The sequence below is a fragment of the Pantherophis guttatus genome, chromosome 5, assembly GCF_059756535.1.
Source record: "Pantherophis guttatus breed Tessera chromosome 5, ASM5975653v1, whole genome shotgun sequence".
NCBI classification, from domain to species: Eukaryota; Metazoa; Chordata; class Lepidosauria; order Squamata; family Colubridae; genus Pantherophis; species Pantherophis guttatus.
This window is the reverse complement of record NC_142067.1, coordinates 98,074,421-98,202,984: the sequence shown is the minus strand read 5'-3', so window position 1 is coordinate 98,202,984 and position 128,564 is coordinate 98,074,421. Positions and strand designations below refer to the sequence as shown.

The 128,564-nt window shown below is 37.0% G+C and overlaps 1 protein-coding gene across 4 annotated transcripts; it reads right to left on the bottom strand.

Moving 5' to 3' along the window:
• Window positions 1-28,091: 28,091 nt before the first annotated feature.
• NCK2 (NCK adaptor protein 2) lies at window positions 28,092-103,237 on the bottom strand. 4 transcript variants are annotated; one of them, XM_034419612.3, is made up of 5 exons: window positions 102,916-103,237; window positions 69,988-70,119; window positions 54,615-54,856; window positions 40,268-40,989; window positions 28,092-29,498 (listed from the first exon to the last, which is right to left on the bottom strand). In XM_034419612.3, exons 3-5 carry the CDS (start codon window positions 54,838-54,840, stop codon window positions 29,304-29,306), a joined length of 1,143 nt encoding a protein of 380 aa, XP_034275503.1. In that variant the 5' UTR covers window positions 54,841-54,856; window positions 69,988-70,119; window positions 102,916-103,237; the 3' UTR covers window positions 28,092-29,303. The 4 variants fall into 4 exon arrangements, with proteins under 4 accessions (XP_034275503.1, XP_087751497.1, XP_034275513.1 ...); XM_087895371.1 differs by having other exon boundaries at window positions 69,988-70,109; window positions 102,916-103,052; XM_034419622.3 differs by lacking the exon at window positions 69,988-70,119 and having other exon boundaries at window positions 102,728-103,237.
• Between the last annotated feature and the right edge of the window lie 25,327 nt (window positions 103,238-128,564).

Here is a 128,564-nt window from a genome sequence, read left to right as displayed (position 1 = left end):
GGTTTTGCTTTGCTGTGATAGTTACTTATTGTCCCTCCTGTAGATAGCTAACCTGAAACTCCAGATAAAGAATGAGGAGGCTAGGGAGGAAAAGGCAGGGTCAAAAAAAGGTCCACAGAATGACTGAGATTGTGTAATAGGTTGTCCCCTTTTTACATGTAGATGCACATATAAAAGGGGCAGGATTTTAATTGCACAGTTGCCTTCTTAACTCTTTTGATGCCTCCCTGCAGATACCTGGGTGCAACAATTTTGAAAAGATCTTTTACTCTAAGAACCATTCTCATAGAACAGGAGTATCCAACCTTCAGACTTGTGGACTTCAGTTTCCAGAATTACCCAGGCAGCAGCGGAATCTGAGAGATGAAGTCCGCATATCTTAAAATTGCCATAGAACATTTCTTTAAAGCATTGCACAACCCTGATAATTAGCCAAGAGTTATTATTAAAAACAGTTTATTTTGTGTGGGTGTGGGTGGAACACCTGAGAAGTCCAATACAGGAGATGAATTAACTTTGACACATCTGAATAACTTATTGCTACCATACTTATCAGCTTGAATATACAGTATGTTAGTCCTCAGATCTCAGATTTATCTTCATCTGTTCCATATTTTAAGCTCTTGTCATAATGCCAGCAGTCATTTTCAAGCACTAAAAACATTTGTAATTCATCTAGCCTTGCCAATTTTACATCCTTTATACCATAATGGGTTTTTTTTAAAGATAATGAGTATAGTTTTGTCATTGTTTTTAAAGTTCTGATTGTAGAGTTATTAAATTATATATCTTGAATTTTTTAATCCTTCAAGCTTAACTACATAGGGAGAAAACCATTACATTAACCTTACGGAAATTTATTCAGGCATACAGTGTATTTTATGTCTCAGCAGGTTTTACTGAAAGTAAGTGTCCATCATGTTATATGTATCATAGAGATATGTATGTTATATCTCTCTTAATCTAATTAAAATATAAAATATAATAAAATAAAATATAAAATAAATTATTTATAAAATAAAATATAAAATAGCATTGTATAATGCAGCAAATATATATAAACTTAAACTCCATATTTGAAACAAACAATGACCCCTCTAATGAAGTAGTTTGAATGATCAAGTTATTTTAAAAATTCAAGTTATAAAAATCTACACCAGCTATCTATTCCAGTGTTTTTCAAACTTGGCCCTTTTAAGATGTGAGGATTGCAACTCCATGCTAGCTGGGAAATTCCGAGAGCTGAGGTTTGCACATCTTAAATTGACCAAGTTTGAAAAAACACTGGTGCAAAGTAACAGCTTTTGGTGTTAAGTGACAGCTCAATAATAATTTCACATTGGCAAGTATCATTTGAATTTTACTATCTTCCTCAATGTTGTTTTTTAAATCAAGAATTCTATAACATGAGGATTTAATCCTTAGCACATGAATTACCTTGTCTCCACATTTGTAAATCTAAATAGTCCCAACTTAGACACTATTTACTCAGTCACATTGGTCAAAATGTCTGGCAGGTTCTACGTAGGATAATATGGAAGTAATATCTTAACTAGGCCTTTCCTTGTGTTTAAACTCTACTTCTTTGTGCAATTGTACAGTTGGCTTTTTGTGTGGCAAGAGTTATTCTCTCTTGAGATAGTTGGAAGGCGCATTCTAAAATAGTTGAATTCAGTCTGTTTGAAAAGATAATTTTGCAACGACAAGCCAGTTTCTTTCTGAGTTTCAGAGATTTCTGAAACCTTTCAAGAATTTCTAAATATTTGACTTTCAGCCCACAGAATGTAATTTATCTCATTTGTGTATTTGTATAAGAAATTATCTCTTTTTATAGATTCCTTGTGCTTATAACTGTTCCTTGTTATGATTGAATGAAAGGTTGATCTCTTGGAGACAATTTCTGAAGTATTAGTTTTAAAATTTAAGAGTATAAGCAGCAGGAAAAAGTAAATTCAATAAGAAAACTATCTTGGCTTTGTGGAAATATTTCAGCAACCAAAGGCTAATAGGAGAAGTATACAGATTTTTTGCATTTACTAGAATGAATAATTTAAGCTAAAAGAATTAAATAAGAAAATGCTCTCAAAATTTAACATGGCTTCCTTTATTCTTACAAGTTTATTTTGACTTTCTGCTACTCAGGAAGGATGAGATATACATTTATCCAATATTAGACTGTGGTGAAAAGAGCCCAAGAACGGATAACTTGTGTTTTGTTCAACAGGGTAGGTGTGTGAATGTCAAAAAATCAAGATGGGGACTGCACACATTTTTACATTTGTGATATTGCTTTTTGTTGTTATTTTATGGAATTGGCTCACTATATGCTGTTTTATAATTGTGGATGCCCCATGATCATTTTATAGTTATAATTAAAACTTGAATGTGGCAGACAAAATATTTTTTTAAAAGAATAATAAATCAAATATGTGTTGCCCCCTGTACAGAGTTAATGTAATTGATCTGAAAGCAGCATATTTCTGCTTGAGCAGTGACATTCTCAAGACTGGGGAGCAAGGTTTTTATGGAGCTGAATATTTGAACAAGGTGCATATTCTCTATTCTTCATTCATTTATATATGGGACCTTGTTGAGGGAATAGAATATTTGTTCACACTAAATCCAATACTGTGTTATTTCATAGAAGATGTTCCTCCTTGTTTGTAATTGTTACCTGATGAATAGCAATTCAGATTAGATGCAACACTAAGCAGCAAACTGTTCAGTACTGTGTATCTCTCAGGTCCATTCATCTAGTAAAATATTTTTATTCTTTTGTCCTAAGTGGTTCATAAAACAGTCATAACAAAACCACCATAAAACTAAATATAAAGTTTAAAATGCATTTACTAACAACCAAAGCATAAAAAAAAAAAAGAACTTCAGCAGCAAAGGAGTTATTAAGTCATCCAATAACTAATTAAAGCAGAACTGGGAGACATAAAATCGAAGAAACAGTAAAACACATCCAGAAAAAAAGAAGAGTTTTATAACGGTATCAAACAGACCTCCAACAAAAAAAATGCTTCCAGAGATAAACAAACAAAAAAACCCCAAAAAAACTACCAACTTTGCTCCTGACTTGTTTGTTAAGTCATTTATTCTCAGTTATTTCACTGTTGTCTCTAGACATCTGTCCAGCATGTCAATTACTATAACTAGATCTGAAAAAGGGGAGAAACAGCATTGAATCCTGTAGATTGATTATTCCAGATTTTAGGTAAACTTGATAGCTATAAATAACCCTTCCTTTATTTGGTTTTACAGTATTTGTTGTTTGCTTTTATTTGTTCAACGCAAAGCAGTGTACATAATATTTCGGCCTCCAGAACAATGAGATTACTGTGAAGAGTTTGGGATGCAGAGCAGAACCTTAGAATGAAGACTTGTAGCCCTTGGGGAAAAGCTCTCAAAAGATGTGAAATCTACACATAAGATCAAGGTTCGAGAAACCCTATTCAAATCCTGTTGGTCAAAAGAACCAACTGGATTTCAAGCGCCTGCAGTAGGAGGTCCTTACATCAGGGATGAAATCCAGCAGGTTCTGGAGAACTGGTAGCGGAAATTTTGAGTAGTTCGGAGAATTGGAAAATGCCACCTCTGGCTGGCCCCAGAGTGGGGTGTGAATGAAGATTTTGTAATATCCTTCCCCCAGGAGTAGGAAGGGAATGGGGATTTTGCAGTATCTTTCCCTGGAGTGGGATGTGAATGGAGATTTTGTAATATCCTTCCCGTGTCACATCCACCAAGCCACGCCCACCAAGCCACACCACACCCACCAAGCCATGCCCACAGAACTGGCAGTAAAAAAAATTTGGATTTCACTACTGCCTTACATGCAGGGGTGAAATCCTCCCGGTTCAGACCAGACCGGGCGATCCAGTAGCGATTGTGGCAGGTGGTTCGGAGAACCAGTAGTGATGGTGGCGCGAGGCTCTGCCCACCTGCCCGGGTGTAATTACTTTCTGGTTTTAACCAGGAAGTAATGTGTTTTTTACCCTCTGCGCATGCGCAGGTTTTGCACTACCGAAGGTAAGTAGATTTAACCCCTGCTTACATGTGTTATATTCCTGGGCCTGTACTCTGATCTCCGAGTCATAGAGACAAGGGACCTGTTTGTTGTTCACATCTCTACCTCCTGTGAGGTGAGATTTATTTGTAAAGGTATTGCCTGAATAGAGCTTAAAATCCACTATCCTGCATAAAGCCAATAAAGTTTGATTCCTAATAATAATTGTGCTTGCAGTGGTGTTGGAGGAGAATGAAGTCTTGAATGTAAAGTTGCCATCCCCAACCAGACACTACCCAGAAGTGTTGGACTATAACCTAGTAATAGTGTAGGGTGGATATGAGGTCACCTTTATGCACAATATAAGATCTATTTTCGTTCATAACAATATCCCTATTAGGAGAGTTGGGTTAAGAGAGAGTCAGTAGTAAAAGTCATTCAGTGTTCTTTAATGACCAATACTGGACTACATTACTGTCTCTCTATTCCTAGTCCACCTTAACCACTATACTATAATGGCTCTCAAGATTTATTTATTTATTTATTTATTTTATTTATTTATTTATGTAATTTATATGCCGCCCTTCTCCCGAAGGACTCAGGGTGGCTTACAAAAGGAACATAAAAAATTACATAAACATTAAAATCAGTTTAAAATTGATTAAAATAAATTCAAAGATGGCCTTGAAGTGGCCACAAGTATAGAAAAGAAGTGTTGAATCCTTTAAAAAGTGCTAAATGGGTTATATAATACCAGTTTTGAAAGTATTTTACTGACTGCTTGGGAAATATCAGACCAATTTTTTAAAAAAATTTGATTTATATGCCACCCTTCTCCGGAGACTCAGGGTGGCTTACAATGCGTTAAGCAATAGCCTTCATACTTTTGTATATTTATACAAAGTCAGCTTATTGCCCCCACAAACTGGGTCCTCAATTTACCTACCTTAGAAAGGATGGAAGGCTGAGTCAACCTTGAGCCTAGTGAGATTCGAACTTACAGTAATTGCAGACAGCTGGTGTTAATCACAATGCTATCAGTCTGCTGAGCCACCAGGCCCCAATTCAAACTAGAATTGATGTATAAAATGTAGATGACTTGAATTCAAGGACTGAAAAGGTGATCAAAGACTCCACAAAGAAAGATCAACAGAAGTAGGCATTCTCCCAATGATTGAACTCTCCTGAGGGACATTCAGCTAATTCCCATGCTATCTTCTTGACTCACCAATTGTAAGTCTGTTGGAACTGAATAGAACAGGTCCAAATTTGATACGGTGGGAGAAGCTGGCAAAGCAAATGTTGAATACAAAAATTGATTGGATCTGGTTTGGGGCTGTGGAGTAAAACATTCCAGAGAAATCCTTCTCTATATCCCTACGTATGCATTTAATTCCCATTAAAAAAGCACTTGGGAAACATCAGGATGGGGAAATTTTATCCAGAAGATATCATAACTTCCATTTGTTTTACAGAAAGGATGTCTAAAGTGAAGTATTGAAAAAGTCAAGATAGCACAGATAATCACAGCCCTTTTTAAATATTTATTGGGAAATGAGTTTCAGATGTATGTCTTTCAGGAGAAAAAAGGGAATGTCAAGAAAGCAGTTGCTGTCTGGGGATTTGATATACCATGTTTAATAAGCAGAAATTCCCAAATTCTGGGTATACTGAAAAGTACTTTGGGGATTTCCCCAATCCTGCTGTGATTGCAAGCTCTCCTATCGTAAAAGCATGGCATTATATGAATGATCCTGCAGACAAGGTTTTGGTTTTAGGTAAAAGGTTTGGCCAGACAAAAGTGGAAAAACAGAAGTACATTAGTTTCTCTTGTATCATATTCCTTCTCTCAATGGCCTGTGGGAGAAAAAAAACCCCTACAAAACAGATGTTTTTCAGAACATTTGACATATGAGCTTTTTTCTCTTTTGTTGCATACACATTATATTCAGCATTCCTTTTTCAAATAAATTTGCAATCCCTCAAGAATCATTGAACAAACCTCTTACTTGTTATTAAAGTGTGTGTGTGTGTGTGTGTATGTGTGCGTGCATGCTCATGAGTATGTGTACTTTGTTGAGCCTACGATTTTATTTATGGCCTGGTGATTTTCTGTCAGCCACTTTCACTGACTGCTGTACATGAAAGACATGCCAACACCTGAAACATTTAAATGGAATCCCCTCTAACTGCTCTCCGTTCTTGAGACTTCTCTATCAGCTAAAAATATTGTTTCTCTATACTTTTGCTTTCTTTGTTTGGTGTTTTGTTCCCACCCAAAAAAATCAGGCCTCTTTTTTTTCTTAATAAAGTAAAATCAGAGTTTACGATCTCCTTTTAGCCATGAGTTGTGGTTTGTCTGAGAAAAAAGTTATCCCAGTTAAAAGCTTGCTTTGATATCATGGATAGTTCAGTACTAACTAATGAAGAATGTCATTTTTTTAAAAAATGGATAAAGGCAAATGCTATGATGACAGGGTAACCTATTTTTGTCACTATTGTTAAATCAATAATTTGAAATAAGTAGTCGGAGGCAATTAGCTGAAATTACTTCAATGCGAGATCCTGGTTAGGATTCCCCCCTCCCCAACTTCTTTGAGCCACCGTCGTGCAGTGGTTAGAATGCAGTACTACTACTGCTGACTGCCAGCTGCTGCAATTTGGTAGTTTGATTCTCACTGGCTCAAGGCTGACTTAGCCTTCCATCCTTCCAAGGTCGGTAAAATGAGGACATGGATTGTTAGGGGCAATATGCTGACTCTGTAAACCATATAGAGAGGGCTGTAAATCATTGTGAAGCGGTATATAAGTCTAAGTGCTATTGCTATTGAGGCAATTTAACAGCATTAGTGAAAAGAGAAGCAGTTTGAATTTGAAAACTAAAGTATCTTCAAACCATGCTGCTACACTATCTGGATTGGATATAGTCATGGGAACTTGAGAGGTCCACATTGTTATACTATTTGAAAAATTGCTATTAGTTTTGCTATTTGCTAGTTTGCCTCCAGTATGTTCCACTTGTAAATCCATGAATAAGCCTTTCCTTCTTTCTTATCCCAGATAAACTAAACTCTGTAGTAACATCAAAGAACATCAAAGGACTAGGGAAATAAAACCAAGTATTTGGCTAAACTTCAGAGAAGCTTCACAGAATTATTTATAAACTGCAATAGCAAAGCCCTGCAGAATAAGCAGGGATTGGTCAAACATGGTTGCATGTATGAATGTAGTCCCCCAACACTTCTTTGCGGTGTCTCAAGTTATTGTAGCTTGGAAGAGGGCAAGATGAAGGTATAATAGGCAATGAAATGTGACTGTTAAGAGTTATAGATGGACTGATCCATGTAGATGAGAAAATATTGGAATAATATGTTAAGAAATGAAGACCAGAGACCAGGTTCCACACTGTATGTAATCTAATAGTGAGGATAACAGAGTGGATTCAAAGCAAGGTCATATGTTTCTAGGTTGTACCTTCACATTTCATATATATTTACATGTTGTAGTTGTTGACCCTCCTTGTTGTTGACCCTCCTTGTTGAAATGGCTGTGCCAAAACAGTAGCTAATTATACTTAAGCTCCTGATCCCAGAAAGGTAGTCTGAATGTTCCATTAAATAGTTCCATTAAAAGTTTAAGTTATAAAAATGTACACCAACAGATCTATTTGTTTTCTCAACTTCAACTTTTAAATGGTGTGAACTTCAACTCCCAGAATTCCCCAGACAGCATGTTGCCAAGTTTCAAAACACTGATCTATTTTAATCTTGGTTTTGCTCTTGCATTTATGTAACATTCCATATAGCCAATCATTTAATTTTACTGCCTATATGGAATGTTACACAAAAACCAAACTTCTTGTAGTCAGATTGGTTTCAATAGTTCATATCAAAGCTGGCCAAGATTCAGAAAAAATTAGGTTGATCTTTGTAAGTACATTTGAACCTCCTTTCCTAATCCCTCTTGCTCTTCCCACTGGCAATGTACTTCAGTACATCTAAATAAAGATATTAAACAATACCCCTTTGTACAGTGATTTCTAAGCCTTAATGTTATTTAGACAGATTTTCCTTGCTGTGATCAGTGCAGTGGAAATAAATGTTCAGAACCTCTTCTTAAAATAGTTGTTTCATAAACTTTGTGGAAGAATAGAGATAATTTGTCTCTATTTAAAAGGGAAGGAGCAACCAGAAGGGCATCTATACTTGCAAGAGATAAATCATTTCAGCAGGAAAATAGCCAGCATGGCTGATCTGCAGCTTGTCTGTATTTGACTATACTGATATTTATAGGACATAATACTCAGTTTGACCTCCAAGCCTGAACAATGATTTACATCAACTGATCAAAGGCTTGAACTTAATCCAAAATTGATGCACATTAGCTCTTCAGAAATCCAAGATGCAAACCAGTTCAATGTGTGACTCTAGAAGCAAGGATTCTAGGAGCTGGAGGACCACGTGGCCTGGTCTCCTTGGATTTATGATGGGCCACCATACGTCTTGTTAGAAGTGAAGATGGGTGTGTTCTAATGCTCTATGTCTACAATTAACTTGTGAGAAAAACTTCAAGGTAAGATAAGTGTTAGATAAATTGTGTGACAGTAATATGGCTGCAGATTGTTGTGTGGCAAGTAGTTTTACAATTCCTATGGAGAAAAAATTGAAGCATTAATAGATTGACCTAGCTCCCCATATCCTATTTTTCCCATAAGGTCTTAAGTTGAATGACTTATGAATTAACTGCAATGGTTTGCAAGAACTCAACCCTCATAGTTGAAAAGGTGTTTTCTGTATAGCTTTTTATTCTGATTGACCACAACTTTTAAATATTCCAATTATTGCCTGTGATCTCAGTCCTGCCAGCTGCTTTAGGCCCAAGCCCTCTAAAGACTATGTCACAACACATTTAGCACATTCATTACTAATTAAAATCATGAGTGGAATAATTAGTTGAAATAATGATATTATTAGTTTCAACACACACTAGTCAAAAAAGTATCTTGGGAATGTAAAAAAAATGAGAGCCCACAAGCTCTCGTTACACACACACACACACACACACACAATACCAATATAATACCAATCATAATTAAAAAAATAAGATGCTGCTTGTGGACTTAGTTGAAACTGTTTATGCTTGGTGAAGAATGCATTGTTTTGACCTGGGTCGCACTTTCTATTTATTTCTGCTAAAATGGTTCACAATCCAGCTGAGACCAGTATCATTTTTACATAACATTATTTTCTACAAAGCACTGTAACACCTTAGGCAATTTTACATAAAAGTAAAGGCCTTTGCAGATTAAAATCAACTTCTTCCCCAAACGTATGTTGATTTAAGTGGGCTTGCTTAGTTGCAGATGAGCATAGCCACTGAGAATTCAATTCAGTTGTACTAAAAATGATGAGGTTGCAACTGAATTCAGTCTTATATGAGAATCGTGTGGTTTACTAATTTTTTGTTTAACTGAGGTTGGCAGAGCTTCCATGGAATGCTAATTTTTCTACCATGTTCCACACAAACAACATAGCCTCCCAATTTCTAAATATTGAGACAGCCATCTTATTTTGCTTCCTAATTAATAAAAAGTGCTTTATTAAGATGAAGTGTGGCTGCTTCAATAGCATTTCTCCAACTGAAATAGTCAGAATGCCATTTCACGCGGCCATCCCGAGCTCTGTTTTCATCTGCGATGGCCTCCTGCAGGCCTCTCTCAGCGGGGAGCTGTTTTGGTGGCAGAGGCACCACGGGCCAGTCCTCTGCTGTTTCCATGGCGGGTCTAAGCACTCCTCTGGGCCAGATCTGGCCCCCGGGCCTTGAGTTTGACACCCTTGCTCTATTGGAAGTTACTGATGGCTATAGTCATGCAATGCTAATATTGACCATAGCAACTATATTGTGTTTCACTTAACTGCAGTGATTTGCTTAACAACTATGGCAAAAAGATCATAACATTGGGTGTGACTCACTTAACAACTGTCTTGCTTAGCAATGGAAATTCTGGTCCCATTTGTGGTGGTAGGTCAAGGACTACCTGTATTTATTAGTGTTATTAGATAACTTGTTTTCGAGATTTGTTATACCAAAATCTTGAAAATCTAATTGTCTTCCTCCTTCTTTTACCCAGTAAATCAGGGAGACACCTGCCTGTATACCTTTCCAACACTATCTTGCTTTCCAGGACTTAAAAGAATATTTCAACCCTCTTTGCCTATGGTTACGATCAAACTACTGATTTTTAATACGTTAATTTTGTAACTAATTGTTTATCCCTGTTATTATACAAATGTTATGTATGCACAATACTTACATTATTGTAGGAGAAGGAGTGGCAGAACAGGGGGTGGAGGTAAAAGAGGGATCAGCCTAGAACAGTGATGGCGAACCTATGGCATGCATGCCAGAGGTGGCCCACAGAGCCCTCTCTGTGGGCACGTGCACCATCGCCAGCTGCTCTTCTGGTTTCCAGTGTGCGCATGCGCACCAACCAGCTGGTCTCCAAGTTTCTGGAGCTCCAGCATACATGAAGGCCAGCTGATGCACCAAAAACCAGAAGACCAGGTGGCTGGCGTATGCATGCGCACTGGCCAGCTGGTCTCAGACTTTCCGGATCTCCACACATGCGCATTCCGGTTTGGGCACTCGGTGCCGAAAAGGTTTACCATCACTGGCTTAGAATCTCTACGTAGCCACAAGCAACAAGCCCAACCTCCCTTGAATTCTGTTGACCATAATCTAACTCCAAACCAGTGCTAACCATTAGTTGAAAAAATTCCTGTGCATAGCTGTTTAGCAATACAGTACATTTGAATTGGATCTTCATTGTGTGGACCTGGTCTTTGATGCCTGACATTAATCTTCTCAATTCTTCCTCCAGGTTCTGCCACTCCTTCTCCAATTATTGTCATCTCTGCAAGTAAAAATGTTCCTATTCACAAAGCTCAGAAATCTGGGTTTTTTAAAAACCGTTTAAGGGTATTTAAACACAGCTAGGTCATATTTTAGTAAATTTAATTTGTAATTTGCCTTCCCATGAATCTTGGCAATTATATTGAATTACAAGCATTGGAAGAGGGAAGATTTCATGTTGACTATGGAGGCATGTGTTGGTTGGTCATATAGACCTGGCTGTTAACTGTCCTGGGATCAGAGACTGAATGATATCCAAGTAAAGAACAATCATTATCAAAGTTAATTACTGTGAATCTGCAATTTAAAATTAGCTGCCTTGTCCCCAGAATACTACTAAAAAGAATCTCTAGTTTAGAAGAATTTATTTGAGCTTTAGCCATGCACTCTGAGTCTAATCCGATTAATAAAAGAAGACAAAGTTGTATCATTAACAATAAGCTCATTAAAAAAGGAAGCTTATTTGCATGTAAGACAGTTGTAAATACAAGCTACAGAATAGCCTGACTTTCACTGCTGTTTGCTCAGCATTTTTTAGTTTTGATATAAAGCTGGAATCCCTAAGGCCCACTTTATAAAGGAAATTAAGTCATGCATTCTGAACACTGCATGCAAAAAAAGAGAGGAAAATCAGTATTCTACAAAAAAAAAAATGGCACTTTTTCATCATTGACAACTCTGTACATTTAACAGGAATATGTTTAGGTCTTCATTTGGAAAACAATTCACTGTTCTGATGAGAATCAAGACACTCTTAAAGCACACTGGCTAACACATTGGAACTCATGTTATATGGACACAGTCTGAGTGACCACAAAATATTTTCATAGCTGTGTGCTTGATTCAAAGCTGGGCAAGCTAAGCCCACTTAGTTTTTATTTATTTATTTGTAAAATTGATCGTCCACCCATCTTCCCATATGGTAACCTTGGGTAATTTACAATATTTGAGATGTTCCATCTCACCTGAAATCATGACGATGGAGTATTTAGAAGCCTCCCTCAGCAAAGAATCAACTTGTAAAGTTGATGCTCTAAAGCAGGGGTCTCCAACAGTGGTCGGTTCCTCCTGGTTTGGCCCAGTTCCCCGGAGCCGGTAGCGGTGACAATATGACGTCACCAAACCGGTTCTGCCCCCCCGCCCCCTACCCCCCACGTTATTCTTACCTTTTATTTGGCCCCACCCCCAATCTACTGCTGCCTCCTGAGTCCCAGCTGATGGGCTATAAGGAAAACAACTGTTTAAACTCTTGCCACAGGGCTTCAAAGGGCCACCCTACAGCTGATCAGTGGTAAAAGGCAGTTTGGTGGTAGACCGGTGCCTCCAAAAACAAATGAGTAGACCGGTGCCTGCAAAAAATAAATGGGTAGATCAGTGCCTGCAAAACTACATGAGTAGACCACTGCCTGCAAAAATAAATGGGTAGACCAGTGCCTGCAAAAATAAATGAGTAGACCAGTGCCTGCAAAAATAAATGGGTAGACCGGTACAGTTCTGCAAGCAGTTAAAAGTCTGGTAGACCAGTACCTCTGCTAAATCCTAAAGAATTGTCACATGATTATCAAGCCATGCCCACAAAATAAACCACAATCACAGAACCGGTAGTAAAAAAATTTAGAACCCACCCCTGGTCTCCAACCCTAGTCACTTTAAGACTTGTGGACTTCAACTCCCAGAGTTCCTCAGCCAGCTTTGCTGGCTAAGGAACTCTGGGAGTTGAAGTCCACAAGTCTTGAAGTGGCCAAGGTTGGAGACCCCTGCTCTAAAGCAATATCAGAGATGCTTTCTCATCTCATTCCTTGTGCAGGGGATATAGCAAGTTCACTAATTTCTCACAGGAGTGATTCAATCTGGACTCCCTGTTCAAATCTGCTTTGGAATAAAAGTCATCAACTGACTTTAAAATGGTAGCCAGGTCGATAAATGAAGGCTGTATTCAAGTTTTCTTGCACATTGGGGCATCTTTAGAGGTGAGACTGCTGGAGTAAGAAATGCTAACATTCAATAAAGCCAAGATAGGCAGGCCTTTGATTACATGGACCCAGCCACACCCTTGACATTTTTGACATGTTCTTAAAGCTGGCTTGCACCCATTGCTGCAAAATCCAATTTTCTGTTTAACTGCTTGAGTCTATGCAATGCCAGAGACTTTTGTGTATCAGACAAGAAATGTGAAGAAAGCAAACTGGAAGCGCCAAACCTCAAATTAATTCCCCATTTCTGGTGATGGTAACTAGCATTTATACACAATTTTTGTTGTCAAAGCTGTCATCTTTAAGTTTTGTAATAAGAACGCTGGATTTGGACGTTTTCCCCAATCCTCGCTTTTCAGTCTTCCACTGTATGATGCTTTCCAGATGTGCTGGATTGCAACTTCCATCATCCTCAATCATCAGCTTTTGCATCTGGAGTACATTAAGCTGGGGAAAGCTGCATTACAAGTAATGCAATTGGGAGGGAGTTGGATAGATATACATTTCATAGACACCCATATGGATGTGTGAATGTTATGTGTATGTATATACTGTATGTATATGCACGCACACATGCATGTGTATACACACGCATGCATATATATAAACATGTATACAAGTTTGCATATCTGGAAATATGTATCTCCAGACATTTATAAAACGGAAAGAAAACCTTAACTTTCTTCTCCAAATGTGGCTGAGGTGATATGTCTTTTCTGCCTATTTCTAGCATACTATCTCTATTCTAAGAGTCTGACACACTTATAACCCAACTGCAGAGAGAAAACTCAGAACCAGCTTTTCCTCTCCAGCTCCCTTGCTTGTTGCCAGGAATTATTAATCATCTCCATGTTTTTTCCTAACATCCAGGAGCAGCCCTGGCTGTCCTTCCCTCAAATAGCTGCTAACATTGTGCCTTTCTATGGGGCTCGCTCCTCCCTTCCTTCCTGCAATCTGTGCTCCTCAGCAGGGGTGGGTTCTACTTACCGTTACTATCAGTTCGCAATGGGGCCGCTCACGCAGAAGCTTCTGCGCATGCACAGAAGCATTTTGATGACATCGGGGTCGGTGGGTGGAGCCTCCCGCCAGTTTTACTACCGGTTCTATAGAACCGATGTGAATCGGGAGCAAACCACCACTGCTCCTCAGCCATGTACAGTTAAGTGTTCCAAATAATAAAGGCAGTCCCTGACTTACAACCATTCATTTAGTGACCATGCAAAGTTACTGCAGCAGTGAATAAAGTGACTTTTGACCGGTTTTCACACGGTTGCAGCATCTCCACAGTCATAAAATCAAAATTCAGGTGCTTGGCAGCTGGAATGTATTTATGATGGTTGCACTGTCGTGTGATCACTATCTGTAACCTTTCCTTTCTGTCAATGGGGAAAGCCAGATTTGCTTAATGACCGCATGATTCACTTAGCTGCATTGATTCGCTTAACAACTGTGGCAAAAAGGTTGTAAAATGGGGCAAAACTCACTTATCAATTGCCTTGCTTAACAGCAGAAATGTTGGGTTCAAGTTATGGTTGTACACTGAGCACTACCTGTAACACTCTGGTGTAGATCTCACAAGGGGCAGTGACATCATTGAAGTAATGAAGCTCTCATAGCAAAAAGGTAGACAAGCTCAAACAAGGGGCAGAAGCACCCCCAAACCACACTGAAAGTTGGATGATCTTGGCCAGTAAAGGCTTCGTTGATTAGAAAGGCCCTTAATGAGGGCAACCTCGATTTCAAGAATGTTTCAGAAGCACATCAGCCTTAATTCATTTGAAACTTGGTGAAACATGTCTGCTTCAAACCACTTGTATTCTAACTTTCTTTTCTCTGCCTGGATCAGTCAATGCTGTAACCATGCTCACTTTAGCAAATTTTCTAAATTTTCCTCAGTTTCTATTTATTTTTAGAGCAGTCTTAACTGCTGCAGCAAAGCTGTTACAAAATTATTCTCCCAGGACCACATTCTTAATACGGTTTACACATCACGCTAAAACAAAAAAAGGTATGGTTTACTGAACATTTACAATTAGAGGGTTCCTACAATCTGCTTAGAATAATTCAGTGTCTCAAATATTAGTTGATACCTCTCAATTAGCAGAGATGTCACTTTTTTTTTTTGCATAGATGCTTAATTCACCTGATTTCATGGTTTGGTGAGACTGATTCTTTGTCAATTCTGCAGATGTTGTGATCTTTTAATAAGGCAGCAAACACAATCAAATTTTAGTAGGCTAAGCATTGAAGAACTCTGTACCTGTTAATGGTTATTTTTCCCATCCATTTCTAAGGACACATTATTGGTTGTGTTTAATACGTAAAACTTACTAAGGTTTACTTCTATTCCATTAGTCTCATCTCCTTTTCAAGATTAGCCTTCCTAGTTCTAGTCTCCAAAATTATGATCATTGAGCAGAATGTTAAATATCAAAAATTCCACTACCTGTAACAATTCTCTTTCTGCATGCTTCAAAGATGTCCATATTTGCAATCCTTGGGATTATTTCGGTTATTTTGCACACCTTTCAGTATGCTGTAGGTACCTCCTAATTGGTGGATGCTGAATTATTCTTCTACTTTAGGGATTATATCTCACAAAATATAGTATGGGTCTGCTTGATCTAAAATTGGGAGTTTGGTGCTTGTAGTATGGAGGCCAAAATGAGTCCAAACTGACACTGTCCCTACCATTAGCAGTAATTGCTGCATGAAATGTGGGGATAATAATTTAATAACTTAGTCTTCATCTTATCTTGCTAAAGTTACGGTTATAAAACCCAGAATGGGTAGTGAAAATCAACAATCATGGCTCCCATCTATTTATGACTATGGCACAGGAAGAGCATGTATGACTTAGAATGGAAGAGAATGAATAAATGAAGGAAAGGAAGTTTTATGAAAAGTATTTTCTTGCTTTAATGGTTTTGGAATATTTTTTGGATTAATGTTGCTTTTAATTTTATGCATGCCCAAAGTGGGGGAGGAATTTTCTGTACGTGAGCAGAGCATCTGTACTAAAACTCTGAACATTTTGAGGAAAACTAAAAGAATAATTTAATTAGAACTGTAGAGTGGTAGCCACAAAATACTAAATGGGAAAAAGTGGAAAACTTGATGGGGAACAAAAAGAAGTACCAGTCCAGTAAAGACATGCTGGAAAGATTTAAAACATTGTAGCATCATTAATAACACAATATAAAAGCAGTGACCTGACAAAGAAATAAATAGGTCATTTTAAAACAGCTGATTTTCATTTTCACCAATTTGGCATTTTAAATTTTCATTTAGCGTTTTTTCCTAACCAAGGCCAAGTATCAGAAAATTCCAAATATGTTTATTTCAGGTAATGTGTAATGTAATTTGATCTTTGGGTTGAAAATATACATACAGGCCTTGCAAATATCCTAGATGTTTAGAAATTTCTATTGTTATTATAATTTATATTTTTTCTGATTTTTCCATTTCTACAAACAGGAAGTCACAATATAAAAGTAAATAAATATAATTTTTGGATAATCAAGACATCTGATTCAGGCACTGGATAAGTTGAAATTAGCTAAGTCAATAAACTTTAATATCCTGGTTGGTTTCTTATAGATTTATTGCACTGCTTCTTCAAATTATTTGCACTCCCAAAGTGCATTTACCCAGTTTCTGAATGTATCTATCCACTGTATTTACAATAATCTCTGTGAATTACACGTGACCTATTTGCTGTTGTTAAACTACTTTTAACTCAGCACAATGTCCATTCTTTATTAGGATAACTACCTCACCTAAGTATAAGTCAAGAACTTGGGTACTTTCTCAAACATGGTGAATAACAACTAGAGCGGAATGCAAAGGCACGTTGTTTACGGTAAACCGTTTAACTTTCATTTAACTAAAAGAAGGAAAGAAAAAAGATCAATAAATAGTTTTTGGATAAGATTGCTATGCACTCTCAGGGCTTAGACAGGGTAGCCAAGTCAGTTCTTATTAAAATGAAGTGTTCAGAACTCTCCTTAATACATCCAAGGATATCATCCATCAAAGCTTATCCTGCTGTAGCTTTTTAAGGATATTCTCCCTTTAATTATGGTTCTATAGACATTAGTATAAACTGTACATTACAATTTCAGTAGCAACAAAGTTTTGTTAGAATGAATAGTCACAAATCTAAATGATCAAAGATTTTTTTGGATACTATTCTATTCCCAGGAGAAAGAATTCTTGTATATATTGTATGCATTTTGCTAGGACACTTGTAATGAAAATTTGCAAATTACTATATTCTATTAAATATTAAATTCAAAATGTGAAAATATTGTAAGCCTACTCCAGTCCGACCCGGAAAATACACATTGAACTTCCTATTTACACTGAGCTCAGCTCTGTTGTTTATTTTTCTCAAGACTAGGTCATGCTGTCTTTCCCTTTTCATGAAAATCATATAGTTCTATATTAAAATGTCAGATTTTGACAATATAATTGCTCTCACTCTTAGCAAAAAGCAATTGGGTCAGACTTTTTTCTAAAATTAGGCTTCAAGACTAGATTTCCTTAATTATTAAGGGTTGCCTTTATTAGATTGCATGACTGTCTTAACTCACTCTTGTGTGTTTTACTAACAGAATATCTGAGAAATAAATGCACACAGAAAATAGTCTAAAAAGATTCAATTTCACAATCTTTTTTGCAATATTTGTTAAATAAATCTGGCTTCCCCCATTGACTTTGATTGATGGAATCCTTCTGGAAAGGTGAATGATCACATGACCCCAGGATGTGACAGCCATTGTAAATATGTGCCACTTGCCAAATGCCTGAATTTTGATCATGTGATTGTGGGATGCTGTGTGAAGACAGGTTATCTTTTTACAATGCTGTCATAACTTCAAATGATTAAATGAACAGTCGTATGCCGAGAACTATCTGCATATTTCTGGAGACTGATATTTTTGGGAGAATTATAAACTAAAGCAAGAATTCCTATAGTGCATCCATTATCGTATAAATATAGTCTTTTGCAAGACTACACAGAGAAAGAATATTTTGTACTACTACTAGAGGGGCATATTCCCTACAACTATAAAGTTACTCAATTTTAAGCGTTTAAATCAAGTGTCCTTCGTTTTCTGTTTTAGTTTTCAAGAAATTTAACAATTAAAAACATCTGGACTTGGACTGCTTCTTCATCTTGGTGGAATGAAGGAAGTCCTCTGAGCTCATCACAACCCCAGGAATCTATTTGACTGCAATCTCCTCTCACATTCCCAAAGTTGAGATTTGTGATTGAAGGCAGATTCATGTCTTCCTTGCCTGACTTTTATTTAGTTCCTGAGTTGCTTGAAAGATTATTGAGGGCTACTGAGAACTGCTACTCCTGATTTAAAATGGATTTTGGAACTAATTCTAGTAACCCTCAAAAACTTCATTTTTAATAATTACAAAGGGATGGGAAGAGTTAGCTAACTGCTGAGGAAAAAGGTGACAAAAAAGAAATATGTGATGTTTATACAGATTTGAATGTAGCCGGTAATTTCCATTGAGATAAGTCCAGATTTAAGATAGTAGTCCTAGTCACTCCATAACAGTACCATTAACCCCCAAATATATGACTAGAAACTGAATCCTGAACTGGCACATACCAAATATGCCATGGAAACAATTGAATTGTGATTTTCTTCTCAGGCACTGACAAGTTAATCCATTTTAGCTGACTGCCTCCACCATTTTGACAGCTTTTACTATAATAGAAATCAATGTAAATATAATGAAAGCTTCTTATTCACACAACCGGAATAAGACAATAATCAGACAGATGATCAAATGGAGGACAAACCGATAAACCGAGGCCAACAATAACTAAATTACAAAAGATGAGCATCTAATTATCTGGCTATCTAATATATACAAAACAAAAATCTAGTATCTTCAGTTCATTTGCTATGCACAAAGTTTAATATATTGTCTCAGAATTGGCAATAAGACATGGTTTAGGATATGACTATACATATAAAATTTAACTTAAGAATGCCGGACTTGTTTCATAGAGTAGTAAAGGTAGTCTTCAACTTACGACCACAATTGAGCCCAGAATTAATATTGCTAAGTGAAACATTTGCTAAGGGAGTTTTGCCCCATTTTATGACTTTTCTTGCCATATTTATTAAGTGAATCACTGCAGTTGTTAAATTAGTAACATGGTTGATAGGTGAATCTGGCTTCCTCATTGTCTTTGCTTGCCAGAAGGTCGCAAAAGGGGATCATGGGACACTGCAACCGTCATAAATATGAACCAGCTGTAAATCATGACCATGGGGTTGTTGTAATGGTCACAAGGGTGAACAATGGTCATTACACTTTTTTCAGTGTCATTGTAACTAAATGAACTGTTTTAAGTCGAAGATTATCTGTATAGGTATATATCATTTAACTATGTGAATAATACAGATGACCTAATTCATAATATACTGGAATATGTACACTTTTTAATTTATTTATTTATTTATTTTATTAAATTTTTATACCACCCTTCTCCTGCAGGACTCAGGGCGGTGAACAGCCAAGAATAAAAACATCCAATACAAAATTTAAAATTATTAAAAGAATTAAACAAATTTTGGCCCAGGTTTAAAAACATCCCAAATAAAATCCATTACAATTAAAATATCTAAGGGGTGGGGGTGGGGGGGGGGTTACGCCAGCCCAGCTTGGTGAAATAGAAAAGTTTTGAGGGCACAGCGAAAAGCACAGAGATCTGGTATCCTACGTATGTCCGGGGGCAGGCCGTTCCAGAGGACAGGTGCTGCCAAGAGAAGGCCCTCCCCCTGGGGGTCGCCAGCCGACATTGCCTGGCTGACGGCACCCTGAGAAGTCCCTCTCTGTGGGAGCGTACTGGTCGGTGGGAGGCTATCGGTGGCAGAAGGCGGTCTCATAAGTACCCAGGCCCTGTGCCATGGAGCGCTTTAAAGGTGGTAATCAATACCTTGAAATGCACCCGGAAGACCACCGGGAGCCAATGCAGCTCGCACAGGATCTTCCTAATAACAGTAATGAATGTTATTACATATATAAATTTGAATTCATTTTTTTTAGTTTTAGATAAATCAACGTTTCTCCACATCCTTCGATGGCCAAGAAAAAGAGATGGGGCCACTCTAATTTCCTTCCCACCAGTAACTCAAGAACTTGTTTTTAGTACAAACTCACATGGACTGCAGCATGAGCCAATGTGGTTTACAGCTGAAGAAGTTAGACTGGGATGGCAAGACTTGGGTTCAATTCCATCCTCAGCCATAAATGTTCACTGGATGGTTTGGGCTATTCTCTTTCTCAACCTACATCACAACATAGTGAGGAACAACTGGAAGAGAAATAGCTGTTATTTGCTGCCTTGACTTGCAGGAGAAATGGGATAAGGTTAGTAGCCTTGTCACAGAATAGTTAAAAACTGGTAGTTCAAAGGCATAAGAGTACTTAGATCATTGCCATTGGCAAAAAATGTTAAATAAATGAGCAAAAGGATTTTTAAAAAAAATCCTTAAAAATATGGCAAAATGAATCTATACAGATTTGATCAAACCTTGAAATAAGACATAGGAGATCAACCTGTTTTGCTGATTAATCTGAAAGAAGGAAGAGAATCCTGAAGACTTCCGCTCAGAATCACCACTAGCCAGTAGAAGATTACAGCCATCTTAAGGAACCAAGCTACTATGGTAGCAACTGCTAGGTTTATCCATCACCACCTAGTAATTATGTGCTGCATAACATGAAAACAAAAAGGCTAGGCAACAATCAAAGTCTGAAGCTAAAATGCTCTCTACATGGGGCTCCCCTTGAAAAGCACCCGGAGGCTCCAACTGGTCCAGAATGCGGCTGCGCGGGTGGTTATGGGCGCAACTCGTTGTGCCCACGTGACACCCCTCCTGCACGAGCTGCACTGGCTCCCAGTGGTCTTCCGGGTGCGATTCAAGGTGTTGGTTACCACCTTTAAAGCGCTCCATGGCATTGGACCTGGATATCTTCGAGACCGTCTTCTGCCGCCAGTAGCCTCCCACCAGCCAGTTCACTCCCACAGAGAGGGTCTCCTCAGGGTGCCATCGGCCAAATTATGTCGGCTGGCAACACCCAGGGGGAGGGCCTTCTCTGTGGGAGCCCCTGCCCTTTGGAATGAACTGCCCCAGAAATTTGTAAAATCTCTGATCTCCGTGTATTTCGCTGTGCCCTCAAAACCATGTTGTTCCGCCAGGCTGGGCTATCAATGTAAAGATTTTAATTGTTTTTAAATGGGATTTTAAATTTGGGGTTTTATAAATTGGGCCTATTATTTAATAATTTTAATTATTTTTAAATTTTGTCTGTCTTTGTGTTTTTAATTAGGCTGTACACCGCCCTGAGTCCTTCGGGAGAAGGGCGGTATAGAAATAAATTAAATAAATAAATAAATAAATAAATAAATAAATAAATAAATAAATAAATAAATAAATAAAATGGGATAGTTCTGGAAGTCGCCACCTCCATTTCCTGTGTAGGAAGCTCGCTTATTTGACTTTCTGCCATCATTAAAAGCACATATAACAGAAGAATGTAGTCCTACAAGAAGAAAAGAGTAGTAATCCAGACATACAGTTCAACATTTTAGAAGGAACCAGAGATAGTCCTTGACTCATGACAATTGGGACCAGAGTTTCTATTGCCAGTCAGTGCAGTCATAAAGAGTCATCATATGACTGACCATTTTTACTGGAGTTGTTAAGTGAATCCCGTAATTGTTAAGCAAATCCAGCTTCTGCAGTTGACAAATTGCAATCACATGACCGCTGTAACTGGTTGTAAATGCAAGCCTTTTGCCAACTGCCCAAATTGCAATCATGTGGCCGAGATGATAGTGTGATGGTTGTAAGAGGTAGGACACACTGTAAATCTCTTTCTCTGAGACTATTGTAACTTTGAACCAATGTTAAATGAACAGTTGTAAATCGAGGACTACTTGTATGTTAATTCAAAAAATAAAGCCTTGACCTGGCTTTTGCATGTTAGCAAAAGCAAAAATATTTGGTTGTACTGAAATAAATATGGGATTCCTTAAAAGTATCATGAGCACAATTAATCAGGAACCACACAAACTACACTAAAATGAAGCTCAACATTAATAGCAAAACAAGCAAAAATGAACCTAGTGGATCATACAATTTATTCATAAACATGAGTTGAGTTTCTATTCAAAAATCAATTTTAAATGGCACTCTGAAAAGAATTTTAGATGTTTCTGACTACCTCCCAAAGCCAAAATACAATAAAAACATAATAGGAGCAGCATTCAAAACACGGGGCTGTTTTTGTAAAGGACCTTCTGCGGAAGATTGGTGACCATATGAAAAATCCAAGATCTAAGCAAGACCAAAAAATGATTAGTACCTTCAGTGATGAGATAATCCAGTTAAATTAGATGAACTGAAGTCATTGTAAATAAAATGTTTACACATGCCAGACTTAAGTTATACATTAACTGGTGGAGATTGCAAGGAAACTTGCCTTTGAACAAAAGTTTAACTTTTGCCAACAGATTCTTGGAGTGTCTGCCGCCAGCTTCTGTTAAGACAGGATATCAGAATAATGAAACAACTTCCTTAGTTGGCTTTAAAATATCTTAGTTTTGGACTAAGATATTTGCAATTGGACACATTAACAGCTGTGACACATAAACTAAAGAGAGTATGCAGACTGGGATTTAAAGTTATTTAACACTATTGAAGACAAAGATTGCAAAAGTGAGCACCATAACTTCAGAGAACTGTACTACAGTAAAACGTGTAAAACTGTAAAACTGATTTTGCTAAATCATTTGAAAGTTCACCCAATTATCTACTAAGTGGCCAATCAAATGTCTCCAGGAAAACATGGGGGGATGGAGAGAGTTCTTGAAGGTTACAACACTTCTAGGCCATGATATTCAGTGGTATTGCATCTCTGAACGAAATGATTTTCTTTATGCAGTATATTAATATCTATGGTTATTTATCCATCTTTTTAAGCCACCTCTATTCCCTATTTTTCTGCAGTATCCACTTGGTACAGGTTAATATAAACATGATTTTAAAATGCAAAACTTACCAGTGATAATCCTTTCAGTATCCAATCTAGCTATTATTGCTGCCACAATTCTAGCTACAGTATGGAATTAAATTTCAAATACTAGAAACACTGTGTGTGTGGGGGGGGACGCTGTTTATGCTCCAAATGCAATTAAATCTGCATTTTTTCAACAGGCTTGAGGGAAAGTTAGTGGAGCTGTCATATGAAAAATTGTGCTTAATAGGAGGGAAGTCTGCCCGCAAAACAGAACATCAGCAAAAGGGATTAAAATGATGTAAGGCAAACTACCAAAAATTTTCTTTGGGAAATGGATAATCTTGAATTGATTGCTATATGGAGGCATAAAATGATATTGTAACGAATATCCTAATTTTTCTGAAAGACGTAGATCTTTCTACAGAATAGACATGTTCTGGATTGCTAAAGGTTTGGCCACTTGTGTTAACAAAACTGAAATACTTCCAAAGAATTTCTCTGACCACAATCCTATTATTTAAATATATAAGAAGGCTAGAACTAATAGGAGACTAAACGAAATGTTACTACGATGTGATCTAATATGGAAGAATGTAAAAATATATTAAATATATTTTTAGAATAATCACAATAATAATAGTATGGCATGCCATATTATATAGCTATGATGGTGAACCTTTTTGGCACCGAGTGCCGGAAAGGGAGCGCGCACGCACATGCTCGTCTGGGTCGCTACCCGGAAGAGGAGCTGCCCAGGGCGCATGCATGTGCCCAAAAATGAATTTCTGGTTTCCGGCGTGTGCATGCACACCGGCCAGCTAGTCTTCCGGGTTTCTGGCACGCATATGTGCACGACAATCAGCTGTTGGTGTGCAGGATCATGAAGGAAAATGGAAGACCAGCTCTTCAAGTTTCTGGCACTGCCACACACACGAAAGCCAGCTGATCATCACGCATGCCTGCACGCCAGAAACCTGGAAGAGAAACGGGTGACGTGGCAGGTGGCATGGTTCCGCGTGCCACTTCAGGCACGCGTGCCATAGGTTTGCCATCACAGTTATATAGGATAATTTATACAGGAGAAAAACAAATTAAAGAAAAAGATCAAGAAAATATGTAAGAGATTCTAAGGGATCTAAACATAAAAGAGGATGATCCAATGAGATCTCCAAGGGGAAAAAATATGTTACAGCAAATTAAACTCCTTCAGTATCAGCTTTCTGTCTTAATGTTGTCAGACATAGAAATAAAATTCAATTTCATTAAACTTTTGAATCAACAAATAACCCAGGAAATGAGAAAGGAGAGGAAAGGCAAATATTAACAGGAGAAAATGAGAAAACTATGATGAAATATATTGTCAATGAAAACACTAATATACAATGCTATGTAAGAGAGAAATGTCATCATCATCAGGGGCAGATAAATACTTAAGAAACAAAACCTGCCAAGTTAACTGATACCCAGAGATGAACGACGAGTAAACCATTAACAATAAATGAAATTTGTGATGCTATAAAGAAGAATAAAGGTACAGCCCCTGGTCCAGATGGATTATCAACTTGTTACGGTATAAATACTTTGAAAATATTCCTGAATAATGAATAGAATGACAATCTTAGCCTAAATGCTGAAAATGTTTTACAATAATTTATCCATGAAGACCAATGCAGACGTTGCTAGGAAACATTAGGAATGTTCTTAATGTGTTAAAGCAGTGGTTCTCAACCTGTGGGTCGCGACCACTTTGGGGGTCGAATGACTCTTTCACAGGGGTCGCCTAAGACCATCGGAAAACACATGTTTTCGATGGTTTTAGGAATAATTTTATGGTTGGGGGTCACCACAACATGAGGAACTGTATTAAAGGGTCGCGGCATTAGGAAGGTTGAGAACCACTGTGTTAAGAGTATTTGGAGCAATACAGTGAAAAGCAAGCTGCCTTAATATTTCTTAACACAAAGAAACTTTTTGAGAATTTAAACTGGACCTTTCTATTTATAATTTTGAAAGATTGATTTTGGAGAAAATTTTATTGCATGGGTTAAATGAATATATACTGTACTTCATAAAAGGCAAAAAAAAATAATGAATGGAGACTTGATCAAGGCCTAATAAAATAGAGAAATACAGAAAGGAATGAGGCAGGGAGGCCCACTTTCTCTGTTGTCATTCTTTCTGGCTCTTGAAGTTTTGGACAGAGATGTAGGACAAGATGAGAGAATTGCTAGAATGAAAGTTAAAAAGAAGTTCATAAACTAAGAGCATTTGCCAATGGTTTGGTTTTAACTTTGGAGAACCATTTAGAAGGGATAGATGTATTAATGGAAAAACTAAGAAAAAATTGTGTACTGGCTGGATTTAAAATAAGGAAAAAGAAAAACACTGACGAAGAATATGAAGATGGAAAATTAAAAAGAAATATTTGTAAAAACTGGTTTTCAGATCGATAAAAATTAACATATTTGTGTATTATTATAACTAACATAAATTATATGTTATTTAAAATGTTGAATTGAATCGAATTCTTTAATTGGCCGTGTGATAAGATACACAAGGAATTTGTCTCCAGCACAGAAGCACTCATTGTACTTGCAAAGAAACAGAGAGAATAATAATAATACCAATAAAAGCGGGAAATAAAGAAGTTAATAAAAAGGATAAATAATACTACTACAGTCACACTATATACTACACTAACTGTATAGGTTAACATACATACACATTAGACAGAACTGTTGAAGTATAGATTGAAATTAAGGATTTATTAAGATAGGGAAAATTACAATTGTCATTGTTGTGAAGAATTTCTATGATAAAAATGAGTCCCCAACCTCTGGACTGTGGCCCACTATCTGGCTGTGGCCTATTCATAAGTAGGCCATGTGAGTGGTTGGCTGGCGCATCTGTGAACATCTTGACTTGTGCAAGCAGTGGGCTGTCATGCACACATGCACGGAGCTCAACTTGCACGAGGTGCGGGCTGGCCCACCAGTTTTTCCCTCCCCCCCACCAGCTGGGCCCCCAAGCTGTAAAGGTTGGGGACCACTGATCTAGGGTGTTTTTTTTTTTACTTCAGACAATATTGTTTTGAGAACTGATCTACCATTTAAACAGGGGAAAAAGACATATCCAGATTTATATGACAGGGCAAAAAAACCCCAAGAGTTAAATATAAGATTCTCCAAGATGCAAAGGAAAAAAGGAAGAGTGAGATGATCTGATTTTAAATTGTATTTTCTTGCCTGCTTTATGATTTGGATAAAGGATTGGCTGTTATTAAGAAATAAAGAGATTTTTAGATTTAGATGGTCTGAGGTTTGGGTGACATGATTATTTACAATATGGTAAAGTTATTGTATTATAAATTATAAAAATTATATACGAATGTCATACTAAAAATATGGAATAGATACAAATCCAGCTATACCATAAAATACTTTTGTTGGCCTCAGAGTGAGAAGCATTTTAAACAGTGAATAAAAACAAATGGTAAACGTATGAAGACTTGATATTACAGGAAGATGGGGGAAGCTTAAGAAGAAATCAAGAGAACAATTAATCATAGAGGAATTTAACTTTCAATAGTTTCATATGCCTAATAAAGAGAAAGATTTAATATATATTTAAAAGGACCAGGGACAGGCTGTGATGAAATGCCATTTGAAAATGAGTTATGTACAAATAGTGAACACTTAATTGCTAAAATGTATAAACTTTTATTGAGTTTTGAAATAGTGAGTTAAAAAATGTATGATAAAATGAGCCAAATATTTTGTTTATAATAATCAAATGGATAAAATGGAAGACCATGTGGTTAAAAAATTTAAAATTCAGTCTTACAATTTAAAAGAACACTTTTTAAAAAATGATGTAATGTTGGTATATGACACCACAGAAATTGTCTAGAACAGGGGTGTCAAACTCATGTTGTCACAGTAGTGTCATGTGACATATCACAACTTCCCCCCTCTTCGCTAAACTGGGCATGGGTGTGGCCAGTGTGTGACACATCCGGCCCATGGGCTGGGAGTTTGACAGCCCTGGTCTAGAATGTGTAAAGTTACTTGTAATCATTCTTGGAAATGTGAAAAACATGAAAGGACATTTTACCATGCATGATGGAGTTATGAAGAAGTAAAAATATGTTGGACACAAATACATTTAGTGATGCAGTGTGTTTTGGGAACTTTTCTTATTAGAACTTATGGACAATCAACTGAAAAGGCTCATGGACAATTGGTTTGTGACAGTCAAAGTTAAAAACCTGAGAGTCACATTGAGTTACCTGGAATCTGGCTTGTACATATTTGGATTGGACCTTGGCTAACTTCATGGATTACTTTTTGCTACTGGACCGGACTGAGGATAAACTCTCTCTTGCTTACTGTAAGTGAAAACTGACTTGGCAGGCATTACACAGTTTAATGCCAAAACTCTTATCTGCAAGGGTTTCTAGTCTGATTGCTTAATAAAAACTTGGCAGGCATGCCTGGTTGTGTGTTTGCCTGTGTGGGGAAGGGGGACAGAACATGGTTTTATACAAGGTAACTGCAGAAGGCTATTATATGCACAAAGATGAAAGACCACAGAAACACCAATAATGGAGGAATGTATTATGAAAATGGCTGTGTTTGCAGAGATAGCTGCATTGATTTGTTTTATTAAGGAAGGAACTACAACTATTTTTATAAACATTGGAAACCCTTTATAGACCCTTTGCTGAAAATGGACAAAAACAAATTGCTGATGTCAGCATTGATTAAAAAGGTTTGTTTATGGGAAGAAGGGATCTTTCACATGCAATGTGAGACAGTGGAGATGGTTTGTAACTGCTGCAAAATAAGAAATCAGATATTTTCCTTGGTTTTTTTTTTACCCTATTATAATCTTTCTTTTTCTATTTCTTCTACCATGTTTCTGTGGCTTTTAAAATCTTTGTAACATCTTTTAATAAAAAAAAATTGTTCATTAAAAATTAACTGTTAATGATATCCATGCTATTTCAACAAAGCAAAACTATAAAATATCTTAATTTGTCCAGATTTATGTAAAGGGGAAATGCTATCTTTGCATTGATTTGACAATGATACCACTGTCAATGCCATTACCAAGGATAAATTCAATACTCCATCTTCACATGATACCTTTTTATTACAATATCAAAAAAGTGGGGTGGGGGAGGTATGCAAGTTTTCAGGATCAACAAGGTCCTTTTTTTAATATTTTCAGGAATGTGCCATCAATACTATATTTAAAACCATAAGAAGGTTAAAAGAAACACAAAAGAAACGCATTTTCTTCATATAACATTCTGTGTGTCTTACTACCAATCACACCACCTTCTGTAAACCCTGATTTTTTTCTGTTATGCAAATATATATATATTATAAGTAAATATGTATGTATGTTATGTATGTATGTGCTGGAAGCCCCACCCACCCATAATTAGCTATGTTTATTAAACTTCTGTATTAGTGTCAATCGGCTACAGATACATATTACTTTAAGAATTAAATACATAACTGTTTAATTCAAACAAGCAGAAGGGCAAGAAGAGAAAGCATTATGTGGATGGCACATCTGGTTGTAGATACCAAAACATTCAACCATTACAATTCAATGATTCTCTAAGTAATCAACTTTCAATGAAACATCTCGGTTGAAATTACATGTCAAAATACGCTAGATAGTTTTCTTTACTACAATCATACCGTAGTAGTTTAAGAAGAACTATTACAAAATGCTTTAGTTAGTGTACTCTTCACAAAGAGCCAAAGAAGCAATGTAATAGTTGTAGTAGAGTGTGGGAAGAATGCTTCTAGAAACTAGGAATTTCAGAAATATATTACTTGGTAAGCAAAATAGCTACAGAACTCACAGCCACAACCGTTATGTCTACTATTATTTCACTTAGTTAGCTGCAGGTTCAGTGCATTCAACTGTGCCCAGTCTCTCAATGATGATTTCTGCCATCAGGAGCCGTCTGATAACACTGTTTCTCACTCAAGAACACCCCTCCTTTATCTGGATTAACTCTGTAAACGTACATAGAAAGAGTTAAGAACCCAGGAAATAAAACGAGTGTTTACAATGGCCCACCTAAGTGAAAATTTCAACCTGAGGGGATTCAAAAACAACTTAATTTTTAAAAAGACTAATAGGCAAAAATGGGGGTAGAGAAAAGCAAGAGGAAAAGAGAATATAACCAACAGAGCAAATACTCAGAAAGAGACCATTCACTGACAGTTGTGTCTGGTGCAGAGTGCCCTGCTCTATAAAAGTGATTGAGGACCTAAGGCTTTTAAGTTACAAAAGACCTCAGCAGGCCTAGTCCATCTTCAACGTCACTGAAGTGCTTTGACAAGATATAACTTTTCCCCGTGCTCACTGGTGAAGATAGGAGCCTTTTTGTAGTGTTCCACCAACTCATCCATAGTATTAAATCGACGCTGCCCAATGCAATAGACATTGTCCACCAGCTGCACCTTGAAATGTTTGTTCTTCCCTGAAGCCTTTAGAGATACTGAAAAGTCACTGGGCTGCAGAGAGAAAGGAAAGACAAATGTTTAGAGAGTGCACAACATGGGATTTAAAGTCTGTTACAAGAGAAATTATCTCCGTCCCCACATACACTAAGGATTAAGTATTTTAAAATGTGTATTACTATCATCAATGGCAGAGTGGCTAATCCAGTGAAAGTATCTTAGTAACATCATAGACTAATATAAATCAATCTATTTACCAAAATATTACTGATTTAAACCAAAGGTCTCCAACTATTTAGAGAAAAACTTCTATGCACACTTAATAAACGTAAATATTCAAATGCAGAAATAAGGTCACTATGCTAGCTTTACATTTAATTCCCTCACCACAAGAGGGCCTTTCTTATTTTTTCTTAAAGGGTGTCTAATACAAGTTTTAACAATTCAACATTTAACATGGCCCAAGATAAATATGTGCAATACCACATTACTGGTTTAAAAATATATTTAAAACTCTGCTCCTCTTATCTCATTATATAAGAACTAAGTTTTCAAACGATGAACTCATTTTTGCTATTTGCAAAGGGGAAAAAAATCACTCAGCAAAGATTCTTGAGCACACAGATTTTTCTTCCCGTTATTTCATTTAGCCTCTGACTGCGATGATTTTCTACTGACAATATTTCATTTAGCCTCTTATTTCTTTTTTTTTTAATTTTAAAATATAAACTTTATTAACAAATAAAACACACACAAAACATATATAACAAAGCACAACAAAAAATACATTATACAATAAAACAGTTATATATATTCAATCATTTGAAGCATCTTGTTTCGTAGTGATGTATCCAATTACAGTTATACATATTCCCATAAATCTTAACTCACTGATTCCTTTTTACCTCTTTACCCTGTCCTCTCTTCTGCTCTCTAAGACTTCTTTTTTTGTTCTGTATATTACCTTCACTTTCTGAATTTCTCTCTAAATGTTTTACCGCCCATAAGGGGGTGGTTACATGCACAGCTATACTTTTATTCTATCTGATTTCTAATTATATTTCTTCCATAGCAACCCTATTCCAATACCATTTATTCCAAACTTTATAAAATTCAGTGTCTTCTTTTTCCTTTAATTCTTTTGTCAACCTATCCATTTCCGCACATTGTGTTATCTTATCTATTATATCTTCTTCCGACGGGATTTTTTCCGATTTCCAATTGCTAGCATATATTATCCTTGCCGCCGTTAAGCAGATATTTTATTTCTTTGGGATAAGATTTTGTAAAAATTCCTAGTAGAAAAGTTTCAGGTTTCTTATCTATTTGTAATTTAGTAATTTGTTCTAACCATTTCTTGATGATGGACCAGAATTTCTTTGTCGTGGGCACGTCCACCATAGCTGATAGAAAGTGGCTTGTGGATTCTTGCATTTCCAACACGCTGAACTGTTTTTTTGGTTTATTTTAGCCAATCTTGTTGGTGACATATGTCACCTATAAAACATCTTTAGCTGGTTTTCCTTGTAGGCCTGAATTGTTTTTGTATTCATTTGCCAAAATTCTTCCCATTTATCTAATTCTATTGAGTGTTTGAAATTCTGCATCCATTTAATCACTGTGTGTTTGACTATTTCCTCCTCCATCTTATACCTTAACAGAAATTTGTAAATTTTACTGATTAGTTTCTCTCCAGAGTCTAATATGATGGTATATAATTCCTGTTTCTCTTTACATATTTGATACTTTTTAATATATTCCTTGTGTTTGGATTGTATCTGTGAAAAGGTCCACCAATCAATTTCCTTATTTAACTCTGCTTCCAGTTCATTTAGCCTCTTTTTTCATTTAGCCTCTGACTGCGATGATTTTCTACTGACAATAGTTTGCTTGTTTCACTTTAAAATGATTTGCTTCAAAAATATTTTTCATTTCCCAATTTTGTGTAGTGAATCATTTATCTCCTTTTAGCTATTTACCTAGTTCAGGAGCTCCTAGTGCAGGAGCTAGGCTACATGTTTAAATAACAAAACTGGTACAAATGATTCATTTGTAAACTAAATACAGGAAGTCCTCAATTTACCACCATAATTTAATTCATCCAAGTTACTGTGATAGATCAATGCAGATAATAAACAAAATAAAGTTTAAGGCAGAATTAAAATACATTTGTAAAACAATCTAACATCCATAAGTGAGATCCAAGACAGCCTATATTAAATTACAATGTAAATATTAAAATTATAGCATATATGACAACAATGGTATCTAAAACTATTAATATCAACAAAGTAACAATATCTAAATTTTAAATGAATGGTAGTTACAAAGAATGCATTGCGGGAGATTGGCCCATCAAAGTCTGACGGACATGCTTTATCTATGAGTACTATCTGGCCATACACCGAATCTGGGTGACTAGGATATCTACTAATCAGAGGTAGTGTGAATTTCATTTTGATGTCTCCATAAAAGGAGCAACGAAGAAAGACATGTTCTCTAGTTTCCACTTCTCTGGAATTAAAGGGCGAGAGACTTATGTCCATAAGGAGCATAATGGAATAAGTCGTGACAGTCATAAAACAAGTCGCCCACGTGACCGACCTGGTTTGCTATCTTTTAAAAAGCAACCTCAACAGTCATTAGGTGCACTAGTTTTCCTGAAAACCAGAAGTAAATGCTGTTTTTTTGATAAAACATCGTAAAACACAGGATGATGCAAATGGCAGTAAATTTGGACCAGTTGCTAAGTGCCAGAAATGCAGTCATGTGATCATTGGGACCCCACTGGTCGGAATTTCACAATTGCCTCGTAAGTACTGCCAGGGAGGTCTGTCATAACTTCAAACAGTCATTAAGCAACCAGTTGTAAATTGAGGACTACCTTTACAGGTTGCCAGTAGCTCCTTTGCTAAAGGATTAGGTACAGGGGTGAAATGTAAAATTTGTTACTACCGGTTCTGTAGGTGTGGCTTGGGGAGGGGTAATGTGACTGGGTGGGCGTGGCCAACTTTTTTTTTATTTTATCTTTTCAAAGCATTTTTTCTGCAAATGCAAAAAAATGCTTTGAAAAGCCTCTGCCAATCAGGAACACAGCTGGGATCGTCAGAGCCTTTTCAAAGCATTTTTTTAACCACCTCTTCCGCTGAAGAGGTTGCAGAAAAAAATGCTTTAAAAGTCACTCTGATGATCCCAGCTGAGTTGCCTGATCGTTTTAAAAAAATGCTTTGAAAAGTCTCTCTGACAGGCAACTCAGCTGGGATCGTCAGAGAGACTTTTAAAGCATTTTTTTCTGCAACCTCTTCTGGGAAAGAGGTGGTTTAAAAAATGCTTTGAAAAGGCTCTACGATCCCAACTGTATTGCCTGATCGTCAGAGAACCTTTTCAAAGTATTTTTTTAACCACCTCTTCCCCGGAAGAGGTTGCAGAAAAAAATGCTTTGAAAGTCTCTCTGACAATCCCAGCTGAGTTGCTTGATCGTCAGAGGCTTTTTTTTTTACTTTTAAAAGCATTTTTCGGCGAAGAAGTTGTAGAAAAAATGCTTTTAAAAGTAAAAAAAAAAAGCCTATGGTGGGGGAGGGCCACAGGGATTTTTGCTACCGGTTCTCTGAACCACCCTCCGCCATCGCTACCAGATCGGGCGATCCGGTCCGAACTGGGAGCATTTCACCCCTGATTAGGTAAGTTCTTTGTTAAAGGGTTAGGTAAATTCAAGTTCTCTCATGGCTATCTGTGAAGCACGTACAAAAGCTGTAATTGATACAAAATTATGCAGCTTTTTTTTTTCCTTTTAAGTCTTGTAAACACGTACTGTGTTCACACTGATGTAGGGGTTTTCAGAACTGAAGTATGTTTTTCTACTTTGATATTTTAAAGAGCTTAGAATGATCTGATGGATGAATCTTGTTATGATCTAACCCAGAGGCAGTATCTGCAGTAATTCCTATTTCCTGAAACCCTTGTTTGCTTTTACCCTGAATTTATTCCTTTTCTGCATGCTTATATTCAGAGGTAGAAAGCCATATATGGCTCTCAGCTGAAAAAAAACAGAACAAAACAATGACCTAAAATTTATTAGAAATTATGTTGAATAAAGCTTATTTTACATTATGCTATTCAGGCAAACTGATTATGCCAATACTTTGGACTATCTAATTGTAGAAGACACATTTATTTCTAAAATTAATTTATTTGCCCACATTTTCTACCAACAGCAAACTTATTGCTCATTCTCCATATTATGCAGGAACTATTGCCAAGAAAAATTATGGGAGCAAGAATTTGTAATACTAAAAACTCTATTTGCTATAGAGTACTTGTACTTTAAAACAGAGCACTTGTACTTTAAAACAGGGGTCCCCAACCTCTGGTCTGCAGTTCAATACCGGGCCACAGCCCATTGGGAACTGGGCCGCACAAGTGGCGGGCATGCATGCAAAACCATCCCCTCTCCCTCCCCCGCCGCCAGTTCACAGAGTCGGAAAGGTTGGGGACTACTGCTTTAAAAGATACAAAAACAAAAACAAAAAAAGAGGAAAAACATCAGATTCAGAACTGAATGTCTGAGACAAATGTTCAAGAATGTTCAAGGTTTGTTTATTTCACTGAGAAAATATGAAATGCCTTTACATTTAAATTTTACCATTATGTCACTATTGGAAAACTCCAAATTGGGAAACAGAAACTGAATCTAGGTATGAAAACCTGTTTCCCTGGCTATTGGAACATTGTTCTGATATATCTGTACTATTAACATTTGTTGAAATAAAGGAGTCATTGGTAAGGAAAGAATGTGGGAGATAAACTAAACTTACTGGTACTGATGGAAGATTAAATACATTATTTCCTTTGTGCACTGCTCTAATCCTGCCAATTCAAAGCAATGATTTCAATTACTTTAAAATTTGAAGTAGAATTCCCCCTCAATGGACAAAGTGAGCATTATGACAGCCACAGAAAACAAAGTATAGTGGTTAAGATTGATTTCTATACTAGTGACAGCTAATCCAGAGAAGGAAAAATCAAAGCAATGTGCTGAACAAGGCCTATGCAGCTATCTGACTCATTAGTTGCAAAGCAGACATAAAAAAATGTTTCTGTCAAAGATATTTCTCCTGAAAAATGAATATTAATAATCGCTTTTCAAATCAAACTCTCATATTTACATTTCAAATGCATATGCCTATAATTTTTCCTTCCACCAAATAACAAAGACCTTGTTTTTGTGGCATTATACTTAAAAAGGGCGGAAGAGGATGAGGGGAAAAATCTTTACTTCTTTTCAGAGAAGCGCTACTGAACAAGAGGCTCTGACAATTTTCCTTCTGCAGAAAGGAAAGGAGAGGTCTAGGCTCCCACCTTTCTCCTCACAATGGGCAAATATTTTAAGTAACAACAGGAAATTGGGGAAAAAAACGCATGTCACTGAATGTATTCTTGACTTCTTCCTGTTGTGAATATTTAATTAATAAAACCTTAAGACTTCATCTTGGCATGTTATGCACACTACAGTGTGTGGAGGTTAAAGTCAGTTTCAAACTATTCCCTGCTGTCTTCCGCTGAACTCATTTCAAGAGTGTTTATTTTTATAGTTTGCATCTGTTTGCCTTTTGGGTTTTCAGCTCTTGGCAGATATTTCTGTGACTTTTCCCACTGGACATAGTTGCTACAGCTGGATGGTTTGCAAACAATATTTCCCAGGCTTAAGACTAGTGGAGCTGCATGCAATCGTGACAGCTACTTTAAGGGCACATCTGAACTAGTTACTTGCTATGGGTCAAACTCTAATGCATAGCTGATCAGTGTCAGTCACCATGACAAATACAAAACCAGCCTTTGTAAAGGTTCAAAATAAAAAAAAAAATCTGTAAAAAGAAATGTTTTTTTTCCATCTTTAGTTCTGTACTAAATAGTTATGACTCAAAATGCGCTCAAAATTTCCAAGTTTCCATACTTTTGGATCTTTGCTGGAAAATTAACAATTTAAATCAGGTGACATGAAAACAATTAAACCTCTACACCCTTAGTAATCAGGCAGTGGAGATAAAAATGATGTTCATGAACATGTTATTTTACAACACAGTGTGATGTTTTATACTTCCAGGAAGTATATAATTTGGGGAAATAGCTTACTTTTTATCAATATTACTGTTGTTGTGATACAGGTGAGGTAGCCCTAAATTAGGAAATGTCTACTCTATTCTTCCTTTCACTCTACCTGTTATATTGCCTTTCATTCCTAAACAAATCCTCTTCCCTCTGTGGTCAATTGTTTCATCATATACAGATAGCTAATCAAAATTAACACCTACAGGTGATAACCTAATAAAACCATTAGCTGGATTGACCCAGGAATGCCAGTCTCAAACCTCCTGTTTAATACAGTACGATTATAGGTAGCTCTCGACTTATAACAGTTCATTTAGTGACTGGTTTAGTTCAAAATTACAATGGTACTGAAAAAAACTGATTTATGACCGTTTTTCACACATATGATCTTTGTAGCATCCCCATGATCAGGTGATCAAAATTCAGACGCTTGACAACTGACTCATACTTAAAGACCCTTGCTGTATCCCAGGGTTATGTGATCAACTTTTGCAACCTTCTGACAAACAAAATCAATGGGGAACCCAGATTCACTTGACAACCATGTTACTAACTCATCAACTGCAATGATTCATTTAACAACTGTCACAACAAATGCCTCATTTAACAACAGAAATGTTGGGCTCAATTGTGGTTGTAAGTGGAAGACTACTTGTATTACAGCATTCTCTTATGCAAGAAACCTACTTTCTTTGCAAGGCCTAACAAACCTAGGCTTCTATCCTCTAATCATCATAGAGAACTGTAATAATAACTACTTAGTGACACACCATGCTGTTTTCCCTCCCCCATTTCAATATTTAATTATCTTTCAATTCGTACTTTTCTATGGGTTAATTTTGGATATTTTTAACACATATTTTGGAACATTATAGATAATGAAGTTTATCCCAGGCACAATATTCCTAACTGAAAACTAAAACACATCTTGGAGCATACTGAAAAGAATGAAAATCTTATTAAAAGTAAGAAAAGGGAAAAAAGGATCGTATTACCAATATAATTTTAGACATAATTCATGCACTGTAATGTATTTTGGGAAAACCTAAAATATTGGAGATAAACTGTAATAATCAATTCCAACTATCAAGCCCGCTTGTGTCTATAACCTTCTGATATAAAGGAAAAATCATGCCAGAATCAAAGTTCATAAAGATCCTGTAGAAACCCATTCTATCCTCCTCCTCCATCTATATGCTACAGCAATGTAGAAATAAATCTTCAATCAATTATTCTGTAATTTAAATAAATAAAATAAATAACTTTATTGTCATTGTACGTGTATACACAGTATACCCATACAACGAAATTCACTTAACACCCAAAGACCAGGTCCAACACACATAATAATCCCCAAACACACTCCCACCCACCACAATTCTCAAACAGCGAGATTCGAAAATGTCGTCGAGGGCTGGTAGCTGGAGTCTGATGATATTCTGGGCAGTTTTAATGGTTCTCTGTAGAGATTTTTTGTCCGCTACATAGCTGCTCCCATACCATGCAAGAATGCTGAATGTCAGGACACTCTCAATGGTGCTGCGATAGTAGGACAGAATGCCGAGATAGACTTATTTGGGTCATTTGCTTTGCACATAGCTATCATCCTCATAACATTTCTCAAATAACAACCTCAATAATTTCCTTTGTCTTGTCAATAATACATATCACCAAATTAGTAGTATGCTGGATGAAAATTCTGGCAATTTTTAAGATCAATGAATTTAAGGACACCAGATTCAGGAAGGCTTCCACTCAGTAGGGTGCAATTAAATTCACCAATCAATGATTTATTCCTGTCAAAATAATTATCATTTGAATATATGTAAAACAGAAAGAATAGTCTCTTGGCTTTTTCCCCTTTTCTTTGATGATGATTAATAGTTATACTTTCTATTTGTTCTAGCCCATGGAGCATACTATGTCTTGAATTCTATAATTCATAAATTGAATATAAATATTGGATTTGATTTTTATTTAGGGTAGTTCACGAAGTGCTCTTCTTCTAGCACAGCAGGACATCTTTTAAAAAGTGCATAACGCTACTTGCCCAAAGGCATTAGAGTCTTGAATTGTCCTAAACTTATTCAAAAAGATCACAAGGGAAAACTTGTGTTGCTCTTCAGCTTAAAAGTACAAAGAACACTATGAGTCAGCAAAGGCCAATGAAAAGTCATGATGAGTATATAATAATCTGTGTGCTATTTCTGAAACTCAAAAAGTTCTTGTAAAGCGAATATTGAAATCACCATTGTCTTTCTGTGCTCAAACTTCAGATGAGATAAAATGGTCTCATAATTAATTATCAGTTCTAAGGAGGTGCCAGCTGATGGGACTGAAATTCCCTATGAGCACTTCTCATTCCATATTCAAAGAATATGTCAAAGAATTAGCAAAGAGAATTCTTTTATTTTATGTTATTCATAATTTTTCAAGGAACTGATCCAAGGCCTAAAATATAAATCAAATACAGGTAGTCCTCAACTTATGATCACAATTGAGCTCAAAATTTATGTTGCTAAGTTAGAATTTGTTAAGTGAGTTTTGTCCCATTTTACAACTTTTCTTGCCCCATTTGTTAACTGAATCAGTACAGTAGTTAAATTAGTAACACCGTTGTTAAGTGAATCTGGTTTCCCCATTGACTTTGCTTGTCAGAAGTTTGCAAAAGGTGTTCACATGATCCCGTCATAAATGTGAGTCAGCTGTCAAGCATCAGAATTTAAATCACTTGACCATAGGGATGCTACAATGGTCATAAGTATGAAAAATGGTAATAAGTCACTTTTTTGAGTGCCGTTGTAACTTCTTCAATCAGTCACTAAATGAGCTGTTGTAAGTCAAAGACTATCTGTATAACAATGCAAAAATATTCTCCAATATTTGTTTGTTACAGTATCAGATGTACAAATACATTCTTTCTGCTTCCTGGCGACTTATCAGATGGCTTTAAGCCAGAATTCATGTATCATCCTTATCATACAAAAAAAAAAGAGAATAATGCTATTGCCTATTTCATACGTAAGAGTGAACATTTTTTTTCATCCCAATCCAATAAAGCACCATCATTCCAATTTTTTTCTTCACCACCCATTAGTGCAGCCCTAACTATTGTTTGGAATTGTCTTTTAAAATACAGGTAGTCGTCTTTTAGCAATCCTCGTTAGTGATCAATTCATTCAATTACGATGGTGATAAAAAATTAACTTTACAACCAATCCTTATATTTATGACCTTCCCAGGTCTGTTAAGCAAAGGAAAAGAAAGCTGAAGTAAGATCATAAGCACAATTACAATTTTACTTAGTTACTGTTTTGCTGAGCAAACAAGTTGCCAGACCCATTTGTGGTCGCTAAATGAAGACTACTTATAATGCACAATCCTCTGAAGGAAAGGCAATAAAACTTCACCAGGTGCAGCTCTAGATATCTACAACATCTTCACATAATGAAATCCTCAATGACAACTGGCATTCAAATTAGGCTGTTGATCATTTTACTGACTATGTGGCACAACTAAATGAATAATGGTATTCATTGCTCAATTAAAACTGAAATTCAAATTTTTAAATTCAAAACTGTTCCACCATGTTTACTAGAACTTATTTATTATTCCTAGTTAAGGCTGTACTAGAGTCACAGACCAAACAATCATGAATTTTAAATCAAAACCAACAAACCCTTTGCATGTACTTTGTAAATCAACTCTGCTTAACAAATAGAATGTATATCTCTATAATGTATAATCTAAAAATCAATTTTTGAAACAAAGCTAGTACAATGTATGAAACATTTAAAAATAGTGAAAAAGAAAAGGTGTAGAGATTTAACCATGGTCTAACTGTAAATGTTTCAGTATTACTGAAGTCCATCTTGAGGTGGAAGCTCTAGAAAGCTGTATTGTGAAACCCACAGGAAGTGGCAAGAGAGAAAGCCCATCTAAAAAGATCTGGAAATTATTCAACTGTATCCAATTACATCTGCTGCTATAATAAATGTAGTCAATCTTTAAAGTAGTATAGGATTCTTTAGCTGCAATGCTATGCGGTTAGATTTCAGCAATATTCTTCTCAAACATAGTTTTCAAATCTTTTGGTAAAATGGACCAAAATGGCTGTTCTTTGGAACTTGTTGACAATTCCATATACAAAACAGTCAGAAGCAGAAAAAGCAAATATCTAAGTGGACGCAAAAGAAAAACAGGTTAGCTAAAATTTTGCTGAGTTGAGCTTGTACAGAAGCTGAATGCACACCCTTTGGAAGTTCATATAGGCAGGATTAATAAAGCAGAGAATTCAAATACAATTACCACACACCTTGAAACTTCAATCTATTAAACTAACTTTTTCTAACATTTGCTTATGTGTTTAAATTTGTTATGAGAAAATCCAATTGAAAACTATATACCTGAAAAAATTTAAAACCAGAGCACAGCAATGGTATACCATACTTATATTTCATTTTGCCCTATATAATTTTTCAATTAATGAAAGGAGAACTGTAGTACACGACAGATGAATAATCACTTTGAAGAACTCCACTTGATTCATACAGCAAGGCAAAGCTATAATCTGCTACTTCATTTATTCTGCATAATGCATCACAACATTTTGAATTTATATGATTGTAAGCCGCTCAGTGTTACCCTGTGGTAAGATCGTCAGCCAATAAATTTTATAAATAAATAAATAAAATTTTGAAATGATAGCTACTTACTGAAGATTCACTGTCTCTGACAAGGAAGTCGCCTTCTGATCCCCTTTCATTCAGAGCACATTCTGCCTGATGTCGAGTAACGTTCCCATAATACCATTCTTTTCCTGCAAACCGTCCTGTAGAAGAGGGCCCTGTGTAGCTTATCTGAGGAGGGTGGGAAGCATTAATGGTAGGACCATCACTTAAGATTACTACATAGTTTTTGGGAACAAGACCAATTTGCCCGCGAGAATTTTTACATTTCCACCATTCTGGGTCATTTTCTGGTTTCTCTATCACTTCCATAGTTTCACCTTTTTCAAAATTGAGCTCTTCTTCAGTGACAGAACTGAATGGATACAATGTCTGGACAATGTGAAGTATTTTCATGGCTTGGCCATTACTCATGGATGCCCCTTTTCTCAAACTTAGAAAACTTGGTGAATCAGCAGTCGCTTCCTCAACTTCTTCAACTACATAGTTTGAAGGAAACCAGCCAATATGTCCGTTGTAGCTCCCTCTCCACCAGCCATCGCTGCATTTTTCCATAACAATCACTCGAGATCCTTTAACAAGAGATAGTTCATCCTCCCTCTCGGCCACGTAGGCAAACTTCACATAGGCAGGGATGTTCAGATCATAAATCCTATCAGCACTGCTACCATTTGATGGGTATTCTGCATCAGTACTAGGAGTTGGAGAGGCGTCTCTAGCACTTGTCTTCCGTTTGGTTTTACCCAAACCTGTCAAAAATAAAACAAAAACATTTTAAACACATATTAAGAATATGTTCATCTGATTCAGAATGGGAAAATATCTCAATCTGAGGGTCAAGGAAAAGAACTAAGACACTGAAGAACAAAGTATGCCAATAGAAAAATAGTTCAACATTTTTACTTTTTAAGAAAGTCTTTTTATCCTAGAAAAGTAACTGCTAAGTGAAGCTTTGATGTGACCTTTAAGGGCATTTTTTTCTAAAACCACTAGAGATTTAATAGACACAAAATACTGTGGGCAAATAATAAAGGAAATACTATTTTTATAACCAGCCACACTTCAGACTGCATTGTGTGAATAAAATCTCTTAAAATGATATCAGCCAGTCTTTACATGTAGTTGTAGCAAATATAAAAACAGCAACAACTAATTAACCAAATGTAAGCTCAATGATATGCAAAATCCACTATTCAGTCCATTATAATGCAACAACAAAAAACCTTCTTCAGAATGGTGTGCACACACTACAATTATTTTTGCATATTTTTGGTGGAATTTTGATGGTAAAATTATGTAGGTAGACTTCGACTTATGACCATACTTGACCATATGTTGGTCAAGCAACACATTATGTTGCTTAGCTAAAAATTTGTTAAGTGAGGTTTGCTCCATTTTGACTTTTCTTGCCACATTTGTTAAATGAATCATTGCAGTTGTTAAATTAATAACACCGTTAAGTGAATCTGGCATCCCCATTGGCGTTGTTGGTCAGAAGGTAGTAAAAGGTCATAAAAAAAACATGACCCCAGGACACTGCAACTGTCATAAATATGAGTCAGTTGTCAAGCATTCAAATGTAAATCATGTAACCATGGAAACGTTGCAACAGTCATAAGTGTGAAAAATGATAATATAGTAAGTCACTTTTTTCAGTGCTGTTGTATCTTTGAACAGTCATTAAATGCACTGTTGTAAGTCAAGGACTACCTTAGTTGTACAGTTCCCAATATCTTTTTCAGAAGATCAATTTTGACAAAAATATTGAACTTGTTCAACCTGGCAATGTGTAAACAAGCCATGAGAACTACAGAATGGGCAACTTTTTAAAAATAATTACTACTATGATTAAATGATCTGTTGCAGGAACAGGAATACAATTTGTATCATTTATGTTAATTATGTCCCATTTATATAAAGATTTAATATGATTATTTAGCACATCAAAGAAATCCTTACTTCTCAATCCTACAACACTGCTCATTTCAAGGTCAAAACCAGGCATTTCAATCATTTCAGAAGTATTTCAATCTCTGAACAGCCTGGTTTAAGGAAGTCCAACCCATTGTAACTTTGAGTATTAGCAATTAACAAGAGTATTAGGTATGTCTGCCATCTTGAGTTGACATATATATATATATATATATATATGTTTTCTCAGGTTTTCGCGGGTGTTTGTATGTAGGTCTTTGGTTATTCGGGTCTTCTCCCACGTAAAATTGGAAGTGTCTTGGCGACGTTTCGACGAAGTCTCATTCGTCATCTTCAGGCTGGTGTTCTCGGCTTCGTGCTTCCAGGAGCACGAAGCCGAGAACACCAGCCTGAAGATGACGAATGAGACTTCGTCGAAACGTCACCAAGACACTTCCAATTTTACGTGGGAGAAGACCCGAATAACCAAAGACATATATATATATATATATATATATATATATATATATATATATATATATATATATATATATATATATATATATATATATATATATATATATATATATATATATATATATATACACACACACACACACATATATATACATATATATATATATATATATATATATATATATATATATATATATATATATATATATATATATATATATATAGTTGCTTTGCAGTGAGATGGATGGCTAAATAAATAAATAAATAAACACAAAAATAAATAAATGTGTCACCTCTCTGAAATTAACACATGCTGTTTTAACTATAATGATCAGTTGTTTGAATCTCAACTTTATATTTTTACCTTCAACTTTAAGAGAACACATAGGATAATCTGTCTAGCATAAAAGAAGTAAGTAATTTGTTTATGCAAGGCAACTCACAAAATGTTCAAGAAAAATACATACACATATACATTTATAACACTGCAGTACTGATGTCTTTTTTAAAAACAAATCCTTCCTTAAACAGTGTGCCCTCACATATCTATTTGATTCAATTATGTTATTTCTTAATTACACATCAAAATGCCAAATGCTCATTTACAGTGCATAACAGGTAGTTCTTTGTTTAATAACTACTCATACAGTGACGGCTCAAATTTAGATGGTGCTAAATGAGCAGTTCTTACAACTGGTCCTTGGGTTTACAAGAGTCACAGCATCCCTATAATCACGCGATTGCCATTTGCAATCTGTGTTGCTGGCTTCCTATAAGAAAGGTCAGTGGGGAAGCTGGCACGAAATCACAAATGGGGACAACATGACATCCTCACTTAATAACCTGCAATGATTTGCTTAACCACTGCAACTAGAAGTGGCAGGATTTCTGGTGTGACGTTGCATTCTATGACAGTGTTGCTTAGTGTTGGCATTCCATTTCCAATTACCGTTGTTAATTGAGGACTACTTGTTCTGACATCATTTTCCTAAATTTCACCAAGAGAAGCCTGTGAGACAAAATGGAAGTTGTTGCAACAAAAGGAAAAATATGATTGTACTGATATGATTGCAAAATTCAGGAATCACCCCCCCCCTTAGTAAGGAATAATTTAATGATTTCCAATATGATATATTCTAAATTTTCCAGTTTTCTGTACTTAATATTCAATGGAATACTTTCCTAGCATAGCTATTATACACAGTGATACAATTACAGGAAAACAGTACTTCTACTCTTTCCAAAATAGAAAGCTCCAGGACAAACTGACTGTAACTGGGCTATCCTGAAAAGTTCCACTCTGTCTCTAAATAATAGTTGTGCATCTATGTAGTGAATACAAAAACTAGAGATATTAACTCTAAATATTTTACTACTGAGAAATTGCAAAAACACAAGTCTAAGGTTCAGGACATGTTAGTTCCTTATTCTTCCTTAAATCATTTTCCATCTGCGTGGAAGATGAGATTTCCAAATACTTAGAAAACACTTATCTGGCATCAATAATCTAGTGCAATTAAAAATAGAAGTAAATCTTAAATAACAGCTAATCCATAGGATGTATGCGAACATGGGCTACATTTCTTATTTATTCAAAAGAATAAAAATGTTTAATCAGATTAGGAACAGGTAAATGCAGCAAGACAATGGTATCTGAAATAAGCCAGGATTCAAGAGTCAGATGCCCTGCTTAAACCCCCAAACCCCCTCTACTATGAACCTCCTCTCTGAGGGGATGACTGAGCCAAAAATAGAAATGTAATCTATTGCAATTTACATGAAGAACATTAGAGTAAATCTGAACTTTTCATTCATTGTATTTTGATCATATCTATTGCTGTGATTTATGGGCTATTTTCTAATTACTAAGTGTGTAGCAAAATAATGTAAAAAGCCAGACTTCACTAAGCTTTTGCATGTGTTTGCCATCTATATAGATCTATCTTGTACTTCATTTTACTTCTTTGGGTCACCTCTAGGTTACAGAGTTTTTTCAAAGGATATCAAACTTTGAGCAGGTGTGCATGAGAAAATGCAAAAATTCAGTATCCTGAATTGTTTTTTAAAAGCTTTAAAGCTGCTGGCAGGGGAATTCTAGGGAAGTCCACATACATTAAAGTTGCCAAGGTTGAGAAACCTTGCTTTAAAGGGGTGGGGTGGGATGCGGGGAAACCCTCTGTTACATTGAAGATCAAGTTTCTAATTTTGGCTACTTTGTGATCCAGTTTTGTCAGTTTATGCCAAAGTAGGAGTGAAGCAAGATTTGCCTTAATTGGTTTCTTTTAATAATTGCATTTAGCAGAGCGTGTCCTTTTTCGGTAATAAGGCTAACTGTAGATACTCTAACCAGAAAACCTTTGCCTGGCATCTTCTTTCTTTTAATCTATTTATGTACTAACATGCTTAAGTTTGAATGCTGCTCTTCTCCAAATGGTTCTGAGTAACTTGCATCAAACAAAATAAATATTAAAAAAAAATCATGCCACTAAGCTCTTTGAATGCTCGGTGAGGAAGAAGCAGGTCAGATATCATGGGAAGCTGGCTCACAGGTAGGCAACACTGAGAAAAATTCAGCAATGAAGTGTCTGTAATTGCAATAATTTAGTAGAAGGAACCCTTAGCAAGTCCTAACTCCTAGTGAATGTATAAACTCAGGTCAGAGCAGGTGGTCTCAAATATATTCATGTGTAGAGTGTAATGTAGATGACCTTGGCAAAAATCCTACATAGGTAAAAAATACTAAACATTTCTTAAGTCTTGGGAAGGGAGGTAATATTTGGAAGCAGCTGAGGCAAATGAGCCCCTGATTCATTGGATTATAAGCAGGAGTTGTAAAGCACGATCAAACTATAATTATTATAGTCAGTCTAAATAAAGTACAATTGTAGAGTTGCTTTTCTAATCTGGTCCACCCAGTGTGGCTGACACCATGTGACAAGTTACATTTTTAATTGTGCCTGGCAGTCAATTAAGCACCCACAGTGGTGGTTTACATGGGCAAATCTAGGTATACCCATAATACATTGCACCAACTGGGTGATCTTCAAGGCCAGCCCCAGATAAAGCAAATTATAGCAGTTCAGCCATGAGATGACAAAAGTGTACTGCCACAGCTGGTGTAACTGCACAAAACTCTTTCTATCCATTGCCTCTATTTGCTGTTCAAGTACAGCCATGAATCTAGGAGGGTCTAAATTATGAGTCAGCTTCGTTTCAGGCAACACAACTTTCCTTGTTCATACTTAAAAATAAAATTGATTTTAGATTTAGGTGGCCTTCGAATCCACAGCCACAGAGAATGTTTCTCTCACTAACATTCAGTATGACTTTATTTTTCCTCATTAATCTTTGAGTATTGGGGCACTACACCTCCTATTCAGTTACGAGTTATACTGATGACCTCACACACTGCCTACAGATGATATGACACAGTGGCTTGGGATAGATGTTAAACAGCGGGGGGGGGGGGATGGGACAGATCTCTGTATCAGACAAATCTAAGGCTTAACCACTCCCTCCTACCACAACTGAATAAAACCAGATACTAGAAAAGGGGAACCATCGAAACATGGTACATTGCTCCCAGCAGGCCAAGATGAATACCATGGTACTGAAGTCTGGCAAGGCATGAAGTAAGACTAGAAGTAACTTTCTATCCTGATCTTGTCAAAGATTGTCTAACATATGTGGTTTCTAGCCATACTCTTATCTGAATCTTGACTGACAGAGATCCAGATACTCCGTTTCACTTAGATTTCCTGTAGCGGTCTGCTGATCATATTCTCAACAATATTTCCTTAAAAAGAGCTATAGCTTTTTAAAACAACAATTTTAGTGACATCTGCTTGAGCAAGGGTGTACACTGACGGCCTCTTTCAAAGTGGCTGGTTCAATGACAGATTTACTTCCCTCAGCTTTTAAAAATGTATTGTGTATTTTTTTCCCTACTGCTCAACTGAATCTGCATTATGCTGATACTTTTAATGCTACAATTTTTAATATTAGGTTTTAATTGTTCATTTTACTAATGTGTACATGTGATACAGCTACAAACAAAACTATTAAATCTTATATAAAAATTGTAGATATCTACATAGGAACAGCATGGGACTTTTCAACAGCATTGGAAATTATAGTCAAAAGCTCTGCTTTTTACATTACAATGTATAAAGTCTGGTTTGGCTCCCTTTGTTTGAGGATTAAGACCATGCGTCTATACACATATACGGAATTAAGCTTATTCTCTGTAATTATAGAAAGGATTACAAGAGAATGTAGTTGCTAAGCAAAACAGCATTTTTGTACCTTTAGAAAAAAAAGTTAATGTTTCTATTATTTCACAAAAGCTTTAAATGAAGCCCTCAGACAACTCCCTACATTGACATCAAATAATATTATTTCAATGTGATAAAAGGGAGAATGTATTAAATAACATGCCAGGAAAGTAAACATATGAATGATGTTTAATTTTAAACCCATGACCTGTTGGACTATCATTTCAAAGATTATTTCCTTACCTAAACAGAAGGACCCCAAAAAGGCAAAAATTCAGTGGAATCGGAAGCAACTGCAAATGACCATGAAAGCACTGAAATGCCACAACTTTGCCAGATTTCAAACCTGCAGGAGCCATGGGTCCTGGATTTTGAATGCATGCTGCAAGTTAATCCATTTGTGGTATGTTCATTCAAAAACTCTTGCCCTATGATGCACTGTTTTGCTAATTAAAAGTTACAGTCAAACAAACACAAAAGTTTCAGCAATATATAGATTTAAATACATGGCAACAGTTTTTTTGTCCTGACAGCTTTCACTAGTTTTTAGAAGACGGCCTCCAAAAAAAGCCCTGGTATACTTTGCTTAGCCTAATCCAGTGGAGAAAAAGTTTGATTAAAGATGCCAATGTACTCGTAATGTAATATATTGCTGAAAGGGTAAATAATTGAAATCGATTATCCAAAGGCATGACAGTACCAGTCAACGTCTAGCTAAAGCTTTTTATATTTTAGGAAAGAAAATGAAGATGCAGATGTTTTCAGTTTGATGTGCTTGATAGCACAATATTGTAATGATGAGCAGATTTGTTGAAATCTGAGAACAAAATAAAAACACTTCCCAGATATACATATACACACGTCCAAAGTTTGTATATTACTTTCAGAACTAAAATTAAACAGGAAATGAAATGATGCTGTTTAAGAGAAAACCGTTTTCATACCATTAGTCTCAGTTGGCAGAGTAGTGTGTGGGGGGGGGGGTGGAGAGGGAGAAGGAATAAAACAAGATTTCATGGAGAAAATCAACAGCTGCTTAGAAAGTCTTGACAGCTATGTTAGTGGATGGTGGATAGAATTGCTTTAAATCAGGCATCTATCTTCCAAAAATATCATTGTTCTGAAAGATGAAAAGGATGTCTTGATTATTGCTATATGTTCCTTAAGAGTTTTAATACATAAAGTCCAGTGGAAGAGAAAGAATCTATCAAGCTGAAAAAAGTAAAAGCAGAAACCCGAACAATATTGCTATTCATATAAATCACATCATTTTATGATGAAATAATGTTTTCATTGACATTTTAATTATTTATACATTTCTATAGCACCAAGTTAAAAGTCTCTGGGCTTCCTACAAAAATGCCATATGACACCTATAATGTTATGCTTGACACACAACCAGCTTGACACGTAACCAGCTCAGTCACTCTCTCAGACCTAGAAAGAAGGAACTAACAAATTCCTTCCAAAAATAGGTATTATTTCATAAAAATATTTAGTTTCAAAAACTTTTAAAAATTAAAATACACTATTTTTTATATTAGCCACATTAGGTTTTCACAAATGTCATTATTCATTTTAATTGAACACTGAACATTTTACCTATCTACGGTATATATATTTACATTTAGGAATCATTTTTAAAATGTATATTTACTAAATCTGAATAAACATGTATATTATTTTTAAAAATTATGTGTTTCTTCTCCCCAATGTGGGATCCAAGACTGCCCCAAACATAAATAACCCATTATAAATAGCACACAATCTGATTTCCTCTAGTCAGTCTAGACTACATTTGCTACAATTACTTAAATTTGCCAGTCTGACTGTGACTGGAGATTACAGTTCAAAACCTGTTAAAAGCAGCATGTAGCTTTAGCAAGCCTTAAGAAATTGCTACAGTTCAAATCCTGCAAAGAGCTGACCAATTTTTTTTAAAGGAGAGATTTGCACAACCAAAAACTCTTCCAACATTTGTAGACCTAAGGACAATTGGCCTATTACATCAGAACCAATGTATGGCTAAATGGAAATCCCAAAAAGTACCTAAATGCTCCAACTGTACCGTTTCTGGTTAAAACAGAATATGGGTATTAGCAGACAGCTCGGAATCAACCACGTCAATATTATGAGGACACGATCCAGAATACTGATCCTAACTGAGGAGATGCTCCAAAAACTGCTATAGGAGGATACATTCTTATATGAATCTTATTCCCTTAGCAGCTCTCAGAGGAAAAAGGTGCAATTGGGTGGGAGAGGGAAAATTTGTACATGTGTGAAATTTCAGGTTATCCTTGATTCTAGGAGGCTGCCAGGACAAATCTCTGCTTCTCCGTCGTCTTAGCAATATCACAAAAGTGGGTTGCATCTTCCTACTTCCTTCTTGGGCTGAGAGAAAGAACGACAGGCCCAAAATCAGATTTTGGACAAAGGCAGGACTAGAACTCATGATCTCCTGGTTTTTAGCCCAATGCCTAATCACTACACCAAACTGGCATATTTATTACTACTTAATATAGTACTAACGACTAATATTACTATATAAATAGTGCTAAAATGAAAACTGCTAAAAATAATTTCCCTAATTTTTGATCAATAGCTGCAGGGCCATCAACTCAGCCCAACAAAATTAGTTTCTAATACTCTTCTTGTACCTCTTCCAGGCCCAGTCATTTGATGCTGAATACTTAATTTCTTGTCATTTTATGATTCTAATTAGAGCATTTCCACTATCCCCACAATGACCCTGTTTTGTTTTGTTGTTTTTGCTGTCTATTATATTATTTTAATCTGGGCTGTCTATTGAATTCAATGTTTTGAGCTATTTCCATTTTTTCTATTTCTGTATGCTGCCCAGAGCCCATTGAAGTAGGAAGGCCAATACACAATACATTTAAATATTCATTCATACAAATGAATGAATAATATAAGTGTTTTTGGTTGCTTTATTAAGGTCATTTCTAGAAGTATGGTAACCCCCAGTGAAACAGGACGTATTTGACATTTGCACTTACACAATACAATTGTATTTAAATATTTGGAGGTCTAAAATTTCAAGTGAAACAATTCTATTACAGTGGCATGCAGACATTGTTCCAATGTCATTTAACTTTAAAAATGATTTGATATGCCGTCATTGTCAGGCTTTTCTATTTCATTTCATTTCGTTTTGTTTTAGGGAGGGAGTAGAAAATGTAAGAATTTATTCACACCAGTACATATACGTATGATTTTCAGCTTAATGTATGAATAAGCTCCACTAAAAGATACTAGAGTCATGTAAAAGGACAAGCACTTTTAGCCTCCTTCAGCCACTTAAGACAGTGCAGCCAGTTAGAAATAAAAATTGTATTTGCAAATCATTGTTGGATATATCAGTTACTGGTACAATTTGCATGTGATGCTATCAAACCATGGCTTTTATTTTAAGGATCTGCATGGTATGTGCACCTATGCTAAGAAAGAAACCATGATTAATTTTGGCAACAAATGACACTGTAACTGAAGCTGCAATTTGGTGCTGGTTTACAAATCTTACTTTATTTAAACTACTATATGATCATCATGTCTGAATCTAGAATCTTAGCCTTACTGCTGATATTGTTTGTGTCCTGTCAATTTTTCTGAATTCCAAAAAGAAAAAAATAGAAAAGAAATAGAAAAGCCAGGAATCTGCTGAATAAGTCTGATTACTTGGTTGACTGCAAGACTGATCCCATTAGATCAAATTATAGCTCAAAGCTTTAATGTTATGTTAGTCAACCATTGAGTTCAACATCAATATCCAGTGATGGTTTACACCTGGCAAGTCAGCTGAGTTAAAAAAGAATTCTACACAATTTCCACTTCCAATTCCATGTATCTGAAATGAATCTAAGAATGAAAGTGAAACTGATGTAAAAAATATTAGGGCTACAGCACAATCTCTCAAGTGAGACTGTAGCCCACTTCTTCAACTTAAAGAAGGTCCAGAAGTACTAAGACTTCAATTTCCCAAGACATAGACTGTGCTAATTGTTTTAATCTGCAATAGTCATATTAATTCCAGATACAAATATATGTAAACCAAAGCCTTCAGGAAAATAATTAAAAATGTTAGGGCAGATTTCAGAGAAATAACAAAATGAAGACAAAGCCAGTGTCTAAACAAATGTTTCGTTTCCTTTTGGTGGTGAAATGAGGAGGGGCAAAATGTAAAGCATTGATACAGCTAACAAGCTGTATTGCCTCACAAAAGGAAATAGCTGACAGTTTCTATCAAGCTTTTAAAATAAACAGGAAGTTAAGTGGAAAAGGAAAAAGTAAGCCACACTCAATACTCATATAATGTCTTTCACATCAAACAAATGGAAAACTGCAAGAAAAGAGCAAGGCCGTTTATGCTAGTGACATTGGTAACATCAGGCATTAAAATAATTATGAAGCTATATTAGTTCAAATATACAAAAAAAGCTATTCTTTTTTTTAAAGCAAAGATTTTACAGCAAAGTTCAGTAACAAAATCTGATAATAACTTTCATGTATAACTTATGTCTATTCTTTGGTAAAATCTTGGCCAGCAGGTTTTGCCAAAGCACTTCTGCAGGAAAAAAAAGATTTCTTTTATTTGCAATTTACAGAAGCAACTGTCATTTTTGCCCTCATGATTTCAAAATTGGCACCATACTTAATAGTTGTTAATTGAAAGCTGAACCTAGAGATAATTTTCGGTATTCTAACTCAAGTGCAAAAAATAAAATACTGGCCACTTCATGAATACTCTAGTCTAGACTATGTCTAGATTTTTTTGTTTTCACAATTCAGAAGCTCCAAAAACTAAGTTTTCTAATCTGATATCTCAAGTATCAAGGAAAATTCTGGTCCCAAATTATATAAAAAAAATTAAAAAGTTAATTTAAAAGTTATGAGCACAATTCAGTGGCAACCCTCACACCAATATGAAACTATGGCTTTTAATTAATTTGTTGTTATATATTTAAATCAGTTTTTTAATGATAAACTACAATCTATGTTCAGCATGATGTGAATAAGCTTTGAATGATTTACAAATACCAGGTTAAAGAAAAGCATGGGAATTTCAGTCCTATAACATGATAATTCACATTCTCTTTAGCAAAGGCATAATATTATTGATAATTAGTAACAAAATAATCAGGAAAAAGGGGGCTTAATGTTCATGTTTAACTTTGAAACCCTTTAAAATGGACAAGGTATAAAATCGATAAAATATTAATCATAATGTTTGAGATCTTACTGGCAGTCCTAAAACACTGAGTTATCTATGTATCCTAAAACCTTGAATCTGCAGGATACTTTAAACAAACTATGAACAAATCTTTGGTTTAATGCAAATTCACACTTGTCTGTACATCTACAGTTACCTTTTCACCAGATTCCAATAATTTGTTGATGAGCATTTTGGAACAATCAATGTTTCTATTCCATGGCTAGGCCATTATTATAGACAAAACTAAATTGATTCACTGTTGCAAGTGATAAAGAAAAATTGATATCTACCTTTGTCTTCACAGAATGATTACAAACTGTTACCACAGAACAATAACAGAAGGCCACTGAGCCAACAGATCTTACTGGGAAGAAGGAGACAAATCACTATAGAGATAGTTTTAACACCGAGCTTCAGATGACCACAATCCTTACTGATTTAACTCTACATAAGACTAATAGTAGCTATAATCTCCCAATTATTTCTGTTCACATCATCAGAACTGACTTAGTGGACATGCTCGACGTCCTGTCTATTAAACATGTCAACTTATGATGTTGTGCCTTTTTCTGCTCCTGTGCTGACCACCTGAAATAACATCTCCCCCCAGAAATCCAGATAGCCTCAAACATGGTGATCTTTCTCAAGATTTAAAGACATAATTGCTCCACACAGCATTTGGGCCAGGATATTAAGCAAACTCCATTGATTGTTTTTTTTCGTTGTTTTTACTAATTGTGAATTCTGAATGTATTAGATGTTAAGAAGGTTTTCTGTTGATAGCCTTGGCTGTTTATTTTAAACAACTGGGTTGTGGTTTTTAATTTTCTGTTTGCCACCTAGAATCACAGTAGTGGGATGATTGGCCATATTGATTGCTTAGGTATAAGAGTTAGCCTGTGGTAAGACGGGTGGCCATAAATTTGATAAAAGAAAAGAGAGAAGGAGAGAGGGAGGGAGAGAGGGGGGAGAAAGAAAGAAAGAAAGAAAGAAAGAAAGAAAGAAAGAAAGAAAGAAAGAAAGAAAGAAAGAAAGAAAGAAGAAAGAAAGAAAAAGAAAGAAAGAAAGAAAGAAAGAAAGAAATAGTTAAGTGTAGTACAGAGTTTTAGGATGATTCCCCAAGAAGATATTGCCCTATGAGGCCCAACTAGCCTTCTCCAGGGCCAAATTTGAAGCATTAAAGCTGGATGAGAGCTAATAAATTAGGCTGTTTATAGTAGACTATATAGGCCTTTAGTAAAATGAGGCTCTGGAAAGTCAGAAACTAATGCTTGTTGAGTTTCTACTCTGTGGTATGACTTAATTATTCTTAAAACAATTACTCTTGTCATTCGTCTGTCTCTGTTATTTCATTCTATCAATAAGAGCCAATTATGTGAAGTAGGAGACATGAAAACAAAGAAAAATGATGTCAGAAAACAGCATGAGTTATGCTAGATGGAAGAAATAATGTTCTATTAACAGTACAATGTTACTTACAGAATTTAATTTATAAGATTATTCCAGTTTTTTTTCAACTAACATATATAAGCAGTGTAAAATATGCTACATAAAGCACTACTTGATCACAATTCCCATTCCCATTGTTCTCTAAGGGATGCATGACTGGGAACTAATTGCACTGCACACTTTTCTAGGCCGTGGGAGTCTCGCAAGTTACTCATATACCTGGTTCAAAAGGGAACTGCCTATTTGCTGATCAGCCAGAATCAATACAGCACAATACCATACTGCAAGAGCAGCACTGATTTCCTGTTGGCGCCTAGATCCAATTCACAATAGTGCTGAAATCTTTTATGGTTTGTTCCTTTATTACCTCAGGACCAACTGCTCCAGGTAGAATCTAATTGCTCACTTTATCCTGGACAAGAATCCTTCCATTTAAGATGTTAAATGGGAAGAATTTAGAAATAAGCCTACACCATAGAAGCTCCCTAGTTCAAGAATAGCCTGTTCCCCCCAAGGTTAAGATACACCCCCCTTCCCAGCAAACACGTTGAGACTGCTTTTCGGCAAGCCTTTAGGGCAGAAGGTGCCACTGAACCGAAAACACCTATTCAGAGTAATAAAGATTAGATGACTACCTTGAGTTTCAAATGTAATGGATCCATGGAGAAGGCAATTTACAAATGTCAGGGTAAATAGATAAATAAAATAAAAACATACAAAACATGGATATCTTCATAACAGAAAACTTTGGAGTACATTTAAAAGCAAATGCCCCAATTTCTGATTTTCTTTCAATGAGGCAATAATCACTTCCCATTAGGGAAGAATAAAAATGGTTTTGGTTTTCTCTACCAACCCCCCGCCCCCAACCTATTCGCAAATTGAAATCCTCTTCTATCTATATTCTGAATTAACAGAAACTATACCTATACTCGTTAAAAAAGAAAAACAAGACCTTAATATGATACTCCAGCTAAATATTTGAATAAAATATTTGTAAAATTAACTCAGATTTTAGATAAGAACTTACCCAATGTGTCTTTTAGATTTTTAACCAAGGAGCCTTTCTTCAAGCTGTTCTTTCTCTCCACATAATTTGATGGCACATATCCTGTTTTGTTAGCTGCGTTTCTTACCCTCCACCATGTCTTAGAATCATCCAGCAGCCAGAGGCGTTCATTCTTTTTTATGTCAAGTTCTTGATCCTGTTGGGCAGTATAATCCCACTTCGCTATAACAATAACTTCTTCTGTCATCTTTCATGGAGTCTGTCTGTCATAAAACAAATAGATGTATTGAAACACTCACGAGTTCCTTCACCGTTCATTCAAACTTTAAGGCCTGAAAAATGTTAGAAAATATTTTAAAGAATATAGTGATCAAGTCATTTACCACACGTAAAATACAAATTCACTGAAATATATTCTCTGCAATCTCGATAGTTAGTGAAAAGAACAGAAGAAACCGAAAGCCTTAAAAGCACAACAGAGTGCCATATTTTTTTTCAACTTCATGACAAACTGGCTCATAGACTATGCTCAGCTTAGCACAATATGCTACTAATAATTCTAAGGGAACAGAGTTCAATCCTCACATGTCATCTTTGTAATTCTAATGAATGACAGGCAGGTTTTTCTACATGAATATTTCCCCATTAAACAGAAATACAATTCCCCTTAATAATACACAGGTAAAATATCTTTGTGCTATAGATTTTCCTAAGCAACTTCATTATTTCTGCTCCTTTTATTTAACATTCTTCATCCCTCCCACTGCACTGACTTGACCACAGAACACAAGCATTATTAATGTATCATAAAACTTATCCAGTTCATATTTCTGAAAATTAGCTAATTCATAACCTAGATGCTGATATGGCAAATTAAGCACAGCAATACTGTGAAATCCTGTCGGGAGAGAAACTGTCCCAATCAGGAGAATGGGTCAAGTGGGGATTAGTCTGGAATCATTAGTAGACACAAGAGAGCAAGGTCTGACCTTTCAATGCCAATAAACCTTATCTAGTTCAGGGGCAAACTACCAGGCTGGGAAGATTCCTGTGAAATAGGCAATAAAACAAAACAATAAAGTAACTAGTTTAAACTCTTCTCCTTGGGTCTAGCTGTTTGCCCAACAAATCCTTGCAGAATACAAATCGGAATATGTATAAACTCCAAATCTAATAATCAACATTTAAAATTAACTATATGGTAGTAATTCTTTGTCAAAAACAAACAATTCATTCCCTTTTAAAGTGAATATGCCATATTCAATATAGGACCAATTTATTAATGTTGCTCTACTTCTTTTGCTCCAAACAATTTCTGCAATTAGACCTATGAAACTGAGGAAGTCGTCTTCTCCCAATAGTTTTCCAGTTTACTTTAAAAAGTATATTGCTGGATTTCTAATCCGATTTTACTAGAAATTTCAGGTGAAAGGTTTTTTTAAAAAAATATCCTTAGCTTGTCAGCTTTAATGAATTAGTATGACAAATGTTCTTATGGCAGGCAAAGTTCTAATTATAAATCATTTTTCTTGATAAAGTGGTTATTGAGATTTTTAACAACTACTTTCATTTCTGAGAGCTTTCCCCAATCTAGCGGAAAATGCATTATTGCAGAACTGATTTTGATATATGTACCTATAAATACTTACACTATGGGATAATCCCAGCATAAAAATAGCATCTAAATCTGGTGGTGGGGTTTTTTGTTTTTGCAAACTGGATATCTCACAATTATTTCACTGCAAGGAAGCCATTTTTAAAACTTTCAGAATTAAAAAGCTGTGTTACACATTTTTCCTGTAGTTACTTGAGCATTTGCTATTTGTTTAATGATGCAGGGGCTAATGATGCTTCTGAAGTTTCACAGCCTTTAAATGTTTTTGACCATTTAACTCAAGGGTGTCAAACTCGATTTCATTAAGGGCCGCATCAGGGTTATGCTTGACCTTGAGGGGCTGAGGTGGGCATGGCCAGCTCAACGTTACTGTCAGGGGCACCTGTGGTGGCCTGAGCACTCTTCCAGAGAAAATGGGTTCCCGAGCTCTGTTTTTGGCTGCAACGGCCTCCTGCAACCCTCTGTCAGTGAAAACGGAGCTCGGGAGGGGCATGAGCTGTTTCCAGGGCAGCCCCACAGGCCAGATCTAAGGACTCCGTGGGCCGGATCTGGCCAAAAGACCTTGAGTTTGACACCTCTGATTTAACTGCTTCCTGAGCTATCATCCCTTTTTATTAGAAGCTGAAGAAAGCCGATATTAGTTATATATGCAATCTCTGGAATACTGAACTGGAATATCTTTTCATTATAAAACAGAGAGGTCACTTTTTAACCAATGTGAAATTAGGTTCCTTGATATTGGAGCTGTATCTTAGAGGTTAGAAAGAACATTGATTCATATAGTTTAGTCTTATTAGTATCACATTTTGGTCCTGCTTCAATAGTATTATCAATGGACTGCATGTTAAATGTGCCTATAATCTTTCCGCATATCTGAAATATCAAAAACTGGACTTTCTGGACATAGTGGTTAGATAAAAAACTTACAACACCAAAGTGAGAAAAGTAGATCCAATTTTTAGCAACAATTGTTGATAAATGTCAACGTTTTATTTTTTCCCCAAGGAGTTCTGAAGGAATTTTTATTTGGTCTGTAACAATCTCCAAGCCATTTTTCTTTTTGCAAAAATATTTATGATTATTTAATCTTATTAATATTAAATTATTTCTCACAATTTTTATTAATTAGAACTCATTGAAAATAATTTTAATATCATAGGGATGGTGGTGGTGGAAGGGAAGGAACACAGCAAAAAGTAAGCTTTATGAAGGTATGACACAGTAGGCAATAAAATGAAAAGAAATTAAATACCGTGTATGCCTGAAAATAAAACTAGGTCTTATTTTCTTTTGGGTCCCAAAATAAGCACTAGGAATAGCACTTAGACTTATATACCTCTTCACAATGCTTTTACAGCCCCTTCTAAGTGGTTTACAGAGTCAGCATATTGCCCCAAACAATCTGGATCCTCATTTTACCCACTTCGGAAGGATGGAAGGCTGAATCAACCTTGAGCCTGGTGAGATTCTATCTGCTAAATTGCTGGCAGCCAGCAGTCAGAAGAAGTAGCCTACAGAACTGCAGTCTAACCACTGTGCCACTGCAGCTCTAGGGCTTATTTTCAGAGGGTGTCTTATTTTTTCCCCATGTACAGGAGACTCACTTCTTCTGCTTGCTTGTGGCGGAGCAGGAGGCCGCGTGGTGTGCCAGTGCTGCTACCGCGAGGCAGTGTCGTGGAGCTTACCTCAGGGCCCCCGCAGCCAGGATACCAACGCACCGACACCTGCCTCACCATGTGGCTGTGGCACCACATCATTCAGCCTCCTGCTCCGTTGTGACCATGAGCAAGCAGAAGTAGTCGGCCACGTGGGCTCCTGGTTCACATGGCTGTCAGTGCTGCTGCTCTGAGGCAAGTGTCGGGGGCCCCAAGGTAAGAGGTGCAGAGCACTTGGGGCAGCTCTACTAGTCTTCCTTGCTTTGTGGCTGCAGCACCACGAGCAACCAGATGGAATGAACAGGCAGCTGGCTGTGCAGGATCTTAAGTAAGGCTTATTTTGAGGGTAGGGCTTATATTAGGTGCCCACGTAAAAAAACATGTTAGGGCTTATTTTCGGGATAGGTCTTATTTTTAGGAAAACAAGTAAGAATGCAAAAAAACAACCACTATAGCAGCATGTAAGTTTTAGTGAATTTCGGTAATGCTAGCTATGGACATAAGTATATGTAATAAAATCCTTTGTATTCAGTATTCTATCTTTTGTGCCACTTTTACTGGTGCTCAAATCAAATTCTTTGTCATGTTATTACATGGTTTTTACCATAGTACTTTTCCTTTAAAACAATACACAAAATTAAAAAATAGCACACTTGATCAAGAAAGCTAGGACTTTTGCCAACATCTTCTGAGAAGGAAGACATAATTGCCGCTGGACATGTGGAACTACCAATTCTATATTACACTGAATTTTCCTATTCAGTCTTAAAGCATATCCACCATAAAGTAGTTTGCTATAAATTTTGATTATCTAATTAGTTTTCAATGCCATTTCTAAACAGAATTTTGTAACACACAGGAATTTGCTAATACTCCAATAAAAACAGAAGTTTTTGTTACACAGGTTTTTAGCATAATGTAATATTCACAAGAGGAAAAAGCCTTATTTCTCAGAATGATTTCATTCCTTTGAAATATTGAGAAAGCACTAAAAATATTTTATAGTTCTATACAGTTGTACACCATAGTGTACATAACAGTACCACACACACTATTAATTTCTTTTGGGTATGTATGTATGTATGTATGTATGTATGTATGTATGTATGTATGTATTTATGTATTTATTTATTGATTGATTGATTGATTGATTGATTGATTGATTGGATTTGTATGCTGCCCTTCTCCCGAAGGACTCAGGGCAGCTCACAACAATAAGAAACAGAAAATACAAAAGTTAAAAGACAAATTAAAGCAGAATATCCAATAAATAAGGTTAAACATGGGAATACAAATTCAAATTTAAGATTTAAGAATTTAAAAAGCTACAAAATCAATTTAGAGTCAACCCAGGCCCGCCCGTTGGAAGAGCCAGGTCTTCAAGGCCCGGCAGAAGGTTCAGAGGTCGGGGATTATCTGGAGCTCCAGGGGTAATGTATTCCAGAGGGTAGGGGCTCCCACAGAGAAGGCTCTCCCCCTAGGGGTCACCAATCGACATTGTCTAGCCGAAAGTACCCTGAGGAGGCCAACTCTGTGGGAGCGAACCGGGCGATTTTCAGTCATTAATGACAATGACTGAAAATTGTGACATACAGGAAGATTGCCACATAGAAGAATGTTAAGAGAAAAGAAGAAAAAGTGATGTCAAAGTGATGTAATTTTTTATCATTATTAACACCAGCCCCCTGAAGCAAGATACATACAAAATAGGGCTGTGAATGCTCCAAAGTGATTTGAAAAAAAGGAAAATTTCAATCTCAAATGAGCATCTTTTTGCTATTCATGACTGTGGACGGACATGTTTCGGCATGACCTTAAAATTGGTCTGCTGTGTAAGAGTCAAATTAACTTTAAGGAATTGATTCCTTAAAGTATTGGTGCTGCGTAGTTCCAAATTTCTAAAAAATAGACAAGCTTAGCGTAAGTAAGGTGACAAATAAGAAAGCGAGCATAGTTTCTAATTCATCTAAACTCTTCTATCACAGGTGTTCTGCTTGCTGGTGGATAGACAGATAAGCTTTCTACCTGATAGATAACCATACTTGATATGATTTTATTCACTGTAACAAGCCCTTATCTAAAACTAATGTATTCTTTTGCTACTGTATAAAGTCATGTTTTTGCTATATTTTACTGTCTACTTTGTAATAAGTCTTTATTTTACATTTACAATAAGAATTCAATAACTTTCAAATGCTGTAATTTCAAAACAAATTAGCCATGCTTCTCTACATAAAAGGTTAATACAATTCCATTATTATTTCCTTTGAAATCAACTATTTCTCTATAAATACCCAACTTACTACTTTATGAATTTCAGAATTGAAGGTCCCACTCTGATACAAAATACCTGCACCAATCACACACACACTGATTGGTTTGCCAGATAAGGGGTCCATATTTATTTTTGGTAGTACACTTTTAAATATGCGAACAATAAAACAGCCCATTCAGAGAAAGGAATCATTTGTGCAACAGCAAATAAATTGTGATACTCTATCTAAACAAACCGGTTACTAAGCAAAGTTGATTGTGCAAGATATTGTATGAATTAGCTTAGAAGCCATTCCATTTTGGATCAAACTTATCTTACTACATCTATCGGTGCACCCATGAGACTAATGCACAAGCACAAAGATGTTCCATACTGATAATGAGTATGTTGTTGCTTACGAAATTACTTAGAAACAGATACTCAAATGTTTCCAGTGCCATATTTATTTCCAGAAAAACGTATGTATGTTTAATACATAAAACATAAATTTTACATAATACATTAAACATATGTTTAATCTCTGAAATATCGGTAGAGACTCGTACTATAACTGAAAGGCAAAACCAACCTGAATCGTAAAAACTGACCTCAAGTGAGAGTTGTTCTCATTTTGATAAGCCAGGTTATCAGGCCTGTTGTTATCAACTGTGTTTACAGGTATTTATTTATTACCAAAGTTTCTTTAAAACTGAAATCTGATTGGAAGAAAATAAATCGCAGAAATATATCAAGATCCTGAGTATTTTCTTGTACTTTCCTATTTTCACACAAAAATAACCATACTATCCCAGGAACAGAAATATGATATAAGGGATGCTAATAGCTTGGTATGCATTCCTATATTGTCTCCAAATCCTCTCCCCCTCCCAAATCCCAACTGTTACTGAAAATGCATAAAAAGATATGTACTTCCAATTATAACAGATAAAACTTAGAACAGTGTTATATTTTCTCTTATTTACTTTTATTTTATAAATGCTTAAGGCCACCCAACTCTACAAAAACTCTCGGTGGCATAAACAATAATATAATACAAGAAAACAAGAAAAGAGAAATTGCCCAGGCAATCCTTTAAAAGACAATCAAACATGCATGACCCGCTACCTATTCCAACCCAACACATGGGAGAAGACACTTTTATTATCTTTATTCATCATAATTTTTTAATATTTCCCTCAAATAGATAAGCTGTTTTACAATAATGAAGTCAGATAAACCATGCAAAATAACGTACCTTATTTACATTGCTTTTTTCTGAAAATGCAAACGCTAGGCACGCTTTTCAAAGTTTTTATTTTCAATGCCAACACCTGCTCTTCTGCCTAACTGTACAATATATCTGATAAAAAGTTCAACCCACAGCCACTCCAAAGAACATACAAGTCCTTTCCTACACAGGCCTACTTACAGGAAACCTCAAGTTAGCTTACTTTTGAGGCAACAACAACAATATAGTTCCTTTGCAAAAGGAAAGCTGGTTGCATGCCCGATTAGTTACACAGTACACCGATTATTTTATGCACATAATCCTATCATATATTCTTAATTACGTAATGAGATTATTATTTGCAGTTCCTATCTTAAACTGTGATAATCAGAAAAAGACATCTATAACAAAGGCAAGCTGACAATTTTTTTCACATGATTTCATCTGAAAGGACAACCAACCCTTAAAATGTTTAGCACAAACTTAAAATTGGCAAAAAACAACAATCCTTTTTTTTCTTGGATCCAATGTGTGGTTTCAGACCATGAATGCAAGCCAAGAGTGAGTAATGCAAGTTAATAAGCAGTCTTGAATACAGGTATGCTAGAGACTGGAGAAAGGGTGTGAGATACATCAGGAACTCAAAAATACTTTAAAACAAACAAAGTCCTCTCTTTAAAAACAAGCAAAATTCTCCTACGTAACCTGAAACAACTTTTTCCTGCTCCCTTGATAATACAGCATTATTGTGCTCCATTCACCACCCTGGCATACACCTGGCACCAGTCAAATTTAAACTGCAGTCTATGCTTCAGTTAATATTTCTAATGTACTATATAACATTGCACCAAGCTAGCAGCCTCCCTTTGGTCAATATTTATTTGGTCAATATTTAAAAACAGCAATAGAAAATGTCTCTCTGCTTTTTGCTGACGTTCAAGGGGAAAAATAACCTGTCTCATTAAAGTAACCTTGTCTTTTCCCAGGATTGCAAAGTTTCTGTAGTGACTTCCAGTTCACCCTCGTTATGTCAGAAACAAATGTATCTGCTTTAATAAGAAAACCATATTTTCTGCATTTGTATTTTTGCACATTCTGAAGCACTTCTTTCCAATAAAATTAGAAATACTGCATGGATCTATTACATATCTTTCAAAGAGTGATTACATTCCATTCACACACTCAGGAAAAAGTGTGCAAATAAAAATTAGAATTAGAAAAAAAAATAAGCTTACTCAAACTTACTTGCTCTTGAATTTAAAATGCTACGAAGACACAGAAAAGATCCAATTATTTTAACTCATTACAAAAATTTCCTTCTGCAGACAATTGCTATTTTCATGTTATTTTTAAATTAAAGATTTGTTGCTGAAACTGCTTGCGTATCTGTTGTTCTTTGAGCTTGGGTGATTTCTTGCAGACTTTTCATTACCAAACTAGATAAACACAGATGATGATGATGATGTTGTTACCCAGTTTGATAATGAAACGTCTGCAAAAAAAAAACCCAATTAAGCTCAGAGAGCACCAGAGACTCCACAGTTCAACTCTCAGCTACAAATATTCTATCTGCTTCCTAAGATATAGCAAGTGATAAGCTGGCTTTATTCCTGAAATATATTTGATATTAGTTCCCTGAGAGCTAAAATCCTACATATATCTACATAGATATAAGAAGACATGGAAAGAAACTTGGTTTCCATATCAAATTCAAACTATACAATTCTATAAAACATCCCAAAAGTGCTTTTTCAAGAGACAACTGAACTTTCTGGTTTTTCTTTGAAGACGTTTTGAAATGTCTTCAAAGAAAAACCAGAAAGTCCCAATTGCCTCTTGAAAAAGGCAATTGGACAACCATGACTTGGATGAATGAGAATCTCTAGACCAGTGAAGGTGAACTTTTTCGGCACTGAGTGCCAAAAGGGGAGTGCGCATGCGTCTGGCCTGCAACCCAGGAGAAGTTGCCAGGGCGCATCCATGCACCCAAAAATGAACTTCCGGTTTCCGCCAGCTACTCTTCTGTGTTTCTGGCTGATCGTCGTGTGTGCCTGCATGCCTGAAACCCGGAAGAATGGGCGAAGCCGCGCATGCCAGGCGACATGGCTCTGCGTGTCACCTCGGGCACATATGCCATAGGTTCGCCATCATGGCTCTAGACAATTCTACCAAAACTTTTGTGTTAACAACAGATTTGATTATCACACAGGTTTTCATCACAAACACCAGGCTAGGTCTAAGGGTTCAATACCTCTAAAGAACAGAAAGTAGTTTTCCATTTTGTCACCTAGGTCCATGATTACTTACTAAAACTTTTAATTTATTAGATTTTTATCCTACTTTTATTACTCTAGAAGTAATTAAAAGCCAGGAAACATACCTAATGCTCCTTCCTCTTCCTATTTTCCCTACAACAACCTTATGAGTTGAGCTGGGAGAAATTGACTGGCCCAAGGTCACTCGGTTGGCTTTCATTCCTAAGGTTGGCCTGTCCTAAGGACAGACTAGAATTCAAGTCTCTTGGTTTCTAGGCTACCACCAATTTACTCCCCAGTTTAATCTTTAAGTAATATTATATCCAGATGTGCCTTTGTAGGCATTCTAAATACAGTATATGGAAGATAACTGGACTTGTATTCCTACCAGGGGTGGGGGGTGGGGAATGCAATTGAAATTTTGTTCCAAATCAGTAAGGTTGTTGCCATTACGGTACTCAGCTAAAATAATACATGTAATTTACAGTCAGCCAAATGCAAACCTTTTCCTTGAACAAGAAACTGAAGTGCTGTGGGGAGCAGGGGAACAGTAGGGCCAGAGCATGTGTCCTGTCACTCCACTCTTTTAGAATGCCTGAGAAATGTGTAAAATGGAACAATTTAATTGAAAACGCTGCCAAACAGAAGAAATTACTTATTCATAAGTATCGTGATTTTCAGATCAAGTCAGCAGACCTGAAAATTCATCCATTTGAGAAATGAGGTCACTTCTTTAGTTAGTATTTGTAGCTACTGATAATCACACACCACTATGTTTTCATTCAAGTTTATTTTGTGTTTTCAGACATTCCAAAAATAGAGTGTACTGGAGGAGAAATGAAGGCAGTTCCAAATGACTGAGATGATTGTTTTCTTTTTGAAAAACTTGCCCAATGTTTATTTTTCAGAGTTAAATTTGAACACACACAAACACACACAGACCTACTGGCCTTGTTATGATTGTGAGATTAGGGTTTGGGGGTTTTTTGGTGCCTATAAGTCATTCTTGATTCCTGGTAACTGCCTGGAGAAGTCTCTGTGCTTTCCTTGGCAATAATTAGGAGTTGTTTGAGTCCTACTTAGGCACAAACTGATATTGGGCCAGTCCCTCTCTTAGCTCTAGAAAGAAGGCAATGGCAAACCACTTCCAAATCTTTTGCCAAGAAAACTACAAGCTATTGCTAGGAGTCAAGAATGGCTCAAGGGCACTATATGAATTTGGGGTGTTTTAAATTTCGTTTTCCGGGCCAATTATTTAATTGTATTTTAATGGTTTTTTAACATTTATATTATATGTATTTTATTCGGCTGTTCACCGCCCTGAGTCCTTCAGGAGTAGGGCGGTATACAAATTCAAATAATAATAATAATAATAATAATAATAATAATAATAATAATAATAATAATAATAATAATAATAATAATAATAAAATAAAAATAATAAAAATAAAATAAAAATAATAATAATATAGCACAAACAAATTAAGTGATGATTTGTCTCAATTTCAAGTCTGTTAATTTAAATATATTGATACATCTTGTGGTAAGCATACTTTAATTACGTTTATACCTTGGTAGTTTTAAAAACCTGAGACCTCAGCCTCCCTTTTATTTTATATGAATGACGTACAACAAATTTCTTCTGAGCTTTACCTAAATCACTTTTAGCCAAAATATTGCTAATCACCTACTGCCTAATTTTTTTTATGATAACTGGAAAAAGTATATTACAACAATTACTGATAGGTGTCCACAGGAGGGCATACGCGTCATGACACAAAAGAAGTGAACTTTGCATGGACATCACAATGTCACACACAAGTACTTTAAATGGCAGCTTTCAGTGTAGCATTGTGGTAGTCTTAGTTTACTGGTTCTTGATATAAATTTGCGAGATGAACTAAAATTTTGGGGAAAGTATAGAAGAGACATCTAATTATAAAATCTACATTTATGTTTTAATGTCAACAAGTTATGCTTTAAAAGGAAAATGAATTGTTGCATTGTGCTGCAGTAAGGAAAGCCTTTTGCAAGCAGCACAAAAATCTGCTAAGACTTTGCTTCTGTATAAAAATAACCTAACCTAACCTGATCTTTAAGGGTAAAAAAAGCCCTTCTAAACCTGTTGTTGAATATAAAAAGGGATGGCACGGTACTCAACCAGTCTGGAAATGTCAGCTAAAAAAAGGCCATATTTGAAAGCTGAGCTACTAGTATTAACAGCTATCAGCGTGCCACAGGCAACAGGAGACAAGCCGAATGTTGGACATGACTGACCTAAGCACCCAGTCCAATATCTTACCATTGTTCAGAGAGATGTTTAGGAAAAAGCACCAGAAAAATACTTGGAGAAAAACAGAAAAGAATCTAAGCATGGATACATGTGTGTGCTGTACCATGTTGATAAGGGAGGTAAAGCATTCTTACCCAACATTCTATCCTCCCTTATTGTGAGATTGGCTTATTGTCCAGTTATCCAGTTTATAGTTATAAATTTTCTTTAGGTAAGAATCAATATAATGATTAGGAGCTGGTGGTGCAGTGGACTAAACTACTGTTAAAAGTAATATTTAGCTGCTAGCTGCCTGCAATTACTGCCAGTTCAATTCTCACCAGGCTCAAGGTTGACTCAGCCTTCCATCCTTCCGAGGTAGGTAAAATGAGGACCCGGTTTGTGGGGGCAATAAGCTGATTTTGTATAAAATAGAACACTGCTTGGGGGGGGGGGGCAAAAGCCCTACTAAGCAGGTATATACAAAAGTATGAAGGCTATTGCTTAAAAGCATTATAAGCCGCCCTCCGGAGAAGGGTGGCATATAAATCAAACTAATAAATAAATAATAAATGATCCTCAATCTGGCTACAAGTTGCTGTAGGGACATTCTATCTTTTGTTCTGAATGAGAATGTAATACCCCAGATGGAACCTATGTACAATTTCAAAGAGCGGATGGCAACCACAGCTAGGAGGCCCTTTGTATCACTTTCTCATAGCTATCAACTGCACCTGTTTCTAAACGACCACAAGCAGAAAGGCTGTGGATCATTCATGTCTTGGTCACCTCCAAATTGGATTACTACAGTGCATTCTATATGGGGCTGCCCTTAAAGACCAATCAGAAGATTCAGCTGGTACAAAAGGCAGTGATAAGGAAAACTGTGGGTACTTTTCATTTAGTCCATGTAGTTCTGCGCCACAAGATGCATCGGTTGCCAGTGTGTATAAAAAAATGTGTGTATAAAACCCCTTCATGGCTTGATATCAGTGGTGGGTTGTTACCAGTTCCCCCCGGATTGTGTGAACCGGTAGCGGTGGCAGTGGGAGGCTCTTCTCACCCATCCGGATGCTTCTGCACATGCACAGAAGCATTGCGCGTGCGCGCCCACAAGCAAATCAGTAGCGATGGGATTTGAAACCCACTACTACTTGCAAGCTCGTCTCAGTTTTATATATCCATCCTGTTAGAGCCAGCAGGACAGGCATGCTCTGAATCCCATCCAGTACCGAGTTAGATTCAGCAGGGCCTAGAAAGAGACCCTTTTCTGCCATGGCACCTCCCCTCTGGAGCAGCATTCCTGCTTTTCAATGGCAGCACAGTGGTTTGGAATAAAATCTCAAGGAAATCAGACCGGCCTATTCCCTCATGACTTTTAGATAGATATTAGAAACTAAAATTTTTCAGATAGTAATCAAATTAAGAGCATGAGTATTTATTTCATATTTTACTTACAGTTTTGTATAATTTTATTATACAAATTTCTCTCCTACTTGCTCTGAAAGGCAAGAACAAATAGAAACAAAACAAGAAGTTGTTTCTGGCAGACTCTCATATTCTAATCTCCTAGTATTAGCATACAGGGGATATCCCAAATGTACTGACAGCTAGTGGACATAACTTGGATTAACTGGCACACAGAGGTAAATTTCCCACAAGTTCAGGGATGCCATAAAATGTATTATAATCTGGAACTTTGGGCAACCAATTGATTCTCTTCAAATCTTTCTTTTTCCACACAATAAGGAATAGTGAATTAACCTGAAATATTGTAGATAGTACTGATTATATAATTCCTGTACTGAAAAAAAAATCTATATCCTTTAGCACTATGGAATGTTTCTGGATTTGAGAAAAAATAAAATTATGAGTTTGAAAACAGTCTATTACAATATAATCATCTTGAAGTGGTATTTAGAGCCCACATGTCTGCTATTAACTTACATCAAAAGCTAGTAAAGAAGTGCAATAATTTTAGCATAGCTACTGCTTTCTGTAGTAAACAAACTGACACAATGATCCTTGACATATTCTAAAGCTACTATGTTTACAATGAGGTCTAGACCCACCTTGAAATTATGAGATCCGGTACAGAACAAGTATGGAGGAAAAGAATGTAACACCCCAAGATCTTTATATTCCTCCATTTTGGAAGATATATGAGGCCTTATTCTTGTACTCAATTAAAACTTTCCTAAGTACTTTTAAATGGCTTGGATTTGAAATCTATATTCCAATTTTAGGAATTACCATATTTTTCAGAGTATAAGAAGCTCCGGGCTATAAGACTCAGCTACCTGTTTTGGTGAGGAAAACAAGAAAAAGAAATCTGCCTCTGCCTCCCAGCAATTTTGCCTCCTTACAGCAAACAGCAAATAGCCTGCTTTACTTTCATTTTCATTTTCAGCATAGCTTGATTAGCACAAGAAAAAAAAAATCTGCTCCAGCAATTTACCTCCTTGCAGCAAACAGCAGAGGCCCATGCAAAACAGCTGAGAGTTGGGAGGCTGATCCAATCAACTTGTGCTTATTAGGCTGTGCTGAAGCTGAAATGAGCTGTTTCTTCTTGCTGCAAGGAGGTAAACTGATGGGAGGCAGAGGCCAAAAGGTGGGGGTCAGTGGGTGGGCAGGGCTACATTCGGTGCATAAAACACACATAAATTTTCACCCCCTTTTAGGGGGGGAAAGGTGCGTCTTATATTCTGAAAAATACAGTACTTCTGTACACAGTGACTTTATAGGCCATGGCTCAAATTAATAAGTGAATACTACTGAGACTAATATCCTCAGAATAAGCTGCAGAAGTGCCACATTTTGCTAAGTTATTGATTTCCTGCCTGTCAACCAGATGCTCTGGGATTAACTGTAGGCACTGATTTGACTAAAAAACCAAGTTCTCAGAAACACAGATGTGACTAGAGCTTTCCTAAAGCAGATGCTTTATATGTTCTGTACAGGAAGATCTTGCTGTATCTGTTCTACTCAGTGGGTCAACCACAATATGTTAATACCTCTGAAACTAGGACATGCTACAGAAGCATCCATAAAGGAACACTGGGGTAAAGGGGTATCCCTTCTGACGATCTTGAAGAAATCCATTTACACTTTATCATAAAGAATATCTGATATCCAAACAGATATCAGATACCCAACTCCATTATTTGTGGATTGACCAGTATTGTGTTTCAGGGTATTTTAATTCCATAGAGATTACTATTTTTGACAGCTTGACATAAAAAATTTAAGGCTGCTAAAAGTCTGATTGTGTTAGACCTTTGGCAGCATTGTTAGACAATGGCAGCATTGTTTTATCAGTCAAAAGTGTACCCCATTTGTGAGGACAGCAGAGAAACAGAGTGCTCTGATAAGACAAGACCTGAGCTTGCTTGAGATGCAAGTATCCATGACTTGATATATTCTCTTGACTTCTCAAGCATCATGGTTTGGAAAAGGAAAACAAAGGGCATCTCTTGTGTTCTTGTAAGAGACCTTGTCTATCAGTTACCCTCTCTACAATGAGACAGAAATCACTGAGATAATTACAAGCACTCTTATTTATGTCATGCCTCCAGCATCGGAGACCAACAAACTAAACGGAGGCTCTTACATCTGTATTTGAAAAATTAGACCCCATCAAAACAAGTGGAAGAAACAAGTGAGGCAGCTAAGACTCTTCTAATGTGGGAAAACTTCTGTTGAAATGTTACTTTCTGAAAACAGTAGCAGAAAAGACATTTGCTTTTACTATGTGTCTTATGAGTGGTGACAGAATTTAGCATGACCGTTTCAAAATTAATCATTAAACACATTAATTATTTAGGTACATCCACTGTTAGGATTCCATATATATATATGTATTTAGCCTAACAGATGCACATCAGAAGTGCACATTTAAAAGACAAACTTTGCTGGGAGAGTATTAATGTTTAAAGTATACCAAAGGAATTAAGATAAGAAAATAAAAGCAAACAGAGTTACAGCCTCTTTACAGAGTTGCCATTTCAATTTCTGAAATGATCTCCTTCCAAAAATGATTGCAACATACTTTATACAGAAGAGAATCTTGTGTCCAACCTTCCTAAGCATATCACTGTTTTCTAAATTAAACTCACTGTAATGAATTTTCAATGTAAGACAGTTATGCTCTGAAGAGGGAGTTTCATCAGGCTGGGAAGGTGATTCTTTGCTCCAACAAAGAAAAGCTTCCTTGAAAGTGGTGCCACGAAATTCCTTACTAAAATCAACTAAAAAACAAATAAAGAATTAGAAACAACATATACAGCAAATATTTACTGCAAGATATGGACATACTTTAATCATACTAATAAGGAAATAAAAAAAACCAATAAAGCTTGTGATATAATTTGATTCCAGTCAAAATTCCTCTTAGCTAATCTTAGGGTTAAAAAAGTATGGTTCACACATGCTGTAGCATGTGGACCTTTTTAAAAAAAAAATCAGTCACATGCTATTTCAAAAATATTGTAAATTTCTTCCCGAGCTTGAAAAATATGGCAATTTTTTCTAACCCCTTTTAATCTGCATCTTTTAAAAACACTTGATTCTGAATATATGAATTTATCTTAGAAAAAATCAAAACAAGAACAACCCTTCAATTTGGTCTATTGTCATGGTATTTTACATGAATAAATCCTTTTATATGACATTTAAAAAGCTCTCAAGACAACTAAACTACAGTGAATTTATTGTAATGAAGTATGATATTCATAGAATAAATTACTCCTGGTTCTAAGTGATAGAAACCAAAATGTTAAAAAAATCAATTGATTTGGTAAAAAAATGCATGTAATAAGTCTAAGAATGTTATTTCCCCTAAAAAGAATTATCCAAAGAAGAATTTGCTACATAGCAGCGGTGTCAAACTCAATTTTATTGAGGGCTGCATCAGGATTGTGTTTGACCTTGGAGAGCTGGGGTGGGCGTGGCCAGGACGTGGCCTGAGCGCTCTGCCAGTGAAAACAGGCTCCGTTTTCTGCTGTAATGGCTTCCTGCAACCGTTTGTCAGCGAAAGTGGAACTCAGGAGGGCTGCCCGTGGCCTTCCCAAGCTCCACTTTCGCTGGCAGAGGCACCGCAGGCTGGTCCTTCACTGTTTCCAGGGTGGTCCCGCGGGCCAGATCTGGCCCCCGGGCCTTGAGTTTGACACCGCTGCTATATAATATACAGTAGTTGCTCAAGATTAATATGACTATGAGTAAGTTTTTTTAAAAAAACAAAGCATAGTAATCCTATTCAATAAGCGTATGTGTCAGGGTTCCAAGTAATACACTCAACAAAAGAAGGCTCTGAGGCTAAAAATGCCTCAAAGTTCCATTTTATTAGAGTTGCCATATTGGCACATCTGGGAAAACCCGAATCTGAAAGTTTCTAGGTTCTCCCCACCCAAAAAAAAGTCCAAGTCCCTTCTCCTGAACCCACATGGCCATCACATGACCCAATCAATGCACTGTCCCAACTGGAGATGGCTCCCAGTCACACCATCCCAGGTGCAGAGTAAGATGTCCTTGATTCTCCAAGAAAGGAATGTTATTATGACTATCTATCTCCCCTGCTCCATACAATCCCCTCCTCCCAGTTTCCCACAGCAGTAAATGTGGCAAACCTGAAGATCCAGTGCAAAAGATGGCTTCCAGCCCTGACACTATGTCCAATTTAAAATGATCCCTTTGCAAATTCTAACATATACTTTACTAAAAAATTTATATAACATTAATTTTGTTAATCTTCTTTCAAACATGAATACACAATCACTACCATTTTACCAACATATTTATCTATCTTCACTTTCCCACTCATCATAGACTAGCAGATTGTTTTCTTACATGCAAACACAGCAGTTCTAATTATTTGGGACATTAGAGATTATCTGATCAAAAGAAACCATATTTTCAGAGTAGGCAGAAATCTGCAAGCCAAGAACTTCATTATTTCATTGTTCATGAGGAGAAACAAATACATACAATGAATTCTCTTGGAAGGTTGCAACTTTTACGTTTTACAGTCAATAGGATCTAGAAATATTGCTTATTTCACTTTGAATTTCTATTTCATGTTCCTGAATCTGGTCTTAAAATTTAATGGGCTTAATCCCATTAAAGGGATGCTGAATAAGTATGCCAAAAATGTGGCCAAAGCCTTTATCATTATACACATGTATATACTGTAAACCATTTTTGTAGGAGTTACTTTCAATCCTAAAATCACTTAGCAGTTGGAAAAATTCTCTTTCCTTTGGTCATGTTAGAATAACAACAATTTATAATATTGTTTATATGAATTAATTGCATGCCCAGAAAGTTATTCCAATTAACAGAATTGTGTTTCTTGCATTTATACACATGGATTTTGCTTCAGACACTTTTTTATGGGAAGTGACAGCAACTTTCTTATATAGACTAGGCGGCCTGTGGTATCTATCTTCTATCCCTATTTGTCAAATTTAAATAGGTTCTCTATTGTTTTGATACTAGGTGATAGAGATGCTAATATAGCCAGCCATCTTCAGTAGCTTTCAGTAAGAGCAATAATGTTGGTACAGCCACCAATGTATATGCTTGTCAACCTGAAGCTGGCCTGACTGAAGCCATTTTTGACCGCTTCAGTGTTGCCACCCTGGAGCTGAGGGACAGGGAGGGGAATTGAGATAGAGGGGGACATATAGCCAAAACAGTGTATTTTCTTTTGGGAACCAAGGACATTCTCACACCTGGTCAGAAGAAGGCGGCGTGATACCAACTGGCTGCCAGCCCGTTCTGTGATTGGATCGTGTGACTGATTGTTTTGAGAAAGTGGGGAAACTTTTACTTCTAATTAGGTGAAAACCATGGGAGACCTTAGAGTCAGTTTTCACCATATATGTGCCAATAAGATAATTCCAAATCAAAGTATTCTTTGAGGAATCTACATGCCTTAGAGTCTTGCTTGCTATGGATTTATTACTTGGAACCTTGACATATGCTTCCAAATGTACTACAGTCCTTGGAAGAAGATGCCATTAATCTGATCGGATCCATTATCGGATGCAGGGTGGATTTGATTTAAATCGAGTCGATTTAAATCATGATTTAAATCATGATTTAAATCACTAGTAAAAAGACTTGATTTAAATCAACTCGATTTAAATCATAATTTTTAAAGAGCAACTGTCATCTCTGCTACTCCTTTGACCCGCCGTTGACTCACCGATAGTCCTAGTGTTGCAGAATATACAGCCTTGTGCTACATAACTAAGCTCCATTTCATGCTGAATAAACTAAATTATTTATGTATCTTAAATAGAAAACGATCTTACTATAGATTTTTACCCCAAAAGTTTTTTATTAAAATAAATTCAATAAAAATCAAAAAAATCTGATTTAAATAAAATCCGATTTAAATTTTAAAAAATCTGATTTTTTTGATTTTTTTAAAAAAATCATTGATTTTTATCCACCCTGATCGGATGTGAAGCACTGATTAGAAACTGTAATTATCCTTATCAACTTGCTTTTAGCTATCACTGCACTGTTATTAGAAAGATCCTTTCTCTTTTTTGTCTACGGCAGGAAACATGGCCTCCAGCAGGCTAGAATTGGAGAACAAGTAATTCCTAATCTTTGTATATCAGAGGAACAGAAGGGATATAATGGGATATCACCTGATAAAGAAATAGGGCTTATTATTTGGGAAATGGTTGGAATCATTTTTGAGAAAACTGATACAGGAGCTCAGTATCTTTTCCAAAGTTTCCATGCTGAGTCCTAAAAATCATTTCCCGTATGCCTTACTGAACACTACCTGCAGTATACAATTGTGTCAATGTTAGGGCCTCTTCCACAGAAGGAAAAATTGGTTTGTTGCCTGAATATGAAGAATAAACTGCTGCTATCTAAAGAACATTTGTAAAAGGGGACCTTGGAGATCATAGGCTACATTCTTTCACAGAATGCTAGTACCAGAAACCTTGCAGATTAAACTGCTTATACAGTGTTTACTTTTTTGAAGAATTAGGAAAATCTTGAAATAGCATTAGCCAGATAACATTGCATCAAAAAATAATGGCCAGAAAAACCTACATTTTATAACTACTTACATTTTTAAATATGACAAAGTAAGAAAGAGGGCAAACAAAATATGCAGCTATAGACACAGTAGTCAAAATGGAACTGATAAGAAAAAAGGAGCTTCCACTTAAAATCTCAACTATAAAAACTTCACATGAAGCTTCCACGCAGGCACAAAATTCACCTATGTAAAAACTACAACAAAAATAACTTCCCTTCCACACATATATATGCAAATAATGTAAATCTATAACATAATAACAAGACCAAGATATTTTAACTGAACTACAAGCTTTTTTACGCTTTATATTATTACCCATTCAATATTATGCCTCAAGAAGCCCTAAGACATCAAACACACACAAAAATTAATATCCATTTACATACTATACGCCTGTGATGGCAAACTTGTGGCACGCAGCGCCCTCTCTGTGGGCATGCGAGCCGTTGCCCCAGTTCAGCGCCTCCCACTGGCCAGCTAGTCGTCGGGTCTCTGCCGCACATGCGAGGGTGGCAGGGCGCATGGGGGGGCCTATGTGTGCATGCACAGGAGGCGGGGCACATGCGGGGACACATGCATATGCGTGCATGGGGGGCACAGCACGTGCGGGGGGCCGTACGCACATGCATGGGGGTGTGGGGCGTGCACGCATATGCGGGAGACGCACATGCATTGCATTTTGGGGGGTTGGGTGCATGCATGCTTTGGGCACTTGGTCCAGAAAAGGTTAGCCATCACTGCTATATGCAAACATTTAACTCCGGGAATTTGCATTCCTCATAACATTTTTTAAAATGCACTTTAAACAAAATATTGCACATTGTCCCTAAAATAAGTCTCATTGAATTCAATAAAACTGTTTTCCAATTAAGTTTGTTTAGGATTATACTCAATGTTCTCCTCTTAAAAACAAAAAGCTAAAATATAAATATTAATAAAATATATAAATGTAAAATGTCCCTTAAGAACAAACAATTCTGAATTTTAATGTTATTGAATAAGTGGATATGAAAAATAAGCAAACCATCTAAGTTTTTTCCATCTATTCTACCAATGAAAAAAATCCACAATAAAATAGAATATTTGATGTGTTTCCAGAAATCTTCTTTAAATCAATGTGTTTTTATTAAGTGCTCTATCATGAATTACTATTTTATTTATTCATTTATTTAATTTGTACCTCACCTTTTATTATTTTGTCGAGTATCTCAAGCTGGTAAACAAATCCAACATATTTTCCTCTTCCTATTTTCCCCACAATAACCCTATGCGGCAGGTTGAGCTGAGAGAGAGCTTTAGCTGAGAGAGACTGACTGGCCTGAAGACACATACGGTAGATGACATTCATGGCTAAAGTGGAACCTGAACTCACAGTCTCATGTTTGAGCCTGGTGCCTTAACCACTAGACCAAACTGGCTTATCAAATGTTGTGAAGAGTTTATTAAAATCTAATGAATCTAATAATTTACAATCAATATTTTCATATCTAAGGCTGTCTGGTGAAGTCCATTAATCAATTAGAATACTTAACAGTGTGGTAAAAGTAAATATCTTCAAAATTTAAGATAACCTTCACTCAAAATATTTCATCCTTCATCTTACATATATAATTAAAATTATATCCCGCCATTCTTATACTAAGATATTGACTGCATTTGACATTCAAGATGGACTTCGAACTCAATTTAGTCACCTCTATGCTTTATAATTAAATCAATTAGGTTTTTAACAAGTCAGTAGTGGGATGGGGGGATTTCATGGTTATTATCTGCACCTCTTTATAAAAATAAAATGTTGGCTCTTTCAGTTTGAATGTCTTGCACCAAATCCTCTGCTTAAATTTGGCTGGTTTTAAGATGCAAGCCAAGGCTGAGAATGGGTATTGCCAGAAGAAATCTAACAGGTAGAAGAGAAAAAGTATCTGTAACATAATAACACAAGGCCAAGATACTTTACTATAAGCTTTTTTATGTTTTATATAATTTTATGCTTCATACTTAAAGGTTTTAACCTGCTCAATTAAGAAATCTTCCACTGATGCAGTGGCAGCCAAAAAAGCCAATGCAATCTTAAATTGCATTAACAGAGGGGTTCAATCAAGAACACGTGAGGTACTAATACCACTCTATAAAGCCTTAGTAAGAACCACCCCTGGAATTCTGCCTCCAATTTTGGTCACCTCACTAGAAAAAAGATGTTGAGACTCTAGAAAGAGTGCAGAGAAGAGCAACAAGGATGATAAGGGGACTGGAGGCTAAAATATATGAAGAACGATTACAGGAATTGGGCATGGCTACTCTAGTGAAGGACAAGGGGGAGACATGATAGCAGTGTTCCAATATTTGAGGGGCTATCACAGAGAGGAGGGGGTCAACCTATTTTCCAAAGCACCTGAAGGCCAGACAAGAAATAATGGATGGAAACTGATCCAGAAAAGATTCAACCAAGAAATAAGAATAAATTTTCTGACAGTGAGAACTATCAGCCGGTGGAACAGCTTGCCTTCAGATGTTGTGGGAGTTACATCACTGAAGGCTTTCTAGAGGAGTCTGGACTGCCATCTGTCGGAAATGTGTAGGGTCTCCAGCTTGGACGGGGGGGTTGGACTAGATGAACTACAGGGTTCCTTCCAACTCTGTTATTTTGTTCTAATCTTTCAAATAATTGGAGATCTAAGCACTTTCTTGACAATACTAAAAGTTCTGTTAGAGTGCAGAATTTTATATATTTTTTTCTTGGTATTTGAAATTTTTAATACAATAGTCTTTGATATAAAAAAAACTCTACCTCTTTATAAAAGGAACACAAGATATGTATTTTTCCCAATATGTATATCCACAAGGAAAATCTGTTAGCAATTATAAGGAGCACCGATGTGTCTAGCTTTTCCTTTCTAGCTGTGTCATTTTACTATCAACACAGGTACCGGTGTAATCATCACAATTAAGCTGTAATAGCTTCTTGGCATCGATTAATGCACTAGGCTACTTTATGATTGTATACATTATTGTAGAAGGAATACAGAAACAGGAGTACATGTTAATATTCTGATGGTGTTTGGGAAATATGTACTCAATATGTACATACGCTAAAATATTACCATATTCCCAAAACGTAATTATATGGTGTAATTTGGTGTGATAAAAGTTAATAAAAGTCTCAAAATCTTTCAAGGCAGATTAAAGAAGAAGGCATGGAGGATGCAAGGTGCTCATTGTCACCTTTCATCTCATTACACTGATACAAACCTTCACTGTATGAAAGAACATTTCACAGCAAAATGACACCAATTGGGTATTCAAATGTCAAATCTTTTAGCCTAATCCAAACAAAAGGGAATACAAAAATTATACAAACAAAATGGTGATCGTTCTCTTAAGGTACTGGAGATTCTCTGAAACAATCTTAGAAACTTGATACAGTCTTGATAAGTTTAGTATTATGATCATAGACAAATTAGTATGCAAAAAAACAAACGTAAAGGTGCCCAGGATTATGTATACCTACGTATGTAAATTGAGAGACTTCTTAAAAATCACTTTACCCTTTGGCTCAAAATAACAACTGCAGAAAACCCGGCTGCGTTGAGAAATACCTAGGTACTGATTTGATAAAACGCACTTTCCCCCCCCTAAAAGAGGCTGAAAATTTGGGTGCATCTTATACTTCAAATGTAGCTTTTTAAAAGCTTTTTTTCAGACCTAACGAGGGGCTAGCGAGTAAAGCATCTCTGTGCTTTGCCTGCTTCTCATTGCTGCTCCCTCTCAGCTATGCTTTAGAAGCTGTTCTTCGGCCCTAACGAGGCGCTAGCGAGTGAAGCGATCTTCCAAGCTTTGCCTGCTTTTCTCATTGCTTCTCTCTCCAAAGATCAGCTGTGCTTTAGAAGCTGTTTTTTATCCCCAAGTAGGGGATAAAAAGTGCACACGCGCACTCAAAACCACCAAACCAGTGATGAAATGCTACCGGTTTGCACTAGTTCGGGCGTTGTGGCTCGTCATAGGCCTGTGCAGATTGTAGCTGATTCCCACGAGGAGGCTGGTGTGGTGCTCCGCCAGCAGCCTGTGCAGCTGGCGCTTGAGTCGGACAATAAGGAGGCTGGAGAAGATGTGGTGCCAGAGGCAGGGATTCAGCCAGGGCCTTCAGAACCTCCAGAAGCTCCTTTAAGTGAAGAGGACGAAGAGGAGGAGCTTCTTCTCAATGCATGGGCGCGCAGAGCTGCCAAAAGGCAGGAGTGGCTCCTCAGGAGGAGGTCTCCTCGAGAGTAAGGCTTGGGGCTAATTGGCCACTCCCTTAGCCTATTTAAGGAGGAATGCCGATTGCAGCAAGCTGTAGGGAACAACTTTAGTTCACTCTCCTTCGCGTCTGGATTCTCTGCAAAATTGCTTCTGGCCTTTCTGCCAACCCTAGTAAGACTGTGATTACCTTATCTTAGAATTCTTGTAGGCTGTTAAGACAGTTTATTAACAGCCTTTGGTTGAAAAAGACTGTGTTATTTGAGTAAAATAAGCTTTGTATAAATTTTGCAGGAAATCCTGCTTTCTAGTGAATCTAAATCGCGCGGCACAGCTGTTCTCCCCTTGCTGTTCTACTTACCTTCCCAAGCCTTTTTCTGTGCGAAGCATGCATTTGGCGTGTACCACGCATACGCGTGCAGCATGCATTTGGCGCACACTGCGCATGCACACGCACATGCATGGCCAGCAAACCGGTGGCAAACCAGTTCAGATTTCACCACTGCACCAAACTAATGTGCTGAAGCTGACCAGACTAAGGACGCTAGACAGATGAATACCTGGTAGGCAGATTTTTTTTTTCCTATTTTCTTCCCCAAAAACTAAGCTGCGTCTTATACTCAGGTGCATTTCATACTCCGAAAAATACAGTACATTTCCCTCATAGTGATCTTTATTTGGATAGAGGTGAAAAGGCTTAGAAGTTAGTTTAGCAAACAGGAGAATTATGAGTGTTACATGAACAGTATTAAGGTACTGGTTCATTCTCTAGCACCTTAAGAGAATGATCACCATAATGGTCCATTATGCAAAGGGAGTCAACAATATCCTACCAGTTATTTCATCCTAAAAATAAACTAAGCAAATACAAGTGAAAATTTGAAAGTAATATGCCATGCCAATTGATTAAAAAGCCTATTTCCCCTTTCACTTCATTCAAGGTTGACTCAGCCTTCCATTCTTCCGAGGTCGGTAAAATGAGGGCCCAGATTATTGGGGGCAATATGCTGACTCTGTAAACCGCTTAGAGAGGGCTGTAAAGCACTATGAAGCGGTATGGGTCATTCCATAAGTGCTATTAAGTGCTATTGCTATTTCCAAATTCCAATCGTGTAGGTAATGTTATATTTTGCAAAATTTTTATTTTATGAAACGGACACCAAAGGGATAGCAGAACACTATAAATCCCTAAATAATATCTCAACTAAAAATCACTGCAGCATCTATCTCATCTATCAATCAAAATCTCTCTGAATAGAATTTGAGCACAAATCTAATCATGTCATTTTTATTTTAAAATCTGAAAGAGAGTCCTGCAGGATTAGACGTGGAAATCATACTAAAGTATGGACTAATTTCATAAGCAGTTCTAAATGACACCAGAACACAAATTGTCATCTTATCTCCTGCAAAAGGAATAGAACATATCTTTTAAATAGCATTCAGCAAAAACAAACCAATCTTACTTTTTAGATTTTTATGCCACTTCAATCCAAAAGGACTGTAAGTGGCAATCAAACAATTCTGCAATAATATGAATAGCACAGCCAACATAAAACAATTTTCTCGATTTGCATATTCTGGCAGTTCCAAATCTTGGCTATTTGAGATGAAATATGTACCATTTTATTTTGTAATTCTTTCTCATTTTAAAAAGATAAAATTAAAAATATATATATAAATTAATGATTGAAACAAAACTTACTATTATTAGTTACTTACAAGACAGAATGCAGAATATGGGACAGGATCCATATTTAGTGAGTTCACTGACTGAAATCAATTACTTAAATTATTCTAACTAAAGCCCTACTGATTTTAATGATCCTACAGTGTATAATCAAATTCAGATCCATTCAAGATTAATGCAATGGATTTAAGAGTTTTTAGAACATCCAGTGTAATTCCTATCATTCCTCGTTTATTTGCATCCACTCAAAACATCCATGGAGCAGGGGAATTAGAATAGTCAGTGTAATACATATACAAAAACACTTCTCAAGAAAAAAAAAATTATCTTGGTATATTCTACTAAATATCAGATTAATTTTTCTTTTTCTTTATTCTTCTTGATGTTATTTTTGAGAATATGAAAAATATAACATCGCATCCTTATTTTCTTTCACATTAAATACCAAGATGTTCCTTGTGCTTTAATTCCTTTCATAGTATAGCCTTTATTGTCATTGTACATCGTGTATATAACAAAATTGGTTAATTGACCCTTTCCCATAAAAGGTCACATCCCACCACCAATTTTTATAAACAAAGCTAAGAAAAAAAATGTGCACTCACAACCAAAATAATAAGTTTCTGTTGCATTTGTTCAGGAGGAAAAATTCAAAACATCAAGGCATGGACTGCTGACAAAAGAAAGGGGTGGCCACTGGCTTATTTCATTCACTCAGTATCTTTATTTATAACACAGCAATAAATGTAGATAATAATCTGTAACCGTAGAAAATATCACAAATCCTATACTTTCCCTTCAATCCAACATCTGTTTTTCAGCACGATTATCCATTTAAAGCTCACTTTATTCAATCTCTGCAGAATAGGAGAGGTGTAAAGAAGCAATATAAAATGTAATTCGGTATCCATAGCAAACTCTCAAACCATGTATCCTATTAATACAGGGTATTATGAGAGGTATGGGAGGCTTACAGTTGTATGGCTTTTATGCTGTGGATTTTCAGTGTTAGCTGCCTGGAGTCATCCGTGTATGAGCTGGGTAGCTACATAAATTTGTTTAATAAATAAGTTAAATAAAAGAATGTGATAGTTATTATGAAAAAAGAATATGACAATATGGAACTGATATTTTCAGTGACAAACTTAGAGAGTTTCATAACAGCTACCAGTAGCTAACCTCATTTCAAACTGAAAGCAATGGGCAGTGGTAGCAATAAATTTAATCAGGATCAATGCATACATGAATAATGTAAGGAGCAGCCTATCACAAGCAATATACAATTTATTGCTGAGAGAAATTATGTAAAATCTATGGTAAAGAGATTAAAATTGCTGCTAATCCCAATTAATTATTAAGTGCATGTCAAAATAAAATTATAGGTAGACCACTGTCCCATTCGGTGAGCATTCAAAGTTATGAAGTAAAAATAACTTTATAACAAATGTGCACATTTACATTTTTCTTGTTTCCCTTAGTCACATAGTTACCATTACAATCAGGACGTGTTGTCCTGTGCCTGATCTGTTGCTTTTCTCCCCCGTCCAAGTTACAATAATTGCACTACCCCTGTGGCCACGTGATTCTAATTAAGGTGTTTGCCAACCGGCTTACATTTACAACCAGTTGCAATGTCCTGCAGTCACGTAATCATGATTTACAACTTTCCTGGCTAGTTTCTGACAAGCAATATCAATTGGGGAAGCCAAATTCACTTAACAACCATGTGATTCACCTAATAACCTGACAGAAAGTTGAAGTCTACCTACCAAAAAACCTGAAAGGATAGTATGGCCTTAACTCAAATAAAAATGGTTAACATTCATTTGTTTTTGGAACAGAAATCAAAAATTCTGAATATAACTGAACTGCTTCCTTCCTGATTTTTCTAAATGGTCCTAGAATTTCATCGCATATTTTTTTTACTTCTCAGTCTTGACTACAGCCAGGTATATTATTGACATTTTCATCTAAGTATTAACCAGTTGATCCTGAATAGCTTCCAAGGCAAGGTTGGGCAGATGTTATCGTTTACAGTACAGCCATGTTTATCTCCCTTCCTAGACAGCTTATTAAATATCATGTTTTGACATTTGTTATGCTTGCTCATAAAAGAAATTTGCCAGATGGAGTACACAGAACTGTTAAATGCCATAAACATAATGCAGGTAATATAATCATGAAGTAGTCTTTTCTACCAACAACACTACATTAAAAAATAGTTTGTTTAAGAAAGGCAAAGAAATGAATTTTAAATATAAAAAGGAATATTCCAAAGTTGAAAGAAAACCTGATCCATCACTAGTCAATGATACAATGTCAAACAGTTTTCTGAAAATAGATTATTTTTATATTTTAGGAAGAAGGAAGTAGAGAGAAAAGGGGAATGAAACAAAAGACAATAAAGAATAGTTACCATTACATATTAAAGGTAAATTGGGTTATTCTCAAATGGTACAGGCACAATAACCTTCATTTCCTTACATTTGGGAGCAATATGTGTAATATTGAAGGGAGCCCATAAAGCGTTCTAACTTTTTGAAAACATGAGAAAAATTAGCTCCAATAGTCAAAGAATTTTGTCTATTGCACATTTTATAAGATTAATAATACGGCATTTAAACTGCTCTGTATGAATACATTAAGTTAACTATCTATCTATCAGTCTAATCTATCTATGTCATAGGGTTGTTATCTTGATGAAACATAGGAAAAGAGCACAATTTATAAGGCTTCTTGAGTGCCTGGATGAAAATACATGGTAGTAGTACTGTATTTCCCCGAAAATAAGGCCCAACCGGAAAATAAGTTCTAATGCGTCTTTTGGAGCAAAAACTAATATAAGAAAACACTTATTTTCGGGGAAACACAATACATATTATGGTGGTGCAGTGATTAGAGTGCAGTAGCGCAAGATACTTATGCTGACTGCTGTCTGTGTGCAATTTGGCAGTTCGAATCTCACCAGGCTCAAAACTGACTCAGCCTTCCATCCTTCTGAGGTGGGTAAAATAAGAACCCAGATTTTGGGGGGCAATATGCTGACTCTGAAAACCACTTAGAGGCAGGGGTGAAATGTTCCCGATTCGGACCAGTTCGGGTGAGTAGGTTGCGATGGTGGCGGGCAGTTCGGAGAACCGGTAGCTAAAATCCCTGCCTCCGCCCATGCACAGCTGAGCCGCGCGATCATCAGAGCCTTTTTTTTCTTTTAAATGGCTCTGACGAGCCAAGCTCTGACAATCCCAGTTGAGTTGCCTGCTAATCGGTAGCAAAAATCCCTCCCCCTCCCCCCCTCAGCTTGCTTACCTTAGCTGCTGGTCGCAACGCCTTGCTGTAATCCCTGCAATCCATTGCATCATCAAGCAACTGAATCTCCCTGCCTGCAATCAAGCAGGCAGGGAGTTGTGGACTTCAACTCCCAGAATTCCTCAGCCAGCAAAGCAAAGCTGGCTGAGGAATTCTGGGAGTTGAAGTCTACAAGTCTTAAAGTTGCCAAGGTTGGAGACCCCTGTTCTATTGGGTAAGTTTTTTTCCCCTTTGGGAACTTTAAAAAAAATAGTTTATTGGGTTTTTTTTAGTTGTTCTTTTTTTAGACCTAGCCATTTAAAGTTTAGGAAGTTTTAAATTTAGCTGCTTTTATATAAAAATAAAAATAAAATAAAATAAAATAATATTTGTGCAGCTTTCTGAGATTTAGTGTGCTTCTGTAGTGTTTCATTCTAACTACACAAACACACAAAATCTCACAAAGCTGTATGTGGAATTTTGTGTGTGTAAAGTGTGAAAGTTGTTTTTTTGGGCTTTTTGTGGCTGTGTGAGGTCCTTGCTTGTTGCAGGGGCCATTTTGGGTCTAGCACAACTGCTTTTATATTGTGGGTGAGCCAGTTGTGTTGTGTTGTGTTTTGTAGGTTAAAAAAGGGCAAAGAAGTGACATTGACTTTGCCATGCCCACCTGACCAACAAGCCATGCCCTCCCAGTCACCTTACCACCAAGCCCCGCCACTAATTAAGCCATGCCCACAGAACCGGTAGCAAAATTTTTAGATTTCACCCCTGCTTAGAGCTGTAAAGCCCGGTGAAGCAGTATATAAGTCTAAGTGCTATTGCCATTTCTCACATGGAAATAGTAGTATGTAAATTATCCAAAGCCAGCTTTACTTGGTAATCTCTATATAAAATAATAAACACAATAACACGGTTTAAAATGTTAAAAAGCTAACATACTAAGACATACATTTCATCTGTTGTATTATCTGTTACTGTTTTATTATAGTTTGGATTATTTTATGCAATCACATATTCTTTAAATTATATCTATGCAAAGTGTTTTCATAAATAAAATACAGAAATAAAACTTTACCAAGTGGAGAAATCTCTATGCCCGATATACAACCGGCTAAGAAATTTTTATTTGAACTTCTAATTTGCAAGGCAGATAAGAATTCCTTGATAAAGGAATACATTTTTTTTTCTACATAAAAAAAATCAGTTAAGTGGCAATCAAATTACATATGATTAGGATTAGGCTAAAAGATTTCCAAGTGGAAATCCTTTTTACCAAAGATTGTTTTAAGAGAAACTAGTTACATTTGACAGTATCTAAATAAAAGGAATCAGGATTATAAAGAGATCGACTACAGATAGTCTTTGCTGAACAATGATAATTGGGACTGTTGCTAAGCAACATGGTTTTAAAGCACAATACCACGTGTGGATGCTGACTTACAATGGCAGTTGTGGCAGTTCCATTTACTGTTAGGTGAATCCTGTGCAGGCGCAAACTCCAGAAGTCACATGATAAAATCTTATTGCACTTCTGTAAACGGATGTAATTCTACTCTCCTGATATACATAATACAGTATATATAACTTTTTCTTCATTAATCAAAATGAACTTTTGACTTTGTTCTTGGGGAACTAGGTTGCATATTAATAGTCCTCCTGCCAGTTTCCCCATTTGGCTTTGCTTCTTGGAAGCTGGCAGTAAAAGTTGCAAATGGTGCTTATGTGACCAGGGATGGTGAGATAGTTCAACTATGAGGAATGGTCATTAAGTCCTCCTCATTCAGCACTATCAACACTTCAAAAATTCACTGAACATGTGGTTCATGAGGACTAACTATATGCAATCTTTTCAGGCTCACATTCAAATGTGCATCTCATGTTGATCAGCAAAGAACTTTCATATAAGGCCGGAAATGATTTTTTTAAACTTCATTTTAATTATTAAGTTGGTTCTTAGACATAATTTTTAGTATTTTACATAATCTTAGGGCTGAAACAATTGTTTCAGAATGTATAAATGCATAAAATACTTTAGGTGTACTACTACAATTGTGACATACGCTGTTAAAAACAGAACTGATATATTCCCTTTTATAGAACAGGAACAGTGAATTATTTCAAACAGCTTTCTAGTAAATGGTATAAAGAAAACTAAAGTAAAATGATTGTTTAATTGCTGCTTGTTACATCTATTTCAATTCATATAATATGATGGATATATGTACCCTACAAATCAGTGTTTTTGCTAAAAATTATTGGGTTTTGTTTACAGTATTAACATAAATGTTAATTCCAAAGAAAATGTAATTCCCTAGGACAATTTTAAGCACTACTTTATATGCAGAATGACTAGATCTAAGAATTATTAATATGCAATCTAGTTCTACAAGAACAAAGTCAAAAGTTCATTTTGATTAATGCTGAAGTTACATATATTAAGCATACCAGGGGAGTAGAATTACATGTTTACAAAAGTGCAATAAGATTTTATCCTTTAAAAATTGTTTTTTAATAGAATAAACTAAATTTGATTTTCTTCCCCACGAATGCTAGTATTTCTCAACCTTGACAGCTTGAGTGTGTGGACTTCAACTCCTAGAATTCCTCAGTCAGGTATGCTACCTGGGGAATTCTGGGAATTGAAGTCCACATATTTTAAAGTTGCCAAGATTGAGAATCTTGTAACCTGTTTAGCTTTTAATATAAATTATACTATACTTGCAAATAAGAACTGGTTTTATAATTAGTCTTAAACAATTCTGATTATTCATTATACTTTAAGTGTCCTTGTGGTAGAAAACAGTAGTTATTACCATCTGTTGATTTTGGCTGACTATTTCTTAGAATTTCTTTTCTTTGCTTTCATATTCATCAAGAAAAATCATAATCACATTTCAACCAAAGCACAGGTATAATAAATCCATTACTATTAACTACATGAAAATGTACCATTTCACAAAATAACCGCTGTATATATTGACCATTTCACACACTAATGAACAATGTCAATAGAATACATTTTAGAAATCTATATGATAAGAAGCAAACCAAAATAATTAACCCTATTTTCTTTCTACATCAAAAATAAATATAAATCCAAAGAAAACACATAAAAATCTGAGTGTAAAGTGCATGGAGTCAGGGTGGATTTGATTTAAATCAAGTCGATTTAAATCCCAATTTAAATCATAATTTTTAAAGAGCAATTGTCATCTCTGTCCCGCAGTGGCTCCTCCTCTGACCCGCTGTTGACTCACCAACAGGCCCATTCACTTTAATGGCACGGCTGGTGATGTGGCAGTGACACAAGGAGAGGGATGTGGCGGGCAACAGGTGAGTGGATTGTTTTATGATTTATCTCATGGTTACTGTGAAACTGTGAGAATGCATCAATGCAATGCATGTTATCTCAGCTTGCAGAGCTTGGATTCATTGAATGAGTTTACCAAAAATATAAATATTTCAGAATATACAGTCTCATGCTACATAACTAAGCTCCATATCATGCTAAATAAACTAAATTATTAATGTAACTTAAATAGAAAATATATTTAGGTTTTTATTCCAAAGGGGTTGACCTCTGCAGTGGGGCAGAGGTCGACCCCAAGGCGCCTAGTTTGTGAGGTGCCACAGGGGTTGGTCCTCTCGCCCCTCCTGTTCAACATTTATGTGAAGCCGCTGGGCAAGATCATCCATGGCTTCGGGGTGGATTTCCATCAGTACGCTGATGATACTCAGCTGTACATTTCCATCCCGGGCCACCCCAATGATGCCCTTGAAATGATGACCCGGTGCCTGGAAGCCGTACGGATCTGGATGGGGAGGAACAAGCTCAGACTCAACCCATCCAAGACCGAGTGGCTGTGGTTTCCGACATCCCAATATAGTCAGTTGACTCCATCACTGACTATTGGGGGTGAGACCTTGACCCCTCAGAGAGGGCTCACAACTTGGGTGTCCTCCTGGACTCGCAGCTGTCCTTAGAAGACCACCTGACGGCTGTGGCCAGGGGGGCTTTTTATCAGGTTCACCTGATTTAACAGTTACGTCCCTTTCTGGACCGGGACTCCTTACGCACAGTCACTCATGCCCTCGTCACTTCCCGTCTGGACTATTGTAACGCTCTCTACATGGGGCTCCCCTTGAAGAGCATCTAGAGGCTCCAACTGCTCCAGAATGCGGCCGCGCGGGTAATTACGGGAGCGACTCGACGCTCCCATGTAACACCGCTCCTGTGCGAGCTGCACTGGCTCCTGGTGGTTTTCCGGGTGTGATTCAAGGTGCTGGTTGCTACCTTTAAAGCGCTCCATGGCTTGGGACCTGGGTATCTACGAGACCGCCTTCTGCCACCGATAGCCTCCCATCGACTGGTACGCTCCCACAGAGAGAGGCTCCTCCAGGTGCCATCGGCTAGGCAATGTCAGCTGACGACCCCCAGGGGGAGAACATTCTCTGTGGGGCCCCCTACCCTCTGGAATGAGCTGCCCCCCGGAGCAGCTCATTCGTAGGATTCCCAACCTTTGTACCTTTCATCGCGCCCTAAAAACATTATTATTCCAACAAGCAGGGCTGGCCTAACTATTTTAATGGGTTGTTTTATTAGAGTTTTTGGCCAGTTTATTTAATTGTTTTAATTGCTTTTAATTTTTATATTGTTATGGTTTTATTTCTGGCTGTACACCTCCCTTCAGGAGAACGGCGGTATAGAAATTCAATAAAATAAAATAAATAAAATAAATAAAATCAAAAAAATCTGATTTAAATTTTTTAAAAATCGATTTGGGAGGGGAGGAACCCATTGATTTTCATCCACCCTACTTAGAGTGAATGAAAGATGCATATAAACCAGAATGGAGAAAGGGAAAGGGAAAACAAAAGGGGGGAGGATGAGGCAGCGAGAAAACCTGATTAAATCTTACAAAAAAAGTCTTAAAGCAGCCCTCCCAAGCAACTGCTAACGTGTAAGGCCCTCTCAGTGGTCCTTTCCATCACTTGCCCAGTCTTTAGTTTTCAAATGCTTTTTGTACTTTGCCCCCTGAAATTCACAAGTAATTAAAAAGGATTCCTTCAAAGGTAAAATTGGAGAGTGAGGGAAAGGAACGAGGGAGAGGTCTTCCTAGGGGACACTTATATTACATTGGAATGTGTACTTGCACTCATAAAACAAAGGTAGTTTCTAAAGTACAGATGCTTTTTGGGAAAAAAAGGCAAAGTTGCACAACTGTTGACAAAAGTGAAAAAAGAAGTATCCTTTGCCATTTTCAATATTATTTCAGTTAAAAATTAAGGATAATACTATAGCAAGCCTTCTGTTCATTCCTGTGATGTTAGAACTTTTATTCCTATATAATACATCATCCAATCTAACAACCAGGTTTGAACCACTGCAACAAAAATACATACACACAATTTTTTTTAAAAAAAATCAAAACAAAACAATGCATTTATTTAGGTGAAATTACAGTCCTTGTTTGACTACCTAAAAATGGAAAAGGCAGGAAAATCAAGTCATAGCAACCGTAATCAACTTCCGTCTATGGGAACCAGAACCTCTGTTCATTCTCAAATAGCACTGATAGTGATGATGACAATGACGATGATTTCCATCCTAAAATTATGGAAAAAATCAGGTTGGAATAGTTATAATAATTTACTAACAAACAGCAATAAGTATAGACCATACCCACTATTCTCTCCAGAGTTTATGGAAATATGGTAGTTCTTCCTTCATAAAAATGATCTCATATAGCACATGACATTTATTAGTTAACTCCAACAGGACAAAAACTTCTGCTTGTTCCATAGGATTTACCCATTTTCTATTTCTACTAGCAGCCCCCAGCTTCTCTTTTCTTAGAAAATATATCAATTTTGAGAACCCAAAGGAACTAGCAAGATAAATCACCTCCTTTTTTCCTGTCTCAGGGAAGTTCAGAAAATTCCTATCCTCACATAACATGGTTACTTTCTCAACTATTACTTCTGAAAAGGTTCATTCTGCAATAATGGAAATTCCCACAATATACAATTGTCATCTCTGCAGGAGTTTAAATAAACTCAATCACTGTTCTCAGCATACTTTATTATGGTCACTGACAAAAAGAAAAAATTAACTACACAAATTAACTACACTGTACTAAAACTAAATCATCATAACATTTATATTATTATTTTTTAAAAAAAGGATTTTGCAAATAATAAACCAAAACATTTAGGAAAACAAAATCACACCAGTTGATTCGATTTACAGTAATTAGAATGAATATGGGTGACCTAGTCACCTGACTAGATGATAAGTTTATTTTTATTGATTGACTTGATTTGTGAAGGCCGTCAAGCTCCATTCTAGGTGGCTTATGATAAAGCCAATGGTTACCTGAACTCAAAACAAAACTCTCCATGCAAGAAAGACTGAACAGGGGCTCCACAGACACCCTAATCCCAACCCTTGGAACAGAGCCAGATGTTAAGCCTCTTCTGGAACCCTAGGAGAATGGGAGACATATGTATCTCCAGGGGATGCTGTTGCAGAAAATAGAGACTGCAATAGAGAAGGCATGCTTCCTCAGTCCCATAAAATGGTAACATTCAACTGATGGGTCCTGGAGCATGCATACTTTGCCTGAATACAATTGATAGCAGGAGCAACTGGCAATGTGCTGCACCATAGTTACTCATTCTAACTGGGCATCTTTGTATTAAGGGCAATACAACAAAATATGAGTAGGTTTCAATAACTCCTTCACATTTTGTTTGAATGAAATCAAAATCTTTCCCTTCAAGCAGTTATGACAGAGTTAGAGCTCTTTTGAATTTGGGAACCATAATTTGGTTTAAACATCTTGCTGGATTGAAAAAAGGAAGAGCCACTATGCAGGTAGGGTAGCTAATTGGCTTTCCAGAACCATGGCACACTAATTAAGGGCTACCATGCACCTCACCTCCCATTATCAGAAGGACATCAGGTGGAAAATATCCTACTCCCAAATTAAACAAAATCATAAATTAAAATCAGAGGAATCAAGTCCATGGGCAAAAATAGTATCTTGAGCCAATATGAGAAAATGCATATCCAAATGAGAAGGGGCATTAGTCTTACCTGATAAGCCCTTTCTCATGGTGATCAACAGGAGAGTCCAGGATGGGTTGCTCTAGTCTCGGAGCTCTACAGACTGAGTTGAATTTCTGAGCACACGCTTCCCTGGTAACGTTCCCCAGTTGAAAATGAAGACTAAGTGAATCTTGTAGTCCGTCTCCAGTCCAAACGAATCTCCTCACGGAATCTGGACCAGACAGTCCACCAGGTGGAACTGGACTCTCCCTTCAATCACCATGAGAGAGGGCATATCAAATAAGACCAACGCCCCTTCTCCATAGTATCGACAGGAAAGTCCAGGATGGGTCATACCAAAGCTTGGCTGACCCACGGTGGGAGCTGCTCTGACCCTGAGTCCCCACCTCCTCATGCACATGCTACAGGACACGCTGGCCGAAGGCCACCTCAGCAGAAGCATAAGTGTCTAGTCTATAGTGGTGGATGAACGGCGAAGGGGACGTCCATGTCGCCGCCCGACTAATTTCTTCTACAGAAGCCTGGGTTGCCCAAGCCGCCATTGTGGCCACACTTCTAATGTAATGCACCATAATCCCTCAAGAGAGCTTGAAGCTCATAGGCTCAGGCAATACAAGCCCGTAGCCAATGATCTACCGTGGAAGGTGTCACCCTGTGGCCCAGAGTTGACGGCTGAAAGGAAACGAACAGGGACTCAGTCTTCCTGATGGAAACGGTCCTTGAGATGTAAATGCCAGAGTATGCCATGTCTGCTCCAAGCCGAAGCCTTGGACAGAAATCAGGCAAGATCAACTCCTGTGCTTGGTGAAACAAGGAACAACCTTTGGAAGAAAGACAGGGTTTCTTCAACAGCAGAACCACCTAACTTGAGCCAATATGAGAAAACGCATATCCAAATGAGAATTTTAATTTTAATCACACTGGCCTTGTGCGCACACACACACACACACACACACACATAAAAAAAAAACAAAAAAAAAACATAAGGAATACATAACAGAACTTCCCAAAAAGGTGAAGGACCTATATGGTTCCATTGGGAGACTATACAAAAAATAGTTTCTGGATTCTAGCCAAAAGTATATTTAGTGTAAAATTATGACTAATGCATTTTAGAATAATATAAAGATTGCAGGACTGTTAAAACTAAATACCTGAATGCGTTTATAATCTTAAGTATGATTTAGTCCTATTAATAGTTATCTCATTATATATTTCAGCATTCTTTTTTCAGTTCACCATCAAAGCTAATTATATAGGTTAGATATCAAGATGTTTTGATTGCTTCCTTTATGGATAAAGTTCAATACTATTAAAACTAAAAAAACAAAGAAATTTCCTTTTAAGAAGCAGCATTTCCAACCCTAAGAAACTAATAAGAATTCAATGTTGTTGTATCTACAAATCTCCTGCAATAGTACTAAACCAAAGCAGTAAAAAAAAAAATCATAGTTAGCTTGAAGGAGAAATATTATTTTAGCCAGTTATTTGTGCAACTCAATCTTGCGGCTAAAATTATTTTTAACACTTCAACCACACACTAAAAAATATGTAAAACTGTTTGGAACTATATGGAAGACAGGTTTGTAGAGTGACCACCACATCTACAATACTTTAGAAGGATATTGTGTAATTTAGACGGAAAGATGTGTAAATGTTGGAACAGTTATCACAAACTGGCCCTAAAGTCTTCTGGTTTTCAAAATCCACATAACAAATACACCACTTAAGCCTGTGTTTACTAAGAATGAGCAGTTTTCCCTATCTTATTAAAACTATTTAGGAATAATGCTAAACTATAGCTGTATAATATTACGTCTTGCATATTTGCTCATTACAAAAGTCAAAAAGTTATATTGTGCTGATGTCTGGAACAGGCTACAGTGTCATAATCTGAACAAAATAAATAATTCAGGCTTTATATTAATGAAAAGAGCTGGTCACCTATTTTTCTGCCACTTATCCATAAACTCTTGAGAAGACCCCTGCTAAATCAAGCCAAGAGGCCATCTAATCCAGCACTTTTGTCTTCCAGCAGCCACACAGGGGCATTCAGGAAGCTCCCTGACAGTTGGTATTTAAAATTTACAGCTTACTAGAGGACCATTTACCTACCAATGAATTTGTCCAATCCCCTTTTAAAGTAAACACTCTTGAGATGAGCTCAGTTTCAGGTGATTAGATGGACACATCCATTTAGTTTCTTCCAAACAGAGATAGTGCTTGACTTTTCACTAGTTAACTACCATACAGAGTTACAACAATCTTGGAAAAAGTGCACTACGGACTGTAAAGCTCTTGTGGCCATTATCAAATGTTACACACATGTGCACATGCACATCCCCACAATTACATGATTGCATTTTGGGCATCAGCTTATATATTTATGACTGTTTGCAGTATCCTATGGTCACTTGACTATGATTTGCAATGTTTTTCCCTGTTTCCCACTGATCTGGGAGAATGAATGCAGACTGATGGCTGTGTATTTTGTTTAATAATTGCATATTTTAGACCTACAATTACATGATATACTTAATGACCACTATAAAAGCTGTCATAAAAATTGGGTCCAGCCATGTAGGTGCCTCGATTTATAACCATCACAACTTACACCAAAATTCTGATCCCAATTGCAGTCAAAAATTAAGGACTATCTGTAGACCGAAGCATCACTTCTTTCAAGATTTTGTTTTTATTTGTTTGCTTTCTGGTCTAGACTATATTCCCTGGAAAATACCAGTACTCTCACATCCATAATAACTATTTTAAAATCCTGTTAAGCTTCTCAGCACAGACAAAATTGGCTAAAAGCTACCTCTTAGTGAGACTATCCATTTTAAAATTACTTAACCTGAAAGTCAATATCATATTGGATGCAGCAATGAGACTGAGGGGCTCATTCTGGCTGCATAAGAAGTCTTAAGAACAAATACATATAAAGCCAGGATTGAGAAGAGAGCAACAGACAGCAAATGCTGTTTCTGCAAAAAAGCTGAATAAAACGGTGGACCACCTAGTTAGCTGCTACAAGAGGACTGCACAAACTGATTACAAAGATTGGCATGACAAAGTAGCAACAACGGAACACTGGAATTTCTGCAAGAAATACCATTTGTCTGTAAGTAAAAACTGGTGGGACCGCAAAACAGACAAAGTCATAGCAAATGAAGAAGCTAAAGTGCTCTGGACCTTTGAATTCAAACAGACAAGCATCTGCCACATAACATTCAGACTTAACAATTGTTGATAAGAAAGACAAAAATGTCTGGATAGTGAATATGGCAGTACCTGGAGACAGAATAGAAAAGTTCTGCAAACAGAAGTAGAACCTTGGCAAAAGACAGCAAAAACAATACCAATAGTAATAGACAGGGCAGATGCAATCCCCAAACATCTGAAGCACCACTATGGGCATTGGGCATTGGCAAAATCCGCATCAGTTAACTGCAAGAGACAGCTTTAGTTAGAACAGCTTACATTCTACCACTATACCTCTAATACCATCAAACATCTACCTATCCCAAGTCCTGGAGAAGATCTTGATAGATGGGAAAAAACAACTAATCCAGTCTAAACACTAGCTGATTGATGCGACAAAGCATAATAAAAACCTATATGCAGCATTGCTCTCAAAGACTATTGCATAGCTCACAACAATCAAAGAAATTATATTAAGATCAATAGCAGATAAAAAAGGGAAATGTGACAGACTAGATCAAATTCAAGGCCTGAGGGCCAGCTCTGGCCCACAGGGCTGGCCTGGAAATAGCAAAGGACAGGTCCACAGTGCCTCTGCTACCGAAAATGGGGCAGAGGGGATGCATGCGCCTTCCCCACACCCCGTTTTGGCTGCCAGAGTGCTGCAGGAGACCGTCCTTGACTCAGGTTATAAACGGGAGGAAAGATAAATTATTTTACCTTTCAGGCTTTGCAGGATTCTGCTATTATAGCCTATGTCAATAGTTTATCGTTCTAGTCTTCCTATGGAGTCAGTTTCTTGATCTGGTCTCTCTCTCATAGGGTGATCAAGTAGATCAAGTATGTTATGTATTAAAAAAACAAAATCACAAAAACGCACACCTCTCTATTTTTATAATGTATAAAACTATGTCCACGGAGATGTGGTCCCATGTCACGCCCATGACCATGCCCCCAAGACACACCCCCTGGCCCTCCAAGGTCAAATGCAACTCTGATGCGGCCCTCAATGAAATCAAGTTTGACGCCCCTGGACTAGATGGAATAAAGCAAGTCTCACTCACTCTTGCAGAGTGGAGCTATCCATATCTCAGAGAAACCTTATTCCAGAGGACAGAGTGCCAACCCTTGCAAAATTTAATTGGCCAGGCAGTATTACAGAGACAGGCAGTGACGACCAAGTACTGTGAATGGAAACTAGAAGCAAACTAAGACTCAGTGCATCTCACAAACAAAGGTGTTATATGGGCATACTGAGGCAGGGTGGATTTGATTTAAATCGAGTTGATTTAAATCACAATTTAAATCATGATTTAAATCACTAGTAAAAAGGCTTAATTTTTAAAGAGCAACTGTCATCTCTGCTACTCCTTTGACCCACTGTTGACTCACCGATAGTCCCAGTGTTGCAGAATATACAGCCTCATACTACATAACTAAGTTCCATTTCATGCTGAATAAAATAAATTATTTATGTATCTTAAATAGAAAACTATCTTACGATAGATTTTTACCCCAAAAGTTTTTTATTAAAATAAATTCGATAAAAATCAAAAAAATCTGATTCAAATAAAAAAAATCTGATTTTTTTGATTTTTTTAAAAAAAATCATTGATTTTTATCCACCCTGTACTGAGATATGGCCACCATCCTCCCCCCAGCCCCAACCAACACTTAGTGGAACTGGCTTTGGACAAAGGAAGAAAACTACTGAAAAAAGAATGACCCCATTTCCAGCATGCAGAGTCAGCTCAAAAGTATATGTGGTCAATGACATTGAAATCAAGGAGCACAAGGATGGATGCACCCCCTTGATCTTGGCTCACTAAAGGTCATCAACAAGCACAACAAAAGCTGTCTAAGCATTAAGTCCTGGCTTGAAACATGAATGAAATCTAGATCTAGATAATCTATTTCCTCCAGGGTTCTCAACTGCACCCTGATAAGTGATGGGATTTTGTTCTGATCTGAGTCTGGGGGATCAAAATCCCAGTGGAACAAAGGAAGCACCCCAGACATTGGAGCCTGGAGATTGATCGAAGTTCTGGTGTAGGTCTGGTTGTTATACAAGTTAATAAGGTGATTTTTAAATGTTTTGAGCCATATTCTTTTTAATGGAACAATATAGTTGGTTTCTGATTTCTGTTTTCCACAGCAGGTTCCTTGGGTGCATGAGTAGCTATATAAATTAAATAGATCTTACTGATTTCTCTAACTGCAGGTCATGAAAGTTTAGAAAGCCCTCATATACAATATTTTTCCAAATTTCAAATTGGCATTTGTTATTTTGCCTCCTCTTTCTTAAGTAGTTTCCAGTTCATGAGAATACTTGCCTGTGTTATGACTGCTGACTTGGCCTTCTGTTATATCTGAAATCATTCTAGAGAATTCCCCGACCTCTAGAAAGAGGTTTCTAGTACAAGTCTTTACTAAGTCTGAGGAAATTAGTGAAGAAGTGAAAGCAAAGACACTGCTGGACACAACCTATTGTATTCTACCTGTTAATTAAATAAGAATCTGAACAGGAACAAACTCTGTATACCTTTTAATCCATTTCAACTCTTCCATTACTTCCTTAATTATTTAGAATAGAGGCATACAGATTGATTATACTGTATCTGATGTCTGTGGCTGTATAATTTATTTCTGTCACCCTTCAAAATGAATCAAGTGTAGGTGGCAAAGAGAACAAAATGTATTAATGTGCTTCAGCTGCCTGCTGGAACACTGACAGTCCTAATTCTAGGTCATTTCCTGCCTAACTTCCCATTAATCAGAAATAAACATGATTTTTCATTAAAATATTTCAAGTTTATCAACTGTAAAAACACTGGAAGTAAAATTATTAAGGCCACATGTAAGATTTTCATGCCTTATAACACTGGCACTGAAAAAGCATCTACCTATACTTAATAAACTATACTTTTTAAAATTTGTAATAGAAGTGCTAAAATTAGATACAAGGGCTGCATAAAATATTTGAAAGACTCATTCACAATATTTGGAAGCATCCATAACTCTTCTTAAGTTAAAGCAGCCATATCTCTGACAAAGTTTAGGCAACTGCTTTGGAAGGTATGCCCAGCTGTGTCTGCAATTATGTATAGGTATTATTTTTTTTGGCTGCGAAAAAAACAGCAGGAACACTAGGGCATTTTTTAAACAGTGGAACCTAGATTTTGTTTTACAATGGACTTTGTATGCAGTAGACCAAATTTCCACTGTAATTGATGCCATTTGCATAAATTATGTCATTTTCTATAGATTTATATCATTTGAGTAATAACCACATTATGCAAATAGCTAAATGGATTCAAGTAAGATCTCAATTGCATAATGATATCACAGCAATGACGCAAAATGATACCAGTGACACAATTTATGTAATATATGTACTTATGATAAATTGTATTTAATATACATCTGTAAATAACTGATGACCTCTTCTTCTCTATTGGGAATGCCCTATGATACAAAGAAACCTTTAGAAAACTGATTCATTTAACATGCAAGCTTAACTAGTATGGTACGATATCTACAATTTAGCCTGGAAAAAAACTATTATTGTGAAACAAAAATGCAAGAAACATGACTGCAGCACTGAAATAACAATGATGCTCAATAATAAATATACTACAAGTGTATATTTAAGGTTTAAAATCTTAATTTTTTTCTTTTATAGAACTTATAAATTGAATTAACAATTGACCTCAGTCAAAATAGAAAAAAAAGGTTCCAAATACATAATGAAGCACTATATAATAATGTATAAAAGACTAATTAATAAACACTAAACATCACAAGTAAATCACAGTAATTTAGAAAAAACTATGAAATTACTTATTTAACATGCATATAAAGTAATGGAACATCTTTCAGAAGTCAATGTAGTTACTACAAAATACCGTATTTTTCGCACTATAAGACGCACTTCCCCTCCCCCCCCCAAAAAATTGGGTGAAAATGTCTGTGTGCCTTATAGAGTGAATATTGCAATAGTGGAGGAAGGGGGTTGGTGCAGCGGCAGCATTTGCCGCTGGGGAACGCTGGAGCCTTCGCTGCCGAGCAGCTGATTGGCATTTGGATTGGCCTCCCAGAATACTGCTGATCAGCTGTTCTAGGCAGCGGAGATCGCTGCCTATTTACCGCTGCCATTTGCCACCACCAATCGGCAGCAGCAAATGGGCAGCGGTGAACAGGCAGCAGCAATTGGCGGTGGTACTCCGGGAGGCAAATCCAATCACCAATCAGCTGCTTAGCAGCGAAGGCTTCAGTGTTTCCTGGTGGCGGAGGCCACCTGCTGGGGCTGCGATAATGTGATGAAGCTGACCTGGCTGTTTGCTGTTTGCTGCAAGGATGCTAGCCAGATGAATACAGGATAGAGACTGGGAGGCAGAGGTAGAATTTTTTCTTGTTTTCCTCCTCTAAAGATGTGCGTCTTATAGTCTGGAGAGTCTTATAGTGCGAAAAATATGGTACATAATAGGAGCATTTTATAGTTATTAGTGAAGCCTAAATCCTAATACATGCACCAATACAGTTGACCTAAACAATATGGAGTAACAAATCTGGCATGCTAAATTTACAGTTGTGCCTCCTCCTAAGCCAGGGGTATCAAACTGGCGGCCCACGGGCCGAATGCATCATGATGCCACGCCCATCCTAGCTATGATGGGAAAAAGTCACGAAATGTCATGTGACGGCAACGTGACACGGTGAGTTTGACACCCGTGTCCTAAGCATTCTGAGTTCCAAATGTATCCTTAAACATTCAGTTAAAATAGCTAAGTCTGATTTGTCATTTGTAAATGGTGCAGCTAGTGAAATTAATAAAACTATTTAGTATAATATATAACTTGAGTTCCTGTCATACTAAACAATTTTATTTAATTTCAATCTAAGGATGCATCGTGCCAAATGGTTAGAGGAAATGACAAAAAAAAATTCCTAAACCTACATTATATCCTCACTTACCATACTTGCTTCTGGAGCAGAGAATCTGTGGTGAATTCACTTTCTACAATAAAACTATCGATAAACATTCATCACTAACAAGCAGGTGATGTATGAAAATGTTGGTGGGTAAGCCATGTAAAAGATGCCAAAGAACAATGCTGAAGCCATATAAGACTTTAGGGAACATCAACTAGGAACACCAAAAGGATAGGCTAAAGCCTATTCCCTGATCCTGATTATTATCCAGTTATTAAGCATCCAGTCAGGACAAACCTATCTGTTGCACCATTTGTCTTCTGAATATGGTACATAGACCAACACATACTGATACATATCAGTGTTAAAACAAATATGCACAAGTTATTTCACCAAGAATAAAAGTCAACACAAACTTTACTGATAGATTCCCTAAAGAGCATTAAAGCTGCTTTCAAATAAACAGAAGTAAACAGGCATCCTGTGCAAGGTATTAAGTGTGTGAAAGACATACTTGGCCATGCACTTTATGTGCATTTGTCTGTCCCATCAGTCCTTGATCTTGCCATGTTCAGCTAGATGGTTTGAAAAAGGTTTAGTAACTTCTTATGCACTCTCACTGCGATGAACAGGTATACCTGAAAATTTAACCCACAACATGGCAAGATCAGGAAGTAAGGAAGAAGCCAGCATCTTGAGCCTTGGTGCACAGCAGACTAAAGTACTGTTAAGTAGCACCAGCTGCCTGCAATTACTGCAAGTTCAAATCTCACCAGGCTCAAGGTTGACTCAGCCTTCCATCCTTTTGAGGTAGGTAAAATGAGGACCTGGATTGTGGGGGCAATAAGCTGACTTTGTATAAAAAAGAACACCGCTTGGTGGGGGGGAGGAGAAAGCCCTACTAAGCAGGTATATACAAAAGTATGAAGGCTATTGCTTAACGCATTGTAAGCCGCCCTGAGTCTCCGGAGAAGGGCGGCATATAAATCGAACCAATAAATCAATAAATCAATCTGCAATCATTTGTCCTTCACACACATTTAAATATCCTGTTTAGGCAGAATGTCTGGCCACAGCTAGAAACATATTTAATGCTATACTACTTAAGGTTTTGTTTATTCCACCTCTACTGCTTTTACAAATAACTCAAAGTTGCAAAAATATCTAATATTCCTTTCTCTATCCCCCCCCCCCCCGCCAAACAACAACTGTGTGGGGCGAGTTTGGCTGAGAGTGACTATCCAAAGTCACCCACCTGAATTTCATGCCTAAGGCAGGACTAAACACACAATCTCCCAGTTTCTAGCCTGACTTGCAATAGGGGCTGTTTCCAAAGCAATATATCTAGTGACTGAAACACAACTATCTCATATCTAAAGCAGTAGCACTATCTCTTTAAAAATATATTCACAAATGAATTTAACAATATATAGTATATTGTTTTTAGTATATACCAAATAAAGTATATACGATAGTTGCGAATGCATCAAATCTCCACCTCTAACAGGTATACTTGACATGCTGCATTATATTTATACAAGAGCTAATTAAGACAAATGCAGATTGGTGGGCCCCAAGATAGCACTCTCAGTGATTGTGGGAATGGCCATTATGTTTTAAAAAGGAGTCAGAGATGATTCTAGTAATTACAGACCAATAGATATGCTGAGTATTATAGAGTATGCAAGCTTTTTGCCATTTACATTGGAAAATCCTGAATTGAGTAGAAAATGAATGCATCCTACACGAAAAACAAGCTGAATTTAGAGTAGGGTGATCTCCATAGATCAAATAATCGTTGTTCAACATGCAGCTAAAAAGTACTCTGCAGGGTCAAAATCTCCATATACATGCTTCTGAATTCGCGATCATTCTGAATATTCACTACCTGAATAAGGTAGTGAGCTGATGCCCAATATTCATTTATTTCAGGTAACAGCATTAACATAGCTTTTACATGATACATAATTAGGTTCCTATCCTAACTACACAGTGTTCAAAATAATATAAACTAACAGCATTACAGCTTCCTGAATGGTCCCAAAACCCAACCTTAGAGCTGGAGGATGGGCTGGAAAAGATGTAACCAACTGCATAATTAACAATAGCCATTTATTGTTTGAAGAATATTAATTTCTTAACAAATTAATATACATTTCATGATAATTTTCAATGAAGTTGGAAACAGCCATGTTTCCACATTTCTTCCTCTACCTTTTTATTCTCATGTTAGCAAGTTAAAATGGCAATAAGGCAGCAAATTAAGGATAAAAACATGTAAACTTTTCAAAGAGAAGAATAACAGATTTCTCCATGTCAAAAAGTCCTCCAGCAGATTCTGAGAACACTCCCAAAACCAAGATTTGATGTGTGTCCGCAGTATTACAGAGCAGATGTAGTAGTATCCCATATAAGGAACATATCTGTTCTTCTGGATTAAGACTGCTATGTGTAATTTATTATATTGTATCTTTTGTAAAGCTCTCCATATTAAGTTCCACACTATAACCACCTCTTTAAATATAATTCCCAAGCCACCTGGAGCACTTACACTTCTTCATTTCTGTCAGAACAGAACAATTCTATAGCACATAATTGGCATAATTTTCATGACTGCGTGAATTGAATCTGGATTAGGTTTTATATTGAATAGTGACTGATAACTGACTAAATAATTCTGATCTTGTTTATATGTATCCTATAATGATACAATACTTAACTAATTTTACACTATTGTTTATACAAATTTTAGGAAGTTTTAAAGAGAACATAAAAGGTAACACAAACTAGTACAGAATAAATAAAACAAAAAAAAAGAAAAAGTACAGAAAGATAAAAAGAATTAGAAATTTCCAATTTCCTTTGCAGCCAATATTAGTTATTTCTTCCTTTATAATTACAAAAAACTTGACTTTTTCTATTATATATTTTTATAACCATCAAAATCACAAGTTATAAATGCATTTTTCTCTTTCATGTAAAAAGTCTGTAAGAGTTTTCCAGTTAGTCATAAAAGTAGATATTGTCTTTTGTTTAATAAAAACAGTCAATTTAGCCATCTCTGCAACTTCCATCATCGTCAAGCATTCCTTATTGTGGGTAATATGGAACTTAATTTTACACTATTGTTGTAAAAGTTTATTTGGGTTTGGACTGTATTATTAAAGCATTGTATTGTATTGTATAATATAAATTCTATATATTTATATTAACCAGCATGAAGATTCTACCTTATTTCTATTTAATATTGCAGGATGTCTTGTATATAGTTTAGTGATACATTATTAATATGATTAAATTTGTACTATTCCATTTATTAATCAAAGTCTGGAAAAAGTTGAGAGATGTGGACTAAAAACAAAAATCCCAACTTTGGGTTTTTTTTTTAAAAAAAAGACGCACAGTCATACTTAATCTAAATTAAAAAGGGGTCAAAATTATCCTAATCTGTTAAACTCTTATACAACAAACCTGATTTACAACAAGAAATATGCAAGGGATTAAAACAGCAAGCAACTCTGCACATTAATAGTAGTCTACAGAAGTTTCTTTAGGTGGTTTTCCAGAGGTTCCTGAAATGTAGGTCATATTTATTATTGTCCATGTGAAGAGGAAGTTCCTTTGACACAATGCATTTTATGAAGCGACTTCAAGCAAGGGTATCTGTATTCCCCACCCTGACACAAAACAGCAGTTAACAAAAACTCAAGAGAGCAGGAGCCACAGCTACTCCATCTTAACTTCCAAAGGGCTGGGCAGGAGAAACACTCCCGGCTTTCAGTCTAGTTTATCCATCATCCTATCCCTCCATCTCCTTGGAGCGTTACTCTGGGGCCCATCGTCCCCGTCTTTGATTTCAATCCCCTTTCTACCCTTTCCACACTATGCACGGGAACCGTAGAGTGAGTTTTCCCGGACTGCAAACCCTCTAGGAATAAAGGGAGGTGGGCCCCTTACCTACTTGCCACCCCGCGGGGGTCTCCTCCCAATCCACCTGGTTCTCCCTCGCAATTCCCACCCACTCAAAAGCGCCTAGACCCCCGCCTCTTCTCTCCCACCCAGGGAATTTTCTGCAAAAATCCCCCCCCCATCCTTTCTTTTCAGATCCCCACCCGAAACCCCTCCCTTGTGGAGAAGGAGGGGAGAAAAATACTCTATACACCCTTTCCCTGCGCGCCCCCCTCCCCGCCAAGAACACGAGTTTTCTCCTCTCTCCCCCCCCTCTGGGTTTGGTTGGGTCTCTCACCCCCCCCCATCCTTTAGTTTTAGGCGCTTCGACCCTTTTGCCAATATGCCCATCCCACCTCCCAGTTCTTTCCCCCTCCGCCGAGCCGAAGGCAAAGGGCGGGGAAGCCGAGCTCGGGGGTCTCTTCCTACCCGGGCGCCTTAGCTAGGCCCGGTGGCGACGGGACGGGAGGCGGCCGGCGGAGGGTTTCGCTGGGCCGGAGTCGGAAAGCTCTTCCCGCAACTCCTCGGAGGCGGCAGCTGCTTCAAGTTTTATGGCGGCTCTTCCCTCCCTTCCTCCCTCCGTTCCTCGGCGGCTGCCCTCCTTCCTTCCTTCCTACCTGCCCGCCTGCCGGTCTGTCTCTCCGGGCTCCGGCCCAGCGGGGGGCGCGGATGGGCAGGAGGAAGAGGCGGCGGAAAGGAGAGGGGCGAGGGAGCGGGCTGCTGCCTTCGGCGGCGGGCTTCTCTCTTTGTCTCGGCGGCGGCTCGTGGCTCTCCCTTCGCCTTCCTGCCTTTCTTTGCCCAGCGGCGGGCCGCGCTCGCGGAGAGCTGCCGGCCTGGCCCCGCCGCCTTTGCGGGCTCCTCTTCCCCGCCCGTTCCCGGTCCGACGTGTCCAAGGCCCCGCGCTGCCGCTCGGCTCAGCTCAGCCTCGGCAACCCGGCGGCGGCGGCGGCAGCCAGAGCTCCCGCCCCTCCCCTTCGCATAGGAGGCAGGCAGCTCCCTCCTCCTCCTCCTCTCCGCCTGCCCCTTCCCTTCCCTTCCTGCCGCCGGGATCGCGCAGGGGAGAGGCGGAGATGGGAAGCCCACGAATCCGCCCACCCATCCCCCGCTCCTTCTCCCGAGGAGGAGGAGGAAGAAGATCTCTTGCCCCACCACCTTTCCAACCCAACCCCACCCCCCAGGTCCTGCTTTCCTCCATCCGGTCCGCCAGGAAATGCCATGGGGAGGAGTGAGAGGAAAAAAAAAAAACACAAACACACACGCACGCACACAAAATTATTGGAGGCGCGAAAATTGCCGAGTCTGATTTTGCTTCTTTTTTTCCCTCTCTCTCTTTCTCTCTCTCGTTTGCAGAACCGGAGAAGTTTGCGTGGGCTCTTCCTGCTGTTCTACTTGCCGCCCCCGACACACGCAGGGTGGGGTGGCGAGGCCAAGCGCGGCGCTGGACGCTTGACCCCGAGGCAGGACTCGCGCCTCCGCCGCGTCAGACGCCACCCCGCCTGTGTTGTGGCTCGTCGGCGGGAGGCGCCTTTCCCCTCAACACCCCCCCACGCCCAGGGTTCTGCAATCGGGGTTTTGCGGTCTCCTCTTAACTGCGTCCCTGCCGGTCTGTCGGCCTCATTCAATTTTCAAGGTGTGAAGAGATGAAGGTTTAGGGAGCTCAGATCAGATTCCAACCTGGGATTTACCAACCTAGCTCTTCCGTTTTGACGATGCATTACAAAATGCCCTCAAAGCCATATACTATTTTACTCTAAAGAAGCCCAAAGCCGCGCCTCCTGCAAGGCATAATTATGAATCCTGTTCTCCGCTCCTGCTTCCGCTGTCTCAAATGATGCTCCGTTCATTTGGAAAAGAGGCGGGGAGTTGTCTTGCCTTGTTGGGCACGGGAGGCCGGTTTCTCCTATTTTCCTGGAAAAACGGGATGGATTTAGATTATTCCAAGTTTTCTGCGGGTCAAACAGGTTGCCGCCTAAAAAAAGAAAGGAGCCAATCCCGGCCCATGAATTTTTTCCCCCTTAGAGGAAAGGACTTTCAGTCACTAAATAGGCTGATCGGAGTAATGCCCACCCTGGAATTACTTCCTCCCGGAGGATGTTCAAAAGAGAAAGAAATCATTTATTTCCATCTGTGGGTGGAAAGAGAAAAATGTGGTGCAACAGTGGTAATAACCTGTGGACAGGATTACTTCAAAAAATGCACAGATCCACAAATATTCCCTATTTAGCCCATTCTGTATCAAGTTAAGTAAAACAGACAAAACACACAGATATCATTCCTAATAGAAGCATAATGTTCTGCAAGGATATAAAATCAGAATCATAATGCAGTATATAAAAGAACTATAACTCTAAAATTCTGAATAGCTCAAAGTACTTCACTGAGAAATAACTTAGACTTTGATCTGTGGGATTTTACAAGATTAACATGGATAAATATGGATAGATTTTTTTTCAGTGTTGCAGACTTGTCTAACCAGATTCCGAGTACCTATGAGAACATTCTTAATTTACAAGAAATGGCGTATAATTCAGTTACTAGTTGTTAGTCTTAACAAAAACTATTTTGTATTAAATAATATTGAAAGTACTCCCCCTCTTTATTACTGTATAAAGTTTGTAAGGATATATAGTTGGAAAAGGTTAAGTTAGAAATATACTGCTCTCAAAACACAAATATGTTTTGTGTTTCAGTGATATATATGTAATATTTTCAGTGAGATCTGTGGAAGTTATGCAAGAGACAGTACCCACTGTTCTCTAAGTGGAAAAGATAAATGAAACAACCTTGCTAAGAACTAACATAACAATTAGAAGTTATAATACCAATCAGCTGACAATTGACATGGAAAGAAAATTAAATATAAATACCAAAGGGTAACACATGATTCTTTGTATACCTGTTTCTTAATTAACATTTCTTAGTAAACATTTTGTTTAACTGCAGAAATCTCTGTTATAGTTCTTGAAATCATGCAGTTATAAGATAATAAACCTAAGATACAGTTTTCCCAAAAGCAGACCTTGATTTATAGCCTGTGACAAGGGGTACCCTATGGAGCACAGACAGCCCTGAAATGCTTTCTATCTGACTTGAAAGCCAGATAGGAGGATTGCAGTTGCAAATTTGGCAACAATTTATATACAAAATCAGCCATGCAATTTCCTGCAGTTGGTTTCTGGCATGAAATTAAAGAAATTACTCTTAAATTTTCATAAATCTACCCTTTTAAAAACAATCCTATTAATTGGCATGATATTAAGGCATTGATGCTCCATTCGCTGATGTTCTTGCCCACACTCAGAAAATGAAATGGTTGCCTGCCTAAAACAGCAAACTTTAATGGCAGATTTAAGCCAAGTTCAATCTTAGCAATAAATATACTGTATATCACTGCTTCAAATCTTTGGTGTTCATATACCACACATATAATTTACATTATTGCTACAGAGTAAAGTAATAAAGTAAAAAGAAATTAAAAATTTTGGACATGTCTTTCACTCTGGGGCAATCATATGTAAAATGTTTAATCAGTTACCACTAAATCAGATTCCAATTGAAGCTGACAACAACATCCATGCTTTTATTACATGATTGCTGCATTGTCAGTGAAATTTACTAAAAACAGGGTGAATGAGGGATCATTTCAGAATGTAAAAATTTTGCCACATCCGTGCATATATTTTTGGAAGACTCATCTTTATATTTCCAATATACATTGAGGAATATTTGGATGCTCCTGCAATACGAATTTTTTATTATAATCAGTGCAGTATTTTTATATAGCGGTGATCCCAGGGGAAAAAGTGTGACCAAAAATGTGGATCTATCTGAGGGTTAGCTGACATGGGGGAAAAAACCCTCTTTTGGAACAGCAAACCTTTTGAAATAGCATTAATTTACAAGGTTCCAAAATGAATTGAGACTGCAGTGCCCAGAACTTTCAGGTTGCATAGCATTCAAGAGAAGAGGGATGTAATTCTCCACTGTTAGTGAGAGTAAATGTATTGCAAGGCAAACCTATTTTTTTCCTAATTATAGGAGCATGATGAACATTGGCAAATCAACCTGATAAGCTCTGCATTGTGAATAGTGTGCCATACAATAGTGACACCCAAGTAGGCTTGAAAGCTTCCTCTCTAGGAAAACTAGTGCTGCCTTGTGACCCAATGAACTTGGTGGTTCCTTCTGAGAGAAATCACTGGGCTCATACAGTGCTTTCAGAAAGTTTTCAGACGCTCTTCACTTTTGTCACTGCAGCCCTTGTTATGCTGCAACCTGTTTCTATAGTTATTGAAATTCATTTTTTTCTCATTAATCTACACTCAGTACCCCACAATGACAAAGTGAAAACAGAATTTTAGAAATGTCTGTAAATTTATTAAAAAGAAAATCGTGAAATATCACACTGGTATAAGTATTCAGACCCTTCACTCAGTACTTTGTTGAAGCACCTTTGGCAGCAATTACAGCCTCAAGTCTTTTTGGGTATGATGCAACAAGCTTTACACACTTGGATTGGGGGATTTTCTGCCATTCTTCCTTGCAAATCCTCTCAATCTCAGTCAGGTTGGATGCGGCCATCGTGGACAGCCATTTTCATTTTCAGAGATATTCAATAGGGTTCAAGTCGGGTCCAGCTGGGCTACTCTAGGACATTCACAGAGTTGACCCTAAGCCACTCTTGTATTATCTTGGCTGCTGAGGATCATTGTCATGTTGGAAAGTGAACCTTCAGCCTAGTCTGAGATCCTAAGTACTGTGGAACAGGTTTTTAGTGAGGATATTCCTGTACTTTGCTCCATTCAGCTTTCCCTCAACCCTGACCAGTCTCCAGATCCCTGATGCTGAAAGACATCCACACAGGATGATACTGCTACCACCATGCTTCACTGTTGGAATCATATTGGGCAGATGATGAGCAGTGTCTGATTTCCTCCAAACCTAACAATTTAGAATTCAGGCCAAACAGTTTAATCTTGGTTTCATCAGAGCAGAGAATCTTGCTCTTCACAGTCTGAGAGTCCTTCAGGTGCTTTTTTGCAAACTCCAAATGAGCTTTCATGTGTTTTGCACTTCAGAGAGGCTTCTGTCTAGCCACTGCCATAAAACCCATATCAATGGAAAACTGCAGTGATAGTTGTCCTTCTGGAACTCTGTCCCATCTCCACACAGGATCTCTCAAGCTCAGTCATTAGTAAACCCAATGTCACCTCTCTTACTAAGGCCCTTCTCCCCCGATTGCTCAGTTTGACCAAGCAACCAGCTCTTGGAAGAGTCCTGGTTATGCCAAACTTCTTCCATTTGAGAATAATGGAGGCCACTGTGCTCTTAGGAACCTTCAGTGCAACAGAAATTTTATTGTAGCCTTCCCCAGATCTGTGCTTTGCAATAATCCTGTCTTTGAGCTTTATAGGCAGTTCATATGACTTCATAGCTTTTGCTCTGCTACATATGCATTGTCAGCTGTGCAGCCTTCTACAGAGGTGTGTGCTTTTCCAAATCATGTCTAATCAATTTAATTTACTACAGGTGGACTCCAATCAAGGTGTGGAGACATGTCAGCAATAATCAAGAGAAATGGGAGGAACCAGAGCTAAATTTCATGTGTTGTTGCAAAGGGTCTGAATACTTATGCCAATATTTCAGTTTTTTCTTTTTTAATAAATTTACATATATTTCTAGAATTCTGTTTTCACTTTGTCATTATGGAGAACTGAGTGTAGTTTAATGAGGAAAAAATAAATTTCAACTACTGTAGAATCAGACTGCAGCATAAGAAAATTGACAAAAGTGAAGGGGCTCTGAATACTTTCTGAACGCACTGTACTTATGGTGCTAAATCATAAGTTTAAGTGTGGTTGATTGAATGAACAATAGGCTAGGTACTTTCATGTTCTGGATACTAAATGAAACTAATCAAAATGGCTATGTTGACATAACATTCTTAGCCAAATGCAAACAAACTGTTCTGTTAGTTGGCTGCTTTGCTGGCATAAGCGTGAAAGTTGGGTGCAACTTTTCCTGGGCTTTGGGCAATGCCTGGTTTTTGAATGGCATGGCAGCATGACACTCCAGAAAGGAATGGGTGGTCCAGACAAAAAAACTAAATATAATTTAGTTTTAATTTAACATCAAATCTAATTGTGTCTGTCACTCAAATAATGCATTTATCCTTGTATCACAATCTAATTTAGAAACATTTGAGATATCTGGGGCCTAACCAAGTTTTTCAGGGTCCATGCAATCAAATCTCTTTCCTTTTTTATGTGTGTTATATGTAAGAGGCTATGAGTCAGTGAATGCAACTGACATCTCTATTTTTTACCCCACCTCTGCAGACATCTTTTTATGTAACTCTGTGGTTTATTGCAATACCTAAATTCTGTCTGTATACCTGAGACCTGAAATGTCATTAGTGAGTTTTAAGGAAGTACAGTATTTGGCATTTTTTTCACTAGATTATTTATATGACTATAAAGAAACATCTTTTTCTCACAATATTTTAAAATCTTTTATCATAATATAAATGGTGTGATACAACATAAAATAGAAAATTTTATGTTGTATCACACCATTTTGTTGGACTTTGGGATATGCTTTCTTAGAGAAAGAGAAGTGGGATACTAATACAGTACATACATACATACATACATACATACATACATACATACACACAGTACACAGTACAGTACATATATACACACAGAGAGAGAGATTATATAAAATAGGATTAACACTAATGTAAGTGATGCTGTGCAATCCCAAAATTCTTAAATTCCTTGATTTTATATTAATTTGTCTTTCTATGGAGACCCATACAAATGCCAGTTACTTATCACTAATGGATAAGCAAAGAATTTACATTCATGTGTCATGGTAATCTAAAATTGGTACAATGTCTGACTTCTTGTTAATGAGCAGCATAGTTGTGCATGCTTGACTGGTCATTTCTATTTTGCTTTTACAACATGGGAGAATGCCTGCCAGTGGGTGTGCCAACAAGCCAAATGTCATCCCTGCTTTTTAAAGTCTCCTAACGAGCCAAATACTAGAGGTTTCTAGTTTGTTTGATGGTGACAGACTAGAAGTTCCAGTAATGCTGAACAAATCATCACTGGAGGTTACCTAATTTGTTTAGCAACACAGCAGTTCTGCTTTATTGTATATCAACGAGCCAGTGAAATATGTAATGTCATTATTTTTAACTAAAATAACACTGCCACAATTCATCAATCTAGATTCCTGTCTCACAGTCCATCTGACTGACAGTGGAATTAAAAATCACTTTATATATATTACAACACAGAGACGCACAGATTTCTAGGGGGAAATTATGATAAAATCATGGCTTTTTTTCCAGGTCCCCCCCCCCCCAATTCAAGTTCTTGGGTAAGCAGGATAGCATTATTGAAACCTGTGAAGAGTAACTCTCTTCAAATTAACGGAACTTGAATTAATCATGCCCAAGAATGGATTCATTCAACTGTTTCTTTCAAGGATGGGCTTAAGTAGACTCAGTTATGGGATCACATATTCCTTTTGGTTAACATGCAATGCTGAATTCGTATGTCACATGGATTGCTAAAACGTGGTCAACATTTTTTAAAAACTGCACAGGTTTATGCTAAAGATACAAATGGATTTTTATTCCTCAGGATTCACTTGAAATCTTTTATATTTTCTATTCTTGAAACACTCAGTTTATATTTCAGATTAGCAAAAATGGTTTGAGATAAGCAAAGGTTATCTGTCTGCATTGCTACTACACACACATGCACACACGCACCAGTGGAACAGCTTGCCTTCAAAAATTGTGGTCGCTCCATCACTGGAGGTTTTTAAGAAAAGACTGGACAGTCACTTGTCTGAGATTGTATAAATTCTCCTTATAGAGGGGGCTGGACTAGAAGACCTCCAAGGCAGGGGTGAAATCCAGCAGGTTCTAACAGGTTCTGGAGAACCGGTAGCAGAAATTTTGAGTAGTTCAGAGAACTGGCAAATACCATCTCTGGCTGGCCCCAGATTGGGGAGGGGATGGAGATTTTGCAATATCCTTCCCCCAGGAGGGGAGGGAATGGAGATTTTGCAGTATCCTTCCCCTGGAGTGGGATGAGAATGGAGATTTTGCAATATCCTTCCCCTGCCACACCCACCAAGCCACGCCCACAGAACTGATAGGGAAAAATTTTGGATTTCACCCCTGCTCCAAGGTCCCTTCCAGGCTCTATTCTATTCTATTCTATTCTATTCTATTCTATTCTATTCTATTCTATTCTATTCTATTCTATTCTATTCTATTCTACATTCTACACACACACACACACACACACACAAACACACACACAATTTCTCAGATATAATCAAAATAAGGCAAAGAGGCAAAGTCCTGGAAACCATATTTCCTTCCTTCTGTTGTTCGATATTGTAAAACTACAAAAAAATATCAAAACAAAATCTTCAGTGAGCTCATCAGATGTAACGATGAGTTCCCTTGTTTTGGCTCTTCATTTCCCAAGCCTGCTAGTGACTTCCCTACAAAGATAAATGTGATGAGCAATAATGGTATTTGGGAATTTTTAAAATAATACAATTATTATTGTTATCTAATAAAAGAAATGGTTTGTAGATGTACATTTTGAACATGTTGATGTCAAGCATCTTCAAAAAGCATCTTTGCATGCATTTTCCAAAAGCAAAAGCTGTTGACAATTGTCAAAGAACTGGAAACACTATTACTGAGGTTTAGGTTCTATGCCTTACAAGCTATCAAATGAAACCAGTGTTCTTTGAAAAAGTCATCATGCTGTATATAGTAGCTGTAACTAAAGCTGTTCTGTAATGACTTTAGCCAAACTATTATTGTAATAGAAAATGCTTCTGTTTGTAATAGTTTTGCTGATTCTTTGGATAATGTATTTGTAATCATACAGAGTTCATTATATCTAAGCCTTAATGGTGTATTATCACTTCTGATAATATATAATGGAAGTACAAAGATCAGAGGGTCTTGTTAGCCTATTGGGGAACTTTGATCAAAGAGAAAAGAAACTATGAAGATCTGTAAATTCACCGACTTCCTCAATACCCAGAAGACAATTATATTTCTAATTCTTGACAATTGTCTAATACACAAATACAATTAGGAAAATAAGCAGTTTGAGTTTGTATCTATTGTTTGCCCGTTTATTATTGTGGTTGAAGCTGAAGTAGTCATTGACAGGTAAGATGTTATAGCAGACAATTTTGTGTACTACGCTTAGGTCATGTACTTTGTTAAGTATCCTTTCTTTAGTAATGGTAGGATGACTGACTTTTCCAATCTGTTGGGCCATTTATCATTCTCAAAATTTGCTGGCTTACTTAAAATTCTTATAGATTCCTTTCTTGTTGCTTCTAAATTTTGTAGTTATTCTATCAATTCCTGCAGCCTGACATGATGAAGACTAGGGAACAGGAATAACTTAATCTAATACTAGATGTGTAACATAAGCAAGGAATACCTCCTAGGGTATCTTGAATGTTGACATCTCTATTATACATAATTTCAGTATATTCCTTACATCTTTGTTTGATCTTCTTTGAATCAGTTATGTACCACCTGTTCATTGGCATCCTTTAGCATACCAATTCAAGGTTGCAATCTTCTTGAATCCTGAATTCGGAGATATTTTGGAAGACTTTCCTTATTTTTTTTCCATGTTTGTTATTTCCATCTTTGAATTTCTTGGCTTTAGCTTCTTGTCCCTTCATGACAACTTCCAATCATTTGGTACAACTTCCATTTTGCTTTCTTCTGTTTTTTGGCTTTGGCATATTCATCCAGAACACCTTTGATTACATGACAGAGTTCCTTTGTTTTTTAATCCACGAAGTTCAGAATTTCAAAGAAAATGTGATATTTTCTTTGAAAATAATGGGTATGCATTCAAACTAATATTGTGGAAATTGGTTGGCTATTTTAGGTTGACTTGAAACTTGCACTCAAGCAGTTTGTGATCAGTTGCCCAGTTAGACAATGGTCATATCTTTGATTTAGAACTCAGCTCCTTCATTTCTCTGTACCAATAATATATTCAAATTTAATTTCAATGTGCTGTCTTTTATGTTTATAGAGAGAGACATTATTTTGATTGTTGGAGAAGGAGTTAGCAAACAATAATCATTAGCAGAAATTGATGCATCATTATCCTCCTTCATGTTAGTTTCTTAGACCACTATGTACAACTCACACCAAATGACTGAGAATTATTTTTGGTTGTCTAGCTGTGGTTCTTCTATTTCCCAAGGTCATTCTCACATTCCATTACATCTATCTACCTGGATTTGCTATATTGCATTTTTTAAAATAGGTGCCTTCTTAGAATAAGCCATTCTTAGAAATAGAACCTGTTTTAAAGATTTGGCTATCTTTTTTATTTCTTTTGAGACGAAGTATTACATTAGTCCTCCAACTTTTAATCAGTTAAAGTACTTGTGTATTTTCTAACAAAAGCAACAACTTGATTCTCAGAACTTGAGATATGTTTATTTTATAAACTGACTGAACTATTAATTGCTTTTATTTTTCTTCTGTTTGGAAATGCCATTTTTAGCATCACACTTTTGTTGTTGTTACTTTTGCTTTTTTATTATTGTACTTGGGATTTTAATATTGTATTTGATTTTGGGTTCTATGAACCATCAAGAGAACATTTCCTTTCTTGTACAAACTCAGAAAATAAAGATATAATTACTAAAACAAATACCTCTGTGCTACTTTTCTCTGCTAGCATACTTAATGAAAAACCTTGGTACGTGGCTGCAATTGAGCAGTTTCTCAGTACAATCAATTGTTACTATAATTAATTAGTGGAATTAACTAGAAAACATAGTCTAAAGAAATAATAGCAAAGAACTAAAATTGATATTGCCTTCTAATGTCATTGATTTCAATTTAAATAGCTAATCTAATCTATTAAAGGTAGGAATGTATCACACTAACAAGAGAGTTATGGAAAGTATTAGGCCAACTGTAAAGGTTTTCCAAAGTGTAACTGAAACCAAGTGCTCTTCATTTGCAAAAGAAACCACTGGTATATAAAAACTTAAATAGGCTTCTTATGAATTCACTATAAATCATGAAAAAAATTACATTCTTACACACATATCTTGTACATTAAATGATGTGTGTTTCCTTAGATATATGCCAGAGCCATTCAGAACCATGGTAAATTCCACCATATCTGTCAAGCACTGGGGAAATCAGAAGATCCAGGTAGTTCAAATGAGTATAAAGATTTATTTCAAGCTTAAGCTCCTTATAAGAATCTGAACTACTAACAGCCCAAGCAAATTGATGGTAGATAAGAATCAAAGAAATTCAAGGAGGACTGGATTTAGATCTCTTTTAGGTATTAAGAGATTCATGACTGATGACGCATTTGATCCCTCCTTCGGGCTCAGCCTGGTTATCTCCTACAATATCTATATACCATGCCCCTCTTACAATAATCTTTAGAAACAAAGAAACAGAAGTGTTTTTTTTTAAATGCATTCAAAATAAACATAGTAAATTGAAACTGTGGATGATGTTCAATGACTAACTTGTCATTCTTAAGGTCTTAAAAATGTATCTCATTTGGCTAAGTAGGCCTGAAAGAACTACTCAACCACAAACTAAAGCTGGGCCATAAATGACCAGATATGATTGTTCATTCAAAAGTGGATCATCCAAGAATGTAGATCCTTAGCTGGCTTTAAGAATGCCAAGCAGCTCCATGACTCCTAGAAGAGAAAGTTGTTAAGCTTATATCTAGAAATATTCTTGCCTTTCATCCTAGCCTGCATTGTATATAACTCTTCTCTTTCCCTGTTGGAGATGAGATTAAATCCAACATCTGGAGGGTCAGATTTTCCTATCCCTGACTTAATTTTTTTTCTCCTTACTTTGGACCATGCTGATAAGGAAACAGCAATGTACTCAAGATGCTTTGAGTGTGTTGGAAAAATTTAAGGTTTTAGCTATCATTTCTATGAAGACTTTGATGTTTTATACTGGCTGTGAGTAACATTACTCTGATGTGAACTTTTATAACAATTATAGCATTATCATAATATTATCTGCATGCATTCATACTCAGATCTAAATTAATCCTTTTGGAGATGATGGTTTAGTACAATTTCCCCTAATGTAACCCTTTCCTGGTTTAACAGTTGCCTAAGGATAAAGAAAGATATAGTGTAATACATCTGGACAACACTTGGTTGGGAAACTCTGACTTAACCAATCAAACCCAGAGTGCTATTAAAGTGTAACTCCCATGGGAGCTCTTGCAGGGTATTACAGTTTTCTATCTATGGTTACATTGTCATGCCTTGAATAATCTATCTACAAATAAACACAACAGATTATTAGTAAACCAAAGCCAAATATATTCAGGATAAATAATTAGAAAGCACTATGGTAGGTTTTTGAAGAATATGATTAATCATCATATCTTTGTGAATACAGTTAGCAAAGTTAAGAATGAGCAAAAACGTTGGCAAATCTCTCCATTTGTCTTTTGGCACAGAAAGCCATATAATGCTTGAAAATGGTGTGCTGCCAGTTCCATAAGCAAGGACTTGGCTTCGATAGGGTGCTTCAGCACATGGCATTCAATCTATACAGCAGCAATCTAATCCAGTCAATGGATTCTGGAATTTGGCATTAACATATCTCCACTTGAGCAGAGTGGTTTATGAAAAAGAATTGGTTTCGTGTGCTTTTTGCTATTGATATGAAGGTGGCAAATTGGAATTAACTTGACATTGTTGCCTCACAGTCCAATCACGTTTTCACAACTGAATGAGTAGATATATAAACACATAACACTGATGGTGGTTTTACTCCCTCCCCCCCTTTTTATATAATTGTTACCTTTCCTTGCTGTAAACAAGGCAGCCGTGCCAATTTTCCACAGAATGGAAACTTTCTGTATCCCTCTGCAAGAATACAGTAAATAGTGCACATAATGGAAATGCTCTTCTGTGCCAGCAAAATAAAAATGTGAGAGTTAACTCTTAATGGAGAGTTCAAACATAATATTTTTGTTATTAAGGAAGAGATTTGAGGCCATAGGATACTACTTACAAGACAACTTGGAATCTGCAAACTGAATCTGGCCCAGCATACGGCCAACTTTTGAAATTTTTCCTGTAGTTCCTATTCAAAGCAAATGGCTCATAACTAAGCCATTACTTCATGTGCACATTTGCTTTCCATGGTTTCAAACAATTTTTTTTCTGAATTGTTCTTAGGCTTGGAAGAAATTGAGACTAGGAATAATGAATGTATTTTACCAACGAGCTTTCAAAGTAGTCAAGGTATGTTGCTTCCAAATATGGAATATTTCCAATTTAGTAGACAAAATCAACAAACCAAACCAAACCAAACCCGAACCAAAACGAACCAAACCAAAACGAACCAAAACGAACCAAACCACAACACAACACAACACAACACAACAAAACAAGCCTGACATTCTGTACCAGTTTCAGCTTCCAGGCCATCTTCAAAGGCAGATCCTCATACAGCATTTTTCAGTAATTCAGTCATGTGGTGTCTAGGTTGTATGTTATTCCTGTGATGCTTTGAGGACCAAGTCAGGCCATAACTGGCACAATAGGGACCGCCCTGAGTCCTTTGGAAGTAGGGCGGTATATAAATTTAAATAATAATAATAATAATAATAATAATGATGATGATGATGATGATGATGATGATGATGATAATAGATGTGGCCATGGATTCTGCTTGCTGCGTCAAGCAAGAACTTTAAGTCCAGGACAATCCCCAGGTCACCTAGCAACTACTGTATTTTTCGGAGTATAAGACGCACCTTTTTCCCCCCTAAAAGGGGGTGAAAATTTAGGTGCATCTTATACACCGAATGTAGCCCCACCCACCCACTGGCTCCGACCCTTTGGCCTCTGCCTCCCAGCAATTTACCTCCTTGAAGCAAGCAGCAAGAAGAAACAGCCCATTTCAGCTTCAACACAGTCTAATTAGCACAAATTGATTATCTATTGGATCGGCCTCCTGACTCAGCAGTTTTGCGCAGGCCTCTGCTGCTTGCTGCAAGGAGGTAAATTGCTGGGAGCAGATTTTTTTTTTTCTTGTGCTAATCAAGCTATGCTGAAAACCAAAATGAAAGTAAAGCAGGATATTTGCTGTTTGCTGCAATGAAGCAAAATTGCTGTGGCAGATTTCTTTTTCTTGTTTTCCTCACCAAAAAAGGTAGGTGCGTTTTATAGTCCAGAGCGTCTTATACTCCGAAAAATACAGTACTTTAGTCAGAGTATGAGTTCCTAACAAAGATATACATCAGGACCAATAATCTTAAATAAGTCAATTGTCTATGCATAAATAGAACTATATCTTGGAAGGGTTTAACCTAAGGTGGGACCTATATGGTTATTGGTCGACATAGTAGCCATCATTCTTCAAGCCCTGCTGGACTCCACACATAAGACATAAAGATTGAAGTCACCCAAGCAGCAGCTACTTAAAACCTCAACAGCAAGAATAGCTTGTATTTAAATTCATACACAGGGACCTGGCCCAGAGCACTCCTGATCAGTGCTTCTGGCTACTGAGTAGCCTCATGAATTATTGTTGACTATCCCTTTGGTGTTCCAGCTAATATGGAAGCTGAAACACAGATGGGCAAATTTTTGAAAAGGCTATCTCCCATTATTTTCCAGCCTGGGCTTAGTAATACCTGGAAGGTCTGCAAACTCATCCATCAGCATGGTGATTGTGGTCTTATTCAGGGATGGGATTCAGCCTATTTGGACCGGTTCAGGCAAACCGGTAGCTCCGACGATCAGCTGAGAGCAAACTGGTTCGCTCTGACGGTCAGGTGGGCGCGCCCACTTCTGCACTATACTGACCTATATTTCCTTTGTTTGAAGCCCAGCTGATTGGTGTGGCAGAGCGGATTGCCACGCCTCATCTGTTTTACTCACCGGGGCTGCAGTAGAAGATAAGTTTTAGAGCTGTTTTCAAATGTACCGAGCATGCGTGCGTGAAGTGTGTGCTCAGTGAAGCGGTTGTTACACTGGTTGAATCCCACCACTGGTCTTATTACATATAGACATGGCAATATCCTGCAGTGGGAGACCAAGGCACCCAACCATGTAAGCTGGGGTTCAGAGGCTTAAAAGAAGGGACATATTGCATTGTGTGGATCCTCCTCCTTCTGTTAATAACCTACCTTGATAATCTCTGTGTGTGTTTCTGTGTTGCTCTGCAGTTTGTCCTAATCCACAAGAAAAGCGTATATTGTTGCCTGAATCCATATGTATTTATGAACTTAATTTACTTACAAGTTTATAAGAAAGAAATAGAAAAAGAAAAATTAACTGAATGGAATATATTTTGTAAACTATGTTATATTTATAAATGGATAAACATTCTTTTAGAGAATTATTTCCCAAGTGAGCAATAAAGGCAAATATCAAATGTAGTTTTCTCTGTTTATACCTTCAACTGTTGAAGAATAGAATAGATTAGATGTCAAAACAGCAAATGAGATGTAAAAACTACCAAAATTGAATTTCTCCATCACCTCATAAGTCACCCACCAGCTACAGAAATGTCCATTCATTAAACAAGGATCTGAAGGCAGAATTTTTCCGTACCTCATTTTCCATTTCCATTTTAAGTTATACTGATATTTAAGAACCTCTATAAATATCCCAAATATATTGACATTTTGTACAATATCTTAAACTGAACTAGGATTTTCAATCACAAAAATGTCATTCAATGGTATGCTGAAAACTATATTAGTGTTTTACAAGCATATAAAAACACAGGGACATTAGCATCTTCGGTAATAATTCCTCAGAAATAACCATTCCTGGTTGTATTTATGTTTCTTCATGCATTTAAAAATATTAATCCATATCCTAGACTTAGACTTAGAATAACCTTATTCACTTTGAATGTACGCTAATCAACATACATTAAAATGAAAATTTGTTGCATACAACTTTCAAAGGGTCACCACTCCAATATACACTACATAAACATGACAAAATAAATAAATAAATACAAAATTATGCAGATAACCACATATATTATATGACGCAGAGAAACAACACAGTCTAATTCAGATGTATACAAGTACATGGTGAGAAAAACAAATCTTGCGAGTTTACAAGATGGATAGTATAGGGAACAAAGCTGTTACAGAATCTGGTAGTCCTGCTAGAAATACTTTGAAACCTCCTCCCAGAAGGAAGCAACAGAAACAGACCGTGAAGTGGGTGTGTGGGGTCTTAGCAATACTTTGAACTCTAAGCACGTAGCGCTTATAAGCAGTATCCTGAATAACAGGAAGCGAGCTTCCTATAATCTTCTCAGCTGTCCTTACCACTCTCTAGATCTGTAATGGTGAATCTATGGCACGCGTGCCACAGGTGGCACGCAGAGCCCTCTCTGCGGGCAAGCCGGCCATTGCCCAGCCCAGCTCCACCGCGCATGCGTGCGCACCTCCTACCGGCCAGCTGGTCTTTGGGTCTCTGCTGCACATGTGGAGGGGACAGGGCGCATGCAGGGATGGATACGCACATGTGCGGTGGGCTTGGCACATGCATGGGGGGGGCAGTTTGGTGCAGAAGGTTTTCTGGGCCCCAAATGGGGCATGGGGGATCTTGCACGGCACCACTGCGCCCTGTTTTGGGCCTTGAAAGCCTCCTGCACCAGCCTGGAAGCCCAAACGGGGGGCAGGGGGCATGCGTTGGGGGGGGCTTGCATTTTGGGGGTTTGGGCACACACACACACACTTTGGGCACTCGGCACTGAAAAGGTTAATCATCACTGTTCTAGTTGGACGTTCTATCTGAGGCACTGCTGCCACCAAACCAAACAGTGATGCAGTTTATTAAAATGCTCTCAATTGTGCCTCTGTAAAAAGTGGCCAGGACAGAAGGAGAAAGATGTGCTCTCCTCATCTGCCACAGGAAATGCAGAGGCTGGATTGCACACTTCACTAAGGATGATGCTTCACTAAGGACAACATAACTCTAGGAATGTTGAATTTTGAGGTACACGAGTATGACAAATACATTAGTATGAAAAACAAATAAAGTATAAGAATATAGCTGAATGTTCATTAAATTTATTCTCAGAAATATTACACTGATTACAGTGAGCACTAAAAGCACTTCTAGGCCATCCGTCACCCAATTCTTGGTTTCAAGATAAAATTCATTCAAGATTCACTAGTTTTGCACCTATGCCTTGTCTCCCATTCTTTGTAGCACTTCCTAGAAATAAGATTGACTAGAGTTAATTTGCCATAGATAGGCTCTCTTTTCTTCTAAGAGGCTGTAAAAAAGGTAGACTTGTAAACTTTAGAGAAAACAATTGCGTTGCACAGAAGATTTCAATCCACACAAGTAATAAAGATCTACTGAAATCTTGCATGGTTACAGTCCTCTGTTCCAGCATAACTTGTTTATCAGGGGTTATCTAATGCCAAAATTGAATAGTATTCCTTTTTTCCCCACAAAAAAGCAATAATTTAACATGGGAAATTTTAGCATATACTTGATATGGCATTAATATTGTACAGAGAACCCAGAAAGGGTAGAAAAGTGTAGAGTATATTTTCCAAATTCATGGTATCTCACAGTTTATGAGATCTGTGAAAAGTACATTTGGTATATATTGATACAGAATTCTGTTAATAAAAATTTCATGATAACTTACCCTTCAACCTTATTTATGCATTAAAACCTTCTATATAAGATTTTTTTTCAACAGAAACATACACATATATTTACTATTACATGCCAGCTAGTATCTCCAGAAAATACAGCCTTGAATATTAAGAAAAGCCCGCAGAATGGATTGATGGAGAAAAAGAGAGGTTTTACTTTGCAAAAATACAAAGTAAAAAAAAAGAAAAGCTATTTACAGTTATTATTGTGCTCTTCTAAAATACAAGTTTTTCAAAGTATTTATAAGCTTTTAAATAGCTCAGATCCACAGATAACTTTTTTCAAAAAATTATTTCAGCAAAGATTGCCACATAAATTGCCTTCACTGACTTTTAAATGTAATTTCTGCATCTACAATTACCAAAAATTCTAAATTCATGATTATGCTTTCGCATTTAAAGATTCAGTTTTTAAAAAATATATATATTTATTGTTGTAGAAGCTGTCTTTGAAAACCTTTCAAAAAGCCAAGGCTTTTACAATTTTACTCTGAAGAAATAGAAGTTAATTCTTTTATAGATGTTGCTTTTTGAATGCTTGCAGAAAAAAGTCAAAAGAAATCAGCAGTAATTTAAAAAGCACATACTGTTAGTGTTTTTAACCTTAAAAAAAAATAGCTAGATTTTCCATGCACAGAGCTTAGTTTATAAGATACCATGATGGAATTTCATGCCTAATTTTTGTGTAAATGAAGTTTTTAAGACCTGCTAATTGCACTACATACGAACTTCTTTTTAGTGTTAAATAATAAAAAGCTAAATCTAACTTTATGCAGGAGCTAACAATAATTACAGATGTCAGTGCAGAGTTGCCAATTCAGTAATGATTTTTGATTGATTAAATGTCTTACTTTAGTCAATGTATTTGATGAATTAACCAGCTTAGGTAAATGTTAAATTAGCTCAAAACAAGTGACATTGGAAGGACATTGCGGATAAATAAAATCTGTTGATTAAATATGAGAGTTTTAATCTGAAGAGTTCAAAAGTAGCAATTAATGTGTATTGTAACCCAATCCATTTATTTATTTAGTGTATGGCATAACATAAATTAAAAACACAGTAAAATATGAATGTTAAACAAATCTCTATTCAGATACCAATATCTATGCCATCTAACCACTGAAGAGGAGCATTGTTTATCTGAAAAAAGTTAGATTCTGGATGAGTATATGCTGTCAGTTTACAGCCGTCAACCCAATCCCCCAAAATATAGTCCCAATTACATTTAGAGGTGTATTTATTTAATATTTACTTATTTATTATATTTGTATAGTCGCCCATGTCACACGAAAATGACTCTGGGTGGAATACAACACTTCAACAAGTAAATACATATAAACCACCACAAAAATAAAAATAATTATTCCAACAGCACAATTAAGTGGTGATATATAATAGCGTGATACCACAAAATCAAAAGTAGTTTATCAATTATTAAGTCTTAATTTTATTTCTACACAAATATAGCTATATATGTTCTTTTTTCTAAAAGAATTCAATAATCCATTGGCAGTGTGGTTGCAGTAAAATAATAAAAACTGGCAGCCATTTTAACATTTCAGCTGTCTACCTCTGATGTTCCAGACACCAATCTGCTATGTCTTCTAATTATATATAATTGATAGATTTATTTTCATTTATTAACAAAGATATTGTAAAAATGTGTGCAAGTGAAATATATATATATAAATGAAAGTTATCAGAACATTTGCCAGTTCTACTATATATTAAAGCTGCTTTAGATTACTTGTTATTGGCCAATTTAGAGATAGAATACCAAATAAAATACAGTTATTTTCAGATAATGAAATTTTGAAACTATGCACCCAAAGATTCCATTCACACCTTGAAAGATTATTCCTTCTCTTTCTAATTTTATGCAGTCAATTAATTTTGATAGGCAACTTAATCCAACATATAAACATGAATTGTTCATACAGGCTACTCAGTGCAAATTGGAAATATTTGAAAATAGTTATTGTAATAAAGAATTAGTAACTATGATTCTTTAATTTAAGCAGTAAATTCAAACAAGTTTATGCTCTAAGTGTACTCTGCTGATGATGGCAAGCCCAAGATCCAGTCTTGAAAAAAGTTACGCCTAAATATACAAAGATGTTAACCTATTCAATTGGGGCACTGTCTAATTGCTATCTATGGCTCTGATGATGTTTTCCAAGCACCATGATTTTTTATTTAGATTTATTAATGGTTAGGGAATTATCTTGCTAAGAGGAACTGAAACTTCTTAATAACCTATGTAATCTTACTTGTGAATACGATAATAAAATCATATCATCGGCATAGAGCAAGCTGTTACAGTATTATTTAGGATCATCGGCATAGGTACCATGGGATCCTTCATTAACCCTGGCAAGTCATTGATATAGAAACTAAATAATAATGGGGCCAGGATACACCCTTGCCTTACCCCTTTATTTGTGTGAATCCTGTTAGTCAGAGCCCCATTAACCCCATACCGCACCCTCAAACAGGTTCTTGTGTAAAGGGCTTTAATCAAAGCCAGCAGTCTAGATTCTATTTTAAGCAATCTCAGTTTATTCCATAGTAGTTCTCTAAACAGAGAAGTACTATGGAATAAACTGAGATTGCTTAATCAAATCAAATGTAAATCAAATCATTTACTATATCAAATGCTACTGTGAGGCCTATAAAAGCAGCAAACGGAGGTCTCCTCTTCTAGGCATATTTGGCAATTGGATGGTTAAAGAAAAAGCAGTTATCGAGAGTAGATTGGCTTTGCCTAAAATCTGCTTGCTCTTCTACGAGGATATGGTTTTCCTGTACCCAGATTTCAATTCTATTCAAAAGGAACCTAGCATATTTTTGCTACAATGTCAATCAGACTGATGGGCCTATAATTACTAGAATCCTTTTTATTCCCTTTTTTATACATGGGGACAACTATCTTCCACCCATCTAGTATTTATATGTGTTATTTATATGTGTAAAAAGACCTGCCAATACTGGTCCCCACCAATTGCGAAATTTCTTAAAGAATCCTGCTGGATAAAAATTTGTCACCTGGGGCTTTATTGCTCTTTAAGCTTTTAATGATGGATTATATCTCCTTTTCCAAGATTGGTGGTCAAGGGGGAGGAGTTCTAGGATTTACTAAATCACTGCTTAAAGACAGTTTCTCTACAGGTTCTGTGGAAGCAAACAAACATTGATAATAATTCTCCCAGTCCTCAGCAGAGATTGGTATATCAAATGCAAATCTCCTTTCCTTTAGAACAGGGGTGAAATGCTCCTGGTTTGGACCGGATCACCTGATCCGGTAGCAATGGCGGCGGGTGGTTCGGAGAACCGTAGCAAAAATCCCTGCCCCCACCATGTCCAGCTGAGCCATGCGATCATCAGAGGCTTTTTTTTTTTTTTACTTTTAAAAGCATTTTTTTCTACAACCTCTTCGGCCGAAAAAATGCTTTTAAAAGGAAAAAAAAAGTTGGCCACGCCCACCCAGTCACATTACCCCCCCCACGCCCACAGAACCGGTAGTAACAAATTTTACATTTCTCCACTGCTATAGAACACCTGCTAAAGAGTGCCAAAATATTACTGAGTTATGACTTTTGGTGGCCAGCTTGAGTTCTGACTAGATTGAAATGGTAAAACTTTTTTTCTTTAATTTTATGAGGGTTTTTTTGTATTCTCTTCTCATATGCAGCATCTCAGTTTGTATATGAGCGGTAGGACTCCTCTGAGCAAGTCTCATGGCTGCCTTCAATTTCTTTTTCAACAACCGGCATTCAAAATCAAACCAGTGACATCTACCCATTTGAAAACTTTTGGCAGGGTTTTTTGTTATTAGATGTTTCTTCAGCATATTGCAGAGATTAAACTTTAAGCTTTGGAAATTGATAGCCAATCGGCTGTAGATGACTGGATTGTTCTAGCCCAAATAACAGCATTCTCTGTTTTAAGACTGTCTAATATTGCATTATTGCATAATAATGAATTAGTATAGTTCCTCGGAAAAGAGCAATGAACTCTTAGCATGTTTCCAAATTCTCTATTCTAAACTTAAGCTCTGTGCAATAAAAGCACATTTGAAACCCGATAAATCTTTCTAGACCAGGTTGATAGTAGTTGAAACGTATCATTAGATGTAAGGATATTATGAAATAATAGTCTTTAACTTTGGATTTTCTGAATATTTCTGTATCTTTGTCACTGAATGTTATTAGTTTCATGTGGGTGCTACCGATGTATAAAGAAAATCCAAATAAGCCAATAAAATTTTTTTTAAAAAAAAATTTGATTTATATGCCGCCCTTCTCCGGAGACTCAGGGTGGCTTACAATGCGTTAAGCAATAGCCTTCATACTTTTGTATATTTATACAAAGTCAGCTTATTGCCCCCACAAACTGGGTCCTCAATTTACCCACCTTAGAAAGGATGGAAGGCTGAGTCGACCTTGAGCCTGGTGAGAATTGAACTCGCAGTAATTGCAGGCAGCTGGATGTTAAATGCTGCCTCCTATGCCACTCAGGCATTGACATTTGCTTCATTTATTCAATACATTTGTCTAACATGAGCAAGTAATTGTCCCCTTAGATTTAGTACATAGTTACACCACCTTTATCTACTACTACAATAAGAAATGTATCAACCAAATAAATGGAAAATATTTGGGGAACATGCAGGGGTGGGTTCTAAAAATTTTTTACTACCGGTTCTGTGGGCATGGCTTATTTTGTGGGCGTGCTTGATGGTCATGTGACAATTCTTTAGGATTTAGCAGAGGTACTGGTCTACCAGGCTTTTAACTGCTTACAGAGCTGTACCGGTCTACTCATTTGTTTTTGGAGCATTCCTGTCTACCCATTTGTTTTTGGAGGCACCGGTCTACTCATTTGTTTTTGGAGGCCCCACGGCAAGCGTTTAAACAGTTTTTTTTCCTTCAAGCCAATCAGCTGGGACTCAGGAGGCAGCAATAGATTGGGGGTGGGGCCAAATAAAAGGTAAGAATAACGCGGGGGGGTGGGAGGGCAGAACCGGTTCAGTGATGTCATATTGTCACTGCTACCGGCTCAGCCAAACCGGGCCGAACTGGGAGGAACCCACCACTGGGGGCATGAGAACAGAATAAGAAAAATGTATTCTTTATTATACCAAAAATTCAAATGTATTTTAAGGGAACTTTTAAACTCAGTTCGAGAGCACCTTGCAAAGTATTTGCATCATACTACAAGTAATCCTGGATTTACCACTGTTCATTTAACAATTGTTTGAAGTTACAATGGTGCTGAAAAAAGTGACTTACAAGTGGTCCTCATACAACTATTGCAGTGTCACCCCCATGGTCATGTAATCAATCTTTGGGCATTGAGAAATTATAGCAGGCTGCCTGCACCTTATTTAACCACATTAAATCAGTAATGATTGTTCTAAAAACTTGTAACTAATGGTGAATCAGTCACACCTACTTTGTATGAATCTTCCATAGCTCAATCTTCTACAATGAGTTACTTCAACTCAGTAACATCTGGGATGGGGGTGGAAGATTTAACATGATCTACTCCTTTTAGATCCTACCACATTTCCATGAAGTATAGCTTTTGACTTTGACTTGGTCATTATCAAACACTGTTTCTGGTTTTTGTAGCTGTTCCCTTTTTTGTATGTTTACAATCATCATGGCCTTACATTCTTCTACAGAATTCTCTAATAGGTAGAACAAATTCTGAAGAACAGGTTATTCATTTTCTACTAAACATAGTGGTATCTAGGTTCTGAATATCTTGTATTGAACATTCCTCCAAAAATAGGAAGAGTAATCCAGATGTTACTAGCAAACCCGGGTTGAACGTCAGTGTTTTTCTTAGTAAGCAATAATTTCAGCCTTCTTTTGCTTCCATGAATCTCATTTCTTTACTTTGTCCTTTTCTGATGGTGGGGGTCATGAACACTGACAGTCAGGGCAAGGCAAACCTGCAGATCTGTAAATGGGGGGGGGGGTACTTTGTGATTTAGATAGACATTCTTGGGAAGCTTCTCCTTTGTATCAAATTATTGCCATTTCAAGATTATGTCTCTGCCTGTAAACTAGTTGAATCTCAGAATTTGAGAAATGGCTTTGTAACCCAGACTGATAGGTATCAAGGAATTTTTTTTACAGAAGTCAGAAATGTCTTTTTAGCAGGACGTAGCATGTATCTAGACCAGGGGTCCTCAAACTTTTTAAACAGGGGACCAATTCACGGTCCCTTAGACTGTTGGGGAGCTGGATCGGCTGGGTGGCTAAGTGGTCATGTGATTGGGTGGGTGTGGCCAATTTAGCAGTCCATTAAACAATACACATGAATTAAACTTTAATTTGTTATGCTCCTGGGGGGTGGAAAGCAGGTTAGTGAAGGGATGTGGCTACCTTGGGGTTGTGTGAGGGACTTCTGTTTGTGTGTGTGTGTGTGTGTGTGTGTGTTTCTCTCTCTCTTTCTCGCCCTCCTTCCCACTCTCTTTCTCTCTCTCTCTGGAGGTCAGGGAGGCCAAAAACGGGCCTGTTTTTGGCCTTCTCGGCCTCCAGAACCACTCTGCCGCCCCAAAACAGGCCTGATTTTTGCTTCCTGAGGCCTCTCCGAGCCCTATTTTTGGCCTCCTCAACCTCCAGTACTACTCTGCTGTCCAAAAATTGGGTCGGTTTTGGCCTCCTGAGGCCTCCGCGCATACTGTTTTTGGCTTCCTCGGCCTCCAGAAGGTGGGTGGGGGCCGGGGATAGGTGGGGTGATGTGGGCAGGGCAGCCTCATGGTCCCATGTGGGCCAGATTAATGGCTTCAGAATACCGTATCTGGCCCACAGGCCGTAGTTTGAGGACACCTGGTCTAGATTCTATACGGGAGATTCTAATGCTGATGAAAAGAGTTTGTGAATTTGTGAGATTTACACAGAGGCCTGCTTGGCTCCAACTATCCTGACCCAAAAACTGCACAACTGTCCCTAATTATCACCTTAATTGAACTGACTGAACTAGGGGAATAATTACTTTTTCAAACTGGAACATCTCTTGTTGTATGACAATATTAATAAAATAAATGAAATGATCACTGAATTTTGGTGCTATTTCTTCATTTAGACTCCTTTTAGGATCCACAGAGAGTTCTGAGAACATTCAGTGGTGAAGAAATGCCAATACCCAGGAAATTTAAGAGATAAATACTTCTTCATATAGAGGAGTAGATATAGCCTAATTCTGCAGATATAATATCAGTTTAACTGAGGATAGGATATACAACCCACAACCATGCATAGATTTTATTAATTTATATTTTATCCCACTTACTATTTTTAGAAATAATGCACTAAATATATCCAATATACTTTCCTTCTCCTATTTTTCTCATAACAACACCCAGACAGGTGGATTAGACTGAGAGAAAGCTATTGACCAAAAGTCACTCAGCTGGTTTTCAAGGCTAAGGCAGTACTAGAATTCATGCTCTCCCACTTTCTAGCCTGACCCCTTAACCATTAGACCTAATTGGCTCGCAAATAGTTTACTTTATTGTCATTGCACCTCATACAACAAAATTAAATGCCATCTTCAGTTTATATCATACATAAGAAAACTATTTAAAAAATCATTTGCTATTTTAATTTTGAATCTCAAGATTGTTTTGCACCTTTCAAGAGGACCTGCATCATATCTGATTAGGATAAATTTGGTACACATCAGAGGTGGGTTTCAGCAGGTTCTGACCAGTTCTGGAGAACTGGTAGCGGAAATTTTGAGTAGTTCAGAGAACCGGTAGTAAAAATTCTGACTGGCTCCGTCCCCATCTATTCTCCGCCTCCCAAGTCCCAGCTGATTGGAAGGAAAAGGGGATTTTGCAGTAACCTTCCCCTGCCATGCCCACCAAGCCACGCCCACCAAACCATGCCATGCCCACCAAGCCATGCCCACAGAACCGGTAGTAAAAAAAAATTGAAACCCACCACTGGTACACATGGATAATACATATTAGGCAGAATTAGGGTGATACTGGGTCAGATCTTGAATTAAATTTTGTTCCTTTTGGATATTGTTTAACATGAACTGGGGAGAACCAAATGTAAAACCTCAGTCATTGATGAAGCACAGTTTGGGAAACAGGGCTGAGAAGATATGTAGTCAATTATTTTGTTTTCAATATAAATATTTGACAGTGCTGCTGAGAAGATAAAAAGTTGTTGGTAAAGGTGAACCTAATATATGTTTTGGAATCCTTGAGAAATAGCAAGAATGCAAATGACTAAATAAACATGCAATCTGGGGATAAGATGAAGAAAAAAGACTAAGTGGCAAAACTGGCACTGGTTGAAAGTCCCATTTGTTTGTATAGTAGCTGATGTGGACGTGATTCTAAAAAATGTGGCAGAAATGCAGCCCATAATGGCTTTTCTTGCTATAACCGAACACAGAATTTAAAAGTATGGATGTACAGGCAATAAAATCTGCTTGTTTTAGTACTGCTGGTTTACTAGTTTTGCTTTCTACTATAGAAAGTTCAG

What these genes read in the sequence shown, in the direction of transcription:
- NCK2 (XM_034419622.3), bottom strand. Translation starts at nt 54,840, where the DNA reads ATGACAGAAGAAGTTATTGTTATAGCGAAGTGGGATTATACTGCCCAA. An exon ending in AAATCTAAAAGACACATTGG is followed by an intron (nt 40,990 to 54,614) that starts GTAAGTTCTTAT and finishes TATTTTTGACAG; the next exon opens with GTTTGGGTAAAACCAAACGG. An exon ending in TCAGAGACAGTGAATCTTCA is followed by an intron (nt 29,499 to 40,267) that starts GTAAGTAGCTAT and finishes TTCTCTCTGCAG; the next exon opens with CCCAGTGACTTTTCAGTATC.